Source organism: Festucalex cinctus, chromosome 14 (genome assembly GCF_051991245.1).
Source record: "Festucalex cinctus isolate MCC-2025b chromosome 14, RoL_Fcin_1.0, whole genome shotgun sequence".
NCBI lineage: Eukaryota > Metazoa > Chordata > Actinopteri > Syngnathiformes > Syngnathidae > Festucalex > Festucalex cinctus.
Window position 1 is genome coordinate 7,683,686 of NC_135424.1, and position 144,179 is coordinate 7,827,864.

Sequence of the window (144,179 nt, forward strand, 5' to 3'; positions counted from 1 at the left end):
TTGATCATCATCAATGCTTGAAACACCACTGTGAAACCTTAACCCTTGTTTGATACCCTACTTATGCTATAAAGCCATATTTGGAACCCAACACCAGGTTAAAACCTGCATCTAAACCCTAGCCCTGGCATCAAACTCATTTCAACCATACCCCATGGTGAAAGCCAAACTCACTTAGGCTCAAAAGCCTAATTTGAAACCCCAAACCCTGACTAGAAACCCTATTTTCAAACCCTGTGCCAGGTTTCAATCATTAATTTAAAAGTCTAGCCATTTTAAAACCCGAAAACAAACTTGAAGTCCTACTTAAAACTTTAAACCTGAATTATAAAAAAAAATACAAAAAAAATCTTTGAACAGGGGTGTGTAGACTTTTTATACTCACTATGCATGTTCCATCAGAAAGTCACACAGTGATGAATCTCCTGAAGCCTAGTAGGAAATAAAAGAAGCCCGCCGGTGCGTTTATGGCACGCCGTCTGCGCCTTCGTCTGTTTTTTCCCCCCGAAAACGTCGTCAAACTTTATTGACTATGAACAAAAATGAAACTCATGGTGCTGAAAAAAACGAGCGCCTCCAAAAACAATAAACAACGGCGGCCATCTTCTAACGGGCTCATTTGCTTTTCAAGCAAGCATACGGGCACGTGTCATTAGCTTCAGATGGACGCATGCTGATTGTGAAGCGGCGCTGCCGGCCTTCTCCGCCTTCTTGAGCCTCTGATGAATAGCCTAAATGCACGCACGCACACACAAAGCCTTGAAACCCTATTTTCAAACCCTAACCCTTGTTCAAAATCCTAATTTGAAACCATAACGCTGTCCTAAAAGTACTTATGTAGCCTTGAAACTGAACTTTTGAAGCTTAATCTTTGTTGTTTGAAACCATACCACATGCTTGAAACCCTAATTTGAAACCTTAACGCATGCTTGAAACTCCAATCGTAAGACAGCACAAACCCTAGCATAAAATCATTGTTCAAACCTCTACTTTGAAACTCTAACCTTGTTTTGAAACCCCAACTCAGGCTTAAAACCTTACGTTAACGTTTTAATCCTTATTTGAAACCCTACTTTGACAGCCTATACCTATTTGAAATCACAACCTAGGCTCTTTACTTTAAAACCCTGACCCAGGCCTGATACCTTAATTTGAAATCCTAAACATTGTTCGAAACCTTAACACAGGCTCAAAACCCTACTTTAAAACCCCAACCTTGTTCAACACCATACTTTGTATGAAACCCCAACAGAGGCTCAAAACTCTACTTTAAAATCCAAACCCTTTTTTGAAGCCATACTCTGAAAGTCTGACCCTCATTTGAAACCCTAAACCTGTTTTAAACCTGTTTTGAACCCCTTTCCATAGTTCCAAACCCTTGATTCAAACCCGAACCCATGCTTAACACTCATTTGAAACCCGAACTCTTGCTTGAAATCCTAACTCGGGTTCTAAACTACCTACTTTGAACAGATGATTTAAAACTTTAACCCTGTCTTCAAACCTTAATCTGAAACCCTAACTTTTATTTGAAGCACAAACCCAGGTGTGAAATTCTCATTTGAAACCCTACCCTAGTTTGAAACCCAAACTCATGCATTAAACCCTAATTAGACTTGAAAGCTGAATCTGAAAATGAAACTTTCATTTGAAACCCTAACCCATGCTTGAAAGCCTACAATCACCCACTTTCTTTCTTTTTTTGAATTGTTTATTTTTTTACTGTCTTCTTTATCTACTTTCTCCCCCTCGTCCGTTGTCCGGATATATATAAGGACAGGCGGATCTATTACTGGCTGCCCTGCGGATATACGTGGACAAAATTAGAGACTTTGATTTTCTAATACCATTAGAAGCCGTGCGTGTGTGTGTACGTGTATGTGTGCGTATGTGTGTGTTTGTGTGTCAGAGGCCGAGTGGAGATCCGATGGAGGACTCAATAAGAGAGGAAGAAGATCTGAGATTTATTAGTGGACACAAGTCCAAAATCAATCAGGTGATTGAATCAGGATATTATTGCTCGTAAATTAGAGACTTGTTTATGTCAGACGAGGGTGGGGGTAGTGTGTGTATGGGGTGCGCGTGCGTGCGTGTGTGTGTTGCTGCAAAAGAAGGAAGAGCAAGGTAAGCTTCTTGTGCAGCTTATCTGATTGTTGATGTCATCATGAGCTTGTCTTGAGCCTGAGCGGAATGTCTTCCTCAGGTCATCTCTTGGAATCGTTGACTTTATCAGTATTCTTCCAACATACAAATAAATAAATAGCTGTGTTTGGTGTCTCATGCCTGAAAAGTCACCATTGTTTTCCAATTTGTGTATTCTGGTGAAATGTAATGTAACCTCACAAACAAATTATCCCGTAGCTTATTATATAGCTCGCAAAAACAAATGAAATAACCAAGATTGAGAAGAACCCAAGCATTTTGTTTGCAAAACAAACTAAAAACAAGAGTGCTTAAAAAAAAAGAAAACTAACTGAAATTACATTTGATATACCGTATTTTCCGCACTATAAGGCGCACTTAAGAGCCTTCAATTTTTTCAAAAGCTGACCATGCGCCTTATAATCCAGTGCGCCTTATATATGGATCGATATTGAGCCGCAACAGGTCTCGCTGTCAAGACGTTATCGGTGACCCTGCACGATCGGTGACGCGCATGCGCAGAAGGTCCCGCCATCTTGGATCGCTGGCTAATACTAATACTTTACCTCAGAGAAAATAACAAAACAGCTGTTTATTCATTTTGGGAGTGAATGGAGTTGTCAGAAAGCTGGTTTGTAATCTATTAATAAAGTTTGACGGACCTATCTGACTGATTTGTTGACATTCCCTTTAGCGCAGCACCATCTAATGGATGCATAACGTAACCCCAGCCTCTACTGTAGTGCCTTATATATGGAAAAAGTTTTAAAATATGTCATTCATTGAAGGTGCGCCTTATAGTGCGGAAAATACGGTATATTAACCAATCCACTCGAAATCAAATTCATATGAAAAAACAACTAAAGTGCTAAATCGAATAACTATAATGAAACATCAAAAACTCTTACAACTCTGTTCAGACAGCAAGAAAGAGAATCAACCCCTGACACGAGCATTGGTCGAACATGTCTATTGTTACAAGCCATAAAAAAAATTGGTGGAAATCCACCATTTTGGGTGAATTTTCAAGGGTTTTGCCCAAATGAACCCCAATTGAAAGCAAGTCGGCTACCCTAGACAAATGGGTGTTATACACTTATTATACATACATTATGAAACTGGAACAAAATTTGGTCAAAACCACATTGTATGAAACATACGTGAAAATCGAGGTTGCAATGTCCTCGTATGAAGGAATTTCAAATTGTTAGTTCTTAGTTGTAGCGTGTCATCAGTTCTCCTGGAAAATCGACTCCCTAGCTCGACATCGTGATAAAAGAACAAGAGCGGCAATATAAAGATAAGAGCTTATAAAAATAGAAACGATGGAGAGCGCCTGTGATTTACACACCGGAACTGACAGGACGGTAAACATGAGACTTGTAATGTGTGTGTGTGTGCGTGTACGAGATATGAGACATGTTGTATATGACATCTATATTGCACATTGAGCAGAACGTATGTACATGGTACCTACCATGAAAACCACACACAGAAACTGTACTTTCCAGCCATAAGCATTGCTTGAAACTCTAATTTAATACCCTGATCCTGTCTTAAAACCTTAATTTGAAACACTTTTTTGTCCCACTACTGTAACTTTGAAACCCAACCTGGCTTGAAATGCTAATTTGGCACCCTAACCCTGGTTTGCAACCTTAATTTGAACTTCTAATTTAAAACCCTAACCCAGGCTCGAAACTGCACTTTGAACCACTAACTTTAAACCCTGATTTAAAATAACTTGAAACCCCAACCCTTGGCTTTAATCTATTTTGTAAAATGCTAAACCATGTTTGGAACCATAATTTGACCCACTTACGTGAAATGCTAACTTTGCTATAAAACTTTAAAAGTTTCAAACTTTAAAACCTTATTTTGAAACTCTAAACCTGGCTTGAAACCTGACTTTGAAACTTGAACCATATCTCAATGTCTTCATGTGAAATTATAACCCTTCTTTGAACCCCTAACCCTGGCTTGAAACCTTAACTAGAAGCATTAACTCGGTCTTAAAACCCTCATTTGAAGCCCAAACCATTTAAAAACAAACAAACAAATATTGTGAAGGGTACAATCCACCCCAGAATCTTCCTTCCGCCATTTCGACCGATTACCATCACAACTTTTGTCCTCAACAACCAACGCCTGACCTTGGAGTTGGACACGGGAAGACAGAAAGTAAAAATGGAACGTTTTGTTCAAGTTTGACTTCACAGAATCGTCGAGGCTAATGTACAGTTCAAACAAAATCCGAGACCGTGATGCAAACTTTTGGTAAAGAAGACCGAGAGCTCAACGGAGCGTAAGAAAAGAAAAAGTGGAGGGACGGAGCAATAAAAGAGACTTATGATTGGAAAAGACGGGGGGGGAATTAGAGCAAAGACAGACATGCCGGGAGAAAGAAAAGAGGGAGGCGGAAAAGTACCCAAAAGCTCTTGGAAAGTTGATTCGGAGCTAATAATAATAATGTGTTTCTTGCTCTAATGACGGAGAGAAGAATGCTTCCCAGCGTCCGCTAGATCAAATGCGAGCCAGGCCTGGAAGATCACGGGTCAGAATGGTGATGCATTTTCCGCCAAAAAAAAAAAAAGAAGTTTGTTTTAATAAATGAATACCGAAAAACAACTATTACTACTGCAACTTACAGTAGTTGTGAAACTCCTCTTTTTATATGACTACATTACTGTACAAGATGTCACACAAACGAGAGAGTGCAACAATGAGTTAGTAAAGCCAAAAGTTTAAAGACACATTGTCTTTGAAAAGCATGAGAAAGTGTCTCCATTCTTTTGACTGTATCGTAGCTGATGTGGAATATATTTCTACTCAGCAAGTGTTGAGTTTCTAAGCTCTACAAAGTTGCATTTACCGATCGCGGCCCCTCCTCCAATTCACGCTATCTGCTTCCATCCCTCCCTCATTTCATGTCATCTTTCCTCAGCTTCCCTCCTTCATCCCTCCATCCTTCCCCTCCCACTGTAACAAGGCCTCGTTATCAGTCACACGGGGGTTATTTGTCTATCAAGGGAGAGACAGATAAGATGTGGGGATGAAACCTCATCTGTCTCCTGTCTTTCATTTATTTTGGACACACATCCACGCACATGCACACGCTAAAGTCTAAAGGAAGCTTCTAAAGTCATATAGTTGACGTTCAAATCATACTCATGACGTCTTCAACCCAGTCATGTCTTTGCTATTTTGTGTTTTATGTGATGGCAAAGCGCAAAACTGGAAATGTAAAGGAAACTTTCCCAAACTTCCTTTATTGAAATTTTGTGATTCTGTTTTTCCCCTAAGCACTATTCTTTCGCCTAGCCCACCCAACATTTACATATATTATCAAGTGGCCTGGAAAATTATTAAGCTGTTTTTTTTCCCCCACCTAAAACTGGTTAATTATTTTTTTACTTCATTTTTAATTAATTTATCTCATCAAATAGTGGGTTAATTAATTTGGTATGAATTACAAAAAATCCACAGATACATTTTTAAAAATACTGTATGGTAGTAGGAATATACATTTACTGCATATTTATTCATTATTTATTTTTTAGCCAATTACCTCACTGAATTAATAAATAAAAAAATATAAATAGGACAATTTACAAAATATTAGTAAAATAAATTATTTTATGGCTTCTTATTTCTTAAATAAAATAATTTGTTAGTTTGATTACATTAATTATAAATAGTAAAATAGAAAATTGGAAGAAATATTTGTTCAACTTAAATTGTTATAACATATTTTACATGTATTTATTCATTGTGGTTATTTTTTAGTTTATGTTGTTTATTTTTTGGCTTTATCTTTGGATTTATTATAAATAAATAAGAAAAATGTATACCTTTGAACAATCTTTTATTTATTTTAATAATGTCATTGTCTTTTATTTTTTCCATGTATTTTTTATTTTTTTACCTCATCCACAAATTGCCTGATTCTTTCTGAATAAATAAATAAATAAATAAATAAATAAATAAATAAATAAATATGCCTTGTGTTGCACAAAATCAGAAAGACAAAAGATTCAAAGCCGTAGATAGGCACACCAGCACGTTTGGATGCAGGAAACCCAAAGTCAAGACAAACGCATGCGTACGGTATGCGCGTACACGCGCACACACGCAGGCCTGCCGCTCATCCATTTGATTGGATTAGACATTATTAATGGAGGGCCTGCGAGGCGAGCAGACAGCGGGGTCGCGGCCAGTTTAATTCCATTCCGGGCTAACCCGATTTGGCCTGATGCGATTGTTATTGCCCTGGTGCTAGATGTTTAGAGGAAACAATAGCCCCCATAACACATCCAGACATCCTATTTGAGGAGGGTCGGCCGGGGGCGTAGCGACGCACGCCCGGCCACGCTCCTTCCTGTTGCCGTGGCGGTCGATGATAAACTTGGATTAAGTCACTTTCAAGCTTACTTACTGATGACTTTTGGGCTTCAACTTTTTTTTCCTGTACTTTTATTTACAGCATCAGTATTTTACTGTTTAGTTTTTCATTAATGATAATCTTGGGTAATCTTTAATGCAAGGTTGGGGTTTCAACCAAGATTAGGCTTTTCAGACAAGGTCAGGGTTTCAAATTAGATTTTCAACTAAAGTTTAGGATTTGAATGAAATCAGTCATGCCAGTGTTACAGTTTTAAATCGGGGTTTCAAGACAAATTTAGGGTTTCAATGTTATTGAGTTAGCGTTAGGGCCCCAAATTGAGGTACCAGAAGAGAGTTATGACTAAAATTTTTGTCTTTAATCCAGAATTAGGGCTTCATCCAAGTCATGGTTTCAAATGAATTTCAACCGTCGGGTAGGATTTCAAGCCTCAATTGGAAACAAGTGTTGGGGTTTCAAAGTAAGATTTCAAACCGGGATTCAAATGTGGGTTTCATGCCTGAGTTCGGGTTTAGAGTAAGGTTTGAAAGTAGATTTTCAAGCCTGGGTTAGGACAACATTTCAAGTTAGTTATGTGCAAGTACTTTTGTTGCTAAACTTAGTTCAGTTGTCAACATTAGCATTTTATTTCCTTCATTTTTGGCTTCTCTTCAATGACACTCTGAGAAGCCAAAGAAAAGACAATAAACAATCAAAATGTCAACTGCCTTACTTGTCCTCATTCTGGACTCTTCTTGTACTTTTCCGTTGCGTTTTTGCCTCACTTTCCAGGTTGTTGGATTTCGATTCAAGTGTGTTGGAATAGTAGGCCAGTCTATTGTTTTTGGATATTTGGATGCGGTATATGGTCTGCACTTTTCGTTTTATGGAAAGGTTAGATAAACACTGCACTAATTGACTTCCATAATAACCACAGTGACTTAAGAAAAAAAAAATCTCTTTTTCCGTTACAATATGTAATTTGACATTAGTCAGTTAGGAATTCCCCCCAAAATCGGAAGCGAACCAATGAAGCGTCTCGTTCATAACATCAGAACCAGGGTGGGTTCGTTTATGCTACATCGTGTCGATGTCACAGCACCTGACGTTTCAGTCGGCACCTCATCAGGACGGCGGGTGAGAAAAGGAAAAAAAAATAAGAAAAGAGTGTAAAGGCCCGTTGCGTTTTGTGAGCGGTGTCGGCTTTCGCCCTCGCCGTGATGGATGGCTTTGGCTGCAGTTGTGACCCTGCTGATTGCGTGCATGTTCTTCGCTTTTTTTCCCTGCTGATAGCATCGCGCACACAATCAGCACCCAGCGACATTCGATTCCCGCTCAGGAATTTTCCAGCAAAAAATGTCGAGGACTCAAATGAAACCAATTAAACGAAACGTATTGCTTCAGGGGCAGCATGGTAGCCTAGTGGTTGCCACATCTGCCTCAAAACTTTGAAGTTCTGGGTTTGAAACCAAGCTCGTCTCTGCTTTAACATTTTAGACTAAAAAATGTCCACAAAGTGTTCAAACATGAGTTTAGGGTTTCAAATCAGGGTTTCAAACCACTGTTAGGGTTTAAAGTTACAGCTTCAAGCCAAGGTTAGGATTAGGGTCAACCTGGACTGTGAAAAAGCAACCAGGTGATTCCCAGCGTTTATCTTATTTTTTGCAGATAACGACCATTAGTGTTTGTTTAACTTTTTTTTTTTTTACACCCCCTCCCCCCACCAACCCCTCCGCCATCAAGGCCATGAAACTAGATACGCCTGACTCCCTTGCTCTATTTTCACCTGGTCGTCACGGTAACCCCACAACACGGGGGCGGCCGTGAATGAAATTCCTGCATGTCATCAATCACCTGCCAACAAAGCGGCGACTGTTACGGAGATGGGAGGGCTGGTTTTGTTGTTTGGGCAGCGCGCCAGCTGAAGTTGAGGGCCCCCGGCGCATTCAGGGCCGGCGGGGGGCCGACGCCGTGGATGTTTACACGGCGTTGATTCAGGTGAAGTTCAGAAGCATGTCGAGGAATGTGCATGTAAACACGCTACATGACAGTCATGTGACATTCATTATATTAAAAAGAACTGGACCTAAAATTGACCCTTGGGGTACCCCGCAATGAAGTCTATAGGGTTAGGATAAAAAGTTCAGTGGTGAATCTTTATCTGCATTGTCTCGGCTACTTGATTAGTGTTGGCATCTGTGCTCGTGATATCGAGCAGTGACTGTGTTTAGACATCCTTGTTGGGTCCAGCAGCGTGTTGAGAGGCCTGGCCGTAAATCTCCTGGACCAGTACGAGTCCATATGGCCGCATCAAGCTTTTATAGTGCGGCGCTCCAGGCTAAAGGGCTCACTGGTGCACCACAAGCGTGCACGCGTGGGAGACGGGAAGAGTACTTTGGGACTCTGTTGCGGTTTGTGCTGGATGTGTTTGCAAATACGTACGCTCTCTGAACACTACATTCGGTACACCTGCATAGTATTGTATTGCATACTGCATACTGCATAGCATTGGCAACTAATACAGATGGAGTCTATTTTTACTGCTTTGAGACTAAAACTTTTAACCCTCTACTGCAGACAAATAATAAGTGATAAATTGCTATTGTTATTTTTATTATTAATTTGTAGTATTACTTATTTAATTTTTACATTTTATTTTAAGAAAAACAATACACATTTTTCATACACATCAGTAAATTGGAGATTTTAAGCTATTTTTTGACATATTTAAATTATATATATATTTTCCAGATCGAATATACATAATAATAATATTTTCAAATATAATTATTGGATTTCACATGCTTAAAATACAATTAGATTGAATCTATTTCAAAGATGAATTATTTCATTACATATGTTTAAAATATAACAATTTTAAATAGATAATTTTTTGGATTTTTAAAAAATACATTTTTAATGCTATATTTAAACATGGAATGTATTTAAAATATAACTTAGATATTATTATAATAGGTTTAAAATATAGCACTTTCTGGATTTATTTAAAAAACATCTCTTTTTGATATATTATTTTAAAAATATATCATACTTTATAGAAGTATTTAAAATATAACATTTTAGATGTACTAAAGTTAAAAGTATAATTGTTTTTCATTCAATATATTTAAATAATAAAACTGTTTTAGATTTATACGGAGCCCGCATTTTAAATGAGCATAATTTTTTGATGGATATTTAAAATAGAAAACATATTTGTGTAGATTGAATGTATTTCAAATATTTGATTTATTGTAAGAGGGCAAGAGAAGTGTGACTTTTTCAAACCGTTGCACTAGAGGTCACTGTTGTAACTGTAAACAACAGGCTGTCTTCAATGAATTCAAAATGAACTTCTGCTTATGATTTATGAATATGTTGTATTTCCCTGCTGGTAATCTATAGATGAATGAATACTAAAATTACAAATCAGGCATTTTAGTGTGCGCACAAAAACAAATCACAAACAAATCTCTTACTAACAGGTGCAAATAATTACATTGTATACTGTTACATGAAATTCTTCTTTAAGTAATGTTGTCCTATATTGTGGTGTTAAGGTCAGAGCAGGGTCTTTAATATTTCAAATGGTAATGGAGTAAATGTGATGCATTACATGGAGCTCATAAATATCAAATGTATGCTCATACATTATATGTGCTCTGTGCACATTTAGCTACTTTCAGGCACTTTAAGTAAACAATACGCCATTTTAAACAGTATTTATTTATTTTTAAAACTCACATTAAATATCATTATGGTAGTTGAGTCCCTTTCAAGTGTGTGTCGACTTGAAGGTAATTCATTATTCAGACATTACCTTGGACGTGCGGCTGCTTGGCTGTGAAATACATCACCTGCTATTAATCATTCATACGCTCCATCTGTGCATCTCCAACTCTATACTACACACGAGTTGTTCACTTTTGGACGAAGAAGAGGAAGAAGCTGAAGCTGTCTTTTCTTTCCACTCCACTGCAGACATGTGACTGTCTTTTAGCATTTCCAAGTCTTTTATTGGACAAGCAGGCGTATTTGAAAGCTCTACATTGACACCGATTGATGAAAGTAGTCTGTATTTGTGATGGTTTGTTGGATATTTGCTTCTTGCTGAAAGACCAAACCAATTGATAGACAGTTTGGATTGGCTATAGTTGTAGTGGTAGTAGTACTAGACTGCTCTGGACAATTTGCGGAAATTGGTTTACAGTCACCTTGCCAACTAACAGGTCGCGGCTAACTGGTTCTCTGACTGACTAACTAATCAACCGACTTACTAACTCTCTGACTGATTGACGAAGTAACAAATGAGCTAACTGACCCACTGACCAACTACTCGGTAAATAATGAACTATCACTTCTTGACTCTCTGATTGATTAAGTAACTACTGAACCAACAGACTGACTGACTTGAGTAACTAAGTGACTAAATGGCTGCCTAACATTGAAGTAACTGATTGACTAACTAAAAATGGACTCTAACTATGAATACTTAACTGACTGACTGACAACTAAGTAACAAATTAACTATAATTTACTGACTCTCTAAGTCACTAATGAACTACCATATTGATTCTCTGAATGAGTAGGTAACTAATAAGCTAATATACTGACTGATTGACTGACCGATTGACTAAATAACCAGTGAAGTAACCGAATGACTGAATAACTAAGTAGAAAATTAACAATATATGACATGGAACTCATGAACTACCTGACTGAATTATAGAGTGACGAGCTAATGAATTATATAATCCAGCAACTGAATACAAATGAACTGACAGACTAACTAACCAACTAATTGGCTACCGAACAAATGAAGTAACTAACTGTTGAAATAACAGACTAACAAGCCAACTGACTCTCCGCCTGACTAAGTAATCATAAACTGACCAAGTAATTGACTGATTGACCGACTGACAATGTCACTAATGAAATAACTAATTACATTCAATTGACTGACTAACTAAACAACTGCTGTAAGAACTGTATGACTGAATACTAATTAACTAACAACTAATTAACTAAGTAACTAACTTCCTGTCAACTGGCTAACCAAACAGTCTATCAAAACTTTTTGACTGCTCAAGTATCTGATTAACTTATTTATAACCAGGCAACAAACTAACTGATGAATATGATGAATGCAATTGGTACTCTAATTAACAGACTAACCAACTCACCAACCAATTAGCCAACAAGACATTCTTTGAGGGTGTTTCCCTCAGTGCTATTCTGCAAACTAATTCTCTGTGCCATGCTGCTCAGATTTGTCTGTAGCAGGGATCTTACATCACCTCCAAATTCAAGTAGATCCTGAAATTGATTTATTAATGTAGTTTTTTCATTTGATGTTACTTCTGCAGCATTTTTGATGCACAACATGGCTTAATGAAGATGAAATACGATCCTGAACGGAGGAGCGATGGCGTCAAAACAAAGGCACGAATGCACACGCACAAAAGGAAACACAAGCTCGGACACATTTACGCGGCGAGCTGCAGGTCTGCTCCGCATTGTCTTGCCGCCATCCGTCATCCTAGCGAGCGTTAATTGGAACCACCGCCGGCACCCGCTACAAATAACGCTCGCCCGGGCTTCTCGCTAACAGACAGACGAGCTGTTGAGGATTTTGGCAGCCAATGAAGAGAACGTGCTTGCATCCAGAGACTGCTGCTGCGGGGTCAAATCCATTTTCCTTACCAAAAATGGAAAACAAATTCCGTGAAGCATTCATAAATCATCAGCTTGTGAACTGGAGAGTTCCGGAAGTCAAAATAGTGTACAGGTTTACCGATTCCTGATGTGTTTACAGTCAACAAATCACGTTTCTCCGAAAAAAAAAATAAAAATCAGCTTATCATCTCACCATCCATCCATCCATCCATCCATCCATCCATCCATCCATCCATCCATCCATCCATAACCAAGCCCAAAGATGCACACTATAGAATGAACCTACAGCTGTAGGTGTAAAAAGCAGGATTAAAGAGGATTTAATGTTCAATAATCTTAAGAATAAAATAATACTTCCTGTTTCATTCTTCTTGTTTCAAATGTACACAGTGTAAAATAATCATAGTATAAAATAGTGTGCTGCCATCTAGTGGCCAACAGTAGAATTACACCCAAAATAAGTATGAACAAAAACAGTTATAAACATATTCAGTAGAATCTGATTTCACAAATGATGAATCGACAGGTGGTCGACCGCATATATAATTTTACTCCAACTTTTCGAAGCAAATATATTATTGGATGGGCAAGCGAGATCTGTAACGCGCAATCTCATGCAGGTGCACGAATAGAAGTCAACACGCGTTCATCGCGGAGCACACGCATCAAGTTTGTCATGACCTGCGAGGGGGGAAAAGAAGACACGAGAGCTAATTGGCAGCTCAGAACGTTAACACCTGCAAACAGCCCACGTCTTATACACGCGCACGCACACGCACGCGGCCATTGAAAACAAAGGGCGAGCAGTGAAGCAGAAGAAAAGTGAGAGGAGGAGGTGTCAGTGGGCGAGGCTGACAGGCAATGATTGATGTTCGCCCATCACGCTACGCCTGACACTCTTCCCTCCCTCCCGCCATCCCTCCATCTGCAACAAAGTCATCTGTGTGTGCGTGCGTGTCCAAGCCTCATTCAATCAATAGAAAGTGAGGCCCTCAGCATGGCGGCGCTACAGCCGGATTGCTGACGAGACACAAGAATTGTAGCTTGCAAGGGAGGAAGCGCATTTCACATGCAGATTAAAATCCCCACATGATAACCTTTAGCATGTGTATGTGTGCGTGTGCGTATTGCCACATGTAAACAGGCCTTGTATGTCGAAGGGACTTGTGTGACACACGGTCAGACATGTTCCTGTGATATTGATAGACAACAACACCACTTTCAGGAAGGGCGACTTGTTGAAGGGCAACAGAACATTTAGAAATGTTTTTTCTCACTCTCTCTCTTGAGAAGAGACAACAAGAACTAACCGGAATAAATGCTGAAAATTGAGATTCTGAGCCTGTTTGGATAGTGGAAAACACACACAGATCATGAGTGTAAAGGCTCGTTTATGTAAAAAAAAAAAAAAAATCAATAGGTATTATTTAAAAAACAAAAAACAAAATAAGTTGTATATTTTAGAGGAAAAAAAAGTTTCAGCATTTAGAGAAAAAAAATAGTATAGTACAATTAGTATATTTGCTAGAGGAAAATATGAATCTTACAAGATTTTTTTTTTTAATAGAAAAAAGTCAATCTCTAGACATACATTTTTGTTGGAAAGTTTTGCATTTTCAATTTAAAAAAAAATAAAATTGTATATGTTCAAGAAAAAGATTTGTATTTTCAATTAATGTGTAGCATTTTTTTTTTATTTTTCAAGATAAAAATGAACTAAAACACGTGCAAAAAAAAGTATGATAAAGATGGAAAAAAAGTCATAATCTTATAGGGAAAAATGTATACATTTCAACAAAATATCTTATATTGTTTAATTTTACAGGATAAACAATCACTGGCAACCAGTCCAGGGTGTCCCTCGCCTACTGCCCAGAGCCAGCTGAGATAGGCGCCAGCACCCCCCGCGACCCTTGTGAGGAATAAGCGGTCAAGAAAATGGATGGATGGATGGATAAACAATCATGTAAGAAACAACTTGCAAGCTATTGGTGAAATTATTTTTTTGTTTTTAGAAAATAAGTTGCATACTTTAGAGGGGGAAAGTAGAGCTTTTGAAAAAATGTAATGTTATGACAATTAAAAAACACATTTTCAAGAAAAAAAAAATTGAGCTTCAAACATATTTTTAAAAAAAAGTCAATTTTCAATAAAAAGCCTAATCTTACCAAGATAAAGTTGTATATTTTCTAGAAAAAAAAAATACTTTTATGAGAGTAAGTTCTATGTTGACAACGCAAGACTTATGCTCTCCTCTTTCAACAGTCAAATTTCCTATATTTACTGTAAAAAAAAAAAAAAGGGAATGTATTTGGAGAAAAAACCCGTCATAAATGTTACTACAAAGTCACAATTTGACAAATGAATTCATACATTTTCAAGAGAAAAAAAAAGCTGTTTAGAAAAAAAATGTATGACAATATGTTCAAGAAAACATCAACCGTTATTCAAGAGAAAGTATAGAAAAAAAAATCATACACAAATTACGTTTTTTTAGAAATTGTGTATTTTAGAGAAAAGGGATGTAATCTAATGAACATCTTTTTTCACTTTGTAAAGAAAGAGGTGTAATATTACAATTTACTAATTATTTATAGTGCAGCACATTCGCTTATTTCAAATCCCTTTTTCTTAGAAAAAAAAAAATCCTCTTGAGATTGCAACTTTAATCTGCTAGTGTATTTTTTCTTTCCTTCAGTATGGGCCCGAAATTCATTGGTCAAATAATAACAATGTAAGAATATAAATATACTGAACAATGTTGAGTTTGAGTCTGAGCAAATTCCCACAACAACTTGTTTACTTTTGAAGCCGTTTTAAAACATTTGCAAAGGAAACTCTGCAGTCCTGGGAGCAAAATCTTTGATGGAAATGTTTAATTTCTTTTGCTCCCACAGCTGCGGCTTCTTTACTTGCCTCGGCTCATCTTATTTGACTGGGGAGCCCCCATTTGCCTTGGAGAGGAATTGTGCTTGCAAACACTGCTTATTTATTCATTGCTGCTTCTTGCCTTTCTTGTCTTAGAGCCAATGTTACAGTGAAATATCTGCTCAAATGACTTTACACAATTTTGGTCTGCTCTAGTAGTGAGCACCGGACCAGGTATGCAACTAAAACACAACCTCCCCACAAAATAGAGCCACAAATTTGCCATTTTGGTTTGAAGCAGCCACTTTGCTCTCAAGATCTGTAAAGTTCGAAAAGGAATCGGCCCCAAACACCAGTTTCACAGAATTTAGAGAGAGCATTTGTATAGCATAATAGGATGTGTGAAAAAGTCTCAAGGTCCCAAAATCAAACAAAAATGTTGCCATTTTGTTTCAAAGCAGCCATTTCATGCTCAGAGACTCCCTCTGGAGTGTTAGAAAAAAAAATCAGCCCCTAAACCAGACTCACCAATTGACGTGAAATTGAGCAATTATGTTTATTTTAACAGGATGCATAAAAAAAAGTTGCCTTAGTGGAATATGAGTTAAGCAGCAAAATCTAGCAGTTTTTATCAACATCAGAAGGCGGCCATTTTGCCACTTGCTGACGAGTGAAAATGACATCACAATTGCTCAGGTCTCAGGTAACAACCAATCACAGCTCAGCTTCAGAAAACAGGTGAGCTGTGATTGGTCATTGCCTGAGCCCTGAGCAACATGATGTCATCTTCAGTCAACAGCAAGTGGCAAAATGGCCGCCCCCTGAGATGGATAAAAATGGCTGGATTGTGCTTCACAACTCAATTCATATTCCACAAATTTAATATTAATCAGAATGTCTTGTTTAGACTAATGAGGTCACATATACCGTATTAGTGTCAAGAAATGTTTAACTCATTTACTCCCAAAAACGTATAAATACGTTGTATTTTAAATTTTACTATGCTCCCAAAGATGTATTTATACGTTTTGGCTTTGACACAACCTCTGAACTGAATGCTTGAAGCAATGATAGTTATTACAAAAACAGCCAGCAGATGGGAGCAGAGTATAAGAGACTAAAAAGCTCTTTTCCCCACTATTTTAAACAGATTTGTGAATAATGATGAAACTTAGCCATATTCTAATGCTAATTGATGCAAAATAGAAACTAATAGAAATACAATTTTTATTCCTGATGAAAGAAGAGACTCTAATCTTTCTTTTGGTAGGTTCCATGTTTTTTTTTTTATAGCAATAGGACACAATATTCTATTCTTGCAAAATCAGTCCAAATCTAGCAAAACAGTGAAAATGTCCTGGGAGTGAATGAGTTTAGGTTGACTTCCACTTTAAGATCCATGATAGACATTGAATAGAAAGTCAGCCATTTTGATTATAAGTAGACTTATGATCAACGTTTTATCATGATTTCAAAGGTTTGGAAAATTAGGAGCCAGAATTTGTTGTTTGGTATCATGCGAAACAAAATCGCTTGAAATCAGAAATCAGATTTTCATGAAATAATTCTGCGATTTGAAGGCTGTAATCAGTCAGTCAGTCAGCTCGTCGGCATCTGCTGCTCGGGGAAGCTTGGACGTGTCACTGTAGAGCAACCAAATGACCTCAGCCTAAAGCTGTCAACACACCATTACATCCCACGCTGACTATTAAAGGCCGAAGGGGTAGCGTGTATGTGCGTGTGCGTGTTGGTGGGGAGTTCAGGGAACTCAGGGGCGGCTTTAAGGCCAAAGCCATTGTAGCGCAAAGGTGTTGGCAGATATAAGCTGCAGGAATGCTTGTTGGCTGCGCGCGAGCTCGTCGACGTCGCCTTATCAGCACGCTTAATAAAGCATGGCCGCGGCCGCGCATCAATACGGGATTGCTCGCTCTCAAAAAAAAATCCCCGCCGTCCAACGCGACGTGGTGAAACTGTTCACTTGGGCTCGTAAATCCTTTGCAAAGAAATGTTTTGCTGCTACTCCCCTCCCATTCCGACGTTGTGATTTAGTTTGGAATAACAAGGTTTTTTTTTTTTTTTTTTTTTTTTGACATGTCTGTCTTATCGCTTTCGTCTGGGTGACGTTGACCTTCACATGACTTACTCGCCAGACATTCGCGCCACTAACGACTTGTAAATTACAATGTTGTGTCAGCAACATAAATATAATGTTTTCCCACCTCCTCCTCACTAATAACCTCTGTTCTATCGGGCCGCTCCAGCAAGAATCTCCAGCTTTTCCAAAACGCTGCTGCTCGAGTACTGACTAGAACTACATTTTAAAAAGACAAGTGTTTAATTTAAGATTACAAATTGAATTGTTGACCAACTTTATAAAAATTCTTTCAATTGGTAACACGAGTGAATTAAGTTAATCCAAAGTGAATATATTAAATTGAATTCATTACGGGCTCATTAAACTTAAAGACGGGGTCTTCCGTTTTCACTTAGGAAAATGCACTATATAAATACAGGATGTATACCGATGAACGCCTTCTCAATCGACACCTCTGGGCTTCTGTTACTGTGTGGTGGTGATTTTTTCCTTACCCCCCCCAGCCTGTATTCTGCCATTTTGTGTTTGTTTTGTTAACAGCGGGACGTTTCAGTGGACAGACAGTTGTTTATCCCTCCAGCCAATAGCGGAGCAGGGGGTGGCGGGGGGCGTGTCACACACTGTCATCAGACAGGGCCAGGCAGATTTGTCAGCTGAATGACGTAACTCCCGCGGCAACCTGATAGCACTCACTGATTTTTTTTCTTTTTTCACTCACACTCACTCACTCACTCACTCACACAAGCTTGAGTGAGTGAAAAAAAAAAATCCATGCTGGGGGGGCGGTTAGGAAAAAATCACCACCACACATTAACAGAAGCCCAGAGGTGTAGATTGAGGAGTTCATGGGTATACATCCTGTATTTATATAGTGCATTTTCCTGATTGAAAAGGGAAGACCCAGCCTTTAATATAGTAATTTGAATTAAGTCAATCCGAAGTGAATAGTGATTAACTTGAATTAATTTATTAAGTTGGTCAACAATTCAATTTTTAATATTAAATTGGTTCACCGATTCTCTTTTTAGAGTGTAGAACACAAGATTGTAGACTAATTGAAAATATGAATGAGGTGATGCTGAACTGAAATGTCATGTAATTGTAATCAAAATGAAGTAAATGGAAATTGTAAGAATGCTGAATTGAATTGCTAACAATAGTGACATGAATGAGGATTTTACCTCTTGCCCTGTATTTATCCACTACTTCTAATGAGAATTGCTTAAACACGCTAACAGTAGCTATGCTAGCATGTAGCAAAATAGCAACCAAATGGAAAGTGCAAATTTCCTGAATAGGAATGAATTTTGTCTTAAAAAAATTTAGAATGCTGAATAAAGTTGGAAGATGCTCCGTGTGGAAAAATATTTCCGTAGAAGTCCCAAAAATGATCGTAACAGTTTAAAGTTGAAATGGTTTGAATCAGTTGTGAAATGTGCTAAATACTTTTCCAATATGTCACAAGTGAGGTAAACATTTTGAAGTAAGTCCCCCTTTTTAAAAACTAACTTCTTGTTAGCCACATTAGCTGCTTGGACAAATAAAACAAACCTGACATTGCGCCATGAAGATGTCAGCATGTTATAAAAACAAAGCGCAACCTGTTTTTACTACTTTCCACAGTGAGGGAGGGCTGGCTTAGTGGGGGATGTGAGCAGGGGAATTTTGCGAGAGGATTGTGGGATAGCGGGTTGGCGTCATACCTGGCGGCCCGTGAATGGAGCCCACAGGTGAAGCGCCGTCGAAACAAATCTAAAGCTGCCTAATGACACGCGCCGTGAAAACGGTCACAGGTCATTTAACGCCGCTGACAGCTTGCTGCCGCTCGCCTGTGCAAACGTGCGTCTGTGTGTGCTAAACATGAGGAGAATGTACTGACGAGAACTAGGGGAACAGATCATACTGTGTGTGCATAACACGAAGAGAATGCATACAAACATGTTTGTAGAGAACGGAAGTTGAAGTCATTCAGAAGGAGGTCATTCGAGAGCCGTCCTGCAGCATGCTGGCCGCTCATGACGTTATGTCCTTAACACATTCACTGCCAGCCCAGCAAAAATCCCTTATTTGACGTCTTTTTCCGTCAATGGCAATCAATGAGTTAAGATGAGATGTAACCAAAATTGACGGATTTTTAAGCAAAATTTGCCTTAAAAAAAGAAAAAAGGAAAAAAGGATGCTGCAATATAATCACAAAATATATTGGCACATTGTGTTTAACACATTCACTGCCAGCCCAGCAAAAATGCATTATTTGACGTCTTTTTCTGTCAATGGCAGTCAATGAGTTAAGTGTCGACTAGAACTAGTGGAAGGGATCACAGCGTGTGTGTGTACGCATGGCATGGAAGGAGGGTGCATACGCAATTTTGGAGAATGGAAGCTGTTGTCACTAACCAGAAAGTTATCAGTAAGCTGTCATGCGACATTGGTGACATTATCTGCCCGAGTACTGACTAGAACTAAGAGACAAAATCACATTATGTTTTAATGGCATGTGAGGATGATGCATACAAAACATTGGAAGCTGATGTCACTCACCAGGAAGTCATTAGCAATGTTTATCTGATCGAGTACTGACTAGAACTTGGAGAAGAGATCATAGTATGTGTGGATAGCATCAGGAGGAAGCAAAAGGTTTGCCAGGTTGCTGAGAAATAAGGCTGGTGATGTTATTTGCTCGCGTAATGACTAGAACCAGGACAAATGAACACGTCCGAATTCACCTCCGTGTGAACGACATCATCTATTTCATGCTATGCAGACCCACTATGATCTCTTCTTCTAGTTCTAGTCACCATTCGAGCAGATAACATGGGTCATGACCACCTGGTTAGCGACATCAGCTTCCTTTCTGCACGTGTGTTCGTGTGTGTTCTCCTCTCACACACGACAATCTCTTCTCCTAGTTCTAGTTACTACTTGAGCAGATAATGTTGCCGATGACCTCTTGGCGAATGACAAATTGCGCCTTCTACGCACACCTGTTGCCTTTATCAGATAGCAGAAATAAATCCGAGTCATTGTACAAAAAAGCATAATGGTGTTCATAAAACCAAAAGTCTTTTCATGATGCTGCATATTTCTCAGCAGTGTAATTTATGGAGCAGGATTTAGAGGAAGATTTAATACTTCAAACACACCTGGGAAATAGACTAAGGAGGCCTGTAGGGACCACAAGGGCCAACATTGTGCTCTCGGCCCAGCAGCTGAGCACAAATTATATGTCGTATTAGAAATAATTCCTCATTCTCAACAACTAAATGTCCGCTCGGGCCTGTCAACAGAGCGGGAATAAAAGCAGGTGCGGGCAAACACCTGCACGGAAGCAACATCTGCAGGATGCCTTTTAGACGCACCATCACTGACACAAGGAAATCATGCAAAACAGATCAAGAGGCTCAGGTCATTGAACGTACAAGATCCAAATGGAAAAAGTCAACCACCACGTGGCCTTGTTTTGGTTTGTCTTCATGAATACCTTCTTGTGGTGTTTTTCAATTGGAATGTCTGCTATTGTAACATACAGATTGCAGCGCAAAAGTCAACTATATAACCGCGCAAAATAATATTGTCATATTTGGGGAAATATGCAGATAGGGCCAAATCGGTGTTTTTATTATTTGCATATTCTTACAAGTAAAGCAAAAGTCAATACAGTTTTTTGTTGTATTTTTGTTTTGGTGGGAGTGGCGTTAGAGAGTAGAATATTCCTGGAACAGGTTTTATATATTTGGGGGAAAAATAAGCGGTCATCTAATTTTAAAAACTGTGTAATATTCCAGATTTTTTTTAAATTTTTTTTTTTAGAAATTACATGTTCTATAAAAATGTAAAAAAAAATTCAATGTATTTTCAAGGAAAATTTTATACAAAAACCTACATTTCCCTAAAAATGTGTGCATTCTTTAGGAAAAAAAAAAATCTTACTTAAAAGGTCCTACATATCTGAAAAGTCATACAATTTTTTTTTCAAAATCTTTAATATTTTATAAAGTTGTTTTTTCTCCAGTTTTATTAAAATAAATAAATACATAAAAATTCAAGCAAAATAAATTTCAAGCAAAAATGGTTGTGGAGAAAAGGGTAAATTCTCTGGTCAAAATGTGAAATAAATAAAGAAAAAACATTAATAAAAACAAATATTGTCGAAAAAGCCGATGTACTACAAAAAAAGTTGTGAAAAAAAGTATTTCTTAAAAATAAAATAAAAATTTAATATTTATAAAATGTATTTCTGAAATCTTTTGAAATGGTTTGAAAATGGACAAAAAAAAAAAAAAAAAACAGCATTGCAAAACAAAGACATTTATTTCTCAGTCACTTACATACAGTCTGAAGACTCCTTCAAAACATACAGTGAAAACTTGGACATAATGTGCTAACACAATGATGACAAGATGTGCAAAAAAAATAAATGTGTCCAGTTTTTTTTCACTCAAATACATCTCACTATTGTCCCATACTTTTACAGTAAACCAAAGACATGGATGTACTTGTATGAAAATGTTGAGGTATTCGACGCACTTGTTAGGTACCAACTCAAAAATATCCGCAAAAACAGATGACAACACAAAAAAAAGTCAGATTGTCACTCCTTTAACTTGTCAGGTTTTTCAACAGCAGCATGATGGAGTCTCGGTGTGTTTTCTTCTCTACGGTTTCTGCGAGCTCTGCATCCTCTGTCGCCTCCTGGCCAAAGCTTCTTGCCGCTTGCGTTCGATTTCAGCCGCTGAGCACTTGCCTTCCATTGTGCTGGTGACAAACACTGCAGAGGAATAATACGAATTCAATATATAATAATCATATTGGTTTTGTTTTGTGTAGTATTTGAGCCCCCCCCTCCCCCCGGTCTACCTTTGTTGCTCTTCACCGCGTGGCACACGCTCCTTTTGAAGGCCGCCGGCGAGGGTTCACGCCCAGTTGCCATGTGGCCTCCTACCGGGACACTCTTGGACACTTGAGCATTCTGTCCTTGACGGACTCTCAACGTTTCACCCGGGAACGAACTGGAACGCATGAAAGTGCGAGGTGACTTCCCGTTAGCGGGCAACGTTTGGTGGATGGGCAGAGGCGTGGTTGCGGGTTGGGAGAGCCTTTCCACGTTGGCGCACGCCTGGTAGAAGAGCGCATCGTCGTCCCCGTCGTCCCATTTACAGTCGGGAATCTCGTCCTTGGATGTTTCTAGGTTGGGTTGAACAGATGTTTGGAAGTGAGGGTTGGGCTCCAACTTAAAAGTGCTTCTTGTAGTGGGTTTGACTTTGGGACACAAGTCCCGTAGATTGTTCTGAGGGGAATGCCGGACCGGGCCGGAATCCTGGTTGGGGTGGTCGGGATTCTGCATCAGGGCCAGCAGAGAAGGATCGTTGAGCATGTCGTCATTGTCCCAGTCGTCGTCAAAGATGACATCATTGTTACTCGACTCCTTGATTTTATTCGAACTGGACTTGTTTAGCTGACTTTTGTCCTGGGAGGATTTGGAGGAGACCGGGCTGAAGTCACCGCTGACCTTCTGGGTGGACGAGTCGAAAAGGGCCCGGAGCTCGGCCTCCGATTGGTTCAGCGGTGACGGCGTTTCTGTTGGTGCCTTGTTGATTTCGTTGTTTGGTTGGACCGACGCCTCCTGGTTCTGCTGCATGTTTTCGTCAAACTGGCGGGCCAGTTTTATCAACTCGTTCAAGCTGTTCTGCCTGGAGAAGAGAACCATCAGTTTGATCTTTGTTTTTTTTTGTTTTTTTGGATATTCAGATAATTTTTCATTACGTTTTAAAATGGGATTTGTTCATTTTTTTAATGCAGTTATAGTTTCGGATTTAAAAAAAAATATGTTAATGATTTTCAGTTTAAAGTGCTTAGGATTTTTTAAATATAGTTTTCATTATTTCCGTAGTTTTATTCATTTTTATTTACGAGTAGATATGGAGCTGGGTTATAAAAATTAGGGATTTTTCAGTGTAGTTTTGAATTTGTTTTGACTTTTTTTTAATTCAGTTTTTCGCTGTAATTATAGTTAGTTTTATAAACGTAAAATGCACTTAGTAGTTACAACTTTTTAAAAACACATTTTTAATTCAATTTTAGTTGGTTTGTTTTTGTCAACTAATACAACCTTACACTAAATTAGCACACAAGCTACCCACCCTCAACAAAAGTTAGTGCACTCCCTCTTTCTTATACCTAGCATAAAAAAAAGCAAAGTGTTGATACCATTTTTTAAACAAACGAAATGACGTTATATTAAACAATATATTTTTATCCTCTTGAATCTCAAGGACGGCATTCATGCACCATAGTTACTCACCGAAGTGACTTCTTCCCCACTCGGGCTTTGGGCATCTCGGGTGTCAAGTACTCGCCCATCCACTGCCACGGAGGCGACAGCTTCCCTTGCGGTTTTGCTTCCTACCAGACACAAAACACAATGTTGACTATGTACGACAAGTTTACCACAACTCTTTTTTTTTTTTTTTTTTTTTCTCAGTGGAAGATAGCAGCTGACCTTCGGCGCAATAAGATTGACAATGTCGGATATGTCCAAGGTTCTGGCATTTTGCCCCCGCCCTGAAAATAACAGTTTAGAGGACATAATATGGACAACTGACTTTTCAATAACTTGTATGCAAAGAGTTGGACATATAAATTAGGTCAAGAAAATTGCGTCTCTCAGGTAAAATAGGGAGCAGATGATACAGTATGTTCTGCCAATTTGCTAAGAGACACTATCAACGACTAAGTTGCCACAACATCAAATGTTAATGTACACAAAAACCGTTGACGGCTTGAAATGTATGAGAAGTTACTAAATTTGGGGCTAGAGTCAATTAACAGTGTTACAAATACATATGGTGCCTAAGAGGATGAACATAAAGTAGTATCATATGAAAATCTTTGTTTTTATGATTTACAAGCGCTGGGGGGTGACATGGGACCCCAGATGATTTCTTGTGAGGGCTCCATATCACTCGGCGAATCTCCATGGTTGAGTCCTGAGGAGATGCTGTAGCCTTGGTGCTGAGGACTCTGCAGCTCTTTGCATAAACACAACATGGAATAGCAGTTAACTTCATGATAGCAGTTAACTTCATGAACACTATAGAGTTACGATACTGTCCAAGTATTGTTAGCAACTAAGGCTGTGTGATTAATCAATTTTTTGTTTAAGTCAGAGTTTATTGAACAATGTTCTTATTTTTTTGCCCATATGAAAAGGAGCTCGGTGGAAGGCAATGTCATAGCAAATGTGCACTTAACTTTTCTTTTTTTTTTTTTTAATTGCAAAATGTTATTTATTCTGCTACAAATGTCTTCAAAATTTAGCAAAGCCTGTTTGGGAGTTTTTACTAATTTAAATAAATAAATAAGCTCTTCTTGACTAATTGTTGTTTTCCAATGGACCCCTACCCCCGCGATTCCTACCCGGCTCTAGGTGCGCATGCGCCACTTTCAAAAAGTTTGTAAAACAAGCAAGTACGTCGTTTAACACGTAATCAATAATCACCTTTACTGACAGTCGCTAATGGCACTTCGGGGACCTCCTTGTCCTGACAAACTTTGGATACAGACCTAGACGTTGCAGTGGAGGAGCCACACGGAGAAGACGACGAGGCTGTAATCGTGGAGAGCGTCCTCGACTCGGACATGGTGAGTACAACCGATGGGAGCGATTTCGCTGCTGCACAACATTATTTTAGTATTCGATTCAAAGCTATTACGATGGCGACGACACTTTTTTTTTCCTTGTTTGTTTTCGCATTCAGTCGAGAAACTCCATGCGCGCCGCCATATTTGCTTGTGATGTCATATCAAACGGAAGCCTGGAAGGTCGACCGAACGAAACACGAAGGTGAAAAACAGTAGTGAACGCCAGTGAATTTATATGGTTATTCATCACAATATGTGGTAAAGAGCGATTAAAACATTTAAAATGAATGGCAAAAAGGTAATAAACTGATATTTTGGCCATTCGGCAACAACTGTTTCCTGACTAAAGCACTCGGTGTTTGTATATGCTTGCAATTTGTATGGGTGTTGGAGAAAAGCACACAACTGCATTAGCTCAAAATAAGTGAAGACATACTTGTTGACGACATGCAGAGAATCCTTTACAAAAAGAGGAAAACTTCAATTGTGATTATAATTTTAAATTCAAAAATATATATTGTATTGTCTAACTAAAAAGCCAACTCGGTATGACTCAGGCTCATGTTGGGAAAGAAAAATGCTGGATGTATTTAATAAAACAATAAATGTCTTTAAAAAAGTGCAGTATATTTTATTGAAACACAACATTTAATATTATATTAAAACATTCTGGACTTATATATTATATTTTACTGGTATTGGTACTTGATTTATAGAGCGCTTTTCCACCTTATCTAACTAATTGGTAGTGAAAAAAAAATACAACACTTGATATATTTCAGAAATATTAGAATATTTGATAAAAAAAAATAATCATAAAACTGAATAAAATGCTAAAAGACATTATTTTTAAAGACGTAAAAGTAATGCAATATTAAGAATTTGGAAAATATATTTCTAAAAATGTGAGCAAAATATGAATGTTAAATGAATAGGCAAATTGGCACACACATATTTTTAAAATATCCAATATATATTTATATAAAATATAAAAACCTTGGAAAAAAAGGGAAAATAACTAGAAATACCCCCCCACTATCCCCCTTACATCATTAGCTTATGCAGGTCATGTGAATTCAGGCCTTTAGGGGGCGCCTCCTCACGCTCGTTCTCGCATATATTAGCTACTCTATGAATCTGCCGTAATTTACTTTGAGGCCTCAGCTGCTTTTGGTCCTTTTCCAGACGCTTCTCTCGTGACTATCTACCTACGGCGCACACCTTCTATTTATCGGTGACGCCTGGCTTAGTTAGAGGCAATTAGGGAGCTAATTGTGCAAAATTTCTTTACGGTGGGCGGGTGGGTTTTGCTGCAAAAAAGTCAAGAACGCGTGGCTGCTTGCCCGAGCAGCTGCCGGCGTTTATGGCGGGGAAAAGCGGGGACCACGTCGTCGGGGGATCGGGGCAGGTGTAGGCTGCGGAGAGGAAGAAGAAGAGGAGGGTGTTGGGTGGAAGCCAGTTCGTTGAGATGATAAGAAGCTAGCAAATAATAACCACTCTGAAAGCCTGCAGCAACTCTTCACCAAGTCGTCACAATGAAGGCTATTCAGTCCCGCTATATTCCCGTTATCGCAATTTGCTGAGGCTCGTCGCCATGTACTGAATATCTATATGTTGCATTTTCTTGTATCGCGGATGAGTCCGGAACATATCCCCCGCGATAAACGGTGCTTCACTTTCTCTCCTCACGTCATCCTCATCTCAGTGTGCCAACATGGCCTCGGGCTCTCGGGCGACAGCTAGCATGTGGCGCGGCTCCTCTGAAGTGGAGAGTTTCCAAAGGAGCGCCGCGTGCCAACTCGCTCCCCGAGCTGGGATTGGAGTCGCCAACCAAATGCGTCTTCTTCCCCAGACTCCCCGTCGGGCGGCACGGATGGACGCCTATCAGACGGAATCCCGCCGGCCCTTTCGCTCGCGTGGAAGGGAAGAGCTGAAGGCACGGGCAGCTGGCGGTTGGGAAGGATCGGGGAAGAGGGAATACCGAAGCAGAAGTGGGAGGATAATTCTCAACAAAGTCAACGAGGACGAGCCTTGAATGTCTATAGCCGACATTTTACTTTCTACAACTAACCGGTGGTGTTCAAACACAGGCCTGAGGGCCGTTTGCAGCCCACTGCAGTTTCTGGTAATGAATTAAAAACATGGCCCGCATCAGAACATTAAAGTTCAAGTTTTCAATGATTTCTTGTTCTTTTTCTCAGTTCTCACACTACATATTTTTAAATAGGGGTAAAAAAATGTAAGAAATTACAATACTATTTATTTAATATTTTTTTGTACATTTTTTTTTAATTAACCCACATTGATGACTTAATGGTTTGACAATGACTTAACTCATTCAATGCTAGGGAATTTTTTTTTAAAATTTTTTTATGTCTCTTAGGAACTCAGACATTTGATTCTGTCTCTATATTTAAAAAAAAAAAAAAATCTGAAATTGGCTGGCACTGAATGACAACAATAAAAAAAACAAAACAAAAAAAAAACCCAGGAAGTTACGGTGGTTCGGATCCAGAACCTCAGAACTGTGAAGCAGACATACTAACCACTCATGCACAGCACTGCAGCACATGTACAAAACAACACCCGGAGTCACGTGAAGGACAAGAGACCATTTTTTTCCGACTGCTGCCTTATTATGTTTATAATATCACAGCTGATGATAAATGTCCCGCAGAGTGCTCATGTGATCAAATATTCAGGACCGCCCCCCACCCAATGCCCCCCCCCCATTATATCCACACCTCCTTCATTTGCTTGGTGAGCAAAAGCAATAAATTCCCACGTGGAGCGGCAGTCATGTCATATTTATATGAATATGCAAAAGCGGGGCTGGCACATTAAGATGATTTTGGCACATATGCGCTTTTAAGCACTTTGGATGCACTCGTGTTAGGCCGGGTGAGATGGCGGCTTGGTCATGTGACTGGACACGTTGATCAGGCACATGCACCTATTGTCATATCATCTTTCTGTATATGTTTCTGTACTGTTAGTGTTTATGAATATTAGTTTAGACTTGCAACATCCACGCTATTTGTTAGCTGATCTGTGGTGTTTTGCATTAAACTAGTAGGGATGAAATTGGTGTTTGGTTAAAAATATAACACCTATTTTTCTCTTTATTGTGAGATTAGTTTAAAAGTAAACTTCAAGTGGAGTGACATTTCTATGAGTACGGATACAGATGTACAGTATCAGCACCGATTATTACCTGACACAGGTATCGGTGCATGCCTATTTGTATTGATTTTTCACATTCTGATGCTATGTCTATTTGATGTTATGATTAAAATAATACTAAAACAGAAGTTACTCACAAGTTACTTAGTGCATGAGTATTTTTTTTCACTGAATGCTTAATTGAAATAATTATTTAGATGACTAATCAATATTTTTTTTACTTCAGTCATTTTATAGTACCCTTACTTGAGTAACAGTCTGCCCACCACTGGGGAGAATTATGAACTATTTAATAAATAAATCCTCTTATCAGAATTACCTGTCATTTTGTAGTTACTGTCAAAATATAATGTGCTGTTTATTTATTTCAGTAAAAAAAATAGTATTTTTTTTGTAAAAAATAAATCAATTAAATGTTTGGGATTAAGGAGAAAATAAATAAATAAATAAATACATTTTAATTATTTTTTAGGGGGAAAACAGCAGAATGTTTGGAACACATTTTAATATTTGTAACAGTAATACAAGTGTAAAATTAATTTAAGCAGTTATTTCTTTGATTTGTGAGGCACATTTTCCAGGAACATTTCCAATCTTTGTCTTCATTTTCATTATCTGATTTTTTCCCCCTCTGCTCAGGTAGGAGCTGTGTGTGTGCGTGCGCGTATTCCTGTCGTGGTGTACGGCCCCCCCGCAGAGCCAACCCCTCCCGGGTTAATGATGACAGGAAGCGGGCCAGATGGCAGCGACGCGCGACCTCCTCTCGGGAGAGCCGGCAGCTGAGGAGGATGAAAGATGCCAGGTGAGCGTTAACAGTGATGCATGACATCAGGAGCTGAGATTTATATGGTCACCTGTTTTTTTGGTGTTTTGCTCCAATGAACAACTCGCATGTCTGGTCACTCGCATCTCAAAGCACCACTGTATTATTTTTCATCTTAATTTACAAATCAAATTGTGCATTATGATTTTTCCAGTCAGTCCCCCAACTCCATATTGCAATTTTACACTCATTCACACCACTCAAGTTGATGCAGATGTGTGTGCGCACACTTACGCCAACACGCACAAATGAGGAAAACATCAAAACGCTAATTTGCATCCAAATGTTGCCAAATTGTACAGTAAACTATCCGTATATTTATTTACAGTACGAGTGACTTGGAAAGGACACGACATCAACCACTTCTAAATTGCTTGGGAGAAAATAAATTACATGTTGTGATTATGAACATGAACACATTTCCATGTACAAATGTATACCCCGACGTGACACCCCCTCCTTCACCCCCGTCCATCCAGTCGGCAACACTCCTGCCCAGGCTGCGTTTGATCTAAATTTGGCTCCAGTAGCAGAAGTCTTGTACCCGCCGTGATGTTGATATTTTCATACGCCGCCTTTGATGGAGGGCCCTCGGTTGGCTTTTATCATCCCGCCGAGCATATGGCACACTCCCCGCACTAGGAGAGTCCACTTTTGAGGCGTGCAGCCCAAGTGATGCTGGAATTTTTGTTGTAGCCATGACGACAACAGCCGTCGCTTGCTCCCTTTACGGGGAAAGCGGAGTGTACTGTAGTTGGTGGGTTAAGTGGACCTTGCAGTGAGGTGTAATTGCTCTCTGCACATCAGCACCACCCCAAAAATAAAATAAAATGCACACATAAGAAAATGTGTTTTCAAGTCTGTGTTTTTTTAAATCAACATTTTATTTTTGTGTGGCATATAAACACAAAAGTTTTTTTTTTTTTTTTTTAAAGTATATTGTACAAATATAAATCATTTTATTTTTTTAAATCCCTAAATTAAATTAATTTTAAAAATCCTATTATTTATTATACTTATATTTTTTTTTTTTTGTTATCTTAACACCCAGAAGCAAAATTTATTTTAATGTTTTTTGTTGTTGTTTTTTTTTAATTTACTTTCTAATTCTAATCTCCAATGTGAAATCTACTTTCCAATACATTTTTGTATTTTTTTAATTCTAATTTTAATCCACAAGGCAAATTTACTTTTATTTTTTTTTTAAATGCTTGTATTTATTATTAAAAATTTAAATCACCCAAAAGCAAATAAACATTTTCAGTGTAATTATTATTATTATTTTTTGTATTTATGATTATCTTAATTAGCTTTTCACAATTCTTTTTTAATTTATTCTACAAATTTTAAATCTCCAAATAAAATTTACTTAAATTAGTTTGTATTTATTCAACTAATTCAAAATGTATGTAAATATAATATATATTTACGGAAATGTCGTTCTCAGGAAAATATAGTTTTAAATCTTTCCTTTTCTTTAAATGGCTGCCCTAGACTAGATGAGACACAATCTAGATCAATATTATTTGGAATGAAAAAAAAAAAAAAAAAAAAAGAATCAGCAAGTACAATGCCTCCTTTTTTTTTTTTTTGTCTAAAATTGAATTACATCAATCAAGGAAGTTATTGCAATTCATCAAGAAAATTTCCCTGTTCACTCTGGTGAGCGAGGGATTACAATTTAAACGTCTAAACATTGTAAACAAGTGTACGCTGGAGGGCCTCCACTACTTATCTGAGTAGCATTTGTAAAATGTTTACAGCCAATCATCACAAGCACATACGCGTGTTAAAAAGAAAAAAGAAAGAAAGAAAGAAAGAAAGAAAAGGTGCTGCTGGGCTTGTTTTGCTGCTTTTCTCTTTAAATACATTCGTGTCCAGATTGTGCAGCCCGGGAAATGACTCATTAGCATATATTAGCACCTGCGCCGGTTGCCATGTTTGATGTAATTACATCGCTCCACTGTCGTCACCATATTCTCCACAAAGGAAGCCTAGATCCTCATGCCATGCATTTTTTTTCAACATGTGAACTTTTATTTGATTTTTTTGGAGTGTGTGAGCCTGCTAAGTAAAAAACAACAACACATTTTTCATCATTGTCAAAGTTAAATAATATTCACATCGTATGAGACTTTCCTGTGATATCCCTAAGTGAGGGTCATTTTGTTGATTTATTGAATCTCCAAAAGTACAAAAACTGCGAGGTTGGTTACATCATGAGTTAGTTAGGCCATGAACAAATCTGACAAATTTGAACGATTGAAAATACAATTTTAGCTATATGTCAGAGTATTTATTTTCATTGTTAAATTTCTCATGTTTTGGACATGCGCCTCCTACAGGACAGGAGGTCAGAATTACTTGCCAGTCAGTTACTTAAAATGTTACAGTCCGCTTGCATCGGGGGCCCAAATGGGGCAGTGATCCACCAGCTCCAGAAGACGGAGCTGTGGTGAAAAAAAGGCTTGCTGTAAATGTAAACCCGCTCAATTGTGCTATGCTAGTCCAACAGACTTGCAAATACAGCAGGTGGCGATATCTTCCTATTACTTATGCCCCTCCAAGCCCTTGAACCACATAACAATAAAGGGGCCCCTAAGTCGTACTCAACCCCATCTTCTCTCCTCGTGTTCATTTGCAACTCTCCCAGCTTCTAAACTTTACGCGGCGGCTCTCGAGTCGAGTGAGGCTCCCCGAGCCAGATTTTTGGCAGGTTGCAGTTAATTTATGAAAAACAAATGTGAAATATGCAGATGTCTTTTGTTTGAAGCAGATGTTTGTTGCCATTGCCAGGTTTCAATCGTGCGGCCTCGGAGGGGCCCACCCCCCATCTTTGATGTCTGACAGCAACGGAGGGACAATTGGATGAAGTGTGAGCCATCCACAATTACTGTAGTCTCATGTGTTTGTGGGCATATGTTACTGATAACATTGAAACATATTCAAGTCTGTGTGGCAGCGATAATATCACTTACACAGTGACCGTTTTGAGAGACCTTATAAAGTTGTACAATCAAGGCTGGTTGTATGTTGCAAACGCATCACAAATCAGACAACGTAGGTCAGTGGTGTCCAAACTATGGTCAGGGGGCCATTTGCGGCCCGCCGTCCATTTTTTAGTGGCCCGCGACATATGCTAAAATTGGCATTTGACTCAGTTCAAATAAAATAAAAACAAAAATGTTTGGAGATGGTCAAAGTAAGAAGGGAGGGTGTCGAAAAACACTATTGCCATTAAAACTTGCCAAAACTAACTGAAACTACACTTTATGTTTACAAAACTAACTAAAATAAAACTAACTATAGCAAACATGTCCTTCGTTTTAGTCTTTAGTAATTAATTTAATGCATGAGGCTTTGGGGATGATTTTAAATGTGATTTTTAGTAGATTTATTTTGATATAAACCGGAATAATGACGTCGCGCCCATGGTGTTTTTTAAATATTGCGCACAAGTAATACACATTAAAAAAAAAACAAAAAAAACTAAAATTAATACTGAAACTAACTAAGCTAAATCTAAGCATTTATTAAAGAACTAAACTAAAGAAAAACTAACAGAACCACCCTTAAAACTAACTAAATAAAAAAAAAAAAACTAAATAAAAACTAAAATTAAAAATTCCAACAAAACTATAATAACCCTACTGCCATGTTACAAATAAATTGGTTTATATACTGTAGCATTTTTCTAAATATGCAAAAGCACAAATAAATTATTTGTACAATTTTTAGGACTAAACACAATTTCTCTTCATAACATTATGTGGCCCCTGCGTCCTTCGGATTTTCTGTATGTGGCCCTCAAATGAAAAAGTTTGGACACCCCTGACATTGGTGAACGAAACATTTTAATTGTTGGTGGGACGGCACCCACAAGCAAAATGATGTCCTGTCAGTTTAAGCTAAACGGCTGACGTGCACCTCAAAAGTCAACAATGAATTTTGGATTTCATTTGACAAACCAACATTTTCTGTCTGATATTGACGCATGGATATGCTACCATGAGAGCTAACCATGCGATGTATAATGCCTCACCAACACTTCACGTTATTCGCCCGATTTATTGGAGGTGGGCTTAAATTTTTTTCCTTCCATCTCAATAATTGTTGTATGATAATATTCTCATTATGATAATGCACCTTTGTCCTTGTGTGTAAGGCTGGTTCTCGGGATTCTGGTTCTCTCGGTTCTCCTCCTCCGTCTTCTGTCAGCTGCGTTGGTGGCTAATTGATGGCGCTCATTAAGGGGTGCGCAGCACATAAAAAATGGCAGCAATTATCATTTATCTTGATAAATTATTTAGCAGGGATCATTTTCCTGCCTAGTTGGGGAGCGGGAAGTGTCGTGGTGGGCGGGGGGAGGCGGAGGCGGGACTGCCGAGCTTCCATAAACACTGTAATACACCTTTTGACACATTTGGGCATCGTTACTATAAACCTAAAATGTTTGAGGTTAGCAATGCTAACATGTAGCCATTTCGCACCTGTTGGAACTTTAAAAATCTGTTTTTTTTTGCCTTCAAAGATGACGGTATCAGATTTTTAGGCTTTTGTTATATACGTATTGCAATTTTGTCCATAAACACCAGCCATAAAGAAACCTGTAGCTATGCTAGTTAGCACAACATAAACAGGGAGTCCGCTAATTAATATGTTGGCAGTTAAACATTATTGCCCCCTGCAGGACTGGGGTGGAACTGTATTGATGCTTACAACTGGGCTCGAATCTTAGTTATTGATTTTTGGAGCATGTGGCCTGATTGCTGAGCCTTGGTGGAGGTCTGCGCTATCATAAACGCCATTCCTGCTGTTAGGAGGAATGTTAGTTTCAATCCAGTTGTTTTTTTTTTCTCCTCATGTAGCCTCTTTCTTCCACTTTTTTTCCCCACAAAGTCTACTTCCTTGTTGTTATGTCTTTAATTTTGCATATTCTGCCATGTTTGTGTGATTGTGTGCGATTGTGTGTGTGCGGCTGGCGTTGACAGCGACGTAATTGAATGATGAATGTCCCTTTCTTATTATTATTCTCTAATTGAAGCTTGTGGCTCTTCTGATTGGCTCGCTCCCGCGCGGCAGCTCCTGATTGGCTGCGGGACAATGGCGTTGTTGAGAGATGGTATCTTGCGACATCGTCTCCATCTGTTCTCACAAAACGCGCATTACAACCACCTTTCTTCACACTTGTCAACAAATTCTGACTGTTAGGGGCAAAAAAGATTTTCCTTTTAATTATTTGTATTTTATGTTTTGCTCTTGTTGGTGTCATTGCACACATGCCTTTAATTTACACACACACACCCCCTCCCCCAACACACATACACGTTGGAAGAGGCCCTGACCTGACAAAAGGCCGACCAAGATGAATGCGTCTTGTGTGAGTGACAGGTGCGGCGGTGGTAGGGGGAATTGAAGGGCAGAGGCCTCGTTAATCAACAGGCTGACAGGTGCCATTCAGGACCCGACAATCACCACCCACACACACACACACTCGCACGCACATGCGCATACGGCAATACACTTTGTAATTTAACGCCACTTTTCCGCCAAATGGTCCAGTTCAGTTCAGTAAGTCATTCGAATGCATATAGAGGAATGACCTGATTAAAAACAGAACAGTTCTGTCTTTGCATTCAAAAGTCAAGATAGCCTGCAAAAATGACGAAAACATACATGCTAGGCTAGTCCTTGGCGATGACACTGAAGTAAAGATTTTTCAAAAAGTAATAATGGCTAGCTGGTATAAAAGTATGTTTTACTTCACTGAATTAAAAAATAAAATTGGCATTTTCTTTAAAAAAAACAAAACACAGAATTACATAAAGTCCAAAATACACTTCTAAGAACCAAAATCAATGCCACCTCAGTCATTTATTAATCTATTTATTTATTTACTTTACATTTTTGGTTATTTTTCAAATTAACCATCACCAACATTTTTTTTTAATTGGTCCAGAACTTATTTAAAATTGTATATCTTTCCATTTTTGCATTTTTAAAATGTAATAAATAAATTCTTGGCTATGTTGAAAAATGTTGTTTTAATTAAAACAAATAATAATAATGATTGGACCATTATAAAAAATAGAAAAACTTTTTATTGGCCTATTACATGTTCAAAATTTCATTAAAAAAAATTGCATTGCTAATCCTGTGTCAAAAATAGCTGTTAAACATATTTCTTTCCATTTGTTTATTTTTTTAAATCAATTATTTTCATGATCACTTTTTTTTATTTTTCTTTGTGTAGCTGGAATGTGTCCCAATAATTTTGTACATGTATATCTTATGCATCATATCACATCAACATCCATACTGTGGAACAGTGTGTCACATATGAGTGGCGTTCCCCAGGAAACTGTCCCAGGTACATTCATCTTTTATGAAATTTAACCAAAATAGTGGACAGTAGCAGAATAATAACATCAGAAAAGCAAAAATCATCACAGATATTAACAAGCTCAGGAAATGAGCAGCATCAGTGTGTATGGAAGGCGTACATGAAGTTGAAATTTTATAAGCTATTAATTGCGGGGCAGGCTGCTAATTAGCACGGTGTCATGCATCATCATTAGACGTCGGAGCGACATTTTTCATCTTCATTACTGAAGCGCCCGACGTCGTTCTTCACACTCTCATTAGGCTTTTTGTTTTACTTTCACGCGCGCACCCCTGCTGCGTATGTGCTCATTAAGAGGTGGGGCGATGCTCCCTTTATTGGCCTGTAGTAGATTCATAAAAATATTCATATATGTACATAATGCTTAAGAAATGTATTGGCCCATTGAGATGATTTGTCTCAGAGAGCATTCAGAATATTTTTTTTACATTACTGTATAAAATAATGAAGTAACACTATAATATTATTATACATCTATACAGATTTTTTTTTAATTGAATTTAATTTATTACGCGAGGTTCAGTGTGATTGTGGCTTCCGTGTGTCCTTTTTCAAATAAATGCCAATGAGAAGAATATTTAAAGTTCTCTTTATTGAATCCATTGACATGTGAGGCTCCATTTAAGTGAAGATGAGCAAAGGGGAGCAACGTTGCGTCCACATAATCAATGACTGCTGACCTCTGCACATCGCACTGTGCTTAAAAGGCAGAATCGCCCGTTACAACGTGCGCAAATTGGCGCTAAAATTAACATTTTGAAGGCTTTCCATGAGGTCGTCACGTTGGTGTGATACACATTTGGTACCTGCAGCCTTCACTGGAGATTTACTCACTTTAATGCAACTTGCCGTGATGTCACAATTAACGCGGCAAAGAAATACGGTTGTCGAAATGAACTTCTTCAGTTCACTTTAACAGTTTCTTGGCACCAGGATGCCGCCAATATCGATCTAAAATTCTATTGCAAATTTAGGTCAGAGCATCTACTCGTGCTCACCAATGGTGCTAATGCTACACGCTAGTGGAGGGCGGTGAACCCCTAAACTTTTACGCCTTGCAAATTTTTATTTTTACAAACCCTCCAGCGCGTCCCCACTCTGATTGTGCCGGATGACGAGGCCATGCATGACAGTGCGTGCGGCGCCATTTCCCGCTGTGTTATCTTAATTGTCCCGCCAAGTATGTTCAATGGTTATATTATCAATTTATGGCCACTTTTGCCACCCCATTAATCCCGCTGTTAAAACAGGGTAACTGCGCTGGCTCTGGCGCATAAAGAAAACTGTCCCGCCATCGCCTGAGGCCGCCTCAGCTTTTTTCCTTTTCTTTCTTTCTTTCTTTTTTTTTTTTAAACCTGTCTATTTGATACAAGTTATTGTATGATGAAATAATATGTACAAACACCATCATTGTACCAATGATAAAAAAATAGATGCCTCCCTCATATAAAACAAATTCTGCTAACACTGGCAGCAACACAGGAAGTTATAATTAAACGTCATCATCTGTCACATTAGTGGTACTGGTAACTAGACTGGACAAAAATAAACGTTCACGGTAACACTGGAAGATAACTTCAGAGACTACTGTAGGAACTGGAATCTGCCTCCAGAAGCTAATGTTGGCTCTAACATTGGAGGGAACGTTGGAAACTGGCAGTGAAGTTAATCATCGGAAGCCAAAGTTCGAAGTAATGTTTACACGAATATTGGAGGCAACTTAAGCTGATGTTAAAGCTAATGTTGGAGCTACAGTCGGAAGCTAACTTAAGAGGCTAACGTTGGCCTACAGCCTAGCAAGGGTCTTGTGGGGTTGTTGCTGGAGAAAGCAGGGCGGTAAATTTGTCAAGGTAAAGTACAGTAAGTGCGCAATTAAACAAAGACTCATATGATGTGAAAAATGTAAATATTTTGGTGTTTTAGTTTGTAGCATAGTTACAGTTAGCGGCAATTATTATTATTATTATTTTTTATTTTTTTGCCACTTAATTGTGTCAGGACTCGGTCACTAACGTCACTGTATGGGGAAAGGAGTCATCAAACAGCGTCAATATGTGTGCGCGTGCGTGCCTATGTCAGAGGCGGAAAAACTGCTGCAGCAGTAATTGCCTGACCTTTACGGCAGGCGGGATAGTCTCATTAAGCCTGATGGATAATGATGGCGCGGCGACGTGAAGCACTGCGATAATGAAACAACACAACAGCCTTCATGCTGGAGGCTTGCTGGAGGTGGCGGAGGGGGGTCGTGACAGAAGGCTGATAACCTAGAGAGAGTGGCCCTTTCTTGGGATAACGACGCCACGCCATGTACCCCCCCTCCATCGCCCCACTCCCGGTGGTGTCAGCCTTCTTCCACACATGGGCCCGGGTCACGGCCGTGTGTCAGTCATGTCGGTGACATCTCGCTTTTGATTGGACACCTCCGTGTTGCGAAATTGGCGGCTGTTGCCATTAAGGCTAACGAGTGGGCGTGCTGAGCTTTTGTATGCAAATGAGCTTCCAGTGCCTTTTTGAAGGATTTATTTTCACCACACAAATGCAAGTTTTTTATCTATCTATCTATCTATCTATCTATCTATCTATCTATCTATCTATCTATCTATCTATCTATCTATCTATCTATCTATCTATCTATCTATCTATCTATCTGTCTATCTATCTATCTATCTATTAAAATACAAAATGAAATTTAAAATACAGAGAATACATTCATTTAAATAATTATCATTAAAAAAAAACATAAAAAATAAGTCGCATAAAATAAAACCAAGTCATAATTCTGTCGCAGAAAATAAGTATCACTTTATTTTTTTAAATTATTAGTACTAGTAATAGTAGTATTCATATTTACAGATAACAATGGATGCCAACGTTAATACAGATTTTCATTTAAATAATGTGTGTTAATATAAATCAGAAGAGAACATGATAGGATGCATTTATAAATTCTCAAATAATGTAAAAGACATTTTATGTAAAGTAAATAAAGCAATTATCATAATTTTATCGCTAAAATAATCAGGTCATTTTTTAGTTAACTAGTAGGAGTAGCTGCAGCAGTAGTAGTATTTATAAAGTAAGTATCAATTAATAACAACACAAATATGACAATGGCTAAATGTGATATAAATAAAGGCATAGTTTTTAATTTTATGATTATTATTCAAATAAAAATTCGTAAAAATAAGAATAACTAAAGCACATTATTTACAAGTACAAACTAACATCATCATGGCTTTCATTTTGCCCTGAGGTTGACGGGGTCCACATGAGGGTCCCAGTCCAACAGCTAAAACCAGCAGGGGGTGCTGACACCCTGACAACCATGTCTCCTTTCTAACATCCCTCTTTCTTCTTCTTTTTTCCTGTCTTCTTCCCCTTCTTCTTCTTCTTCTTCTTCTTCTTCTTCTTCTTCTTCTGCTTTTTCGTGTTGACACACACATCATTTTGCAGCATGCAAAATTCAAGCATCAACATTTTTTCTTAAACTTCTTTGAGATTATCCCTCACACAACCTTAAAAGTCACAAGCAGCCAAATAGTTGACATTCGTCACATTATGAAGCTATAATAGCAATAAACCAACATGATGTGAGTGCACGTTGATGCGCATAATTTGTCAAATGTCACATCTTCCCTCCTCTAATGATTAAAAAGTGTTTTTTTATTTTTTATTCACCACGTTGAACTATTAGGGTCACATGAAATGTCCCATTAATTACACAATCCTAATTATTATAACTTTCAATCATGACCCAATTATTCAACTTGTACCATTGTGTGTGCTGGTAATTAATTCACATTTTAATTATTTTATCCCGCAGTAGACACTCAAACGTAACTGCTATGTGACATTGGAGATGATGATTTGTGACATTGTTTTAGAAGATTGATTTAAAAGAAAAAAAAAATGGATGAATTCATCCTTCTAACACAAAAAATAAAACGATACATAACTGAATACATTTTTTTTTTTTTTTTTAAAGACATTCAATAAGTAATAACTACTAGCACCTTATGTGTTCATATAAGTAAAAGACTTAAATATGCAAAGGTGCTTTGACACAAGTTAATATTTAAAATAAATTAAGAAAGTAATAATATTATGGTATGGTATTATTAGTTGTATTCGTGTTTTTCCATTTTACTATTAATATTAAGAGCATTTTAATGTCTTATTATTGTGTACTCTATTAGTTTAATATGTAAAACGTTTTTTTACTCAATTGGAAAACAACTCATGACTCTTTAACAAAATAAATAATATACAGAAAAAGTACACTCTATGCTTTAAGATGTAATTAAGATAATATTTTTCTCTATATTCTGTTGTAATATTGCCTCCAAGAGCTGAATTTGATAAATGTAGCTTCCATTCAAACATGCACGCTAATAATTCCTAAACGTCTTCATGCACACATGTGGTATCTCTCATCATAAACGTATGAACGTCCATAAGCGTCCCTCACTTGAGTTATTCCGACTGTGCCAGCTCCATCCTGCTCTATTAATTGATGTTTGATGACAATATTACCTTTATGACTTCATTTGGCCTCATTTAGAGCAAATGTACACCCCTGTGCAACATGATCGACGACGTGCCTTTAATGGAGGGGGGTCGGGAGCGTACATTTGCTAAACTCACATTTTCAGCCATGTTATGAATAGTATCAAAAATGATGTCTTTACAGGGATTGTATAATATTCAATTCACATCTATTGGTTTAATTTAGCCACATTGTCCCCAAATTTTAAAATGTATGTACAGTATATTCAGAATTGCAAAAACAAACAAGGCCTTAAACCTTTTTTTTTTTATTTTTTTTTATTTTTTTTTATGTACCATGTCGTCTTGTCACAGTTGTTGCATCATGATCACGATCATGTTGATATACTGAAACATATGAATGCTTTCCAGCTCTGTGTGATGCGATGTATTCTTTTTTAGTTCCTTCAACATGTTGCTTTTAACATGTTGTAATATATGATATATTCTCCCATTTGCAGGATGAAAGTGGGAGTGAAAGACAAGCCGACTTCAACTTATGTGGTAAGTATACCGTGTGCTGCTACATGTGAACTGTGGGAGTGGGAGAGTTGGGAGAGGGCAGGTCGGGGAGGGGAGCATGGAGTGGATCAGCTCAGTGATAGCAGAACCCCCCCCAGGACCCTCCTCCTGCTGGGCCTCACGCCCCAGGACCCCAGGGAGGGTCACAAGTTCAGCTGCCTTTTGTGCGGCAACACGTTTTGATGCAACGACAACACGCTCATTCTTCACTGTTGAGCCCGCAGTCTCCATTTTGCTGTAGTGTTCCCTTTTCTTGCTGCGCTCAGTCTCCTCTCAAATATAAAACTGGAGGTTAATTTGAGACTATATGTAAGTGGAAATGACAACATGATACACGCATACTAACGTTGGGGCCCACAATCTCCACTTTGCTGTGGTTGGCGCTCCTTTTCCTTGTTTCCTCTCAAATATAAAACTGGATTGTCATTTGAGCATACACATGAATAGAAATATCAAATGCACATGCTAATGTTAGTGCCCAGAGTCTCCACTTTACTATTGTACTCCCTTTCCCAGCTGCCCTTAGTCTCCTCGGGAATATAACATTTTATGTAACAGATGATACTTATAAATGACAAAATTAACACGTCAATGGTACTACCCATAGTCCACTTGTTCTGGTTCTCCCATTTTTAACTTTCATGGATATACAATTGACAACAATGTAATATTTGAGAATATGCAATATGAGTAGAAATGTCAACAGTAAGTTGAGTCCACAATCTCCACTTTGCTGCAACACTCTCTTATCCATCTGGCCTTATTCTCCCCTCTAACATAATTGTAAGGGCCATTTTAACTTTTATGGAAATGTCAGAAATGACAACAAAAATGCATATGCTAAGGTACACTTATGTTGCTGATGTGGCCGCAGTCTCCACTTTTCTGCAACACTCTATTTTCTTGCTCATCTCAGTCTCCATTTAAAATTAGGGCGTCATTGTAAATTTCGAAGATACTGATGTTGAAATGAAAACAAGAAACACGCGTGCTAACATTAGGCTGTTTTGGCATCCACAGTCTCCACTTTGCTGCAGCACTCCCTTTCCTTGCTAGCCTCGTACTAAAACCCACAAATCCACCTTGGAATTTTGGATGACATGCTGAATTTCATCATCTATTAGCGCTGAAGCAGATTTATGTAGCTTGGTTCTCTCTCAGTGTGCCGGACTTATGGGATCAGACGGTCGCAGCTATCAATCTGGGAGGCTTTAACGGATCCACTGATGGATCTTCTCCATATTTCACGGGCCAGGCCCCAGCAAACAGAATAGCCTGCTGTGCTAAAGAAAACAATGTGCTTCTGAGCTGCAAAATATCATCCATCAACCCAACGGATAGGCAGGCAGCAGAACCCGGGTGGAAATGTTAGCGACCGTGAGTGAGGAGGGGTAGACATGTGGCTTGGAGGGATACCTGCTTTTCACATCAGAGACGCCTCGGCGCATTCGCCGGCCGCAATTGGTCGCCTCTGAAACCCGAGTTTCTGAGCAACTCGGACGCGCCAGGCCCGAGCCGGCCGCCATCAATCAGCCGTCGCGGCCGAGGCGAGGAGGCATTCCGGGAGATTAATTGTGGTCCTTCATTCGGGGCCTGATGTAAACAAGGAAAGGCTCCAGCTCTGAGGGATCAGTATGCGGCACTGGTGAGGGGGGGTGGAAGGGGTGTTGCTTGTGGAGTTTTAAGTAGCTGAATGGTTGGACAGCAAATGAGCGGATTGGTGGAAAATGGCGGTATTTACTCAAAAATGGTATTTGTCCCTTTCATTCTGTCTGTCAAAGCAGATTTTTCCATAGCTTTGCCCATGTCAGTTATAGTTATTTTTACCACAGAAAAATCAAAGGATGCAAGGGGCACTTTGACATTGTCTGACTTTATTAAACATCCTTTCAAATTATTTTAGTATTTTTGTTTTTTTAATGGTGTTAAAGCAAACAGTATGGACTTTTTCATGATTTGGGGTGGCCCACAGCCCTGTATCCCACTAGAATAGTTCCGCCCCTGCCCTGAGCAGATCTCCACATTCACAACCAAAGCAAGACTAATGGGTAATGACATGATGATTTTTAAAGCGGTATTATTTACTTAAGGATCATAGTTCGTCATTAATGTGATGTTTTCACAAATCAGACCTTGACACAGACAGCAGAAAGTGGAGGAAAACATGTTTGCTTCTGAAACCAGACTAGCTTAATTCATGAGGCATTATAAAGAGAAATGGTGTTACTATTTTAGTTGTAACAATATTTCAATTTGATTTGTTGAAATGGACCTAGCAATTTCCGTAGCTTCTGAGGTTGTTCAAGCACGTCCAACACTGCCTGTCAAATGCTTTTTCCAAGTATTTTCGTGCGTTGCTGTTCTGTTTGGTAACACGGAATGGAGGGTCCATATCTACTCTGAGATTTCCCTAGTACAATCTCCTTGAACGCCGCTAATGAAATCCAAGTGCCAATTTCCTAAATCCTGGCATCTTGAGCATATACGAAGCCAGATTTCTAATTAGGACAAGGACAAAAGTTTCTATTTGTATCAATGCTAAGCTAATGGGCGGCCTCTATGCACTCTTTCTCCTTACATTCGCCCTCATCGACCTCGTTATTTGTGCACCAGCGCAAAAGCAGTGCCGTGATTTCCCTTACGATGACCTGCGGGGACGGGCAAAGACACCTGGCACATTACGCATGATAACTAATCTATTAATGTTGACTGATGGCCTCATTAAAAGGTTCAAATATAAGTCTAAGCTTATGTGTTAATGACATGTTAATGCTTCTGTCAATTACGAGCCGGGCTAATGACACCTGCAATGAGACCGTATCGCTGCTAACAGTCAAACTTGGATCTCCGTCACATGCAAGAGGTTAAGTGGAGCATTGATGGTGGGGAAGATGAATGTTGGGATGTGGTGGAGAATGTTCATGTTTATGCATAAAGTTATATGGAGGCTTTGGAGTTTACGGCAAAGGCACACAATGTGATGGAAAGATTTTTGCTTGTCAAAGACTAGTTTCCATCTGACGGGTTTGATTTAATTTCATTGCACTTTTTACAGTGGTATGCCTTGGTACACTTGTGGTGGCTGGAGATAAACATTGGAGTGAATTATGTTACAGTACGTTGAAATTGGAGTAAATCCTATTATATCGTATGTGAATCATAAATGGAGTGAGTTGTATTGTATCTTATCATAATTGAAGCAATATTGCATTAATTTAGTTGGTAATTGAGTAAATCTTATCATATTCTAACACTTGAAATTATTTTTTTTTTACGGGATTTTCATCTTGCAAATACTTGAATAACTCCTAACATTGTGCTATGAATACCGTTTTTGGTTGGCATACCCCATGGCTCAACCTTAGGTCCTCTCAGTTTTCCTTTACATACTCCGCTCTGTGATTTCTAACCACCCCCTTTTCACATGATAATCCAAAATTACTTTACCTTTTGGCTATAAGTAGAAGTTACATAAATTATATAAGGCACCTTTCCTTTGTTTTGTATGTGGTGGTAGAGGACACATGGCTGCTTCCTTGCCTAATGACAGCAAGTTGACAAAGAACAGGGAGGATGCGTGGGGGTTGACTTACACTACCACATGCAGATGTTAATTACGTGATTATTGGGTTTATATTCAGATTCGTTGGGGGGGGTGTTACATATTATCTGTTATGAAGCTGCAGCACCATCCCGAGCCTCCCTGACGCCGGGCTGTCTCCGTGTCGCTTGGTGTTCATGTCACCTGCCTGTGCCAGCTGTGCCATCCAAACACTCGAGAACTTTCTCTTGGTCTTTCCCCCCTCCACTTTCTTCCATGCCGTTTGGATGCCCAATGATGGCTAATACGCCGTGACAACCTGACACAACGCACAGTCCAGGCCCCGGCTCCATCTGCTTTCAATTGAATTTGGCGAGAGGAGTGGGGGGGGCCGGTGTGGTAGATGAAGGGATGGGAGACTGGGACAAGATGAAAGCTCAGCGCCCCAATGGTCTCACCATCCTTCATTCTTCTCAAATTGTCCCCCCTTACCCCATCCTTCCCCTCTTCTCACTTATAGCATTAACACCCCCCTGAAAAGTTTCAAATGATAGCTGCTCCATCAAAGGGCTCCTCAAATATGGTAAAGATCTTCAGGGGGAACAGACCATGGCGTCGCTCATTAGGCCCATTAGAAGGCTGAAGTGCAGGGGTGGGCAAAGTGTGGCCCGCGGGTCACATGCGGCCCACTCCGTTCTTGAATTTACATGATAAAGAGTATAAAGAGATAAAGAGTATCTAATATTTGTTGCATTCATTTAGCTGTTTTCCCCTAAATTTGGTTAATTCAAATGTGTTTACCACTGTAAATGTTATAAATAGACAAATAGTAAACAGTTTTTTTTTATATAAGGCGTCTTTTAGGGCTGTCACTATCGAATATATTTTTTTTTTATAATCGATTAGGCTATCGATTATTCCAAAGATGAATTGAATAATGGATACAATTTTATTTTGCATCAAAGTGTAATACAACTCCCAAAAAATTATGGTACTGTTTATTAACCAGTTATGGTTGTTTATTTAGTATTGCTTAGTGATTAAAAAAACAACAAATCCTGATTCAGCAATTTCAGTTATAGGACTTGACATTTTTTTTAAACGGATTCAGTCATAGGTTCGTTCATTATTTTCCAAAGTAAAAGCAAATGTTTACAAATGTCTTATTTTAATTAAATACAAAAGATATTCAGTCTACTTTGATGTAGGAATACAGAAATCAGAATAATTACTGTTGAGGATTTGGACAATTTTATGTTATACAATGGCTCTAAACGATTACTTGGTTATTAAAATAGTTGTTGAATAATTTGACAATTGATTACATATCGATTAATCAATTAATTTTGACAGCTCCAGCCTCTTTTGGTTGATTTTGGCTTTGAGATGGGGGCAAATATTTTATATTATGAGCCCTATGTGATGATTCAACTCACTTAATAGCGTGAGGCAGGTAATGAGCAATTTTTGAAACAAAGACACGTTAAGATGTTTATTGCCACTCTAAGTTAAAGTTTCCTGTTAAAGTAAACATAAAACTTTATACTTAAACTTAATAAAGTCCGGGCTAACGAACTAACAAATAGCATTGATGGTATTTCCATTCATTTCAATGGGGACAGCTGATTGCCATAGAAATGTTTTGGGTTGGTGATCAGTGTAACTAAAAATATGTAAAAATTACATAAAATGTAAATATGTGTCTAAAGTGTTCATTTTAGTATTAAAAATAAACCATTTTAAATATTTTACATAACACATTTTAGCTATTATTTTCCCCCTCATCTTAAAATTATCTGGACCTTCCATTCATTTTATCGCGCACGAACGGTTTGCCCGGTCCGGCCTTGGCGGTGCGTGTTAATGGGGGACATCTTCTTGCAGTTTGCTCTGGTCGCGGCGAGATGGAATAAATGAGACCATTACTACAAGAGCAATTTTCCTAATTATGCGGCACGGAGCGTCTTGTCAGTCCGTGGGCTCGGGGAGACAGAAAGTATTAACTCTTTAATGTGACTAACGAACAGGCCCTCGCTCGGGTCGGGCCAGGCCCTTAATGACTTAATGGAAGTCATGATGTAAGGTAAAGCCATATGTGCTCATGCTGCAGGGCCACGTTGGTGACGGCCGAGTACCAGGCTGGACTCACTCCAATTGCACGGCCATGTTAACGTTTGTAAAAGATGATGTTTTTTAAACCTCTGGCCATTTTTTTCTCTTCCTTTTTTGAACTATTTTAGCTGTGGATTGAAATGTACAGTATAATGCAAGACTATTTAAATCCAATTGTACCTTTTAGCTCTTTTGCTTTATGTAGCTATCTGTCCTGTGATTGGCTGGCGACAAGTACTCCAAGGACAAGCGCTATGTAAAATTGATAGATGCTGTGGTTTGGTTGCGCTTTTAAAAAAAGAAGACTTTGAGTTGACATTTTTGGCCCGTGCAATGATAGAATTGTCTTGTCGGGTTTTCTCACTTCATCGTGGAAAAGTCTCTTTAACTCGTCAACTCATTTGTCGTATGCAAAAGTCAGCGAAAGCCCGGCAGATGAAGTAGGTGCTCGGTGACGGCCGCCACAGATCCGCAGGTGAAGCAACACGGTCTGCTTTTCTTGGCGGAGGTCAGGAATGCGCGCGTGCATCTGCCGGAGATTGCGATTCGCACCTCATCCGTCACACTCGGCTCCCATCTCGGCTGCGTCAACCAATGGCGGCAATGCTTCCGGAAGTGATTCATTTCACGCCGCCTCCCGTTTACGACGCGTTTAACCGGCGGGGGGGGGTTATCGAGTACCTTCATATTTCCCGACCGCGCTAGTCAAATACACGCCGCCATTTCCATGCCGGGTTATCGGGTCAATAAAACCCAGCGACCTCAGACAAGCATAAAAGGCACAATGCGAGAGAGTGAGCAAGGTCCCATTGATTAACTTCATAACTGGGTTTGAGCTGACACAGTTAAAAAAAAAAGAGAGAAAAAAGCAATGAGTATAAATCTAACGGCATGACATAATCGGATGAAAATCAGCATGGTAAAGTCAGACATTTTATGGGTTTCTTTTGCTGCCCTCCCACCGGATGACTATTGACGTTTCGGATGTGCAGCATAGCCATTTTCAGCTCGGAGTTGTACTGCATAATCAGATTGTCTAATGAGAGCCAATACAGGAATTCTGCCGTGTTTGATTGTCGATCCTTGGAATATTTTGTTGTATTGGAATAGTGAGGCCAGTTGTGTTATTTTGAGTTGAGTTGAGTTGAGTTGAGGTTGGATCCCAAAAGCGCAGACACAAATAAGATTTTAACTCTTTATTCGTATTACATCGAGAGGCGTAGAACAAACTTGACTAGACGAGAAACAATGAGAATGCATCAAGAATCACGAGACGCCAAGCCCCCTTGGGCTGTGGAGATGCACAGAGGAACCGAGGTAATAATCCGACAAACACACACTTCTCGGTTTGGCTTAAATAGATAGTGAATTGATCGGATTGGCTGTGGGTAAGAGGACTGACATAGAATTATCTGATTGCCTGTTGATCAAGTAAAGAGGTTAAAGGTTCTTGACATCACATAACTCCTGACATCACATAGCGTTTTTCCAGTTGAAACCAGATGATGGTTACATCAGTTCGAAACAGACACTTGACCTCACGGTCATGACCCAAACACATAACCCCTGCATGACCCAAACTAAACCCTGGCATGACCTAGTCATGACATTTTCGTGGATATGTGCGACAATGGCAAGATAAGAGATTGTTTTACTATATTTTGAGATAATTACAGACTTTGTTGTTGAATATCTTTTACAAAAGGTGATTGTATTACACTTTGATGAAAAAATATGAATTTATGGAATATTTTAGGAGAATTAAAGCTATAAATATACAGTCGTCCGCACATATGTGAAATGTTGCAGTGTTGAAACATTGCACCGTTGACACAAAACTGTGAGGAATTCACAGCAAACACATTCCCATATGGGCCATTTGGAGGTGCGTTGGCCTCGTTGGCAGTGAAGCGCCACAGCGTGTGCCCACTCACCGTGCCCACTCGCCCGTTATCCACGGCGACAGATGGCCGCTCGCTCCAACAGCTTTCTGGTGTTTAATTACGATCGTAATGGAGGGAAATGAAGATCAATTAAAAGGCAGCCCCATGCTAACGAAGCGGACAGTTGTCCAAAATGTTTGTCGTCATAAATGAGAAATGTTTATACTTTTTTTTTTTTTTTTTGGCACGTTATTGTTAAAGTTATGACTCTTGAAGGTTTATTGTTGTTTGTTGTTTATAAGGCAATAATGATTCTAACAGGTTGATTAAATGAAGTGCCTTCAAAACAAACCAACTAAAACATTTTTTTTTAAAACAGATTGGTCTAAATTTCAACTTTCGATAAATAATGTATATATTATATTAGATACAGTAAAATGATTCTCTTCTGTTGCTTTTCTTGGCTTATGGCCTTTTATTGGCTTGCTTCTCCGGCGTCATAGTGAGGCGAAAGTGTAAATTGGTTATCCAAGTGACCAAATCCACTTCCTTGTTCATTTGGAGGCGCCCAGCTGCGCTCATTTTAATGAGCATTTGGACATTTTTGACAGTTTACTCCGTACATCCGCTGGCGTTGGCCCAAGTGGCCGCCGCCAAGTAGCTGCGTGTGTCCACCTGAGCGAAAAGGTGAGAGGAGGGAGGCCTGGACAAGACAGATGCATGGCGGGGTATTAATAGTGCCGGGGTGCCGACCTGCCCCTCGCCAGGTTTGTTATTGGACGTGAGCGCCACACGCTAAGCATCAAAATGAAAAGCGCGACGGGGTGTGAAGGAAATGAGAAGTCAAAGGTAGCACGGGCCATGCTGTCAACATGTATAACCGTCACTACATGCATTGCATTGAACAACATTGGTTGGGCACATTCCGTTGTGCCACACAAATAGTGTCTGTCGGGATTGTTTTGATTTAGGGAACAGGTGCATGAATTACCAGATGTCGCAAACACCCCAAAAATGGTCATTTGGGTTTGTTTTGAGTTTGGAGTATTTTTAAGTTTGAGAATTTCTTTCTGGTCTTTTTTTGTAGTTATTCAAACTTTTGCATCTGACTGTTGCTAGGCAGAAATGATGGGACACGGTCATTTGTGCAAGATAGGCTACTCAAACACTTGAGGAACAGGATGTCATCAGATGTAGAAATTTGGAAATTTACAATGTCAATCATTGTTAACAATTTCACAACAGTCCGTAAAAGTTGGAACTTGGAAATATTTGAAGAATAAATCAACATGTTGCTAGGCAGAAAACGCAAGACAAAACATATTCTGATTGCTTTTACTGGCCATTTCCTATTTCAAACTGTTGTGCCCCACGAATCCAAAAGTTCCTAAGTGCTCGTTTTCTGATATTAGTAACAGTTACTGTTCCTCAAATCTTTTTTGTTGCCTTTGGGGCACAAATGGTTGTGCCCCGCAAATTCTGCCTGGCAACAGGTGGTGACTTTGAATACAGTAGCGTCTAGGAAAGTATTTTTTTTTAATGGAGATTTTTACTTTTGTTCTTTTCTATCTGCACGTTTGTGTTGTTAGTTCCACCCCTCAAACGAGGACTGTAACGTTGTGCTAATAATTTTCCTCCTATCTTGTATTGTAAATAGCAAAAAAAAAAAATCTCTTTCAAAGGATTGCTTGCATAGTTTCCTGCAATTAGATCATTCTAAAGTCACGTTGGAGGCTCGCTGGCAACAAAGGACAGGAATGCGTCGGAGGCTTTACCACCATGTTCAAGGTGTAAACACCAAAACTGCTCATGCACGAATTATGTGGAGGAGGGCGGAATGCTGGCTGGACTTCACAGGAATTTTTTTTTTTTAATAAAGTTAAGTAAATTTGTTAGGCGAAATGTTTATTTTCCCTGTCGCACACCCCCTCTTTACTCTTTATGCTTCTTGTAATTGTCCTCGTGTTTCTGCTAATTCACATTCCCAGAGAGAAAAAGGGAGGTGAAGGAATTTGCTGATTTTAAAGAAGCTAAGGCCTGACTTTTATTTTTTTGGAACAGATTTAGAAAGCAGCTCGCCACAACGTCGCCAAACATTTCTCGCGCTTGTGTTTCCTTTGAAAATCCTCCCGAGTACAAAATGTGCGAGCCAGCGAGTCCTCCGACTGGGAGGTAAAAAAAAAAAAAAAAAAGACACAACCGCCCCCACACCCCCCCACAGACGTGACGGAACCACGGCAACATGCGAGGGATTCGCTGATGTCATGTTGTCCCGTTATTGCCAACGCTGAGGAATAAGGCATGTTGCGCGGATGCGGCCAACAGCTTGAGGAAATGTAAAATATATTTGAAGTGACTGTATGGTCTCATCCAAATCCAGGAAAAGCTGACAGAGAAAATGTGATATTTTCAGTATGGGATTTTTTTGGATTCTAACGTCTTTTGACTTCCTGTTCCAGTTTGGTTTTCCAAATCTTTAGTGGCCGTTGGGGCAGAAATGATTGTGCCCTGTGAAGTCCTGGCAGACTCTAAGAATCCTTCCAATTGAAGACGCTTTATTATTTACAGTATCTGCTGTCTCATTATGTCAGAATTTAGCAAGGAAATTAGCGTGCTGCTAAATGTAATGCGGAAGTATTTTGCTGTTTTGTGTTGTTTTTGAACGTGCAAATCCAAACAAGCCCTTTTGGCTGCCAATGAATGCAAATGTTGTAAATAGCCTCTCATAGCACATAATCGGTAAAATCCTTCAGGCAAACACACTTAGCCTCTCTGATCCCAAAGGCAAACTCCAGGGATGTGGAGGAGGGTGGTCTGTGGGGATCTTCTGAGCATTGCTTCCCAGCAGACCCCCGGCTAATCCCAGGGGGGGGCCACGAGTGGGCGTGGATGCGGGGATACGTTGTCTCATCCGGGCGTTAATGGGGGATTACACGTGTTAACACGGAGCTCACAGTGGGCCCGGCCAAAGGGGCTGCACTGGTGCGCTAAGGCCTTTAGCATATGAATAAGGCCAGAAAGGTCCGAGTGAATGGATGCTTGAGAGTGAGAGCTGACACTCAAAAACGTCATTATCAGTGCCTTTTTGGTGATGAAGAGCAGCTCAAGATGTTCATCACATTGCAAAGCAAACATATCTTCAAAGTCTTGATCTACGCTTTGAAACAATTCCAATATTAAAAATAATAGTATACAAAAAAAATAAAAAAATTAAATGTTTATAGATGTGTAAAAATACACAGACAGTTTTTATTATAAAAATTCAATATTCAATTCAATATTATTTTTAACATACTTATAATAATATTACAAAATGTGTATATATCTATTACAGGACACATGGATATCACGAGAAAATATATTTAAAAATAGTAATAAATAATAAATAATAATAAATAAAATAAAGTAATAGTAATAATAATAATAAAGTAAATAATAATAAATAATAATAAAGTAAATAATAATAATAGTAACAACAATAATAACAACAATAACAATAATAATAATAATAATAATAATAATAATCTATCAAAATATTATTTACAATTTAAAATAAAGAATTTTGAATAGTAATGCAAACAGTGATAAAATAATAATAAATCTAGAAAACTGCTATATTATTAATATTAACTTTAATATATAGTATGAATTTATGTACTATTTTATAGAATAATAATACAATAATTGATATTATAAAATAAAATATTATAGAATAATGTGTACAATAAAAAATATGATGGCTGGATATCAGTATAGGAAAGTGACATTTGGATATCAACTATTAAAACAAAATAATAGGCCTATACCAGTAAAATAAATTTGAATATTGATTGATTAATACATCATAACAGTTTAAGCATGATTAGAGATATTTTTGCAAATTAATACACAGTAATATAACATTTATTATGTATTATTTTTGCTATATTTTTCTACAATACTATGACGTCATGATATCACGTCACGTATCATGATTAACAATTGTATAGCATTATTGATGGATAGAATTTCAAAATCACCTGATTGATAATAAACTTACGGCACTCCACTTTTATGAAAACATTTAATAATATGTCATACAAAGCTAAGCATTTTATTCATTTATAACCTTTTTTTTTTAATTCTTAAGATCTTAATACATATGAACAGTTTAGCAACCGATACAGGTATGTTTTGTCAGCGTTTTGTATTCGTCATAGTCAAGTACAACCTGTTTTTTTTGGATAAAAATCAATTTTTTGTTGAGTCATTACTGTGAGTGGACGCAGTTCAGTGTTGATTTGTTGAAGGTCAAAAGCGACTTGAAAATGAGTCAACTGCTATCTTTTGCTCACTTTTTGTGTGTGTATGTGTGGGTGCTCTTCTTCTACATGACCATACATTGTGCGTGTGTACACCACCATCCCGCACCGAGATGAGTGGAGTAAGCGTTGGCACAGCGCGTGATTTATGGCCCTCTCTCAGCGCACTCTTATCAGGCTCAGGCTGCTGCTGCTGCATGCGGCTGAATGACAATGGAGGAGTGCTCGCATTATGCCGGCCGGCCTCGCCCCTCGCATTCTGGACACTGCAGATTACATCTAGCCCGGTGATTTATGGAGCCATTTTCAGAAAGAGAGAAAGATGGAGGCTTGTTGAGGGGGTGGTGCATTTTCCAAGGCCGTACGGCGGCTACATTTGAAGAAATGGCTGACCCCAGGTGGGTTTTGGGACGTAGCATTAGACACACCTGCATTGTTTAACTGATAGCATGTTCCAAGTATGTTACCATTGTATTTGTTTACATTACCTACAAGGTATAATGGAGACCTAAAAATAAAATAAAAACATTATTAATTCACCATAACTACCAAGATTGATATATGAGAGCATAAGAGGACAAAATGTAAAATCTTCATCAAACAGCTGCAACGCTTTACCTCCTCTTGTTGCGCAATGTTACATTACAACTATATTTTCCTTTCCATCATTAATCTGCTTTAGTGATTTCTCTACCTAGTTGGTTATCTTGCGCTATGTTAGCATACCAGCCCAGTCCCTAGCTTGCGCGTTTGATCACTTTCTCAATCTCGGTTACTTTTATTATCCCAAGTACTAGCATGTTAGAATTTTATTGAAAAGCTATAACATCATCAAAGTGCCTTAGAACTTTCTGTACTTAGGTTGCTATCTTGGTATGTGTTAGCATATTAGCATATTTATTAATTCTCATTAACTCTTTGACGGCCAAATACGTTTAATAACGTTTAGTAAAATCACGATGTATGCCGCCATAAATGTTAAATGACGTCAACCACGTTTTGTTTTTTGTTTTTTTCACCAATGGCCACTGCAGCACTGCCTGGTCAATGGGTTGTGGAATCAAAAACACCCACTGACTATGGCCAACAGATGGCAGCATTGTATCTCTTTTCAATGGGATGCCGGTGTATGGAATTGCAATGAAACATGACGGATCTGATGAAATCTGATGAAATAGAACGTTTTCAAGGATGACGTGAATGATCAAAGCCTTTGTCACATTAAACCTAATTCACGGAGCGTCACTAAACGAAAAATATTTGTGTCAAAGTCACTGTTGTGGAGTAAATGTATCTTTTCACAAAAAGCTCATTTTCTCCTTATCTTTTCCATTTTTGCCCAATGTCACTCAAATTACATAGTTGATTACTTCAGAACGGAATAAGGTAGAAACATACTTTTTTTTTTTTCTAATGAAAGAATGGAATGTGATCTTCCATGTTGTAGGATATGTAGTAAAACATAATATTCTGTTTGAGTTCAAATTCTCGAATTCGGCTGGCACTGTGGGGATTGTTTATTTGGATAACATGTGGCAGTAAAAAGAGTTAAAATTGTACTCGACTACAGAGTTAAATGTAATATTATCCATCACCCTCTCTTTTTTTCTCTATAGATTGCATGCCAACTGTTAGCATGTCAGCATTCCACCTAGCTGTAGATCAACATGCACTCACAAGCAATCACTAAAGTCATTCCCATCCTCACATAAACAGAAGTCGAAATGTCGTTTATTTGTGTTAGATTACGTTAAAAAAAAAAAAAAAGCATTTGATCCAAACAAAGATTTTTATACGGATACTAAGCTAGTAAAAAAAAAAAAAACATGCCGTGACCTTTCTACTCGCTGGGGAGTGCTACCATTCCGCAAGGAACAGCTGTGAATAAATGTAAATATTCATGTAAATGTCATTCTGGCTTTTTAACAAGCAGGCTGAAGATGTCTCCCACAATGCATCTCTACAGTGATCAATGACCAAACAAGAGGTGGGAATCGTAGGCAAACTCTGGCTGTGCTGCAATATTTTTTGGAGATTATCAAACTATACCAATATTAGTATAATAATAATAATAGTACCTTATGATATGATATAGTTGCAGTATTTCTCCAAAAATACTGACAGTGCCACACAAGCGAGTGAAAACCTTAGGCGCACAAATTGTCATGAAATGCAACATCCGACAGTGACGACAGTGAAATTGGATCCAGTTGGATTGATGATATATGGCAAGTGATCATCTTTGGCTAAGTTCAAAGGAAAGTTCTTGTGAACTTGAGTTTGTAATGTGTTATTTCAGCATTGCTGTCTCATTATAGACTATCATTACATTAAATTTGAATGTCACACTAATCAACAACATTTGACATTAATGATGCTCAAGTCAACATCTTCATCATTGCGCCATCTTTGCTAAACAATGAGACTGAACACACACGCACATTCGCGCACACACGCAGCCCAGAGGGTGTCCGGGACACTGTCATGTGTCCACATGTCAAATGAGCCAAACAACAACAATAACAGCAGGAGTCTGTGAAGCATATGGGGCTATGTACCAGCTCAGAGGGGCCACGTTGGTCTTCTGTATGCCCTTCAGAAAGGGTACTTCCCACATCACACGGGTAACCTCTCAATGTCACAAAGATAAATGTGTGCATCATCACCAATAAGGCTGATATATGATCTGTTTATGATATACAAGGGTCACATAACAGTTTGTGAGTCCAAATTTGCATTTTGCGCCTCATTAGCAATACCGAAAATCAACTGCCAAGACGTCCCGAAAAGCTTCGCTGGGCTGGTCACCCACCACAGGTAGTAGTCAGAGGTTGAGGCACAGCTTGGTGCTACTTACACTGCACCGGCTAGCAAGCTAGCGGCTAAACATGCTGAGGAGTCGCTCTGAAGTCAGTAATCATTGCCTCCGTTACAGCAAATAAGATACATTTCAGAGAAGTGTCATTGTGATGAAGGAAGAAGCCATGCTAATTGCTAAGCTAACTTGTGATTGACACTGATATTGCGTTTAACACCGGTGTTAAGTGCTGCTATACACAATGTGAGTTGAAGAAATAAAAACTATTGATTATTTCAAAAATAAATGAGTTTTCAGAGCAACTAGACAGACTGAGAATTGTGTGTGTGTGTGTGTGTGTGAGGCCTTTGCATGTGGGCCCGTTTCCCACATGGTGTAATCTTCACACATTTACACTTGTGCGAGTCACACTGTGTGCAATGCAGCACATTTGAAGTGAGAGGCACACTTGTAACACTATCACTCTCCATTCCCACTTTTTTACTTTTTTTTCCAGTGTTTTCAGACATGGAGGCTATGAAAAGGAAGCAGAATGTTGGATTCTGATCCGACCCACTAACCGTTTACATTATTAACACTAATGTATTGTTTGTTGCATTAATTTTACTTTTATTTCTCAAAGTTGGTAAATCCCATTAAATAATTGACACATTAATTTATTGTAACTAATAAATTAAAAGTAGTTTTTTGTTTTTTTTTGAACATTTACAATTTAATTTGCAACGTAATTGATTAGTTGATTTATTGTAAATGATGAAATGGGAAAAAGTAGACAATTCCACATTTACATGGAATGTTTTTAAATGCATTTTATTAAATAACTGTTGAGTTTTTTTAAAAGTAAATGATAAAAAAATACATTTATCATTTAAAAATATATATTTGATAAATTTTAATTTTTAGATCTATTTATTGCAACAACAAAAAAATGAAATAACCCAAATATACGATAAAATAGATTTTAAAATGATATGAAATACTCATTGTCATTTTAAAATCTGTTTTATAGAATATTTAGAATGTATGTGTTTATTATAAATAAAACAATATTAGTCCAACAATTGTAAATGCATCACATTTAACTGAATAATTTAATTTAGGTACTTATATTATTACATAAGTTAATTTAGCTGCTAATGTTAAAATAAACAATGTTATATCTAAATGTACCATTTTTTGGGGAAAATACTTTATATTGTCCACTATTTGATTAATTTATTTACGTAAAAAACATATAAATGAATGATTAAATAAAATATTTAAATAAAAGTAGTAAAGTAAACACCTTTCACATTTAAATTTATTTTAAACACAATAAACACAAAAATAAACAATTTAATATGGAGGTTTTATATTTTTTGTACTGGTTTTATTGGAATTAATTTATTTATTGTAAATAATAAACTAGAAATGCCATCCATTTTCTGAACCGTTTACTCCTCACAAGGGTCGCGGGGGGTGCTGGAGCCTATCCCAGTTGGCTATGGGCAGTAGGCGGGGTACACCCTGAACTGGTTGCCAGCCAATCGCAGAAACTAGAAATGGAACAACTGGATATTCAATGTGTTTTAAATAATAAAATGGAAAAAATTTAAAATAATTCTATATATTTATGATTATATTATTCATATATAAAACATTTAGAACACAAGAATGAATTATGACTTTATTATGAAAGTTTTTCATTGAGCTAGCCAAATGTTTTGGTGTAAAGATCAAACTTTTTTCCGAGGCCTGCTGTGCAGGATGTGGATGCGGCTTGCTTCGATGCAAAAGCTTTCGACGCGAGGCTAATGCGGAGGCTAATGCGGCTAACGCAGCAGAAAGGGAGCGTGTGAAGTCATTCCCGCGGTCCCACTTGGCAACCAGGACGCTTGGGTTTGGCTCCATCGGGAATGTTTCCGTGTGATCTTCTTCTAGTCCTCCGATGCACTTTGACTAACTGCGGCAATTTCCCTGTAATTGTCGGAACGAGTGTTAGCTCATGTCGTTAAACGTCGCAATTTATAAAATGCTGTCATTGGGCTTGGAAGGCACCAAAATGGTAACGAGTGGAAAACTTGAGGGAAATGTCACATAAATGAGCTTTTTGTTGTTGTTGTATAATGACTGTTTTCTAAGACGGTAACACAGCATCTTATTTAGATACTGTACATTTGATAAATAATGTAAAGGATGCATTGTTTTATGGTACAGGGTAGCTTGTTTACATAACAAATGTAAGGTTGATTTTTGTAGAGTTGAGTTTTTTTTTTGTAGTGCATCTGTCTGTCTGTCAATTCATCTGTCAATCCATTCGTCCATCCATCATCCGCCCATACAAACAGTCTGTTTTCCATCTCTTGTTGCCTTTAATCTTTCCATCCAACCCTGATTCATCTCATCCATCCATCCATCCATCCATCCATCCATCCATCCATCCATTTTTCTTCACTTGTTGGCCACAATCCGCCCACCCATCCACCCATCCACCCATCCACCCACCCATCCATCCATCCATCCATCCATCCGCCCACCCATCCACCCATCCACCCATCCACCCACCCATCCATCCATCCATCCATCCATCCATTTTTCTTCACTTGTTGGCCACAATCCGCCCACCCATCCACCCATCCACCCATCCACCCACCCATCCATCCATCCATCCATCCATCCGCCCACCCATCCACCCATCCACCCATCCACCCACCCATCCATCCATCCATCCATCCATCCATTTTTCTTCACTTGTTGGCCACAATCCGCCCATCCATCCACCCATCCATCCATCCATCCATCCATCCATTTTTCTTCACTTGTTGGCCACAATCCATCCATCCATCCATCCATCCATCCATCCATCCATCCATCCATCCATTTTTCTTCACTTGTTGGCCACAATCCGCCCACCCATCCACCCATCCATCCATCCATCCATCCATCCATCCATCCATCCATCCATCCATCCATCCATCCATCCATCCATCCATTTTTCTTCACTTGTTGGCCACAATCCGTCCACCCATCCACCCATCCATCCATCCATCCATCCCGTTTTCTTCTTTTTAAACCTACCTATAGAATTATGGAGACAAGTTTTTACTCTAACAATTTTAAAATTAAATAATATTTTCTTCCTTCATGACTTTTTCTAGTTTTCTTAATCCTATTTTTGCACGGTTGCTTCTTCTGCCAATGCTCCCCCACCCCTCCATTTTACCTCACCTCTCTACCCCTTGCCTCCCATTTTCTACCTCATCCTTCATCCTCCCGTCTAAGCGCTGCTGTGTTTTCCCTCTCCGAGCGTATCCCACAGAGTCTACCTGGTCCGAGCCCGCCCCCGCGCACCTCCCCGCCGTTATTACCCCACCCCATTCCCCGCGTCCCAGCGGCCGTTCCCCAGGCGGATGGGCGCGGAGGGCGCAGGCTGGCGGGGGTGATGGATGACCATTAAGGCAGCTTATTGGAAACAGTCTGATTTATGGCCAAGCGCTGCCTCGGCCTAATGGCTTCATTTCTTTCTGCCGCCACATGATGTCACAGCCAAGGTCACCGCGCCAACGCCAGCCCCCCTACTCCTACCCGCCCGATCTCCCTTTGTTGTGGTTTCTCCGGCTGATGACCTAAGAGAGATGGAGGCAGCGGGACGAAGGAGGAGAGGTGGGCGGTGGGGGGGGGGGTTTGTTTGCCAACGCATAGAAGTGATGAACGAGCGTTCGGAGGCGAAATGCTTTGCGTTTGCAGAAATACTTTAGTACAAATTCTGTTTGCGAGGGTAAATTAGTTTTTATTGCCCACGTTCCTTAAAGTCTTACCACCCCCCACTCTCTCCCAGCCTCACTATACTCTACAAATTAAAAACTCCATCCCTTTTTCTCTTCTTTCTGCTTCCACATCTCAATGACGATGAAAACACATACACACATGCACACGCACATGCAAGGTTTTATGGCTTTGCTTCAGACGGCCATTATTCATTTCTACTTTAAATGAACACCATCCAGTATATGGGGGACGGCCATTAAGCAGCCGATCAATAAGAATGCCATTCCAGGTAACGTAAAAGAAGAAGGAAAAACGCTGATATTAGCGCGGCATCAAAACAAAATATTTGATAGCAAGCCGCCTCCTGGTTGAAGTCGAGAAGATCTATGGATGCGGTTTGGAAGTCTTCTTGTCGATTGAGGTTATTTATTTACTCTCAAATGCTTAGTCAACACTCCCGTTGATCCGTGATGTGTGCGTCTCATCAGATGCTTCACATGGAGGTCCGCATACAACATTGTCTACTTCGCCTTTTTAGTGTCTATAGTAAATGAGTTTATATGGAATGCAGATGTCCATATTATTAATTTGGCAAGACTGTTAATTGCTTGGTGTACAGGTACCAAAGATGGATGGATGGATGAGATGAGATGAGATGAGATGAGATGAGATGAGATGAATCAGGGTTGGATGATTCATGGATGGACTGATCAGGGAATGGATAAATGAGTGACAACTGGATCAATGGAGGACATGGATGAATAGGTGGATTGAGCAACTGATTGGCAAATATTGGATGATTGGATTCCTGTCGAATCGACAGTTGATGGATTAATGAATTAATCAATGATTGGCAGATGGTGCAGATGTTTAGATGGAAGATTGTTGGGTATGTGAAATGGTCATAGATGACCCATAGATGAATGAATGAATGAATGAATGAATGAATGAATGAATGGAGAAGTTTCATCACTAAATGACTGATAGAAACTCCAAAACAAGAACTAGATAAAACTTGCTTTGTTAAAAACACAAATGAACTCTGTATGCTGTAATAATATTCTCTAGGCAGCTAATTGGCTAACTGCTGAGTGCTACTACGTCAACACGCGCACACAGACACACACACGCACACAGACCGAATAGTGCCGTTTGCAGACGAAGCAAACACTAAATTTCAGGCTGCTGCTGCCGAGCAAGCACTTTGTGTTGGGCTGCTTGTGATTTATGACGAATCCTTCTCTCCATTTGTCACTCATGGCAGGAATGTATAATTCAAAACATTCTCCATTTTGTACCCCCCCCCCCCCCCCCCCCCCCCCCCCCCCCTCTGGCAAATCCCCACACGTAGAGACCACTTCTACCTGCAACGTACACTCTGGCTATATTAGTTCCTTGCAGTGATGGGAACTAACGTACTGAAATGATTCAATTATGATTTTTATAATATTGGTAATACAGCTATATGTTAGCTTTAGAGTCATAGCTTGCGCAAATGAAGATGAACACAGCAGGAGCTTTTGGACCAGGTGGCCTCCTGGCGGGTTTTGTTTTCCGGAAGCTGCTGGCTCTCCTGGCACTATCACAATGTTTCCAAGAAGTGAAGTGCATCTCTCTGAACTACCCAAGAGAGTTAACTTGAATGGAGGGGAAAGCAGCTGTTTGTTTCGTCATCACCTGGCAACATTCAATGCTTCATTGGGCTATTAGACAGGCTGCAAAAGATCACGTCAGGCTCTAACTCTAACTCGAACCCTCTCTTGACATCATACTTTTGAACCCGAAATCTAGATCTAAAACCCCAATTTAAAACCCTCTCACACTCACATGAAGCCATCATTTCAATCCCTAATCCTGAAGCAAAACCCAAACACTGACTTGAAACCTTAAGTTGAAGCCATGACTCTGATTTGAAACCCTTATTTTAATAATTAACTCAATCTTGAAAGCCTTATTTGAAGTCTCAACTCTTATTTTGAAAAACTAACTTTGACTTGAAACCCCAATTTGAAACTCTAACACTAATTTGAAAGCCCAACTCTGAAAACCCTAATTTGATGTCATAACTCTAACTTGAAACCCCAGTTTCAGCACCAACCCTATTTTAAAACCTTACCTTGAAACTCAAAGTTTGAAACTTTCACCATGGATTAAAAGTCTGTAATTTAAGACATAACCCTTTAATTAACCCTGACTTGAAACACCTAATTTTCCATATTTCAAATTCTGGTTTCACATTTCTCAGACTTTATACCATTATTAGAAACCCTTCCTTTAGTTTAGTGCAAAACTGAGGCTTTTATTTGAAACCCTAACCCAGACTTGAAACCTGATAAGTAGCAGTTTGAGCAGAACGCGCGTATTTGAGTGCCGTTTAATGTAGTGGAAAGCAGCTGTTTATTTGAGCAGCGCAGTGCCACTCTGCCGTATTGTCTCATTTTCTGCATAAATTATGAATGTTTATCAATCGTTTCCGCCAACTTGGCCCCAACGTTGATATTTCTCGCACTTAACTGTTTTTGCAAAAAAACAAAACAAAAAAAAAAAGCCTTCCGCCTGCCACTAACGCCGTAATGGACGTGCAGAATGACTATCTGTCGGCCATAATAGATGACAATAATGGGGAAGTGTCCCTGAGCCCTCGTTTGGAGTCTTCCTGCCCATCCGCTGATAGCCTTCATATTTAATTCCCCTCCTATCGGCTGGAAAACAGACACTTTCGGACCATCTACAGGGAGCGCGTTTACAATAAAAGGCCAGCCCAACCCTCGGCTCACGTTTCCGTCCAACGGCGGCGGGACATAAACCTCCGGGCCAGACCTCATTTTCTCGGCGCCACGGCCCAAACGCGGCGAGAAAATAAAATCAATACGACTGCACACGATCCGTTTCACTTGTGAAAATGGCGGAGGGGTTTGGTTCTCCGATTTCAATGTTTGTGGGCTTTGGTTACAATCCGTGCGCACTTGTTGCGGAGTTAGCATTGAGCTATGTTCATGTGTTTGGTTAAGCTAGCAGGTAGCTTGTGTGCTTCACAGTTCTGAGGTTCCAGGTTTGAATCTGGGGTCTGTCCTTCCTTTGTAGAGATAGCATGTTCTCCCCGGGCCAAAAACACATTTAATTTATTTTAATCAATGTTTTACGTATTCATTTAAAGAAAGTTTTTAGTTGAAAATGCTTTGTTTCAATTTAAGTTTTATTAGTTTTATCCATCCATCCATTTTCTTGACCGCTTATTCCTCACAAAGGTCACAGGGGGTGCTGGCGCCTATCTCAGCTGACTCTGGGCAGTAGGCGGGGGACAGCCAATCGCAGTTATTAGTTTTAGTATTAGTTTTTTCCCCATATATATTTGGAGTGTAAAACCAGTTCACACAGCATAGTGTAAATAAAGTAAACCAAAATTTCCAGATGACTGTTTCTGACCTTCCTTCTTCCTTCGCTATATTTATATTTAGTTTTATAAATATAACATATATTTTCATTTACTTTTCATTTTCTTTTCTTTTTTAAATATTTTTTTTTAAAATTGTATTTTGTGAATGAAAATGTTTTTCCAATGTTAGTTTTAGTTATATTAGTTTTTATAACCTTATTTGAAACTATCTTTGGCTTGAAACCCTAATTTGAAACCCTCCTTTGACTTTCCTTTCCACAGAATTCAAGACAATAGAATTGAACGCACAGTGATTGATGACTTTAGAGAACGGCGGCAAGACGCTTGCTGATGGCGTTTTGTGGAAATATAGGCCTCCATAAACACACACACACACACACACACACACGTACTAACACACATGCACCCACATGTATTAACACAAAAATACACACACGTGCTCAGACACAAATTGTAACCACATCAATCCACAACCGCTGCTCCATCCTAAAATACACTCTTGAGAGCGCTTGGTGGTGGGGGAATTACACTGCAACCATTGTGTTTTTGCGCGTGTGTGTGCCCCACCGCCTCTAAATGAGCTCCATGCAATATTAAAGAATGCGAAATTAAGTGAGGATGTGCTGGGAGCGCAATCGGTGTGACCGCCCCGCCAAGGGCACCATGGGAAATAAGCGGTCCGGGCGTTCCGTTTGCGCAAAAGCCGACCGCTGGATATTATTATGATCCCTGGCTCGATCCGTCTTCGCTCTCCAACATGGTAATTCTAGCGGGCCATCCGGAGGGGCCACGTTGGACATATTGAACGTATCGCCATGGTGACCATTTATGGTCCACATCAAAGTGCTTCGGAAGAAAACGTTTTGGCTTGAAAAATGAAATAATTCCTGCATGGAATGCGATGCGGCTTTGATGTGAATCTGCGAAAATCACGTCACATTGAACGCATCAGTTAGGATGACAAACAGAAACAAACAACAACAATGAAAAATTAGGTTCTCCTGTCTCTGTGAAAATTGTATCCATATGGAGACTAAGGGTCATTTGCAGCAGTTGAGGCACAGTGACAGCCTAAGCTCGCAGGTTAGCATGCGTGTTTATTGTTGGAATTTCTAGCTGCATATACTCAAATACCGATTAGGCAATTTTAGATCCAAGAAGAGATCAAGGTCCACTGCGGGAAAGTGGAGACTGTGGAGTGCAGTGTCCAAAACTCAGGCACTGTAAGTGGGTAATTGAATATGAGCATTCATGTTTATTGTTGTACTCAAATGTTACGACAGGGCAATTATATGTCCTAGAGGATAGTGAGTGCAGCGAATAAACGTTGCACTGCAGCAAAGTGGACACTGTGGAGAAAATCCCACAGCAACAGAGTCAGATAAAATTAGCATATGTATTGGCTTTTTTTCTTTTTCTATAGCCTCAAATGATACAGTAGCACAATATTTTTATTTTGGAGGAGACTAAGGGCATCACAAAACATGGAGCACTGCAGCACAGAGGAGACTCTGGAGTATGAAACGGCAAAATCTAGAAGGCACAACATAATGGTAGTCTTACATTTATTGTTGTAATTTTTAGTCAACGCTTTAAGGGCATTTTTTTTTTTTTTTTTTTTTTAGAGGAGATGAAGAGCCACTGCAGCAAAGTGGAGACTATGGATTGTGTTACTGCGGCATCCACAGCTAGAGTACTGCAACAAAGTAAGGTAATTTTAGCACGTGTTTATTCTTGTCATTTGGAGCCATGCATCCTGGGCTACTTTACATGCAAGCAGAGAATGAGGGCAACAAAAATTAGATTATAGACTATAGGCAGATTCCAGAGCTAAGGCACACCATCAAGCTAAGGTATTGTTTGCACTTAGCAAACATGTATATTGTTATCATTTATAACTGTGTACCCTTAAATGTTACAACAACAGGGCAATTTTACATCTGGGAGGAGACTAAGGGCAGAAAGAAGAAACTGCTGAGTATTATACTGCAGCATACACAGGCTAAGACGATTCTAGCATGTCTGTATCTAGCAACGTATCCTCAAATCTGACAATGATAGGGCAATTTTACATCTCAGCGGAGACTAAGGGCAGCAAATAGTCATCTGTGAGGTATTATGGTGTAACGTACATACAGTTGATCTAAGGCTCATTAAAAGGCTAGTAGGATATTAGCATGCCTGTTTATTGTTGTCATTTCTAGCCTTGTAACCTCAGACAATATGACAAGGCAATTTTCCATCTGCGAGGAGACTGAGGGCAACATAAGGAACATGGCTTATAGCAGCAACGTGATGTATAGAGACCATGTGACATATAGTGATGATGTGGCATATTGCGATGACGTGGCATTTCGTGATGATGTGGTGAATAGCCACATCGTGGAGGACAGACGACGCAGCGTATAGCGACTCCAGTACGTGGCTCATAGTGACGACGAGGTGTATATCACGGCGGCGAGAAGTCGGCATGAATGAACAGTGAGAAAAGACGAGGCGGCGAGGAGTCAGAGCCAACCCGCCCCGTCCAGTGCGGTGCTTTCCTTTTTACGAGGCCATTCCCGAAGATGAGCAACATCAATCTTTACTTGGCCGTTGGGATGAGCCTGCCTCAAGTCTCGGGGACCAAACGTACCGCACAAATATAATACACCGACATACTACATACAAAAATACGAGTAGTATGAATATACATTTTCAATATATATATTGTAAGTATTAACGTTGTTGAAAACGGTAAGCGGTTTGGCTTTAAATAAGGTTTAGGGTTCGGGTTCAAACTTTGGATTTAAAGATTCCAGTCAAGGTTAGGGTTTCAAATTAATGCTTCAACCCTGTATAGAGTCTCAAATTATTTTGTGTTGAAAGCCACAGATGGTTGGGGTTTGGAAATCAGGCTTAAGTCCATGTTTAGGGTTTCAAATTAGGGTTCCAAGACCATTTTAGGGCTTAAATCTCTGGCTTAAGGTATTTCATGCCAGAGATAACATAACAAGTAGGCATTTAAGTCAGGCTAGGGTTTGAAATTATGGCTTCTAGTCAGGGTTAGGGATTCTAATTTAGGGTTTTGAACTGAGTTTAAGGTTGGGTATCTAGTTGTTATTAGGTTTTAAATTAGAATGTGAAGCTGTTTGAGGGAGGAGTTATGGTTTCAAAGTATGTTGTAAAGCCACGGTTATAGTTTGAAGTCATGATTATTGTGTCAAATGAGAGTTTCAAGCGTGTATTAGGGCTTCAAAGTAGGGTTTTGACCCTCGTGAGTGCACTTATCCTAATTGAGACATGCATGAAACCTCCAACGTCCTCCAGCCTCTCATTGCTTCTGAAAGACGCGACGGGTGGGGGGAGCGCAGATCAATGATATGGATCTGCGTGCACGCGCGTGTGCGTGTCATTATCGGACACCTGAATGAGTGATGATGTCGTCTCGGGCCGGCCAATTACCAGCAAGCCTCGTTTATTACCAGCCCAGACAAGGAAGGATGGAGGCCGTGTTAGACATCGTGTGAGGACGACCACGTACGAGTAAGACTGAGAGAGAGAGAGAGAGAGAGAAAATCCATCAGCAGCTGCTTGGTGATCAATGGAAAAGAAAACAAATAGTGGCCAGAGGAATTTGGGTTTTGAACTTTCCCCGACTGTGAGTCCGAGGAGGATGCCAACCGTGGAAAGCCCAACGAGTGAGCGACCATCTCACCACCGTCAAACCTTCTGATGTTATTCTTCAGAAAGATACATACACAAGATCCATGAGCACTTTTCCCCATTTGACTTTCTTCTGGCTTCTGATTGGCTGAAATTGCCTCAAACTAGGAGAAATGATTCCAGTTTGGGCCTTTCGCAACACATGTTGCAATGACATTTAAAAAAAAAAAAAAAAAAAAAAAGGACCCAAGTTTAAGGACAAAATATTTACTTTGTCTATTTAAATATGAGATTAATTTCTCCATGGTCTGCTTTGGCCCCATCATACACTCATTTTCTTACTCATGTATACAAACTACATGCTCGACTCATGACTTCAACCCACCAGCCATGCACCATTTTGTTTTCGCTCGTCCTCGCCCTTAGCTCGCCGGTCGTTATCGCACAGAGGCTACATTGTTGCGCCGGCTTGACAAGCAGCAGAGTTCAAGGGCGCTGATAGCAACAATGTGTAATTACACCACTCCCTCCCTCCACATAACACTCATTCTATTTAATTTTTTTTGTGTGTGTTGTCACTTTTGCAGCTGGGAAAGTACCACTGACAAAGTGGAAGACTGAGGTGTCCGTGCTCGCTGTCAACTGGGCTAGGTTGTTACAACGGCGCCTCGTGCGCGCTAAAAAATTAGTATCTCAAATCGTCTTTCCCTATTGTAATGAATTGAAATGCCATTAATGTGTTCCACGTCTCAACAAGAACACTCCCACCTCCCGCCTTCTTTTCTTGTAACGTGTAATATTTTTAATAAGAAATATAACACTCTGCAGTATTGTACTTTAGAAAATAAACAATAACTTTTTCTCTTTAATCCGTTTTTTTTCCCCTTTAATTTTCCAGTAATCTTAAATTGGGAATGGGAGCGGAAATTTTATGCACAGCAAAAAGCTTTACAAATTAAGTTTGATTGATTGATTGATTGATTGATTGATTGATTGATTGATTGATTGCAAATGAGCCACTGCTCACCCCACCACCCTGTACTGAAAGACCAATGCAGTATACATCTTCAGAGTTAGGGCGTTAAGACTAGGCAAGTGGGTACAGCCTAGTAACTGCAATGAAAAGATAGTTAAAGCATGGATTCGTTGTACAGTATTTTCACTCGTGGAGGCAGGACTTCATCACCAAGCGGCGAATTGTACTTTGTCAATTAATTGGACATGTAGCGTGGTAAACACAATTACTGCTAAAATGCAAAAAAATAAAAATGCGATTTTTGTCAACTAGGTTACCGAGCATTCAAGTATGCACCATTTATGAGATGCTTAAGCTAATCTGTACAGCTTTTGTTACCAAAAAGACCAGCCAAGGGTTGAGCTAGGGTGTTACGGCTAGGCGAGAGGCTACTTGTTTCCAATCAGAATAATTTAAACCATTGAAGAGTAAAAGCATTGTATTTTTATTTTCATCATTTCATTATTTAATTGTTGCTCCTCAAATGTAGATGCATCAACTAGATGTAATGTGATTGACTTTAATGTACACTCCCCCTGATTAGTTTGCCTTGTATGATTATTTCCCCTGAAAATCATATCAAGCTTCTCAGTGATCTTAAACTCGCCAGCAAGTTCTCCTCATCTTCGTGATTAGCCACGCTAATCCTCATAATTGAGTGTGGGCCCGAGTTGGAGCACAATCATAGTTTTGCTCCATAAACGCAAACGCCTCTTCCGTGTCGCCATGTAGCAGCAGAAAATTAGCACATCACTGTTCTCTAATTAGTCCGTCAAGACATGTTGACGGCCATTAATGTGACCATATCAAAGGCCGCTGGTTACTAAAGTAAACTAGTGAATAATATGGACACTTTTAATAAGTCAAACACAATGGGAAATGTCAGCAGAGAGAGCACATGCATGTGCTGAATGTGTCGTGAATCATAAACAGTGTGAATGTGTGTGCGTGTATGTATTCGAGCTTCATGGAGAAAGAGGTCACATCCATATTCATGGCACATTTAAACCATAAAGCAAGGCAAGAAGGAGAACTGTGCCAAGCAAGGACATCAGTGTGATGACAATAATAAATAAATATTATCACAGTCTATATATTTGCTGATCTCCATATAATTGATATTTGCTTTTATCAAAAAAAAAACCCAACAAATTATTGGCTAGCAGCAATAAATTACAATGTGGGAATTGAAATAAATTAAAAACGTAGTAATTGATCAAATAAAATGCAGCAGGACAATAAAACATGCAAAGAAATTAAATAAAATAGTCAAATAATTTAAGTAAAAATCCTATAGAAAGTAAACATCAGTAAACATGAATTACAACAGAATTAAATAAAATAAAAAGTAGAATGAAAACAACTAAAATAAAATGCTTGGATAGAAAGAATCAAAGCAACATGAAATAAAATATTCCAATAAAAGTTAAATATAAAATCAAACATTAAATAATCATGACATTGTCATATTAAAAACATAAAATAAAACTATATAGAATAAAAATTAGAGTGAAACACATAAAATCAAATGTTACCATAAAATAAATAAAAAGTACATTTAAAATCAAACAATTGAAATAAGCATGAAAAGTCTAGAATAAAAACATTACATAAATAATAAAATCAAATCGCAAACATATACATAAAAAATAAAGTAAAACAATATAAAGTACAATACAATGATCAAATAGTAAAAATAAGTACAATTAAATTAATAAAATTTAATTAGCGTCCATCAGTGTGATGTAGTGAAAAAAGTAAAATCAAATTAATGACATTAAAATAAAGTTGCATCATAGCACAAAAAAAAACTAAAATAAAACAAACAGGAAAAATACATTAAATTAAGAGGTGCACGAGTAAATCAATAATATTTTTTTTTTTTTTTTTTTTTTTTTTTTTTATTTTATTTTATTTATTTTATTTTTTTAAGTGTGAACCACAAAGTCTGTAAAGACTAAATGCATTGATGAAATCAACCGTAGTTAGTGAAGCAGTCCAGCAGTGTGATATATTGCTGGGCTGCATGGAAGTGAGGGACTGCGGCGGGGGTCCTCCTCATCACTATAAGCAGACACGGTCATATTTAAAGCAGCGGGCCCACTTGGCGGGCTGCTGTGTAACGGCCCGTCAGCGTCTCGCCAACATGGCTTCTTATTGCTACCTACAGTGTTGTTCTCCCCCGGCAGATTGGACTTCATCATTTCTCTCACTTACTTTTCACAGCGTGAGAGCCAAGAAGAGGATGAAGATGATGATGATGATGAGGAGGAAATGGAGCGTCTGCGGGCGAGAAGGAGAACATTCCAAAGTGGTGAAGAAGACGTCGGAGCAGATATTTCCGCTGCAGATGAGTTAACGACGCTCTCTGAGTGAGTGAAGAAGCAGCACATGTCACTCACGCATGAGAAAAAGTGACCGCTCCCTATTTTTCCTGTGAGAGTTCAAATTCACGTCAAATCAGTGAAAGTCTCATCAAATGTTCCTTCCTTGAACTTCTCAACCAATTTATCTACCTTAATTATCTCACAATGTAGTGTACTGTGGTTACATTGTCTTTCCAAACTCTTTTCAAACGTCTTAGAGCCACGCATGATGTTATTAATAAAACAGTGAGCTAGTTTAATAGACGGAAATTAATTTGCTAATCCTTTCTACATTTTCAACAAAACAGGCTTATTTAACTCATTCACTCCCAAAAACGTATTTATATGTTTTTTTTGTTGTTTGTTTGTTTGTTTGTTTGTTTTTTTAAATGCTAGAGCATACAGAAGGCTTTGATGCAGCTTCAGACCAGAAAAGGTCGCTTAAAGCAATGGTAGTTATTACAAAAAACGGCCAGCAGGTGGCAACAGAGTATAAGAGAGCAGCGCGGGCCATGTTGCAACAAGCTCTGTTTCCCAGTGTTCTCAACAGGTTTGTGAATGATGAAACATAGCTATATTTTAATGCTTATTGCTGCAAAACAGATACAAATATACCTTTTTTTTCCTGATGAAAGAAGAGACTAATCTTTCTTTTGGTAGGTTCCATGTTTTTATAGCAATAGAACACAATATCCTGTGGGCATTGTAAAATCAGTCAAAAAACAAAACAGTGAAACCGCCTGGGAGTGAATGAGTTAAGTGTATCTAACCAAATTATTTTGATTTATTATTGTCCAAATACATCTAGACTTCTAATCTTTATCAACCTAACGCAACACAGCTACCGCAATGTGAGGGAAGTCTCAAATCTCATTTCTTAAATGTTTAGAGAAGATCAATCAAGATCACCTGTAGAGGTCACAGAGCATTTCAGGTCATGGTGAAATGTTCTCAAACTTTTTGGGGAGTTGGGTGGGCCTGACAGCTGGAATGATGGCCGCCTTCCATATCTCTCATCTGCGTGTCCATCTCCTCCTCATCCCGCTCTCGGAAAACACATGGTTCCCACAGGCCGCCCGCTGCGGCGGTTAGCATCCACTTGAGAGCCGTGACGCCGAGTGTACACAACACCGCAAATGTGTTCTTACTGTTCCCAGGCATCGCCTTACCCGTCCACATCGCTCATAAGTCTGTCAAGGGGCTCAGCAGGGGAGCGCAGGCTGCTGCTATCATGTACCAACCATTGCACCGCTCGTTTCCTCTTATATATAAAGTTTTGTTTAATTATATTAGTATATACCCATACAGTGTTAATTTAGTTAGTCATAATTTCATTTATTTACATCTAATTATTACTAGTACAGGACTTGGGATCGAGTCCAGGCTCGGACCTTCCTGGGTGGAGTTTGCATGTTCTCCCCGTGTCCGCGTGGGTCTTCTCCGGGTACTCCGGACTCCTCCCACATTCCAAAGACATGCATGGCAGGTTAATTGGGCGCTCCGAATTGCCCCTAGGTGTGCTTGTGAGTGTGGATGGTTGTTCGTCTCTGTGTACCCTGTGATTGGCTGGCAACTAGTCCAGGGTGTACCCCACCTACTGCCCAGAGCCAGCTGAGATAGGCGCCAGCACCCCCGTGACCCCCGTGACGGGGTAAAATTGTGTGCAAATACCGAGGAAGTGATTTATTTTATTCTTATTTTTATTTGTAACCAAGCACAGTAGAGAGTGTTATCTGCTACTTAAACAATGAATGTGAGTAACTCATGCTCATTCTCCATTGTGTTGTCTGGCTGCCATTTTGTGTTTGGCTGGAAGTTCTGGTATTGGATTTAGACATGTGCAGGTGTACCAAACGAAGTGACCGCTGAGCGTACGCTTCATTTCAAAATCAATTTTAAACATATTTGGAGTTTTCAAGCGTATTAGCAGCAAGCGTCACTTATTGAGTTGCCTTGACGGTAACTATGACAAACGAGCCACAACAAGCAAAGGTCACCACATTATAAAGCGTAGTGTTTTTACATTAGCTCGGCCTGACATTATCAAGAGGAGCTCCATTTGTTTTTCATTGATTTCATACAATAGGTCACAGTTGGTTGATATCAACGCTTATGTTGACTTCCTTGTTCCTCAGCCTCTTTTTTTTTTTTTTTTTTTTTTTTTTTTTAAATACAACCACGTGGTGCGAACCAACCCTGCGACGATCATCACAACCAGCATCATGTATGCAAATGTAATTAGTAGTGAGGAATATGATATGGCAGCGCAGGGTGCTAGTGGAAATTTATCACCGAAGCCGCGCGCCATCTAAACATTCAATTAAAATATTGGATTTCATCGAGTTTAATCTGGAGGTCATAAATTAAACAGCAGAGGGCTGGACTGCAGGGAGGGAGCAATGCTGATTCTGTTGATAATATAGAGGAAGGGGAGGATGTAGCAAAGTTAGTTAGCTGATTTTTACCTTTTTTTTTTCTTTTTTCTTTTTTTTTCTTTTTTAATTTAATACTTTGGTAGACTTCATAATATCCCACTAAATTTGATAGATAAATAGTAGTGCTGCCGTATTATTAACTGTCAATTCTGCTCAAAAGTCTCCAAACTAGCTTAAATGTTAGCATCTCTTTATTCTCACATGCCTCGGCTAACCATGCTAACTTACGTTTGTAGTTTTAACATGCTGTTTTTTCCCACTATACCAACTATTTTGGTGTGTTTTACGTTGTTTCTTTCTTTCAACCTACAGTATGCTAAACAGTGATCAAATAATGTCAGTTGAAACTAACTAATCGCAGCTTGTCAGTTCAGAGTGTGATTCTTAGCGAGAACTGAACTTGCTAGTCGCGCATAACGACAGAATCATAATTGTAACTTTTGTAAACTAGCTCCTCTCTGTTTGCAGCCACAATGTAGGAAGCGTAAGTAGGTTTAGAGAAGTCAAAAAATGTGGTAAATCTCACCTTGGCAAAAGAACATCAGAATGGGGCTCTCATTTCCCGGCGGCTTCTCGCTGGTGGGCCGCCATCGCCCCACTTTTCTGAATGTCACATTACAATGTTTAAAAAAAAAAATAAAAATTATTTCTAAGATGGAGGCCACAAGGGGACTTACATTAATGTATAATATTAAATGTGACCTTAATTCTTAACACATTTACATAACAGCCCTCTGGATTGTCTTGATATTTTGACCTGTTTTTTTTTTTTTTTTTTTTTTTAATTCTACCGTTGTTGTGATGTAGATTAAACGCTTGCAGTACCAAGAAAGTAGGGTGCTAAACTTATCAAAATAGGACAGAGAAAGGTCTCGATTACTATTACAAATGGTGGAAGTTAGCAGCACTGTCGTAGCTCTCTACATGATCAATGTTGACAACACTTTAATCCACTCTCTTCCGTTGTGTGTGTGTACCTGACAGCTGGCTGCCAACATGGGTGCTAACTGCTAAGGTGGCAGACAATGTTGTTTGTGTCTTTCAGCGAGTACGTGAATACGCAAGAGATTTTGCACGGTTTGTGCTTTTGTGCGATGATCATTTAGACATTAATGTGTGCGTGTTTGCGTGTTGATGTGTGCGACAGGTGTCAAATCCGATGTCAGGGGCGAGGTCGCACCCTCATCTCCACTGCCAAGGTGTCTCTGCGAGTGTGCATGGCGTCAGCAAGTGAGCACCTTTCACCCCTCAACGCGTTTGAACGTAACACACAAACACACGCGCGCGCATATCTAGGTCATTAGCCTTCGCGCTAACAACAGCCCCCGAGACAAGTTGAAAACGCGGGAAGCACGCAAATGTCAACGTTGCGCATTTGCTGCCGGGACGTCCGTAATGTGATGCAGATTTGCACTAGTGGATTTCATCCAGACATTTGTGTGTGTGTGTGTGTGGGGGTGTGTGTGCGTGTGCGTGTGCGTGAATGTATCAGATGTTGTGAATAAAGTGTCGTCAGTCTAATTAAACGGCATCTGGAAGCATGTCGGGCTGCGATTGCACCTTTAGTGTTGCAAAGACTGACGACTAAAGTTCTGCAAACAAGTCGAGACAAAACTAGATAAGCAAAGATGCAGTACTTGTTCAAGTACAACTCCGAGTTTTTCCACATGCAGAAGTTTATGGACGGCTGAATCGTGTGACTCCGATTAGTAATTACCTCGACCTAAACACCATCGGTACCAGGGAAGTTGGACAACCTGACATCTGTAGAACGCATAGCACCATCTCCAGCTTGAGTGAAGCCTTCCCTGCCTCTGTCTGTCTATCGATTTTCTATCAATCTATCGATCAATAGATTGGTCCAAGATAATTTGACACAAGCCTGAAAACAACAATAAAAATGTATACAATCGACCCCTCACTATTTGCAGGGGATAGCGACCAGGCTATACGGATAGAGCAAATCTGCGTAGAATTGAAACCCATTGAATTACATCAAAAAGATGTGACGTGACACTATGTTTTATTTGATTACATTTTTTACTGTAATACAAGTATGTAAATGACAAATACATGTGAAAGTGAGTCATGAAGGTTTTTCTCGCTCTTTCTTTTTTTTTTTTTTTTAAACATTCTTAACTCGATGAAGCATAAAAATATCGCTGTCCTGTGTAAAACACATATGTCCATTTTTGTCATTCTTTACATTTTTCATTTATGGGATGAAACTGAATGTACAGGGTGTTTCAAAATGGTTGACCCCATTTCGTAGGCCAATAATTTTGACAGTTTTCGTTGGAATGACCTCAAATTTTCACAGCTTGTGTCGAAACGTTTCAAGTTTTCGTGTGTAACGTTTGGCATTTCTATCTTTTCAGGTTAAGAAATGCCGTTCACTTCAAAAGAAAAAGCATTTTGCGTGTTAGAGTATGCTCGGACTCGGTCATCGAAGACAGTGCAGCGTGCCTTCTTCAAAAATTTTGCAAAGAAGGCACCAACTATAAAACAAATTAGGACTTGGCACCAAAAATTTCAAGAAACGGGCCCTTTTTGGCACGAGCTCGAATACCGACTCGACGTGTGCAGTCACAGGCGGCGCTCATATTGAACATTTATGAAAATCTGTCATAGAACCAACAAATATTTGTACTTTTCTTTGTAAATTTAACCAAGAAAATTTATGACCTTCAACATAAAGTGTATTTAGTTTCATTAAGATCCATCAAGTAGTTTCCGAGATATGGCCAATTAGAATGGGGTCAACCATTTTGGAACACCATGTACAATCCCAAAAATGTTTAATAAAAATAAAAGGACATAAGTGTTTTCAGCGACGATATGTTAATGATTAAGACCGTCATAGCTACTGTAAGTTATTTTTAAAAAAACATTTTGAAATTTTCACCATCTCAAAACAAACACGTCTCTTAAAACTGCATGTTGTAGCTTCTCTTTCATTTACAATTTGTGTTCAACAAGTGTGAATAGTGTTCCATTTGGTTGCCATTTGGTTGTTCTTTGACCCAGCCTTCACCCGCACAGCCTCACGCCTCCACCGGGATGCCGATGCCAAAAATATGACGTTATTCTTCCAAAAACGGAACCCTCCCCCTTCGGATAGACCGCAAACTCGGATCCCCAGCACCAGCTTGATTATTTTTCTCTAAACGCTGTGAACACATGTGCAAATGTATATTTAACATTTCACTAAACGTAACATCAATCAATTGATCTGACGTGCGGTTGTGTGTGTGTGTTACAAAACAGGTGGTTAAAATCTCTCCAAGATCAGTTTTTAAAAGATATCTCCTCCTTTATGCAGGATTTATTTATGCTGTTTCGTTTGAGTACATTCCAGGCCTTCAGGCCGTCAATTCAAGGCCATTGTCATTTTTTTCTTTTTTTTTTCCGGTATTAGCATAACCCAAGTGAAGTTTCGAACTCTCAGGTAATGACGAGAAGAAAATGTGTGGTGTTGGGAGGGATTACAATCTGCTATTTTGTATCAACTACTATTGAGAAATCCTGTATAAAAAAAAATAATAAAAAAATAAGAAGATATATTTAATATTTTTTATAATATTTTAGTGAAATATTGAGCATATACTTTCTAATTGTCATTTTTAATGAACGAGAAGGTTTTTTTTTTTTTGTTGTTGTTGTTTTTTTGCGGCAACATCAAACCAGACTTTGATGGAGGAAACACCGGACCGATTCACTGATTTGTATAAAACTCAACAAATCCTGTGACAGGCCATCATCTGTACTTTTTGCTTTTGAACAAATAATTCTTGAAAGTTTTCATCAGATTTTTGGAAAATGGTGACGGCTTGATTGCTGACAAAAAACAAAAAAAAACAAAAAAAAACAAAAAACATCTTGTCCATTGGTCTTGGTCTGTTGATCCCACCTACTTCAAGTGTCTTTAAATAAAAATCCTTCAATTTCTTTAACCTTGAACTTCTTGAATCCCTGAAAGTTTGAACCTGATTGGTTGAAAGTTGGTGGCTGCCTGAGTGCTGAGAAAAAAAAGAGAAAGAAAAAACTAATCAGGATTATTATTATTAATATTTTATCTTCGTTAATTCAAATCTCTTGAAAAAAATAAAATAAATTTCTTTGACCTCGGACAATAATCAAAAGAAATTTTGAACCGGATTGGTTGAAACGTGGTGGCTGCCCAAGTGCTGAAAAGAAACAAGACTATTGTTTTTTTTTTTAATTATTATTTTTATTCATTTATTTATTTATTTTTTTATCTCGGCTACTTCAACTGTCTTGAAAAAAAAAATCCTTCAATTTCTTTGACCTCGAATAATCCCTGAAAGTTTGAACCTGATTGGTTGAAAGGTGGTGGCTGCACGAGTGCTGAAAAGAAACACGACTAGTTATTTATTTTTTTTAATCTTGGCTACTCCAAATGCCTTAAAAAAAAAATCCTTCAATTTCTTTGACCTCGAACAATAATCCCTGAAAGTTTGAACCCGATTGGTTGAAAGGTGGTGGCTGCTCGAGTGCTGAAAAGAACATCAAATCACATCACAATAAGAGAATTTATTTTCATTTGTTCTCAATGACATCACGTAACTTGCCATGACCCGAGCACCTATCGCCCTCGTCACCGCGTGGACCCTCCTCGGCGCCCCCTACGTCCACACAAGGACGCGCGACGGGCTTCCCCAATGCCGCATCGGTCGCGTCAATTAGCAAGCGTTGAAGACGCTTCGTTAACCTTGTGTAAATACGCTGATGGAGTTCAGCCGCCATCATGGGTGACAATTAAATTGGCCTGGCGGTGGAAGGCCCGACATTAATCTCAACTTGTCAGTCTTGTTTATGCTGCTTGCTCTGTGTGTGTGCGTGCGTGTGCATCAGTGTAACTGCGTGTTGGGGTGTGTGTAACCGTGTGTGAAGAAATAGAGATAATAATCTGTGATTTTAGAAAAGTTCTATGTATTCATGTGTCATATGCACATGTGTGTTTATTTGCACGACTGTGTGCAGGAAGTGCACGTTTTCTGTGTGCGTGTGGTTAATAAGTGTATATGTATTTAATGGCAAGCATCACAAAGCCAGTTGGCACCCTCGAACGATGACCTCACTTGTCCTTGACTGTTTCCTAAATTGTTGTGAGATGTTGAGAAGTTCCTCGGAGCGCCTTTCATCGTTGCGGCGGACGTTTTCCACCAGATGAGAGAATTCCGGCCCACTTCAACACGCCTTTGCTTTGATTGGATTTGGAGAGCGAGAGGCGCTGTGTTAAATTAAGCCTTCAATCCGTTGGCACTTTTTGTGTTGGATTTCCCTCATTGACTTGTTTTGTTAGTTGGCGTGTTTGTAACCAGCAATCAGGTCAACAAGGCATATTTGCGGTTTACATTTACAGTGATTGTGAAGTGTAAATGTTGATGGGGTGAATTTTGAAAAAGCAGCTTTAGAATCAAAGACGCACAATCTCTTTGGCTGCTGACCTATCACCCATCTCACTGTCTTACAACCGTCTCTGTGTGACCCCCCCCATCCTCCATTGGTGGGAAAGAGCTATCCCCCCGTCCCCCCAACTCAATTCCACCCCCAGCCTCCCTCATTGTTTGTGTGTGACTGCACACAAAACAAAAGCGTTGAGCGCGTGGGCGCCGGCGGATGCAGACTTGACTTGACCCGCATTTGCATATCAATCAGTGTCGACACTTATTTTCCAACTTTGCCTTCACATGAGGAGTGTACACACTTCTGAGTGTGTGTGTTTTTGTGAACTTTTTGGCCTAACTGGATTTCATTCCAAAACTGCACCAAACAAACATAATTGTTCACTATAAAAAAAACATATTATGGCTAAAATTAAAGCTTTAGAATCCACACTCCTAAATCAATTCAAACTTTTACATATATGAATACATTACTCTTACTTTAAAGGCCCAGTATGCCAGTTTCACTCGGGAAAATGCACTTTTTAAATACAGGATGTACACACTTTAACTTTCTCCCAGTCTACACATCTGGGTTTATGTTAATCTTTGGTGGTGATTTTGTCCTAAACCGCCACCCCCGCAGCCTGTATTTTGTCATTTTGTGTTTGTTTTGTAAACAGCGGGACGTTTCTGTTGAAAGACAGTGTTTACACCCCTCCAGCCAATCGCAGAACGGGGGGGTGCTTCACAAAACGTCCCGCTGTTTACAAAACAAGCACAAAATGGCAAAATACAGGCATGCAGGTTTAAGACAAAATCACCCCCACACGTGAAGAAAAGCCCAGATCTGTAATTTGAGAAGTAGTTTGTTTGTTTAAATCCTGTATTTAAAAAGTGCATTTTCCTGAGTGAAACCGGCAGACTGCGCCTTTAATTACTGCAGTAAGAGCAAAGCAGCCATGATAATGAATTGAGAATATTTGCACATGGCGAGCAAGCAAAGTCGTTCACCTTTCACTGTGTTGGTGTGTGCGTATGCTAAGCTAATCCGTAATTAGCAGGGTGGCCACGCTTGAGTGGTCGCCTGTTAAGCAGTAGAGTGGACAGTTGTTAATTAACCGTCTCTCGTCTCAGATGACCACTCGGGTTTTGTTCTCATGTACATTCTGTCTGTAAAATTGTGTCACTTTTGTGTTTGACGACGACAGAAAATAACAAAATCAGTCACTGGGTGTATGTTCATTTGTGTTTGTATGCAAAACACTTCTAAGAGATGAATTTAAAACATTGTGGATTAGCGGTCAGACAAAACAACTGATACTTTCTTTTTTGTCTATGATCTCTTTTCCTAGTTCTAGTCAGTACTCGAGCGGCAGCATTTTGGAGCAGCTGGACAGTCTTTCAAGACTCCTGTAAGTAATTTTTACTTTGACTAACTACCAAACTAATTTGGAATATTTTCCTGGATAAATGAAAAAAGAAGAAATGCTTATACAGGATTCTTCAGTTTATGACAGTTTTGTCTCTACAATAATTAACAAATTGTCACTAGCCTATGCTTAAAGCAGTAGTAAAGTCATAATTACGGTGAGTATATGAAAACAAGCTTTAAGACAATTTCATCTCTTTTTCTCTCTTTTTTTAATTTCTGTAGCACGTTTCATTCAGAAGCAAAATAGAAAAAACAAAAGTACAAAAACTACTAAAAGAATATATATTGACGTTAAAACACATAAAACATAACAGAAAACTTTAAAAAATATATATATATATTATTCATGTTTTTGGATTTTGTTTTTCAGAATCAATCAATCAAAAAAAAAAATTCACTGATGCCTAGGCCATAAATTAAAAACCGTCTAAGAATGAATAAAACAGAAATCGAATCACTGGGTGGACTCATTTGAGATCTCTCTCTCTCTCCCTCTCTCACACACGCGCACGCACACGCACACAGGCCCCTCCCTCACTGTTACTGGTTTTGGCTGAGTGAGAGCAGGCCTGCACGCTTCACCTCAGGGTGCCCGCCAGGGTCAGGGGTCGTGTGTAATGGTCCGAACCATCTCGGGGAGAAAAAAAAGATGAAGCCTTCGCTATGCTGACAAACTTCTCACACCCTGTAATCACAGACCTTAATGTGTGTTGGTGTAAAGACGCTAAAGAGTGTATTAGCGTATTGTGTTACTAATGCACAAGCTTCATGAGCAGTGGTCAAGGTGACAGCGATGCCTGTGTGCTATCTTGTACAACGCCGTGAGAATTTATTTATTTTTTATTCATGTATTTTTAATTCATCGTTTTAATGACGTTAACAATCACTACAGCTACAACAGGTTGAGTATTTCTTTAATTGAAGGCCCCGTTATTTTATTTTATTTTATTTTATTTTATTTTATTTTTATTTATTTATTTTTTTTTACAATTTAAAAATTTTGTTTAAAGCCAGAAAATAAGTACAATGACGTGCGTAGGGATTTTTTAAATTTATTTTTTTAAATAAAATGTTCATATTGTTGTACCTGGAATAATATTTAACTATGTTAAAATTTGTTCTTCTGTGATAATTTTGTGGAACACATATCTTAAAAAAAAAAAAAAAAAACTTTACCGAAACGCTGCCCTGTGTAAATTAATATTTAAAAATTCCTTCAAAATTATTCAGATTAATCAATTTGATTCAGCATGTGCCATATTTATTTAAACCATATATATCAGGCATTGGCAATATTATACATGTATTTATTTAGTATCAGATCAATAAAAAACATTTTGTATGACAAAAGTTACTAAACAAAAAAATATTGCTATAGCATTGCATATAGTTCAAAGGTTTCATCAAATGAATCCATTTTTTTTTTTTTTTTTAATATATCCCACCTTTTAATTATAATGGGCAGTGATGCTGTCTGCATATTTTCATGGTATGAGATTGATACACCAAATATCACCATATCGTATGCAATTTTTATGACAATAAAGCTAAAGTTAGTAGTGAGGTTTTAACTAGAAGAACAAGAAGAAAAAAATCTCCAAAAAAAAAACCTTCAACAATTTGAGATTCACCCAACCTAAATTATCGAAAAGTGTTGTCACTACTTGCACACTACTACCTTTTATTATGACCAATAAAGGGACGTCATTAAGACAAAAACAAATCACAAAAAATCCTTCAGATTTAACAATTTGATGATGCAGACACCATAATTATTAAAATGTCAATGCAGTTATTGGCAATTCCCTCTATTAACTTGGTATCGGATTACTACCAAATCTCACCTTATTGCACGACTCCCTTTTATTATAACAATAAAGCAAAGTTGATAGTTATTTTGTAGCTCTCGCGTTTATTCCCTCACCTTGAGAGAAAGTGTGTGCGCCTGCGTGTGCGTTAATGTGTGTTTGAGTGGCAGTGATGTCACGGTCGCAGAGTTTTCACACGGCAACCCGATAGCTTTGAAGCATCCAACTCGCAGCAATTTTGGGCTCAAATGCACTTGACATAACAGAGAGATAATTGGGCGAGAGCGAGCCTCCGGGGAGCGGCGTTTTTTTTGGTTGTTTTTTTCCGACACTTTGATGACACCATAATGGCTGGCAAAAGCTTTTTCCCGCCTTGCCGAGATCACACGTGGAGTGAAGTCAGCGCGGGAGATGATGTCAAGATTTTGGTCTGGGATAGTTGCTCTAAACCGTTGCCAGGCTGTCAAGCGTGGAGAATACGTTCCTACTCGACACCACTTTTCACACCTTTGATCAAGTCTTTTAAATGACTCGATGATTACGTGTAATTTAGCGCAGGAAGTCCCGCAATGACTCACTGGCTTTGCTGGGGTCAAGTCCATCGCGTCCTATTTGACGTGAACGCATTACTGGACCACACCAGTACTGTGCAAGGGGTTCCTCGCTTTTTGACGGGGTTACTGGGATTTGTGTGAACGTTTAAACGAGCTGTATTCTATTATTATGCTAACGCAAAAGTAAAATCAGAGTGACAGCAAATATTAGTATGAAAAACATTTACATACAAAATAAACAACAAAGGTGGGCCAAAACAATAGATTAGGATTCACACGGCGGTACCTTGAGATACACCAATATGCAAATCTATTTTGTAACAGTACTCACAGGCATGGATTTTTGTTTCCACTGAGAAAATTTGACTGCAGCTGATTGATTTTTACAGTAATAGTGAAACTCTTCTTTATTTTTGTCTGCATGACTTTAGTATACTGCCCCAAGTGGACAAGTTGCACATCAGAAGGAGCCCGAGTTATTTACTCATGATGAACAGAGGGTTGAATTAGTTTAAGCTTAAGTAACTATGGTATTAGGCTAACGATTTCAAATTGACTGTACAGGCACACATCGTTAGACTAATAGCATGTGTCATATTTGAACATTTTAGATTTAAAAAAAAAAACATGATTGGTATTACTGGTATTTTAAACTGTGACGTACTGTAAGTTCAAAATAACTTTAGCAATTATGCTATTAGGCTAACAATATCAAGGAAAAACACCAATGTGTTTATTAAGAGAAATGTGGGTGTTTTTTTTAAATTGTAAATATCTATGTTTGTGCAGATTGTCAGTTGTCCAGGTCCTTGCAATCCGCAAAGGTTGAATTGAGGCAAAATTCTTGTTTGTTCAAAAATCCTACTTTGACATAGGCAACTATGCTATAACGCTAACAATAATTTAAAAACCACCTCAACAATGTCATGGATAATTCACGTTAGGTGTTTTTGCTACTAAGTGTCAGTAAAAAAACATTTTACCGCCATTCCACATTTCCGCATCTTGTTTACCTGTCCAGAGCAGTTCAGGCCGTCCCAGGCCGGTTTCCAAAGAGGCAAACGGGTTCTTGGCCCAACTTCTCTTTGCACCGTTTTGATTTGACCGCTGATGACACTTTGAACCTTCACGGTTTTCTGTCAAAAAAGGTGGAAAGGTTGTGTGTGATTTCCACGCGTATGTGAAAGTTTAACAGGAGCGGAATGGTGCGCATCGCTCGCTTCATCCTCTCACTTCTTTTCTGTCTTGACTTCCTGCCTTCCTTGTCCTCACTTCCTGTCTTCCGTTCTTTCTTTCATCATCCTATTTGTTATTAAAAAGGCATCTTTCTCATCTTGTCTTATGTTAATCTTGGAGCTACATTTGGACTTTAGCTCGACTTCCAAGTGTTTAACTGTTTGTATTCTAAGTTCAAATAGTTTGTTTTGTCATGCTAACTATCTCCCATTTGTCCTTCATTTAAAATACTGGTTATCAGGAGCCATTTAGCTTAGCGTAGCATTAGCATCCTATGACTCTGTAAGAAATTAATTGTTATTAACTAGGTAAGTTGTTCAGATAATGGATGGATAACCTGTTTCTACATGACTTGATGACATTGGGCTCACGTAGAGTAAAAATCTAGAAACTTGCCGCGGCTTCGACCAATGATACGTTATCCTTAACAAGTATCAACGCGACTACTGTGAATACGACTTCTGCTACCAATGAGGCCTCTGGAAACAGAACCAAAGTTTGATTCACGTCTTAAAACGTAAAATATACTATTGATGATTACAACTATCATTTTTACAATCAGAACACGAGTTGCGCGTGGAGCGTGACGGAATTTCATAGTTTAAGAAGCAGCGTGTGGATTCTTACACGTACTGACGTTGAACACAACCAGGCGTACTTCCCAAAACTTTCCACCGTCAAATCCTTCCCATGCACACCTCCTCCATCACTCCTCTCTCTCACCACTGGTGTTTGGAGAGTCGAGCGATCTTATTGGCCGTCGGGAATAAACGCAGCGAAGTCGCACAGAAAGGAGTGTGTGGTGGGTGGCGGGGGGGCTAGTGAGGAGGGACTGGGGGGGGGGGGGGGGGGGGGGGGGTTGGGGTGTCGCTGTGTTTTATGAGCCATTAAAGTTTTATTCATCCCTGCACTGAGGCAGCCATCGGCCACGGGGTCACTGTGCTTTAAATAAACTCCCATCATTCCTCCGCTGCCCCCCCCAATCCAGATATGAGCCCCCCCACTCTTGCCAACCCCCCCTTTTTTCCTCCACCACTAGCACCACACACTTAATGGACTGTTTATTGTTTGATCCTCAAGTCCAACTCCATCACGCTTTCCCTCCGTCTTTCTGCTTGTGGTCGGCGGTGTTCCGCTTCATGTGGTTTGTCTCCGCCTTTGTTTATATCAAGCAAAGTGTGTTTGTGTGTTTGTGCGCGTGCGTGTATGTGCACGAGACACAACCACAGCACCTTGCTTAACTATAAATATGTACATTCCTCAAAATCCAAAAGCCGAAAGTGTGTTTTTCCCATAACATTTCTGTTTTCAAAATTAGTGATATGATACAACATGTTTGAGTGATATTTACAACATGATGATGAAATGAGTGATGATTTTGTTACGTATCAGTGAATCTTGTGTTGTCGCCCTTTATCAATCAGTCACATTTTAAGTTCTGTAGTAGTTGTGAAATTTTTCATAACTTCATGCATTCTTTTAGTCGACTATTTTTAAAAGAAAAATGAAATGAGGTGTCTATCCATTTTCTATTTTACTTTTCTCAACCTGTTTTGTAAAGTATCAGTATCGCGATACCAGAGGCTTGATATCATTTGTGTTGTCGCTAACTCACATCCATATTTGAGTGATCATATTGACATGCTGAACTTATGATAAAATTAGGGTGATTATTTTTCTTTTTCTTTTATCTGTCACTTTACTCACATATCCACTTGGTGCCGCATCAGTAAGGAAATGTGTGGTATCGCTAATTCATCATTTTGAGCTCAGGAGTCAGACTTCAAGTGTTGAAATTTTCCGTACCAATTGACAAGCAGTACTGATGATGAAATGAAGGTTTCTCTTTTAAAGCTGAGCAAAATTTTGTAAAACATCACGGACACCCGCTACTTGGGATCGAATCAAATTTGCGGTGTCATCTGTCGTCAACTCAGCAGTCAAGCTTTTAAATGCAAATAACTTGCAAAGTGTTGAGGCTAGCCTTTAGCGAGAGCTAGCTAACATCCTCCCAACCTCGACAGCGTGTTTACATCGACCCGGCGTGTGAATTATTGCTTTTCGCCAAGCTTTTAACGGCCGCGAGAAAAATGTCTGCAAATACCGTAAACATTCAGCCGTGTGCTTTGTTTTGGGGGGCCGCCGAGTGACGTAATGCCAGAAGGGAACTTGAAGGGGGGGGTAGTTGAAGGAAGGCATGCGGGTGGAGAATTTGCAGACTTCAAACCCCCCCACAACCCCTTCCACGACCCGGTCCTCAACTTTGACCGGCGACCCCGCCGCAGATCTGTCATGAGAGGGTGCTGCTTAACACAAAACGCAGCCTTGGTTCAAGAGTCACGTATAGAGCCAGGCTGCTTGTCGAGTGGGGAGGGGGGGTACACAGAGGGCTCATTTATCCTCCCTCTCCCTCCTCGCTGCACTTTTCCTCGGCCTTTTGTTTCCACCAGCCGCAATCGTTCGCGGAGAAGCTAGCGGTCCAGCGGCGGCGAGGATGTGACAGCCAGGCCTCGTCAGGGTGCTGAAAAGCGTATGCAAATTATATGCGTAAGATTTGTATTTTATTTTTTTTTTCAAAGGATCCCAGAAAATGCCGGCCGAGCTCCCGCTGAGCTACCGAGGAAGACAAGCAGCTCAGGTCAGGAGAACACCAACATGTAGACCAAAATGTTTTTCCGGCCTGTGTGTGAACAGGAAAATGCTGTTGCTAGGTAGATTTTCTTGATTTCAATTTCCCGCCTTTTTATTGTCACGTGATAAAAAATAAAATAAATGAATACAAGAAGTGAATTTGTTTTTGATGTTTTTTTATGTAAGTGATGTGAGCTCTATTTATTCTAATAAAAAAGATGACATTTAAAACAATGCTGGGAGAAAAAAAAAGTTATTTCTATCTGGTGGCCTTTTTTTTGTTCAGTGAGTGAAAGCTTGTATATTTTTGTGCACACCAAATTATAGTTATTTGAAACTGAATTGACAATTCAAAATAATTATTTATTATAACTTATTTTTATTTTATGTACATTTTTAGATTGAGTGGAAAATAAATGTACAATGATCACATTATTTCTGCTATAGTTAACATGTTCAACATAAATCCTACATTTTATTTTAGTATTAGAAAATACTACTTTAATAAAACGTGGTGAGCTTTTTTGTTTTTGCTCATTTCACTAGATAATTGCTTATTTCAGTTACACGTTTGACACCAATAGGACTTGCTTTTTAGATTTTATTTTGTAATGTAACAAATTTAACAATTAATATTTCCGGTTTTTCAACGGTAACATCTCTTTAAAAAAAAAAAAAAAGACATTTGCATGTTTTTTGACTACACTGCACGAGTTGTCCACGTGTTTGTTTTTCAACCCTGTTCGGTATGTAGCAAAATGTGACACAAAAATAAAGCTGACTAAAAAAACGTAAATAAATAACGGAAATAGTGCAGACTGATAAATATGCTTCCGTGGTGGCAATTTTCCTCCGGTCCGGCTCCTTTCCATCCAGGCCGTCCTCCTCCGCCGATCCAACCAAGTCGATCCAAGTGTTTTGATTTTGTTAGCGAGGAGAACGCGAGTGACATGCGACGTTGTGGACTGTGACGCGTGTTAATTGAAGCTCGCGTCGTCACATTAGCTTCTCTCTCTCCGTTGACTAGTTGACGCCGCGGGCCTTGTTTACTTTGCGGTCCCGCTTCACCACGCTTGCGTGATTCGGGTTTATTGACACGCCGAATTAAAGCGGACTATTTATAAGTAAAATGTGGACGCGTGAATGGCGACACGCACTTAGCCATTTAACGAAAACTGTAAGTAAATCGTAAATCGACACATTTACAATTAGTAATTTGGTTTTGTGTTCTCTTTTGCATTAAGTGCAATTTTTTTGTGTTCTCAATTAGTTTCCCACTTCTGTCCCGTAAGATATTTATTATTTATTTAATGCCCTCACTATTTGTCATTCCTTCCTCCTATTTCCACTTGCCTCATAAAATTCAATAAAAGTACACACAATCGATGAGATTCTTTGATCAAATTGCATTATCAATACTGACAACACAAGCTTTCCCAAACCCTTGCAGTCCATTTGAATTGTGTGCAGTAAAATGCTTATAAACCAGGGATTCCCAATAAATGCTTATGTTGTGATAATATATTTATTTTACACTAAATAAACCATAAAAAGCAAACACGTGAATAGAAAAATGTCAACGTTGACAACTAATACAACAATCTAGCTATGTGATTAGCGCTTATTTGATCTTTTATGTGTTTTCATCATGTTTTGTCTGGATTTTCTCAGGGAGGAAAGTGGGGGCTCCCTTATAAGGTTTGGGAAATATAATTGTCAGCCGTTAATAGCATTCATAAATAACACATTTTCTGACGTTTGTCAATAGGATTCAGAATTCAAGCAACTTTTATTTATTTATTTATTTGTTTATTGAAAATGCTCCTCAAGAGTCACCTGCGCGTTAAGCTATTAAGCTATTTTGTGTATCTTTTAAAAAGGCATTTGTCTTCATTACTTGTTATTCAAGTTAAAATGTGGTTATTTTTTAAAATGAGGAGTAGAGTTGGGTTTTTTCATCTTGAGAAAACAATTTAATATTCATTCTATGTCACAACATGTACAGCTATTTTTCCATTTTGTGTTTTCAGGCTTCAAATCGGAATTTTAATTACATTTTTAGTGCATTTTGTTGTGTTCTTTGTATACTTTCTATATGGATGCTGCTTATTTGAGTAATTTCAGGAATTTACGCCCATCTAAGCTGTAAAAATATAAGAAACCCGATAATCCAAATGCCACAAATTCCCCTCTTATTTGCATTTCAATTTACCTTGGCAGTGCCCCTAGCGTGCTTCCCCTCTGCGCCGATACCTTGTTACCTGTTGGTGTCCGCACGCTGAATTAGAAAGGCCTTTTGTTGCGGGTGCGCCACTCGTGTATGACACCAGTAACGGCGGTAATTGTTATTGTTGAGATTACCTGTCAAGAGGAGGCGCCCCTGTCTTGACGAGGGCTGACACAGGGGAGGTGCGATGTGGGGGGGGGCAGGTTGGGGGTGCGAGGCGGCGGGACGCCCTGATGACTTCTCCGCTGATAATCAAGCGTCGCGGCCTGTGGGATAATTCAGCTGTCAGTGGCACCTAGCGGGACCCGGCATCAGCCTTGCGAAGCCCAGCTGGCGTGGGAGGAGGCGGGGTTATAGGGGGGAGGTGATGGGACAGAAGAGTTATAAGGCAACGTCTTCTGAGTGTCTGAGCCTTAAATTAAAACCATCATGAAGCACTTTACAAGCGGCATTGATCAAATTTGAGCATGGGAATCGCTGCTCGTTTTGCACAAGGAGGCATTTTTATTTAATTTTATTTTTTTTAAATATATTTATATATTTAATAGATCCATCTATCTATGGCGTCTATCATATTGAATCACATTTATGGTATCTATCATATCTCTATTAGGGATGTCAAAATTAGTGCGTTAATTTTGAATTAATTTAAAGTTCTTTTAACGACATTAATTTTTTTTTTAACGCGCGATTAATGACCGCCCTGACTTGGAAAGCCTATACTGGGGGAATTCCAGTTGCAATGCAGCAGACACGCCCTCGTCAAAATTTTATTAACACATTTAATAATAATGCATGTGGAGACTGGGGTCAAGTTGTATTTTACAATTTTAACAATGTGCAGAACTTTTCAAATTAATTCAATATGAAAATAAAAATGCACTGAGCTGTCACCAACATCTTACAGATGCAATTATGCCATCTAGTGGCAGAAAAACTAACCAATCCAAATCAATATCACACTCGTTTGTTTTGTTTTGTTTTGTTTTTTTAACCATTCATCTTTTTAATTTGAACTCAATTTTAGGAATTATGAAATTACTATCAATGACTAAAAGAGGCAGCCAAATTTCAATTAGTTTAACATTTCCACTTTTATGTAAACATAGCATTAAACTTTAAAAAATATATTTTTATTGTGCATTTTAGTGTACACTTAGAACCGATATAAAATTTATGATTAGTCGTGAGTTAACTATTGAAGTCATGTGATTAATTGCAATTTAAAAAAAAAAAAATTATCGCCTTACACCCCTAATCTCTATCAATGATTCTGAACTGCAATTCAGTTGTATTTAACTTTGATATTCAGTTGATTTGCATTCAACCTCTTTTTGCGTGCAATAGTTGTTTATTATTACCAATCTTTTGCACATTCCTCTTATGAGGTCACATGGGTCATCAACAGTGGGCGCCTCTCTTGAATATACTTTGGTTTTGACAACACCCCAAAAGAAGATACGGTATACATTGAGGTGATGTTGGGTGATAGATAGGCAAATAGACAGACAGACCGACCGACTGATGGATCAATTTCAATGATTAGCATACATATATGTGAGCTGGTTGCCGCCATATAAGCAGCCTGGTTGTCATAAGGAGATCGGCTATCCAGCAAATGACCTGTGAAGAAGTTATCAGACAGGTTGTCCTTATCAATGATTGTGTCTGATACTGATCCACGGGAGGGGGGGGGGGGGGTTTGGGCTGTGCGGGCTTCTTTTACAGTTTACCAGTCAGAGGGGACTTGCTTAAAAACTGTCGAGAGTGCTGCTGCTGTCTGTATTCCACTGAGGCGTCCCGCAGGGTTCTGACACGGAGACCCTGTTGTTCCCAATGGATAAAAATAGTAAGAATTGAGTTTTTTTTTCCATGTTCTTTTTGACAGGCCGTGTGTTTATTCTGCTTTTATGGTCTTATAAAACTCACAGAAATGTAACCACTGTTAGTATTAAAACCAGGAATGGTAAAACCCTTGGGCAATTGACGACGGTGTCACGCTCTCTTGCAAGATTTGATCATGTGAAGAAAAGATTTTTTTTTGTTGTTGAAAATTTAGAGACAGGTTTTTGACATTTTCGGTGGGGATCCAACAATGTAAATGTAAAAGTCAGTGACAATACTGCTTTTATTGTAGCCTACCTGTCATCAGAGAATGATTTTTTATTTTTTTTTCCTGCAACATCTCTCGTATCAATTTGAATTTTGCACATTGTTAGTTAGTTGGTATGGGAATATTGATTATCTGATACCAGACTTCAACTTGATACTGGATTGGATTCCGAAGACAAAATAGCAAAACTTTGGCTGCTTTAGTTGTGGCACAATTATAAGACCTAGCTCAGATGGCAATACTGCATAACGATGAACTCTTTTGAATCTTAATTTCCGTTTTAGTTAGCTGTTGCTATCCTCTATTTGACTTGGTATCAGTAAAAAAAAAAAAACTAAAAAATGTGGGGTATCGGCCGTCACTTGTTGAAAGACTTGGATTGGATTTCAAGTGACATTTGTATTTGGCTTTTGTATTTATCCTGTCATAGTGATCAAATGTTGATGATGGCATACTTTGTATCATCTTGGTAGCATTGGTAGTGATAGTTGTGTCAGTATCAATATCTGTATCGGTGGGTCTGGCTTGTATTTTGCTTGATATTGTGTGATATTGATATTGAAAATGTGTGATAACGCCCATCATTGCATATCATTATTTTTTACATAATTTAATTGACTATTAAAACCTAAAACATTTTGAGTTAAATAAGCTACAGTTGATATTATCTTTTTTTTTTTTTTTTTTTATATCATAGTCAGGATCAGTATAGATGGCATACTTGTCATATTGGTATCCATAGTTTTATCTGTATTGATATCAGAATTGATTTTAGCTTCAAGTGGCATTTTAGTCATATTTCATACCCGTCAAGTTTCGATGTCGCTATCGGGATACTTAGTATGGTATCAGTATGTGTGGTATCGCCCGTCACACATTTCAACTATGCGGCATAGGACGCTCTGAAACCCAAAAATAAACACCACCCTCGTTCGGTTAAGCGTCTCTCGAGTTGTTCTTGTCGGATATTTGCTAAATTTGTCATCATTTACCACCTAAATCAAACTCAATTGCTCCGTAAACTCATTTTCCATGCCCGTCGTTGCTTTTATTGCCTTGACGGGCCGCCTGATAACATCGTCGTCATCATCATGGCGAGAACGTTATTAACTCATTCACTCCCAGCCATTTTCACAGAAGCAATCCTGTTCGCTCCCGGCTGTTTTACTGGATTTTGACTGATTTTGCAAGGCCCACAGAATATTGTGTTCTATCGCTATAAAAGCATGGAACCTATCAAAAGAAAGATTAAAATCTCTTCTTTCATCAGGAAAAAAAGTATGTTTCTATCTGTTTCCGTTTTGCAGCAATTAGCATTCAAAAAGAGCTAAGTTTCATCAGTTTTCACAAATCTATTTAAAATTCAAAGTAATTGAGCTTTTTTTTCTACACGGCCCTGGTTGATCTCCTTTGCTCTGCTGCCACCTGCTGGCCGTTTGTGTAATAACTACCATTTCTACAACCGTTCTTTGCAGTTGAAAGGCTGCATCAAAGCCTTCTGTATGCTCTAGCATAAAAAAAAAACCAAACGTATAAATACGTCTTTGGGACACTTAGAACATAAAAAAAACGTATTTATACGTTATTGGGAGTAAATGAGTTAACACGATCATTCCTTGAGTTAAAAACAAAAAAAAACAAAAAAACACAAGAAAAAGAGAAGCACCTCTCTCATTTCCCATTCAGATGACGGCATTAGTCGCATTTATCACCGAGCGCAGGAGTGAGGTGATAAACAACGCCGTTCATTATCTGGCCCAGATGCAGCGATTGTTGATTAGAGGGCTTTGAATGTAACACACACGCGCACACGCGCACACGCAGATGGGTGGACATTAAGAAAGGAGAGGGGGCCGCTTGAATAGGCTTGGAGGGACATTAACGGCAAGCATGATTGATACTTGCTGCGCAGGCTTTTTAATGGTATTGTTATTCCTCAGAGTTATACCCCCGTCCTCCTCGCCGCGTCTCCTCTCGCAGATAAATGGACGTGTAATAATGAATAGAAATCATACTCGGCATGTTTTTTTTCTTCTCGACGAGTCTCAATTAGACGAGAGAGTTTACGTTTAAATAAAAGGAAATGTCGGGTAAATGTGGCAGTTGTTAACACGCCCCCGAGATTGTAAGCTAAATAAAATAGTTAGCTAATGTCACGCTAAATTTTAGCTACCACACAGGATGAGCTGAGGATTTTGCTTTTTCTTTGGCATTTTTGTTGGCAAAAGAGCAGCAACTATGTTTGCTATTAGAGACATTCAAGATTTGAAAAATATGTCAATGTTCAGATATTTTATTTTATAAAAAAAAATCAACAGTAAATGTCCCACTACAACCACAACCAATGTTATTTAAGCATTTTGGGATTGCTTTTTTTTTTTTTTTTTCTCAGAACTTCTTAAAGGAGTAGCAACTATTTTTTGTTATTACCAGTGCTTTGTATACTTATATTTTCTTTAAGTGCGTTAAATGCAGCAATTTTCTTTAGCTTCAACTTTGTTGACACATATTTTAGTATGCATGAAAATTTACTTTTAACTTTTTCTCTAAAAAACAAAAATACTTTTAACAGTGCTTAACATCTAACAATAAAAAACTAAATTCTAAAAATTAAGCTAAGCTATTTTATGGTTTTATGGACAATAACTTCACCGTTAAAATCAATATTTTGCTTTTTCTGCGTCTACTTAGGTTTTGTTGAAGTTAACCTTTTAGCATTTTATTATCAATGGTGGTTAACTTCTTTTTACACCTGCATTAAATATTTTGAGTTTTACGTTTTGTAAGTGAATATTGGGATAGTAAATGAATTAATGCTTTTTTTTGCATTTTGTCAAAGCTATCATAGATTTTTTTTTTTTTTTTTTTTTTACGATTTCTTTTTGCACTTTGCGTAACAATAATTTCAAAATGACATGCATTAAATGACACCTCCATCATAGAAGAGATGAGTTTTGTTTTTGCCTTCTGACTGTTTAGAATGTTAACATTGTTTTGATTTCTTAAAACCTTTCTTGTACAGTTAATTAGCAGTCGCTGCTCTCCAGTTGTACTTTTATGACATCCAATTGACATGTTTCCTATGAGAAACGTTATCCTGAAATGGGAAGAAAAAAAGTTTATAGTTGCCTTATTTTGCCATATTAGAGGGTCATCTTCAATATGACGTTGTACAGTAATAAAAATTGTTAGTTGTTGTATACCTCTCAATAAGAATCAGAGCCTTATTATATTTGTAAAGGCAGACTCACTGATGATTTGGTCACACAAAAACTTTTACACCATTTCAATTGACCACACACACACTTGCTCGACTAATGTGAAGCTGAGGCTGCCAAAGTACATTATGTAGCATTTGATGTGCTGGACCAGCTTGTCCAAAGCACTTGTGTTTATTACACTGGCCTGCATGGCACACGATGGCTGCCAACGCACGCACGCACACACATCCACACACCCCGGGTCCAAATGAGGTCATAATCACGTCTCAGCTGTACGGCGGAATTAGCGATGGCAAGCTCACGTCTGCTAACCTTTCGCACGTCGTAAAGATTTAATCGAAAGTGTTTCTGGCAGCCCGGTCTGATCATCTTTATTTTACAAACTCATCTTGGATCATGACAAAGCGAATGCACAACACGCAGCAGCGCAAGCACACTCCACACTTTATGATATTGATTTTTTTTTTTTTTTATCTCATGACTTTGCTTATAAAGATGTCATCGTTGTGTAAAAAGCAAGCAGTAAAGAGAAGTCGAGTCCTTTTATAATAGTGAAGGTTGTTTTCAACAGCAAACTCCAGTTGTTTATTTCTACACTTTTTGACATAAGGATTTTAAAATGATGGTTATTAGGTATTCTTCCATTGATGTACTAGCTGTACTGTGTAGTGTACTGATATTGAAATACTTTTTCCATAACCTGTCATGATCACCATTATATTTACTCACTGCCCTGCACGTGACAATCTGTTGATGTTTGCACTTTGCTAAACATTAACATTTAAACTGTCATAGATGATCAAATTGAACGTGTCTGCATTATTTCCTAAAAAAAAAAAAAAACATATTGGTGTTGCACTTTCCTAAAAAAATAAAATAATTTTTTTTTTTTTTTAAATCAGCTATCATACAGTAGCAAACAATTGTCCGCATCCTTAGTTTCCTTACAAAACAAATCAAACAAAAAAGACAAATTGTTGATATTACTAAAAAAAAAAATTATAATAATAATAATAATAAATAATTTAAGATGTCGTGGATTATATAATTGAATTTGTCTGCTTTGTTTATTTCTTAAAAACAAAACACTTTGGTCTTTAAATAAGCTTTTTTGCATAACTACATCATTTCATTTATTTCAGGATCTTTCATTTATTGAAGGCATTACAACAAAGCTGCATTGTAAACATCACAAAATGTTTTCCTGTTTACACCAAAGAAAATAACTTTCATGTTTTGCATTGTGTTCCCCTACAAAATCGTCACATTGGCCAAGTAGCATTTGTGTTTTCACCCCTACTATTTCACAATGGTCTATTCTGCCCAATTGTTGCCATTCCTCATTTTCGCATCACGTCTCCCTCGTCGCCGTCGCCGCTTTTGAATTCACGGCCATAAAAGCAAAGTAAGCGAGTGTCAGTGTTTACTTATTTATCACAAACATCGTTTCTTACACCCCACGTGTCACTTCCACTTTAAAATCGGCATCCGGTGCTCGTCTCATTCACGCCGACCTCCCTGCGCGAGCGACCGCGCTTGTCTTCACCTTGTCCTCATGCTTTTGCCTCCGCCTCCTCCTCCGCTGGGCCACGCCCTGCCACCCTTCCGCTCTCTGCCCTTAATCAGGGCCAGATGGAGGCAAGGATGGAGTGATGGAAGATGGGGAGGGGATCGGGTTTGGACCCGGCTGCGTCCCCCCGCGGTGGGGAGCTGTCAGCCCTGCCGGGAGAGAGGAATTCCGCGGCAATAAAATGCGGATTTATCACCACTCTACCACAGAGAGCGAAAAGAAAAGAAGCAAGGGGGATGAGATACAAAAAGTGACTTTCAGACGAGGATGGACGTGCGTTTCCTGGCAAGATGGCCGCCGCCGGGCCCCGTCGGTTTCGAGGGTCGTGCGACTGGACCGACCGGGGCCGAATCAACCTGCTAAAAGCTCGCTCGCTCAACAATGGCCTGTGTAATTGAAACCAGAATGTGCAGCATTTGATAAATTGCTTGACCCCGCAGGAATGTTCAGCCCGTAAATTTTTACGGCATTTTGGACCGCGTTGAGGTGTGTGTGCGCGCGTATGCGTGTGTGTGTGTGTGTGCGTGCGTGTGGTTTATTACAACAAGAAGAGGCTGTGCGTCCCTCAGTCGTTATTATTCCAAAAAAACATATAATAGTCCCTCAGTTATATCTGCCGCATACATGGACAGAAATGACGAGTTTACACGCGTACTCGAGAGCATTTTTAGTTTTAATCCCACAAAAAAAAAAGTCGGAAGCATTATATGACTTTATATCCAAATGGGATTATGACTTAAAACAATACATTTTGTAATCATTTGAAATCATTTCAAGGTAAAGGCTGTGTACTCTGAAGACAGTTGGGTCAAAAATAACCAAATTTGCCCAAAAATTTGACCAAGGCACTACTGGGCCAATTCGATACAACTTTGAAGGTTGTTATATGAAAACTTTGGGTCAAATTGACCCAGTCGCAGGTTGGTCCAATTTTGGACCAAAATTGGGTTATTTTTGACACAGCAGTTTTAAGGGGGTGGGTCAATTTTCCCAAACTTTATGGGTTGTTATGCAGAAAACAATCCAACAAATTGTGTCATTTTGTAAAACAATTAAGTCAAATTGACTGATCAGTTTTTTATTTTTTACTCAAATTGGGTTACTTTTGACCCAACTCTTAAATACGGTTATTTTTGTTTTCATATTCTTAGTAAAATGTGTGTTTCGGATGATGTTATGGTATATCTTGTAACTGTATACTGTAAAATTCACTCATTACTGTGCGTGTTTGTGGAAGTGAAGTACCATAGAAACAGGACTAAATATGTTCCAGGAATTTGAATATAGGAGAAATAAAGCATTGAAAATAAAAACAATAATGTAAAACTAAAAATACTTACAAAAAATAAAAATGTGAACTAAAAATACAATAAGAATTTAAACATGAAAATAAAAAGTCTCAACAACAAACACAAAAAAAGACTCTGAGAAATACAGAACAAATAAACAAAAAGAATTAAAAATCTAAGCCAAAAATCATCCATTAAAAATCTTGAAAAAAACAAACAAACAAACAAACAATAATAATAATAGCAATAGCATATGCTTCTACAAATAATAAATAATAAATACATACGGCTAAACATTTACATAGAGTACATGTTAGTTTTGCCATCTGGGCAAAGCACGAGCCAAAAATTGAAATAATAAACAAACCACTAATGCCTTCATATGTTGATAACTTCCAGTATTTGAGCATTTGCAATCTTCACATATTTACGTCTCGCGAGCGCACGTACGTCACCAAGTTGGTGGATCACGCCGAGCCGGGCACGGCGAGGTCAGCGCAACGTAAACAGAGAGCGCGCTCAGATTTACGATGTTTGCCGTCCGCTACAACTACGACGACGAGGGCTCTGCACATTCTCACGTTTAGAATTGCTTTTTTGCAGCTTTTCAATCAACCTGACTGCACAGACACTTTTTTTTTTAAACTCTCCATCAGTAGCTGCAAAGACACTTGAACTTTAAACTTTTTTTTTTTTTTTTTACTTGGCTTGTAGCAGATGTCTTACGCCGTTTCTAAAATGTCCCCATTGTCCACATGCAGCCATTTGAACCCTTCCATAATGATCAGGTACATTTGACTGTGCAAGGAAAATATTGGGCATGATGAGAATCTCAAAACTATGAATAACATGGATGTATGATATATATATATTTTTTAATGCAACAGTGGTCAAAAGGAAGCTTGAAACAGTTTCAAGAACTAATTGTGTTTCCACCAACTTTCCACAGGTTCACAGAAACATGCACTTGTTGGTCTTTGAAGGGTCAAGGGTCAATCTTGAACTGAAAGAGTTTTGAAATCCTCAAAGCTATTATTTTTTTCATGTTTTGGGTCAAACAGGACATCACATTGAGTGTACACTGTCAAAAACAATTTGCCTTTTAGGGCTTAAAACATTTTTGGTGGAAATTTGTCGAGATTCAATACAAGGAACAACGGTTCTTATTTATTTTGCAGTGTAGATGTTTTTTTGTGATGTAAAACATAAAAAAAAAGTACTTTCCCTTTTCTTGCAAACATTGATTAGGGATTAAACATGCATTTATTAACACAAGACAAGCTCTTAATATATTTTGAAAATATTTTGAAATATATTTTACATTTTTATTGTTATTATTATATTATATTATATTATATTATATTATATTATATTATATTATATTATATTATATTATATTATATTATATTATATTATATCATATTATATATTTTGTTTAATCTGTGGTTCACAGTTTTATTGACTTTTTATTTTTTTAGGATATTCTGGGCCTGATTTACTAAGATTCCAAATTGCATATTTGCTCTAAAGGAATGCAAACTTTTTTTCTTTTTCTTTTTTTTTTTATATAATTAGAGCATGTAAACTAGTAGACTAGTAATGTGCAACTTCAGATATTACCCAACAAATTACTTTAAAATAAATAATTAAATTCTTATAAACTAATATAAGGCCTCAAGATGGTCTTCAGTTAATGTTATTTAACAGAAATTACTCATTTCAAAAAGAGATATTGTAGGCTGAAATTTGGACATTTTTAGGCCAACAGCTATGATGACAACTATGTCATCGGAGCTGTTCATTTCACAACATCTGTAAGATAAACATTATTTGAACATGAGGTAAGAGCTGTTGTGCATCTTTGTCTGCAAGTCAGCTCATACTACCAGAGACAAATTCCTCGTGCGTTTGACTTTTTTTACATAATTGGCCAATGGAGATGATTCTGAGTCCGTTTCAGCAAATCACTGCATTGAAACTGAAGCATGTATGAGGGTTAAAAAGAGCAAAATGCGCCCTCACATCTGGCAGGACCCCACCGTGAGCCCCTGCAGCGTTTCAGCACCCTTCCATGGCCTGTTGACAGTTGTTACCTGTGCCCCAGCGGGTCCTCGCTGCCCCGGGATAAAACAACCTCTATCCAGCGCCAGACTCATAAATATTTCTCTCTCTTTCTCTCTTTTCCAAAATAGCTTTTAATTGTGGAAGTTTTATGAGCTGGATATTAAGTGCATATGTTTTACAAGACGCGCTGTCCTGCGCCTCACCCCGACACTTCGGCAAATGTTTTGATTTAGTCGTCTAGATGGAAGAGGAGCAAAAGTTAGTAAAGGGGGGAAGGAACATGTGCCTCACCACTAGTTGCTAGTGAACGACGTGCACGTCATGTTTATGATTTGTTGTCAAAAAGTGACGAGCATGACGTTGTTTACACGAGCTGGGAATCGAAGTGCAAATTACGACGCTAACTCGACACTTTACCGTGCGATAATATCACGATTCAGGGATTTGGTGATATATTGGAAGCGATGCAAGACAGACAGACAATGATCAGCTTTTATTTTGATGATGTCGTGGCTGTTTGTCAAACTGAAACGGAATGAACAGAGCAGCCACATGTTAAAAACAAATGACATTAATTTGTCAACTTTGGACTGTACTCGTTTTAAGAGCGGACATATGGAGAGAACAGACACAGGAAAACAGAACAATTGAACATGGGGATAAATAAAACCAAAAAAAAATCAGCAACACTTGCTGGATCCTGTAGTTAAAGAGAATGTTAATATTAAAAAAGATGTTTTATTTTTTATTTTTTGTCATATTATTAAGCTCCAGCAACATCAACATCATCATCATCATCTGTCTTTTTTTCACAGATCATATTCATCATACACATCTGTCAAGTTGTATGACTGATTTAACAAATACGATTTTTTTTTTCATTGCAAACTGCAAAATGTGAATTTAGTCCGATCAATTCTTTGTCCTTTTTCTAATTGTTTTTCCATGTGCTGGTAGCCTCTCCATGACCTCCTCCGCTCTTTTTTTTTTTTTTCTCCCTCGCCAATAACCGCCACATGTGTTTGGGTGACCAGAGCGTTGCGGCGACGTCGCCATTCGTCTTCATTTCTACAAAAGTCATCGGCGTGCCGCACGTTTTCGCTCCGTCGAAGACATTTGAGATCGCTATTTACGATTCTCGTAGTTTGAAGCGCACGACGCTCTTTGGTCGTCACGTGATTTATTGGGAAAGCGTGGGTGGAAACGGGATAATAACTCACGGGGAAAGATGCCAGATCTGACTTTTATTTCAAGCAAAGAGCTTTCAACTTTTTATAATCTTTCATTTTTGACTCCAGCCTCCAATTGCACTGTGCTTGTTTACGTCCTGGGAATCGTCATGTCAAATTGACTTTTTAATAGCTTGTATCCAAATAGTTGGGTCTCTGGAGTGCCTGCTCAAGCATCAAGTGTGAAATTAAACAACCTAGTAAAGTTTTTGTGATCTCGGGACTGCGTGTAAATCGTTGTATCACAACTTGGCTAATTTACAAAACACTGCCCGCACATCCAGTTTATCCTCCCAAGACTTGACAGCCAGAAAGATGAAAGATGATCTGAAATTTTCAATCCATAGCTGTTCTGTATTGTCGAAAACTCTACAAAAGATAAGCAAAGCTGCATTGAGTTCTGTTGGATGTTCTTTTCTTTTTTTTAAATGTGTCTACACATTCAGCAGGCATTCCAATTGTGACATCAAAATACAGCTAATTAACATAACCCCGCCCCCTCAGGGAAACATGATCACATCAATGCCAAATGGTAAGCAAAGCTGCCATGAGTTTTGCTGTTTAAGATTCTGATTCTGATAAGTGTGTGAAGTGCTGCCACCACAAGTGAAAATGCTTTTATTGTTTTTATGTTTTTATGGGCTTTCTTTCCACAATGCAGATTGTTCCACTTCCGTGGTTGCCGTTTGCCTTGGTCAACTCCATTAAAAACTCACTTCTACACCTGGGAACTGTTTTAGATAGTTTTTTGTTTTTGTCACAATATGACACATTTTAGGGACTTTACAGCACAGGTGACGTTGCAAAACTTGCAAGCGTGCAAAGCCGCTGTGACACTGAAGCCACTCAGATTATGTGGGGGAAAAAAAGCTTTCAACCCTGAATAAAAACTTTTATTGCGGTTTTCGAAATCCTGCCTTGACTCGCGGCTGCAAACAGGAAACACGTTTTCCAAAGCGGCAGCCAAGGATGCTCTCAATTTTTTTTTTTCTTCTCTTTTGTTGCAACTCCAAGCGTCGGATATCACTGTAAGTATTCTATCATCTGCCGCACGCCATCTGATCGGCTGGGGAGGCAGATCACTCGTGAATTCAAAGCATGTTGCACTTTGCTGGTGAATAGTCACAGTAAACAGACACGTACAGTCTGCCATTTAAACAGCAGATGTGAGGGTGCAAGCGTGGCATGATTATACCACCTGCAAGTGCACTACACACAACAATTACTCTTTCAAACCAAAAACAAAGCTAGAATTAAAATATAGCACAAGTTGCACAAAGAATGAAAATCAGTGGTCCTAGGATAGACACTTGTGGAACACCATCATTTACTGTGAGCAATGTAGCTGCATCAGTCCGAAACTACTTTAGCAGCTTTTGGTTACACTTAACAACAGTACGATTGCATCAATCCATTAAAGACTCAAACAAAATGAGGCTATTAAGTTTTGTCTGTAACTTGGTGTTCATCACCACAGTGACACTCCAAGCGCCACAGTCCACATGTGGCTCCCGCGAGACGTCCCAACTCCCGAGCGCAAAACAGACAGCGGCACAGGCCCCGACGTTGCCTCACATGAAATACGCCACAGTAAATCCCCCCGAGCGCGCAACCTCCTCCAAGTCTGCTCGCATCCAGCTGTCTTCCCGAGCTCTCGTCGGGCTCCGGCGGTGACATGATGACATACGGCGTTCTGTCTGGAAGCACCTTGGGAGGATTTAGTTCTGTGGCAGCGCTGTCTGGGGGCAGGGAGAAAGGGGATCTACTTTGCTTTGAGACAAAAGGGTTTGGATGAGGGACCACACAGTTGCACTGACAGCAAATGGAAACTGAAGGAACTGTGTCCTGTGAATGTGATGTAACACATCGATAAACATGTGACATTGTGCTCTGGATTCATTGAAAACTAAACGGTAACATTCATTGACCTGAACTGAAAAAGTTATTTTGGTGCCTCTTTCATGCAGATGTAATAGTAGAGTATTCACAGGATTTGCCTTTCACAACAGAAACTAGCCAAATGGGATATTTTTGATAGTAGTGTTGGATGCTGACCACTATTCTCTTTCACACAGTCGCAGTCCCATCTCTGATAAAAACAAAGATGGAAAATTCCCAGAAGAAGATGTTTAACAAGCAGTGTGAAAGGGGCATGTGTTACATGTTCTAGTATGGCGGTTTTTTTTTTTTTTTTTTTTTTTTTTTTTTTTAAAGAAACGCCATACTATAATTTAAAAAAACCAAAAAAACAAAAAAAAAACGCCTTACAATACATGGTCGTAAAAAACAACAACACCTTACTATACATGGTCGTTTAAAAAAAAAAAAAAAAAAAAAACGGCTTACTATAGATGGTCGTAAAAAAAAACAAAAAAACAAAAAAAAAACGCCATGGTCGTTTAAAAAAAAAAAAAGAAAAACGCCTTACTATACATGGTCGTTAAAAAAAACAAAACAAAAACAAAAACGCCTTAGTATACATGGTCGTTTTTTTAAAAAAAAAACGCTATACTATACATGGTCGTTAAAAAAAAAGAAAAAAAACACCTTACTATACATGGTCGTTTAAAAAAAAAAAACGCCTTTGTATACATGGTCGTTTAAAAAAAAACAAAAATGCCTTACTATACATGGTTGTTAAAAAAAAACAAAAAAAACACCTTACTATACATGGTCGTTTAAAAAAAAAAAAAAACGCCTTTGTATACATGGTCGTTTAAAAAAAAAAAAAAAAACGCCTTACTATACATGTACTACTTTTTTTTTTTTTTTTACTATACATGGCCATACTATTAAAAAAAAAAAAAAATGCCTTAGTATACATGGTCGTTTAAAAAAAAAAAAAAAACGCCTTACTATACATGGTCGTTTGAAAAACAAAAAAAAACAAAAAAAACGCCTTACTATACATGGTTGTTAAAAAAAAACAAAAAAAACACCTTACTATACATGGTCGTTTAAAAAAAAAAAAAAACGCCTTTGTATACATGGTCGTTTAAAAAAAAAAAACAAAACGCCTTACTATACATGTACTACTTTTTTTTTTTTTTTTACTATACATGGCCATACTATTAAAAAAAAAAAAAAATGCCTTAGTATACATGGTCGTTTAAAAAAAAAAAAAAAACGCCTTACTATACATGGTCGTTTGAAAAACAAAAAAAAACAAAAAAAACGCCTTACTATACATGGTCTTTAAAAAAAAACAAAAAAAAACGCCTTACTATACATGGTCGTTTGAAGAAGAAAAAAAAAAAAAAAAAAAACGGCTTACTATACATGGTCGTTTAAAAAAAAAAAAAACGCCTTAGTATACATGGTCGTTAAAAAAAAACAAAAAAAAACGCCTTACTATACATGGTCGTTTTTTAAAAAAACGCCATACTATACATGGTCGTTTGAAAAAAAAAAAAAAAAAAAAAAAAAAAAAACGCCTTACCATACATGGTCGTTTAAAAAAAAAAAAAAAACGCCTTAGTATACATGGTCGTTTTTTTATAAAACGCCATACTATACATGGTCGTTAAAAAACAAAAAAAAACAAAAAAAAACGCCTTACTATACATGGTCGTTTTTTTATAAAACGCCATACTATACATGGTCGTTAAAAAAAAAAAAACGCCTTACTATACATGGTCGTTTAAAAAAAAAAAAACGCCTTAGTATACATGGTCGTTTAAAAAAAAAAAAAAAAAAAAAAAACGCCTTAGTATACATGGTCGTTTTTAAAAAAAAACGCTATACTATACATGGTCGTTAAAACCCCCCCCCAAAAAAACGCCATACTATACATGGTCGTTTAAAAAAAAAAAAAAAAACGCCTTAGTATACATGGTCGTTTTTTAAAAAAAAACGCCAGATCTATACATGGTCGTTTGAAAAAAAAAAAAAAAAAAAAGAAACTGCTTACTATACCCATGGTGGTTTATTTTTACAGTCCTTTGTGTGACCCAGCTGGGGGATTGAACCCACGACCTCCCAGTCTCAGGGTGGACACTCTACCACTTGACCACTGAGCTGGTCTTTGAAGAGACAAAAAAACAAAAAAAACGCCTTACTATACATGGTCGTTTTAAAAAAAAAAACGCCATACTATACATGGCCATACTATTAAAAAAACAAAAAAATGCCATACTATACATGATCGTTTAAAAAAAAAACAAAAAAAAAAACGCCTTAGTATACATGGTCGTTTAAAAAAAAAAAAAAAACTCCTTACTATTCATGGTTGTTAAAAAACAAAAAAAACAAAAAACAATGCCTTAGTATACATGGTCGTTAAAAAAACAAAAAAACAAAAAAAAAACGCCTTACTATACATGGTCGTTAAAAAAAACACAAAAAAAACGCCTTACTATACATGGTCGTTAAAAAAACAAAAAAAACAAAAAAAAACGCCTTAGTATACATGGTCGTTTTTTTTAAAAAAAAACGCTATACTATACATGGTCGTTTGAAAAACAAAAAACAAAAAAAAAACGCCTTACTATACATGGTCGTTTTTAAAAAAAAAAACGCCATACTATACATGGTCGTTTGAAAAAAACAAACAAAAAAAAAAAAACGCCTTACTATACATGGTCGTTTAAAAAAAAACAAAAAAAACGCCTGACTATACATGGTCGTTTTTTTAAAAAACGCCATACTATACATGGTCGTTAAAAAAAATAAAATAAAAAAAATAAAAACGCCTTACTATACATGGTCGTTTGAAAAACAAAAAAACAAAAAAAAAAACGCCTTACTATACATGGTTGTTTGAAAAAAAAAAAAAAAAAAAAAACGCCTTACTATACATGGTCGTTTAAAAAAAAAAAAACGCCTTAGTATACATGGTCGTTAAAAAAAAAAAAAAAAAAAACGCCTTACTATACATGGTCGTTTTTTTAAAAAAACGCCATACTATACATGGTCGTTAAAAAAAAATAAAAAATAAAATAAAAAACGCCTTACTATACATGGTCGTTTAAAAAAAAAAAAAAAAACGCCTGAGTATACATGGTCGTTTAAAAAAAAACAAAAAAAAAACGCCTTAGTATACATGGTCGTTTTTTTTAAAAAAACGCTATACTATACATGGTCGTTAAAAAAACAAAACAAAAAAACGCCTTACTATACATGGTTGTTTGAAAAAAAAAAAAAAAAAAAAAAACGCCTTACTATACATGGTCGTTTAAAAAAAAAAAAAACGCCTTAGTATACATGGTCGTTAAAAAAAAAAAAAAAAAAAACGCCTTACTATACATGGTCGTTTTTTTAAAAAAACGCCATACTATACATGGTCGTTAAAAAAAAATAAAAAATAAAATAAAAAACGCCTTAGTATACATGGTCGTTTAAAAAAAAAAAAAAAAACGCCTGAGTATACATGGTCGTTTAAAAAAAAACAAAAAAAAAACGCCTTAGTATACATGGTCGTTTTTTTTAAAAAAACGCTATACTATACATGGTCGTTAAAAAAACAAAACAAAAAAACGCCATACTATACATGGTCGTTTAAAAAAAAAAAAAAAAACGCCTTAGTATACATGGTCGTTTTTTAAAAAAAACGCCAGATCTATACATGGTCGTTTGAAAAAAAAAAAAAAAAAAAGAAACTGCTTACTATACCCATGGTGGTTTATTTTTACAGTCCTTGGTGTGACCCAGCCAGGGGATTGAACCCACGACCTCCCAGTCTCAGGGTGGACACTCTACCACTTGACCACTGAGCTGGTCTTTGAAGAGACAAAAAAACAAAAAAAACGCCTTACTATACATGGTCTTTTTTTTTTTTTTTTTTTTTTTTTTTTTTTTTTTTTAAACAAAAAAACGCCATACTATACATGGCCATACTATAAAAAAAAAAAAAAAGAAAAAAAAAAGAAAAAAAAAACGCCTTAGTATACATGGTCGTTTGTTGAAAAAAACGCTATACTATACATGGTCGTTTGAAAAAAAAAACAAACAAAAAAACGCCTTACTATACATGGTCATTAAAAAAAGACAAAAAAAAAAACCAAACAAAAACAAAAAGTCTTACTATACATGGTCGTTAAAAAAACAAACAAAAAAAAACCCCTTACGATACATGGTCGTTTAAAAAAAAAAAAAACGCCTTCGTATACATGGTCATTTAAAAAAAAAAAAAAAAACGCCTTACTATACATGGTCGTTTGAAAAATACAAAAAAACAAAAACAAAAAAAAAAAAACCGCCTTAGTATACATGGTCGTTTTTGGGTTTTTTTTGTTAGTTTTTTTTTTAAACGCCAAACTATACATGGTCGTAAAAAAACAAAAAAAAACGCCTTACTATACATGGTCGTTTTTTTTTAAAACGCCATACTATACATGATCGTTAAAAAACAAAAAAAACACACAAAAAAAACGCCTTAGTATACATGGTCGTTTAAAAAAAAAAAAACGCCTTACTATACATGGTCGTTTAAAAAAAAATAAACGCTATACTATACATGGTCGTTTGAAAAAAACAAACAAAAAAAAAACGCCTTACTATACATGGTCATTAAAAAAAGACAAAAAGAAAAAAACAAACAAAAACAAAAAGTCTTACTATACATGGTCGTTAAAAAAACAAACAAAAAAAAACCCCTTACTATACATGGTCGTTTAAAAAAAAAAAAACGCCTTTGTATACATGGTCATTTAAAAAAAAAAAAAAAACGCCTTACTATACATGGTCGTTTGAAAAATACAAAAAAAACAAAAAAAACAAAAAAAAAACGCCTTAGTATACATGGTCGGTTTTTTTTTTTTGTTTTTTTTGTTTTTTTAAACGCCATACTATACATGGTCGTAAAAAAACAAAAAAAAAACGCCTTACTATACATGGTCGTTTTTTTTTAAAACGCCATACTATACATGATCGTTAAAAAACAAAAAAAACACAAAAAAAAACGCCTTAGTATACATGGTCGTTTAAAAAAAAAAAAACGCCTTACTATACATGGTCGTTTTAAAAAAAATAAACGCTATACTATACATGGTCGTTTGAAAAAACAAAAAAAAAAAAAAAACGCCTTACTATACATGGTCATTAAAAAAAGACAAAAAGAAAAAAACAAACAAAAACAAAAAGTCTTACTATACATGGTCGTTAAAAAAACAAAAAAAAAAAACCCCCTTACTATACATGGTCGTTTAAAAAAAAAAAAACGCCTTTGTATACATGGTCATTTAAAAAAAAAAAAAAACGCCTTACTATACATGGTCGTTTGAAAAATACAAAAAAACAAAAAAAAAAAAAAAAAAACCGCCTTAGTATACATGGTCGTTTTTTTTTTTTTTTTTTTTTTTTTTTTTTTTAAACGCCATACTATACATGGTCGTAAAAAAACAAAAAAAACCGCCTTACTATACATGGTCTTTTTTTTTAAAACGCCATACTATACATGATCGTTTAAAAAAAAAAAAAAAAAAAAAACGCCTTAGTATACATGGTCGTTTAAAAAAAAAAAAACGCCTTACTATACATGGTCGTTTTAAAAAAACAAAACGCGAAACTATACATGGTCGTTTGAAAAAACAAAAAAAAAAAACGCCTTACTATACATGGTCGTTAAAAAAATAAAAAAAACGCCTTACTATACATGGTCGTTAAAAAAAAAAAAAACTAAAAAAAAACGCCTTAGTATACATGGTCGTTTTTTTTAAAAACGCCATACTATACATGGTTGTTAAAAAAAAAAAAAAAAACGCCTTACTATACATGGTCGTTAAAAAACAAAAAACAAAAAACGCCTTAGTATACATGGTCGTTTTTTTAAAAAAAACGCCATTCTATACATGGTCGTTTGAAAAAAACAACAAAAAACGCCTTACTATACATGGCCGTTTTAAAAAAAAACAAAAAACGCCATACTATACATGGCCATTCTATTAAAAAAACAAAAAAAATGCCTTAGTATACATGGTCGTTTTTAAAAAAAAACCCGCTATACTATACATGGTCGTTTGAAAAACAAAAAAAATAAAAAAACGCCTTAGTATACATGGTCGTTTTTTTAAAAAAAACGCTATACTATACATGGTCGTTTGAAAAAAAAAACAAAAAAAAAAACGCCTTACTATACATGGTCGTTTGAAAAAAAAACAAAAAAAGAAACTACTTACTATATCCATGGTGGTTTATTTTTACAGTCCTTGGTGTGACCCAGCCGGGGGATTGAACCCACGACCTCCCAGTCTCAGGGTGGACACTCTACCACTTGGCCACTGAGCTGGTCTTTGAAGAGACAAAAAAACCAAAAAAACGCCTTACTATACATGGCCATACTATTAAAAAAACAAAAAAAAATGCCTTAGTATACATGGTCGTTTTTTTTTAAAACGCCATACTATACATGGTCGTTAAAAAAAAAAAAGAAAAAGAAAAAAAAAAACGCCTTAGTATACATGGTCGTTTTTTAAAAAAAACGCCAGATCTATACATGGTCGTTTGAAAAAAACAAAAACAAAAAACGCCATACTATACATGGTCGTTTTAAAAACAAACAAACGCCATACTATACATGGCCATACTATTAAAAAAACAAAAAAAATGCCTTAGTATACATGGTCGTTTTTTTTAAAAACGCCATACTATACATGATCGTTAAAAAAAAAACAAAAACAAAAAAAAAAACGCCTTAGTATACATGGTCGTTTAAAAAAAAAAAAAAATCCTTACTATTCATGGTCGTTAAAAAACAAAAAAAACAAAAAACAATGCCTTAGTATACATGGTCGTTAAAAAACAAAAAAAACAAAAAAAAAACGCCTTACTATACATGGTCGTTAAAAAAAAAACAAAAAAAAACGCCTTACTATACATGGTCGTTAAAAAAACAAAAAAAAACAAAAAAAAACGCCTTAGTATACATGGTCGTTTTTGTAAAAAAAACGCTATACTATACATGGTCGTTTGAAAAACAAAAAACAAAAAAAAACGCCTTACTATACATGGTCTTTAAAAAAAAAACACAAAAAAAACGCCTTACTATACATGGTCGTTTTTTTTTAAAAAAAACGCCATACTATACATGGTCGTTTGAAAAAAAAAAAAAAAAAAAAAAAAAACGCCTTACTATACATGGTCGTTTAAAAAAAAAAAAAAACGCCTTAGTATACATGGTCGTTAAAAAAACAAACAAAAAAAACGCCTTACTATACATGGTCGTTTTTTTTAAAAACGCCATACTATACATAGTCGTTTGAAAAAACAAAAAACAAAAAAAAAAAACGCCTTACTATACATGGTCGTTTAAAAAAAAAAAAAACGCCTTAGTATACATGGTCGTTAAAAAAACAAACAAAAAAAACGCCTTACTATACATGGTCGTTTTTTTTAAAAACGCCATACTATACATGGTCGTTAAAAAAAAAACAAAAAAAAACGCCTTACTATACATGGTCGTTAAAAAAACAAAAAAAAAAAAAAAAAACGCCTTAGTATACATGGTCGTTTTTTTAAAAAAAACGCTATACTATACATGGTCGTTTGAAAAACAAAAAACAAAAAAAAAACGCCTTACTATACATGGTCTTTAAAAAAAAAACACAAAAAAAACGCCTTACTATACATGGTCGTTTTTTTTAAAAAAAAACGCCATACTATACATGGTCGTTTGAAAAAAAACAAAACAAAAACAAAAAACGCCTTACTATACATGGTCGTTTAAAAAAAAAAAAAAACGTCGTTAAAAAAACAAACCAAAAAAACGCCTTACTATACATGGTCGTTTTTTTAAAAAACGCCATACTATACATGGTCGTTAAAAAAAAACAAAAAAAACAAAAAAAAAACGCCTTACTATACATGGTCGTTTAAAAAAAAAAAAAACGCCTTAGTATACATGGTCGTTAAAAAAACAAACAAAAAAAACGCCTTACTATACATGGTCGTTTTTAAAAAAAACGCCATACTATACATGGTCGTTAAAAAAAATAAAATAAAAAATAAAAAAAACGCCTTACTATACATGGTCGTTTAAAAAAAAAAAAAAACGCCTTAGTATACATGGTCGTTTAAAAAAAAAAAAAACGCCTGAGTATACATGGTCGTTTAAAAAACAAAACAAAACAAAAAAACGCCTTAGTATACATGGTCGTTTTTTTAAAAAAAAACGCTATACTATACATGGTCGTTAAAAAACAAACAAAAAAAAACGCCATACTATACATGGCCATACTATTAAAAAAACAAAAAAAATGCCTTAGTATACATGGTCGTTTTTTTTTAAAACGCCATACTATACATGGTCGTTAAAAAAAAAAAAACAAACAAAAAAAACGCCTTACTATACATGGTCGTTTTTAAAAAAAACGCCTTAGTATACATGGTCGTTTAAAAAAAAAAAAAACTCCTTACTATTCATGGTCGTTAAAAAACAAAAAAAACAAAAAACAATGCCTTAGTATACATGGTCATTAAAAAACAAAAAAAACAAAAAAAAAACGCCTTACTATACATGGTCGTTAAAAAAAAAAAAAAAAAAAAACGCCTTACTATACATGGTCGTTAAAAAAACAAAAAAAAACGCCTTAGTATACATGGTCGTTTTTTAAAAAAAAACGCTATACTATACATGGTCGTTTGAAAAACAAAAAACAAAAAAAAAAACGCCTTACTATACATGGTCTTTAAAAAAAAAACAAAAAAAAAACGCCTTACTATACATGGTCGTTTAAAAAAAAAAAAAACGCCTTAGTATACATGGTCGTTAAAAAAACAAACAAAAAAAACGCCTTACTATACATGGTCGTTTTTTTAAAAAACGCCATACTATACATGGTCGTTTGAAAAAAAAAAAAAAAAAAAAAAAAACGCCTTACTATACATGGTCGTTTAAAAAAAAAAAAAACGCCTTAGTATACATGGTCGTTAAAAAAACAAACAAAAAAAACGCCATACTATACATGGTCGTTAAAAAAAAAAAAAAAAAAAAAAAAAAAACGCCTTACTATACATGGTCGTTTAAAAAAAACAAAAACGCCTTAGTATACATGGTCGTTAAAAAAACAAACAAAAAAAACGCCTTACTATACATGGTCGTTTTTTTAAAAAACGCCATACTATACATGGTCGTTAAAAAAAAACAAAAAAAACAAAAAAAAAAACGCCTTACTATACATGGTCGTTTAAAAAAAAAAAAAACGCCTTAGTATACATGGTCGTTAAAAAAACAAACAAAAAAAACGCCTTACTATACATGGTCGTTTTTAAAAAAAACGCCATACTATACATGGTCGTTAAAAAAAATAAAATAAAAAATAAAAAAACGCCTTACTATACATGGTCGTTTAAAAAAAAAAAAAAACGCCTTAGTATACATGGTCGTTTAAAAAAAAAAAAAACGCCTGAGTATACATGGTCGTTTAAAAAACAAAACAAAACAAAAAAACGCCTTAGTATACATGGTCGTTTTTTTTAAAAAAAACGCTATACTATACATGGTCGTTAAAAAACAAACAAAAAAAAACGCCATACTATACATGGCCATACTATTAAAAAAACAAAAAAAATGCCTTAGTATACATGGTCGTTTTTTTTTAAAACGCCATACTATACATGGTCGTTAAAAAAAAAAAAACAAACAAAAAAAACGCCTTACTATACATGGTCGTTTTTAAAAAAAACGCCATACTATACATGGTCGTTAAAAAAAAATAAAATAAAAAATAAAAAAACGCCTTACTATACATGGTCGTTTAAAAAAAAAAAAAACGCCTTAGTATACATGGTCGTTTAAAAAAAAAAAAAAACTCCTTACTATTCATGGTCGTTAAAAAACAAAAAAAACAAAAAACAATGCCTTAGTATACATGGTCATTAAAAAACAAAAAAAACAAAAAAAAAACGCCTTACTATACATGGTCGTTAAAAAAAAAAAAAAAAAAAAAAACGCCTTACTATACATGGTCGTTAAAAAAACAAAAAAAAACGCCTTAGTATACATGGTCGTTTTTTAAAAAAAAACGCTATACTATACATGGTCGTTTGAAAAACAAAAAACAAAAAAAAAACGCCTTACTATACATGGTCTTTAAAAAAAAAACAAAAAAAAAACGCCTTACTATACATGGTCGTTTTTAAAAAAAAAAACGCCATACTATACATGGTCGTTTGAAAAACAAAAAAACAAAAAAACAAAAAAAAAAAAACGCCTTACTATACATGGTCGTTTAAAAAAAAAAAAAACGCCTTAGTATACATGGTCGTTAAAAAAACAAACAAAAAAAACGCCTTACTATACATGGTCGTTTTTTTAAAAAACGCCATACTATACATGGTCGTTTGAAAAAAAAAAAAAAAAAAAAAAAAAAACGCCTTACTATACATGGTCGTTTAAAAAAAAAAAAAAACGCCTTAGTATACATGGTCGTTAAAAAAACAAACAAAAAAAACGCCATACTATACATGGTCGTTAAAAAAAAAAAAAAAAAAAAAAAAAAAACGCCTTACTATACATGGTCGTTTAAAAAAAACAAAAACGCCTTAGTATACATGGTCGTTAAAAAAACAAACAAAAAAAACGCCTTACTATACATGGTCGTTAAAAAAAATAAAATAAAAAATAAAAAAACGCCTTACTATACATGGTCGTTTAAAAAAAAAAAAAAACGCCTTAGTATACATGGTCGTTTAAAAAAAAAAAAAACGCCTGAGTATACATGGTCATTTAAAAAACAAAACAAAACAAAAAAACGCCTTAGTATACATGGTCGTTTTTTTTAAAAAAAACGCTATACTATACATGGTCGTTAAAAACAAAACAAAAAAAAACGCCATACTATACATGGCCATACTATTAAAAAAACAAAAAAAATGCCTTAGTATACATGGTCGTTTTTTTTTAAAACGCCATACTATACATGGTCGTTTAAAAAAAAAAAAAAACGCCTTACTATACATGGTCGTTTAAAAAAAAAAAAACGCTATACTATACATGGTCGTTTGAAAAAACAAAAACAAAAAAAACGCCTTACTATACATGGTCGTTAAAAAAATAACAAAAAAAACGCCTTACTATACATGGTCGTTAAAAAAATAACAAAAAAAACGCCTTACTATACATGGTCGTTAAAAAAAAAACAAAAAAAAACCCGCCTTAGTATACATGGTCGTTTTTTTTTTAAAACGCCATACGTGGTCGTTAAAAAAAAAAAAAAAAAAAAAAAAGCCTTACTATACATGGTCGTTTAAAAAAAAAACAAAAAAACGCCTTACTATACATGGTCGTTAAAAAACAAAAAACAAAAAACGCCTTATACATGGTCGTTTTTTAAAAAAAAACGCCATTCTATACATGGTCGTTTGAAAAAAACAACAAAAAACGCCTTACAATACATGGTCGTTAAACCCCCCCCCCCCAAAAAACGCCATACTATACATGGTCGTTTAAAAAAAAAAAAAAATGCCTTAGTATACATGGTCGTTAAAAAAACAAACAAAAAAAACGCCTTACTATACATGGTCGTTTTTAAAAAAAACGCCATACTATACATGGTCGTTAAAAAAAATAAAATAAAAAATAAAAAAACGCCTTACTATACATGGTCGTTTAAAAAAAAAAAAACGCCTTAGTATATATGGTCGTTTTTAAAAAAAAAACGCTATACTATACATGGTCGTTAAAAAAAAAAAAAAAAAAAAAAAACGCCATACTATACATGGCCATACTATTAAAAAAACAAAAAAAATGCTTTAGTATACATGGTCGTTTTTTTTTAAAACGCCATACTATACATGGTCGTTTAAAAAAAAAAAAAAACGCCTTACTATACATGGTCGTTTAAAAAAAAAAACCGCTATACTATACATGGTCGTTAAAAAAACAAAAAACAAAAAAACGCCTTACTATACATGGTCGTTAAAAAAAAAAAAAAAAAAAAACGCCTTAGTATACATGGTCGTTTTTTTTTAAAACGCCATACGTGGTCGTTAAAAAAAAAAAAAAAAAAAAAAAAAAAAAAGCCTTACTATACATGGTCGTTAAAAAAAAAACAAAAAAAACGCCTTACTATACATGGTCGTTAAAAAACAAAAAACAAAAAACGCCTTAGTATACATGGTCGTTTTTTAAAAAAAAACGCCATTCTATACATGGTCGTTTGAAAAAAACAACAAAAAACGTCTTACTATACATGGTCGTTAAACCCCCCCCCCAAAAAAAACGCCATACTATACATGGTCGTTTAAAAAAAAAAAAAAAACGCCTTAGTATACATGGTCGTTTTTTAAAAAAAACGCCAGATCTATACATGGTCGTTTGAAAAAAAAACAAAAAAAGAAACTGCTTACTATATCCATGGTGGTTTATTTTTACAGTCCTTGGTGTGGCCCAGCCGGGGGATTGAACCCACGACCTCCCAGTCTCAGGGTGGACACTCTACCACTTGACCACTGAGCTGGTCTTTGAAGAGACAAAAAAACAAAAAAAACGCCTTACTATACATGGTCGTTTTAAAAAAAAAACGCCATACTATACATGGCCATACTATTAAAAAAACAAAAAAAATGCCATACTATACATGATCGTTAAAAAAAAAACAAAAAAAAACGCCTTACTATTCATGGTCGTTAAAAAACAAAAAAAACAAAAAACAATGCCTTAGTATACATGGTCGTTAAAAAAAAAAAAAAAAAAAAAAAAAACGCCTTACTATACATGGTCGTTAAAAAAACAAAAAAAAACGCCTTAGTATACATGGTCGTTTTTTTAAAAAAAACGCTATACTATACATGGTCGTTTGAAAAACAAAAAACAAAAAAAAAACGCCTTACTATACATGGTCGTTTTTAAAAAAAAAACGCCATACTATACATGGTCGTTTGAAAAAAAAAAAAAAAAAAAAAAAACACCTTACTATACATGGTCGTTTAAAAAAAAACAAAAAAAACGCCTTACTATACATGGTCGTTTTTTTTAAAAAACGCCATACTATACATGGTCGTTTGAAAAAAAAAAAAAACAAAAAAAAACGCCTTACTATACATGGTCGTTTAAAAAAAAAAAAAAACGCCTTAGTATACATGGTCGTTAAAAAAAAACAAAAAAAAACGCCTTACTATACATGGTCGTTTTTTTTAAAAACGCCATACTATACATGGTCGTTAAAAAAAAATAAATAAAAAATAAAAAAACGCCTTACTATACATGGTCGTTTAAAAAAAACAAAAAAACGCCTTAGTATACATGGTCGTTTAAAAAAAAAAACCAAACGCCTGAGTATACATGGTCGTTTAAAAAAAAAAAAAAAAAAAAACGCCTTAGTATACATGGTCGTTTTTAAAAAAAAACCGCTATACTATACATGGTCGTTAAAAAAAAAACAAAAAAAACGCCATACTATACATGGTCGTTTAAAAAAAAACAAAAAAAAACGCCTTAGTATACATGGTCGTTTTTTAAAAAAAACGCTAGATCTATACATGGTCGTTTGAAAAAAAAAAAAAAAAAGAAACTGCTTACTATACCCATGGTGGTTTACTTTTACAGTCCTTGGTGTGACCCAGTCGGGGGATTGAACCCACGACCTCCCAGTCTCAGGGTGGACACTCTACCACTTGACCAATGAGCTGGTCTTTGAAGAGACAAAAAAACAAAAAAAACGCCTTACTATACATGGTCTTTTTTTTTTTTTTTTTTTTTTTTTTTTTTTTTTTTTTAAACAAAAAAAAACGCCATACTATACATGGCCATACTATAAAAAATAAAAAATAAAAAATAAAAAGACAAAAAAAACGCCTTAGTATACATGGTCGTTTGTTGAAAAAAACGCTATACTATACATGGTCGTTTGAAAAAAAAACAAACAAAAAAAACGCCTTACTATACATGGTCATTAAAAAAAGACAAAAAGAAAAAAACAAACAAAAACAAAAAGTCTTACTATACATGGTCGTTAAAAAAACAAACAAAAAAAACCCCCTTACTATACATGGTCGTTTAAAAAAAAAAAAACGCCATTTTTTTTTTTTGGGGGGGATACGGGTGTGTCGGAGTAGGGGAAATTTTTTCCCTCTGCTCCGACTCACCTGCTCCCAATTTTAATGCACCACACGCACACACTTGTATATACACTGGGTGGGGCCACATTCACGGTGTAAGGGTAGAGCTCGCCAGTCGGCGAGCTGGCGGACTCAGTAACAGGGTTAGGTGTCACTAGTACTCTGGCGTGACGACCGGGGCCTCTCCCCACCGGGCTCGGTGTTCTGGTGTTCCGCCTTCTCCCCTGGTGCTTCCTCCTCTGCTTCCCCCCTCCCGCCGCTGTGCAAATCTCGCGCGGCTGGAGGTGGGGTGGGCACATCTTCCCTCTCTGCGCTGCTGCCCGGTGCCGGTTTCCGGGGGGGGGTGGGGGGTTCTCGCGGGGGGCCGGGTTCGCGGGGGGGGGGTGGCGGCCGTCGGGGGGGGCGGCTTGTTTGGGGGGGGGTGGAGGTATGGGTGGGTGGGGGGTTGGGTGCTGGGGGTCGGGGTGTGTTCGGGGGTTTGGGGGTCGGGGGTGGTGGGGCCTGGGTCGTGGTGGATGGCGGGTTTGGGTGGGGTGCGGGGGGGTCGTGGGGGGATGGGGGCTGGGGACCGGTGGGGCGCTGTGGGGGCCCGCTGGGCCTCGTTCTGCGGCCTTGGGCTCGGGGGTGTGGGCCGGGGCTGGGGCGGGGTTGTTCCGGGTGTCTGGGTCGGCCGACCGGTGTCCGCTCGGGTGGCTTGGGGGTGGCCTTGGTGCTGCCGCGGCCTGGGGATTCCGGGGGGGGGGGGGGGGGGGGGGCGGTTGACGGCTTCTTTCTTTGGTGGTGGTCCTTATGCATGCCAGATCCGTCGCACCAGCATCTACTGAAACTCAACAGAAGTACCCTTTCCCTCCCACAGCCCCTTGAATCAGTTGGTGCTGGTGTCTGTGGTTCTCACTTTGCTTTATCTATCCTTCCCTCCTTCCTCTCTTTAGTTTTTCCTCTGGTCACTTGAGATCTTAATTTATTAGAAGTATGAGGTTTCTGGGGTTGGCATAAGACTCCGGTTTTGTAACCACGCAGGAGGGGTCTTGTTGGTGCTGGACTTCACTTTGATGGATTGGATGTACTGGCTTCTATTGATCTCACTCTGCCTTATCGATCCTTCCCTCCTTCCTCTCTTTAGTTTTTCCTCTGGGCTCTTGAGATCTCGCTAAATTTTCTGGAATTTAGAGGCTTCCGGGGTTGGCGTAAGACTTTGATTTTGTAATCATGGGGAAGGCAGGAAGTGTTTGGTCGGTGCTGGATGTCACTTTGATTTACCTTTCTTTTCTCTTTATTTCTTTTTTTTTCTGACCTTTTCTCTGGTCTCCTGACCATTTAAATCTCACGACTCTGGCAAGATTCTGAAGTACCTGGTTAAGGCGAAGGGTAATGGGATATTTATAAGGTTTTAGGTGAATGAATGAGTATAAATTTATACGTATTTGCACGCACGCACACGCACGCACGCAAACGCACGCAAACGCACACACGCAAACGCACGCACGCACGCAAACGCACGCAAACGCACACACGCAAACGCACGCACGCACGCAAACGCACGCACGCAAACGCACGCAAACGCACACAAAAAAAAAAAAAAAAAAAAAAAAAAAAAGAAAAGAGCAATGATGACAAGACGTTGAATCGGTAAGACTACCGAATGAACAATTCTGAGCTCTTCAAAAAACAAAAAAACAAAAAAAAAAAACCCTTTGTATACATGGTCATTTAAAAAAAAAAAAAAAAACGCCTTACTATACATGGTCGTTTGAAAAATACAAAAAAACAAAAAAAAACAAAAAAAAAACCGCCTTAGTATACATGGTCGTTTTTTTTTTTTTTTTTTTTTTTTTTTTTTTAAACGCCATACTATACATGGTCGTAAAAAAACAAAAAAAAACGCCTTACTATACATGGTCGTTTTTTTTTAAAACGCCATACTATACATGATCGTTAAAAAAAAACAAAAACAAAAACGCCTTAGTATACATGGTCGTTTAAAAAAAAAAAAAACGCCTTACTATACATGGTCGTTTAAAAAAAAAAAATACGCTATACTATACATGGTCGTTTGAAAAAACAAAAAAACAAAAAACGCCTTACTATACATGGTCGTTAAAAAAAAAAATAAAAAAAAAAACGCCTTAGTATACATGGTCGTTTTTTTTAAAAACGCCATACTATACATGGTCGTTAAAAAAATAACAAAAAAAACGCCTTACTATACATGGTCGTTAAAAAAAAAACACAAAAAAAACGCCTTAGTATACATGGTCGTTTTTTTTTAAAACGCCATACTATACATGGTCGTTAAAAAAAAAACAAAAAACGCCTTACTATACATGGTCGTTAAAAAACAAAAAACAAAAAACGCCTTAGTATACATGGTCGTTTTTTTTTAAAACGCCATACTATACATGGTCGTTAAAAAAAAAAAAGAAAAAGAAAAAAAAAAACGCCTTAGTATACATGGTCGTTTTTTAAAAAAAACGCCAGATCTATACATGGTCGTTTGAAAAAAAAAAAAAAAAAACCGCCATACTATACATGGTCGTTTAAAAAAAAACAAAAAAAACGCCTTACTATACATGGTCGTTTTAAAAAAAAAAAAAACGCCATACTATACATGGCCATACTATTAAAAAAACAAAAAAAATGCCTTAGTATACATGGTCGTTTTTTTTTAAAACGCCATACTATACATGATCGTTAAAAAAACAAAAAACAAAAAAAAAAACGCCTTAGTATACATGGTCGTTTAAAAAAAAAAAAAAAAACTCCTTACTATTCATGGTCGTTAAAAAACAAAAAAAACAAAAAACAATGCCTTAGTATACATGGTCGTTAAAAAACAAAAAAAACACAAAAAAAACGCCTTACTATACATGGTCGTAAAAAAAAAAACAAAAAAAAACGCCTTACTATACATGGTCGTTAAAAAAACAAAAAAAACAAAAAAAAACGCCTTAGTATACATGGTCGTTTTTTTAAAAAAAACGCTATACTATACATGGTCGTTTGAAAAAAAAAAAAAAAAAAAAAAAAAACGCCTTACTATACATGGTCGTTTTTTTAAAAAACGCCATACTATACATGGTCGTTAAAAAAAAACAAAAAACAAAAAACAAAAACGCCTTACTATACATGGTCGTTTAAAAAAAAAAAAAAAACGCCTTAGTATACATGGTCGTTAAAAAAACAAAAAAAAAAAACGCCTTACTATACATGGTCGTTTTTAAAAAAAAACGCCATACTATACATGGTCGTTAAAAAAAAAATAAAATAAAAAAAAAAACGCCTTACTATACATGGTCGTTAAAAAAAAAAAAAAAACGCCTTAGTATACATGGTCGTTTAAAAAAAAAAAAACGCCTGAGTATACATGGTCGTTTAAAAAAAAAAAAAAAAAAAAAAAAAAAAAAACGCCTTACTATACATGGTCGTTTTTTAAAAAAAAACGCCATACTATACATGGTCGTTAAAAAAAAAACAAACAAAAAAAACGCCTTACTATACATGGTCGTTTAAAAAAAAAAAAAACGCCTTAGTATACATGGTCGTTAAAAAAACAAACAAAAAAAACGCCTTACTATACATGGTCGTTTTTTTTTTTTTTTTTTTGTTTTTTTTTTGTTTTTTAAAAACGCCTTACTATACATGGTCGTTTAAAAAAAAAAAAAAAAAAAAAAAAAAAACGCCTTACTATACATGGTCGTTTTTTTAAAAAACGCCATACTATACATGGTCGTTAAAAAAAAAAAAAACAACAAAAAAAAAAAAAAACGCCTTACGTTCGTTACGGTCGTTTATTTTATTTTTATTTTTTTTTTATTTTATTTTTTTAAACGCCATACTATACATGGTCGTTAAAAAAAACAAAAAAAAACAAAAAAAAAAACGCCTTACTATACATGGTCGTTTAAAAAAAAAAAAAAACGCCTTAGTATACATGGTCGTTAAAAAAACAAACAAAAAAAACGCCTTACTATACATGGTCGTTTTTTGTTTTTTGTTTTTTTTTTTTTAAACGCCTTACTATACATGGCCATACTATTAAAAAAACAAAAAAAAATGCCTTAGTATACATGGTCGTTTTTTTTTTAAACGCCATACTATACATGGTCGTTAAAAAAAAAAAGAAAAAGAAAAAAAAAAACGCCTTAGTATACATGGTCGTTTTTTTAAAAAAACGCCAGATCTATACATGGTCGTTTGAAAAAAAACCCCCAAAAAACGCCATACTATACATGGTCGTTTTAAAAAAAAACAAACGCCATACTATACATGGCCATTCTATTAAAAAAACAAAAAAAATGCCTTAGTATACATGGTCGTTTTTAAAAAAAACCCCGCTATACTATACATGGTCGTTTGAAAAAAAAAAAAAAAAAAAAAACGCCATACTATACATGGCCATTCTATTAAAAAAACAAAAAAAATGCCTTAGTATACATGGTCGTTTTTAAAAAAAAACCCGCTATACTATACATGGTCGTTTGAAAAACAAAAAAAACAAAAAAACGCCTTAGTATACATGGTCGTTTTTTAAAAAAAAACGCTATACTATACATGGTCGTTTGAAGAAAAAAAACAAAAACAAAAAACGCCTTACTCTACATGGTCGTTAAAAAAATAACAAAAAAAACGCCTTACTATACATGGTCGTTAAAAAAAAAACAAAAAAAAAAACGCCTTAGTATACATGGTCGTTTTTTTTTAAAAACGCCATACTATACATGGTCGTTAAAAAAATAAAAATAAAAAATAAAAAATAAGCCTTACTATACATGGTCGTTTAAAAAATAAAAAAACGCCTTTGTATACATGGTCGTTTTTTAAAAAAAACGCCAGATCTATACATGGTCGTTTGAAAAAAAAAAAAAAAAAGAAACTACTTACTATATCCATGGTGGTTTATTTTTACAGTCCTTGGTGTGACCCAGCCGGGGGATTGAACCCACGACCTCCCAGTCTCAGGGTGGACACTCTACCACTTGACCACTGAGCTGGTCTTTGAAGAGACAAAAAAAACAAAAAAAACGCCTTACTATACATGGTCGTTTAAAAAAAAAAAAAATACGCCTTAGTATACATGGTCGTTTTTTAAAAAAAACGCCAGATCTATACATGGTCGTTTGAAAAAAAAACAAAAAAAGAAACTGCTTACTATATCCATGGTGGTTTATTTTTACAGTCCTAGGTGTGGCCCAGCCGGGGGATTGAACCCACGACCTCCCAGTCTCAGGGTGGACACTCTACCACTTGACCACTGAGCTGGTATTTGAAGAGACAAAAAAAAAAAAAAACGCCTTACTATACATGGTCTTTTTTTTTTTTTTTTTTTTTTTTTTTTTTTTTTTAAACGCCTTACTATACATGGCCATACTATTAAAAAAACAAAAAAAAATGCCTTTATATAGATGGTCGTTTTTTTTTTAAAACGCCATACTATACATGGTCGTTAAAAAAAAAAAAGAAAAAGAAAAAAAAAAACGCCTTAGTATACATGGTCGTTTTTAAAAAAAAAAACGCTATACTATACATGGTCGTTTGAAAAACAAAAAACAAAAAAAAAACGCCTTACTATACATGGTCTTTTAAAAAAAAACAAAAAAAAAACGCCTTACTATACATGGTCGTTTTTAAAAAAAAAACGCCATACTATACATGGTCGTTTGAAAAAAACAAAAAAAAAAAAAAAAACGCCTTACTATACATGGTCGTTTTAAAAAAAAAAAAAACGCCTTAGTATACATGGTCGTTAAAAAAACAAACAAAAAAAACGCCTTACTATACATGGTCGTTTTTTTTAAAAAACGCCATACTATACATGGTCGTTTGAAAAAAAAAAAAACAAAAAAAAAAAACGCCTTACTATACATGGTCGTTTAAAAAAAAAAAAAAACGCCTTAGTATATATGGTCGTTAAAAAAAAAAAAAAAAAAAACGCCTTACTATACATGGTCGTTTTTTTAAAAAACGCCATACTATACATGGTCGTTAAAAAAAAAACAAAAAAAAACGCCTTAGTATATATGGTCGTTTTTAAAAAAAAACGCCAGATCTATACATGGTCGTTTGAAAAAAAAACAAAAAAAGAAACTACTTACTATATCCATGGTTGTTTATTTTTACAGTCCTTGGTGTGACCCAGCCGGGGGATTGAACCCACAACCTCCCAGTCTCAGGGTGGACACTCTACCACTTCACCACTGAGCTGGTCTTCGAAGAGACAAAAAAACAAAAAAAACGCCTTACTATACATGGTCGTTAAAAAAAAAACAAAAAAACGCCTTAGTATACATGGTCGTTTTTTTTAAAAACGCCATACTATACATGGTCGTTAAAAAAAAAACAAAAAAAAACCCGCCTTAGTATACATGGTCGTTTTTTTTTTAAAACGCCATACGTGGTCGTTAAAAAAAAAAAAAAAAAAAAAAAAAAAAAAGCCTTACTATACATGGTCGTTTAAAAAAAAAAAAAAAAACGCCTTACTATACATGGTCGTTAAAAAACAAAAAACAAAAAACGCCTTAGTATACATGGTCGTTTTTAAAAAAAAAACGCCTTACTATACATGGTCGTTAAAAAAAAAAAAAAAACGCCTTAGTATACATGGTCGTTTTTTTAAAAAGCGCCATACTATACATGGTCGTTAAAAAAAAACAAAAAAACGCCTTAGTATACATGGTCGTTTAAAAAAAAAACGCCTTACTATACATGGTCGTTAAAAAAAAACAAAAAAAAACGCCTTAGTATACATGGTTGTTTTTTTTAAAAACGCCAGACTATACATGGTCGTTTGAAAAAAAAAAAAAAAAAAAACTGCTTACTATATCCATGGTCATTTATTTTTATAGTCTTTGGTGTGACCCAGCCGGGGGATTGAACCCACGACCACCCAGTCTCAGGGTGGACACTCTACCACTTGACCACTGAGCTGGTTTTTGAAGAGACAAAAAAACAAAAAAAACGCCTCACTATACATGGTCTTAAAAAAAAAACAAAAAAAAACGCCATACTATACATGGCCATACTATAAAAAAAAAACAAAAACAAAAAAAAACGCCTTAGTATACATGGTCGTTTTTTTTTTTAAAAACGCCATACTATACATGGTCGTTTGAAAAAAACAAAAAACAAAAACAAAAAAACACCTTAGTATACATGGTCGTTTTTTAAAAAAAACACCAAAAAAAAAAACGCCATACTATACATGGCCATACTATTAAAAAAAAAAAAAATGCCATACTATACGTGGTCGTTAATTTAAAAAAAAAAAAGAAAAAAAAAAAACGCCTTACTATACATGGTCGTTTAAAAAAAAAAAAAAACGCCTTACTATACATGGTCGTTAAAAAAAAACAAAAAACAACACCTTAGTATACATGGTCGTTTTTTTAAAAAACGCTAAGACTATACATGGTCGTTTGAAAAAAAAAAAAAAAAAGAAACTGCTTACTATATATCCATGGTTATTATTATTATTACAGTCCTTGGTGTGACCCAGCCGGGGGATTGAACCCACGACCTCCCAGTCTCAGGGTGGACACTCTACCACTTGACCACTGAGCTGGTCTTTAAAGAGACAAAAAAACAAAAAAAAACGCCTTACTATACATGGTCGTTTTAAAAAAAACAAAAAAAAACGCCATACTATACATGGCCATACTATTAAAAAAAAAAAAAAATGCCTTAGTATACATGGTAGTTTGTTAAAAAAAACGCCGTACTATACATGGTCGTGTGAAAAAAAAAAAAAAAAAAAAAAAAAGCTGCTTACTATACCCATGGTCGTTTATTTTTACAGTCCTTGGTGTGACCCAGCCGGGGGATTGAACTCACGACCTCCCAGTCTCAGGGTGGACACTCTACCACTTGACCACTGAGCTGGTCTTTAAAGAGACAAAAAAACAAAAAAAACGCCTTACTATACATGGTCGTTTTAAAAAAAAAAAAAACGCCATACTATACATGGCCATACTATAAAAAAAAAAAAGAAAAAAAAAAGAAAAAAAAAACGCCTTAGTATACATGGTCGTTTGTTGAAAAAACCGCTATACTATACATGGTCGTTTGAAAAAAAAACAAACAAAAAAAACGCCTTACTATACATGGTCATTAAAAAAAGACAAAAAGAAAAAAACAAACAAAAACAAAAAGTCTTACTATACATGGTCGTTAAAAAAACAAACAAAAAAAAACCCCTTACTATACATGGTCGTTTAAAAAAAAAAAAACGCCTTTGTATACATGGTCATTTAAAAAAAAAAAAAAACGCCTTACTATACATGGTCGTTTGAAAAATACAAAAAAAAAAAACAAAAAAACACCTTAGTATACATGGTCGTTTTTTAAAAAAAACACCAAAAAAAAAACGCCATACTATACATGGCCATACTATTAAAAAAAAAAAAAATGCCATACTATACGTGGTCGTTAATTTAAAAAAAAAAAGAAAAAAAAAAAAACGCCTTACTATACATGGTCGTTTAAAAAAAAAAAAAACGCCTTACTATACATGGTCGTTAAAAAAAAACAAAAAACAACACCTTAGTATACATGGTCGTTTTTTTAAAAAACGCTAAGACTATACATGGTCGTTTGAAAAAAAAAAAAAAAAAAGAAACTGCTTACTATATATCCATGGTTATTATTATTATTACAGTCCTTGGTGTGACCCAGCCGGGGGATTGAACCCACGACCTCCCAGTCTCAGGGTGGACACTCTACCACTTGACCACTGAGCTGGTCTTTAAAGAGACAAAAAAACAAAAAAAAACGCCTTACTATACATGGTCGTTTTAAAAAAAACAAAAAAAAAACGCCATACTATACATGGCCATACTATTAAAAAAAAAAAAAAAATGCCTTAGTATACATGGTAGTTTGTTAAAAAAAACGCCGTACTATACATGGTCGTGTGAAAAAAAAAAAAAAAAAAAAAAAAAGCTGCTTACTATACCCATGGTCGTTTATTTTTACAGTCCTTGGTGTGACCCAGCCGGGGGATTGAACTCACGACCTCCCAGTCTCAGGGTGGACACTCTACCACTTGACCACTGAGCTGGTCTTTAAAGAGACAAAAAAACAAAAAAAACGCCTTACTATACATGGTCGTTTTAAAAAAAAAAAAAAACGCCATACTATACATGGCCATACTATAAAAAAAAAAGAAAAAAAAAAGAAAAAAAAAACGCCTTAGTATACATGGTCGTTTGTTGAAAAAACCGCTATACTATACATGGTCGTTTGAAAAAAAACAAACAAAAAAAACGCCTTACTATACATGGTCATTAAAAAAAGACAAAAAGAAAAAAACAAACAAAAACAAAAAGTCTTACTATACATGGTCGTTAAAAAAACAAACAAAAAAAAACCCCTTACTATACATGGTCGTTTGAAAAAAAACAAACAAAAAAAACGCCTTACTATACATGGTCATTAAAAAAAGACAAAAAGAAAAAAACAAACAAAAACAAAAAGTCTTACTATACATGGTCGTTAAAAAAACAAACAAAAAAAAAACCGCCTTAGTATACATGGTCGTTTTTTTTTTTTTTTTTTTTTTTTTTTTTTTTTTAAACGCCATACTATACATGGTCGTAAAAAAACAAAAAAAAACGCCTTACTATACATGGTCGTTTTAAAAAAAAACAAAAAAAAACGCCTTACTATACATGGTCATTAAAAAAAAACAAAAAACAAAAAAAAAACAAAAAAAAAACAAAAAAAAAACGCCTTACTATACATGGTCGTTTGAAAAATACAAAAAAACAAAAAAACCAAAAAAAAAACCGCCTTAGTATACATGGTCGTTTTTTTTTTGTTTTTTTTTTGTTTTTTTTTTAAACGCCATACTATACATGGTCGTAAAAAAACAAAAAAAAACGCCTTACTATACATGGTCGTTTTAAAAAAAAACAAAAAAAAACGCCTTACTATACATGGTCATTAAAAAAAAAACAAAAAGAAAAAAAAAACAAAAAAAAAACGCCTTACTATACATGGTCGTTTGAAAAAAAAAAAAAAACGGCTTACTATACATGGTCGTTTTTAAAAAAAAACAAAAACGCCATACTGTACATGGTCGTAAAAAAAAAAAACACACAAAACAAAAAAACGCCTTACTATACATGGTCGTTTAAAAAAAAAAAAAAAAAAAACTAACGCCTTACTATACATGGTCTTTCAAAAAACAAACAAACAAAAAAAAACGCCATACTATCCATGGTCATTTAAAAAAAACAAAAAACGCCATACTGTACATGGTCGTTAAAAAAAAAAACACACAAAACAAAAAAACGCCTTACTATACATGGTCGTTTAAAAAAAACAAACAAAAAAAACTAACGCCTTACTATACATGGTCTTTCAAAAAACAAACAAACAAAAAAAAACGCCATACTATCCATGGTCATTTAAAAAAAAAAAAAAACGCCTTACTATACATGGTCGTTTGAAAAGTACAAAAAAACAAAAAAAACAAAAAAAAAACGCCTTCGTATACATGGTCGTTTTTTGTTTTTTTTTGGGTTTTTTTAAACGCCATACTATACATGGTCGTAAAAAAAACAAAAACAAACGCCATACTGTACATGGTCGTTAAAAAAAAAAACACACAAAACAAAAAAACGCCTTACTATACATGGTCGTTAAAAAAAAACAAAAAAAAAACTAACGCCATACTATACATGGTCGTTAAAAACAAAAAAAACAAAAAAAAAACGCCTTACTATACATGGTCTTTAAAAAAACAAACAAACAAAAAAAAACGCCATACTATACATGGCCATACTTTAAAAAAAATAAAAATAAAAATAAAACGCCTTACTGAATATGGTCATTAAAAAAATTTGTCTTCAAATGGTCTTGCACCTCTTTCACTATGCTCAACAAGAAGTCAAGCTGACTTCGATTCAACTTTTGTGGCCCCTTTCACCCTGCCCATCAAAGCCGTCTTTTTCCCATGTCACGGGATAAGCGGAAAACTCCTTTTAAAACCGTCCTAAAAGGCTCTGATAAAAGTCAACAACATAAACTGTTGCAGAGGAATGCGCCGTTTGATGAAATGTGGAACAGGCGATAAGCGCAAAACTCATAAGGGAAAAGCAACAAGGCGTGATGGATGTGCACGCTTGAAATTTCCCAGATATATTTCATGCTTTTAGCAAACAAACTGTCGTATTTTCCCTGACGCGCCGATATCAACCCCTGCAATAACTCTGGCTGCTTTGATGCCGTCATTCGCCCTGTCAGCGATCTTCAGCAACGTTCTTGTCTCGCTTCGAACGTCGCTGGGGGAGTCAAACGGAATCTGAGGAAAAAAATCACACCTTGGTTGCGCCTGTCAAAACATACAAGGTCCAGGAAAGTTTTTCAAGGCTTTCACAGTTTGTCGCTGCTGTAAAGGGGTCTGGAACTTTGGGTGTAGGTGACACTGCGCTCACTGTCATAGTTGAACTTGGCTAATTCATTGCAGTGATCCTCAAACTTTTTTTCCAATAGATATTTCATGGACTGGCAACCATCTGTTGCTGACTAACCGTAACCAGTTGGTGAACAAAACAAAACAAGCACAACTTGCGATGGACAAATTCTGCGGAATCATTGTCAACACTGCAGGCTAATGGATGTTAGCTTAGCCACGGAGCGACAACTACGGTGGCCTTTACTGGACAAAAGGTATTTGTTAAGCGCGCTGTTTGAAAAGAGACAAATGCTCTTGACTTCTCAGTAAGGTTGAGGGGATTTTTTTGGTCTAAGTTGCACGCTGCAGAACTCCAACAGAACCACCCCAGAGAGCGCGGTTATCTCGCAGATTATCACAAGGAAATTCAGCGGGCAATTTAAAGAGGAAGTGCGCTCCAATTTCCAATTGGACATTTTTCCAAGCGCCAGAGACGTCCGCCGCAATGTGCTCGATCCGTCTTCCCGCCCGGCAACCACAAAGTGGAGCTGCCAACTTTCTGTCCGTAGCGTGCGGGCGCCACAAACAATGTTTAGCTTGTCCTCCGGGTTGCCAGCACTCTCGAGTGACAAGGCAGACTGATGAGCACGTTTGGTGGGCTGCCCTTCCTTGAAGTCAATAATACTGACAATAAAACATGTTTGTATAATATATCACAACTTCTATTTTGTATTTATTGGTTCATTATTTATATATTTACTTTTTAAATTCAAATGTAAACTTATTTAAAGTGATTGGTGGTTGTTTTTGCATTTGTGATAGAACGTTTAATGCCGTACATTAATGAAATATTTTACAGTTTTATATGAAGACGAGGCCTATTACTTGTAATTTTTCAAAATTAAATTCTCTGTTTGATTCTCAAGCACTGTTGGCAATAAGATCAATTTTTGAACTTATGACAGACTTTGAGCGACTGCTACATGCTGTGAAAAGTCCCAAGACGGAAATTCATCACAAATAAATCCCTGACCCCAAATAAATCCTCCGATAAATCCCTTGTCCATTGGTGTGTCTGCACCCCGAACGTCAAACTGTCTCGTCCGCGCGGTTGCTCTTCCAGCCCAGCACTTCATTTTTCTCCAAAGCTCAATGGCCCATAAAGCGCCCCCCCCTCGCCCCTCGCTGCCTCCCACCACGTCCCTGCGTGTTTTACACAGCCTCCTTGTCCATAATACCATATAACATCAACACATTGCCTTTGATTGGTGCACATAAACATTGACTGTGGCCGGAGCGCACTTTTAACGGCGCGGCCACAACTCACCGCCGCCGTTAACGCCGCTCGGCACGCCAAGGACGAACGGCGATACCCGCGCCGAGATGAAGCCTCGTTCAGGGTCACCGAGGAAGACGAGGATGGAGACCAAGAAGAAGAAGATCATTTTACAAGACGGATGAAGAAAGCACGCGATAGAAGTTTTGTTACGCTCCCAAGCACGAACGTCTCATCTTATTTAATGACTCTCCACCCGCAAGAATATCGAGTACAAAACGCTAACCCAAGTTTGGAAACATGATGAGATAATACGATATTATCACAATATGAAGGTCACGATATGATCATTATCTCAATATTGTGGGGAAGTTGGCGATACGAAAATGGCCACAATATTGTAAAAAAAAAACAACAACAAAAAAACATACAAACAATATTGTGCTTTTGTACATTACAACATTGCATATAAATAATGTAAAATCTCTAATAAGACTTAATATTGAGGTGACACTTGCTAATGCACACACATATTGAGCTCCTCCACATATTGACTCGGTTCACAAGCATATTACGTTGCCCCTTTCATCTGACCATTAGCATGGATTTTATATATAGAAGGGCCAAAACATGTCTTCTGAAAATTAAACAGCGTTAAAAAAAAAAAATTGCCAGCAGAGGGTGCTAGAACTGCACAAATGGAAATCAACCAGACTTTTTTTTTTTAATAGATGTTCTGCTTTTAATATCGTGACATGACGATAGTATATTGTGCCAGTTTTAATATCGCAATATCACAATATTGATGTGATCGTTACATCACTAGGCTTGAAACACAACCTTGGTTTCAAACACTTGTTTGAAATCCTAACCATGATTTTAAAGCCTAATTTGAAACGCCCAACACTTGTCTAGAACACTAATTTGAATCCCTAACTTTGTTTTCTAACTATAATGTGAAACTACCAACCTTGGTTTGAATCCCAAACTCGATATTAAAACATGAGTTTGAAACCCTAAAATCTTGTTTGATAACGAAAATCTGTCTTGAAACCCTAATTTCAACCCCAAACCTTGGTTTAAAACCTCAGCCTTAACTAAGCCGAAGCCTTAACATTGGTTTCAACCCACAATTTTACACCTTTAAACAAAATCTTGTAACTCCAACTTTGGTTTCAAGACCTCGTTTTAAACCCGAAGTCAAGTCAAGTCATCGTTATTTACAGTCTATAGCGCTGTCACAAAGCGCTTTAAAGAAACGCAACAAAACATAACATAAAACATTAACAGCAACACAAATAAAATCACAATTCAACAATGGCTCAAAACCCTAGATTGAAAAACTAACCTTGATTCAAAAATGTAATTTTAAAAGCCAAGTCTTGGTTTCAAACCCTAACCCTGTCATAAATTGATGCCTCCAATTGTCTTTATGGACAACGAAGACATCTTTTTCGTCCATCCCTGTGCCTGCCGAAGACAAACGAAGCAGCAGCAGACGACGTGATGATGTAACTTGTAGCGCGGGAGAGCGAGCGAGCACATGAGGCAACGCAAGCGCATGCGGGCTCACAGTCGGTTGGAAGAGAAAGTGGCCGTTGGTGCTCCCTGCTGTTTTATGTCGCAGGGGAAACGTCTTTATCACAGTGTGTTATTCCACAACACAGCCTCTTTCATGGAAAACACCCCCTGCCCGCCCGCGCCGCCACCCCCGTCCCCGTCCCCGCTCTCATTGACTGACTGCGTTGCTCTGCATAAACTGTCCATGCTCCATAAATAATGCCACGCAGAGCAGAACGCCGCACAGCCAGCCTTCCCATCCCCGAAGCTGAAAGACGAGCGCGCCATTGCCTGCGTAAATACTGAAAGACGCCATTAATTCATTTAACAAGGGGACATTAATAAGGGCCAGTTGTTCTCGATTAACTACACTGACACTTTGATATCGCAGTATGGCAATGGCGAGGTTTTCTTGCGCAAATTTAGTCGGAAAGCAAAGAAAAGGATTGAACTGGACTTTTCCTGAGCTTAGAGCCACTGTGACGTGAAAATAAAATGTCTTGTAAATTTGAGACCACACAGATGTATTGGATGACCCAGCTGCAATAAAGCAAGCTCATTAGCTAGCTAGCGCGTTAGTCCACAAGCAGGAAAACAAAATAAACAGCTAACTTTTGCTTTTGCTTAGACGACCCTGCTGTAGTTGAGCAAGCTGTTAGCTCGTTAGCTTGCTTGTTTGTTAGCTTGCTTGTTTGTTAGCTTGTGAGTGAGCCAATATTATATGCAGTTAACTTTGTTAGGTGTCTCTCCTGTTCTGTGGTAAACAACACACAACAGCACCAGTGCTAACGTTTTGGACGACCCTGCCATGGTCAAGCAAGATTGTTAGCGTGTGAGCTCGTGAGTGAGCGAACATAATAAGCAATATATTTTAGAAATAGAAAAAAAAAAAATAGTATGAAATAAATCAACATCTGCTAAACACAAGCCATGAAAGTTTTTATTTTTGGCACAATTTGATCATCTTAATCTTTAAATAGTATCTTCATAAAATCCAATATTTTTTTTTTAGTCTTTCTTGAAAAAGTAGAAAGTGTTTTGGTGATGTTAGCCATCTATTGAGTAAGTGCATGTGTGTTGCTTGTATTCGACTTTTTGGCCCATCAGCATTTTGTGTTTGGTGCGCAATAGTTGAAAATAAACGAGTCACTAAGAGCAGTGGAGGGGGTGGGGGGTGGTAGGGGGGTTCTTTGTCAGAACAGTGCTGGAATCAAGACCCCAGCCACCCCCCAATCCCAGACGTGCCCCCTCGCTGTTTACTTTGGGAGGCCTCTGGCCGTCTTCCGCTCAATGGCGCCACTGTGCACCCAAATGCCAAAGCCGGGACGCCAGCACATGCATGCAACGGATGCTGTCAAACCTTCGATTGCAGATTCATCCCACATGACAGCTTCTTCAAGTTACAAACCCTAACCCTGACTTGAAACCCTGATTTGAAACCCTTACCACTTGTTTGAAACTCTAATCCAGGTTTAAAACCCTAATTTTAAACTGCAACTCAGTTTGAAACCCTAATTTGAAACCTTTGCATTTGTTTATCATCTGCACAACCATAAAAATGGAGAGCCGAGAGTTTAGGGAGTCGATAAGAGTCGATAAGTGTGGATCGATGTTGCTATACTCGACCCATAATCCAGAATTGAATTACAAAAGTCACAAGGAAAGTCACACTTTTACAAATTTTTGAGATAGCTCCGCCCTTGCCAGACGTGCAGGTCTTTACCTTAACACCCCCCCACACTCGCTCCCGCCGCCTCCATCGATCGAGGCCCAATGAGGTAACGCAATCACAAACATCAATAAGGAGCGGGTGGGCCATCATTACACGCTGACGCTGATAAACGAGCCACCTCGCAAACAATCCTCGCTCGGGCCCGAGGGGGCTTCGGAGAGCGGGGGGACCTGCCCGTGAGGGCCCCGCCCCGGCCGGTCGCCGAGGAGACAGATGACATCCAAAATGGCCCCCTCCCGTATGCAGCCCGCGGCCTCTTTTCCCTTTTCTGATGGCTCCTTTTGTTTCAAAGGCAGCTGCCGGCCGCCTGACCTTTGGTCAAAGGAAGCTTTGCGAAACTTGCTCGGTCCGCGACCGGTTCAGGTTTTTGCTCACGCGTGGGAAGCACTTGCACCTTGGAAACCATCCAGTGGCATCGCCAGCAAACATTATAAGTCCTGCACACACATTTGGAGATGCTCACTTTACAAAAATATTCAGTCACATAAGAGCCACTCAAGAACAAAACTTTAACCACGGGGAAAAAAAAAATCACAGAGAATAAACATTTTTTTTCAGCATTTTTTTCCCCAAGAATATTTTATTTACCAATGGCATGCGCAGTTTGTCTCTTCCAAGTTCTATTTAAAAAAATAAATAAATAAATTCAAGATTGATCTTTTTCAGGGGGGGAGAATCCCCACCCCCAAGAATTAACGTTGCAGTCTTTGATGGATATTTATTATTATTATTATTATTATTATTATTATTATTATAAAAATATATATATTTTTTCCTCCATTTTTTTTTCTTTTCAGAAAACGTTTTTATTTATTATTTTATTTATGGATTTAAAAAAATATATACAAGTGTTTTTTGGGGGAATGTATTTAATATTTAATATTTTTTATTAATTTAAATATATTTATATTTCTTTTTTGAAAAGTCATGTAATTTATAGAAAAAAATATTTTTTCGTATATAGTTTATTTTATTTTAAAGAAAACTGAAATTGGAGATGATCCTTCTAGAATTGTGAAAAAATTAATTGTACAAAAGATAAGTCTTTTAGAGTAAAATTTTTTTTTAATGAGAAAAAGAAAAAATATGTATTTCTTATAACTTAAAAGTTGTATTTTTCAAGATGCTTTTTTTTCTCATAAGCGGTTAAGAAAATAGATGGATGGATGAATACATTCAGTTTGTGTTTTTACAGTAAACGTGTTTTCAAGAAAAGTTGTATTTTTATTAAGAAAAATGAACCTTTGAAATGGTGCACGGTTTTTCTCATTAAATGATTCTCACAAGTCAAATGATTGATATTTAAATAACTATATATCAATATTGTCTAAATTATGGCAGTTTTCCCACCGTTTTTTTTGTTGCTCGATATTCGCTTCCCATCTGTGACATTTTGCTGCGTTATTACGAACATCGTTCAGTCTAATGCAGTCAATCATGTTTCCTTTTGAAAATTTCGTTTTTTTGGGGGAAACTTGATCAATTCGACTGAGCAGGTGTACCTAATGAATTGACCACGGATTGCACAGGGCCTTGCCTCGCACGCGCACTTACTAATAAAAGTGTGTTACATGAAAACGGAGAAATATTGCATCTTGACTCTAAAAATGACAAAGTGCGTCGCCCTTTTTCAAAGACTTAAAATGACAGCCATCGTGAAACGACTTTGAAAGTCAACCACGCTGAAATGTAGGTCAGCAATGACGTATGCATTACTCTTTTTTTTTTTTTTCCCAAGACACATTCCTATTGTTAATGATTAGTTTGCAAGATACATATTTTTTGAAAGCACATTATTTATGTAAATGGGAAATATAGGAAATGAAACTGACATGAGAGCAATAACGGACCAAAAGAGTCAACTCATAAAACATGTTTAAAAAAATACTAGTTAGCTGTAAAGATAAATATTGAATAAATTCTCAATTAAATAAACAAATTCTAACTGCAACAAAATATGCTTTAGTAATCAAGGTGATTAAAATCACTTTTTCCATATTTGATTTTGTCTTTCAGAATGTAACGATTCATATTTAGTCATAATTCCGTAATACATAAATAAACACTGTAAATAAACACTGCTTATGCATATCATAGAAAATGACATGATCATTCGAATTTTGGGTTTGATTTTCAATTTAATGGACTGAGTTCTTGTCCAAAGTGTGAGTTTCTCCTCCGCGCTTATACTGTGCCGCGGCCTCCCTACAGGGGGCGCTCCAACACGGCCTTTTCCCCTTTTCCTTCTCTGCTCCAAACCAGGCCGCCAAATCAAGCCTCAAACTCGGCTGGGAGCGTCGCCGAACACCGCCGATCTGCTCTTAGTACGTTCTAAAGCGAATTTGTCCAATTAAAAGTAGTCCAGAAATGTTAAATGCGGTAGAATAGTCAAATACTTGAAAATGACAATGAACTTCGGCATGAGGTGCCAAAAGTGCAGTACACTTTTTTTTTTTTTTTTTTTTTTTTTTTTTTTTAACTTCAAACACGTTTGTGGGGGGGAAAATGTAGTCATCTCAGTTGAAAAATTGGTAAACCAACTAAATAAATAAAATCCCCAAGAATGAAGAATGTATTTTCTGAGAAAACATTTTTTTTCTTGGAAAAGCAAGTTTTTGAGAAACAACTCCCCTTTGAAAACACTTCCTTGAAAACACTTTTTTTCTTTTTATTTTATTTATTTTTTTAAATTTTAAAGAAAAAAAAGTCCTGTTTCTTTGAGGAAATGATGGTGGCATAAGGGTGAAAAAAAAAAGAATATGCTTTTCTTCAGAAAAAAACTTGTTCTTTTGACAAAAAAGTATTTTTTTTTTTTTTTGCATCTGTCACGTTACGTGTGTAACATAATACAGATGAGAGTGTTGCACAGCATCGTGTGAAGTACACTACACTTTTTTTTAAAAACTGTTACACAATTAGTCAATAAATCTGACCTATAGCGTTCACTGTTGGCGTTTGACGCCATCCTAGGAAGGAGTTTACAAACTTGGACGCTACACCATAGAGGCGAACCCTCTCACTGGTTAGCTTAGCGCTAGCTAAGCTAACCAGTGAGAGGGTTCAGACAATAGACATTAAATGGATGACCGATTTAAAATGCTACCAAAAAAAAAAAACCTTGGCCAGATTACGGTGGGATTGTGGTGGTTGAAGCAAGTTATTTTCAAGTAAAAAGAAAAACCTTTCTGTAGGTTGATGCAGCTGCATAGGGCATAGATTTGTATCACTTGTACCGCTATGTAATTGTATCGAATCGTCTTTATCGGAAAGATGCACACTCCTAATTTCAATCCATGTGTGTGTATAAAGTGGAAGGAAAAAAAGAAAAGAGTTGAGGATTTTTTTTTTTTAAAAACTCTATTAGAAACAACATAATATGCAGAACAATACAATAGCATTTACAATAGTTGTTATGAGAGTCCAGCATGGTTTGACACCACTTGACAGTTTATTTCCTCTCGCTTGCTTCCCAAACAACCGGCTCCATATACTTTTCTTTTTATACTTTTCATGTCTTTCCCTTGGCCGCATTTCTCTTGATTTTTCTCTTTTTAACTGGGCACCTTCTTCTTTTTTTTTGTTTTTTTGGTTTCTCAAGTGCCCTGTCAGCTTTACAGACATTAGCTTGTCCTAGCGCCCGTCCTGCTCGTTCACCAAAGAGTTTTTTGAATAAGTCTCAAAAGAGTCCGGAAGTGGGCGGCGGCCGCAAACTGGGGCGCGGGGCTGGTCTGCCCGGACTTGGGGGGGAGGTTGGACTCGTCTTGGAGCCTCGAAGACGGGCCGGGTGATAATAAACAAGTGGAAGGGGTGTCGGAAGTGCGCAGGAAGGAAGGTGGGTCGGCGTTGCGGTCGGGACGGAGGGGATCCCGTCCCCTTCAATCCGTACGGACGCCTCTGCGTCACAGGGGACCTCCTGCTGTGCCCTGCGGTCCTGAACACACACACACACACACACACACAACAAAATACACGGTTAATAATGCTCATCATCGTGATACTTTTGGCCTATCAGAAAATAGAGCCATGCATTAACGCAAACATGGTGCAGCAGCAGTTATCTGTTATGCTGCATGCAAATGGAAAAAGCTGCCAACAGAACTGAAGTTATCACCAAGAGTAAAAAATATGCTTTCACTCCCCCCCAAAAAACTATGATTAAAGTCTTTTAAAGCATTTCTACAATCAACTATACAAAACGGACGCCATGGGCTGGTCTACTTTTGAAGGCTGCCAGCGATGCAAGAACGCGCTGCACATGATCTCACATCCATCTAGCGTCAATGAGATTTGACCTGAGATTTCCAGGAAAATGTTGACAACGTGAAAAGACAGTCAAAGGCAGATAGCGGCTGGCGTGAAGCGCCGCACACGCGCGCTCGTGGTGCTGGGACGTTTCTTTTCCAAGCTAATCCGGCGACGTCATTAATGCTACTTTAGCAGCAGGAGCTAGCTTAGCGGGCAAACACACACGATCCACTTGATGTGATAAACGAGCTCCGCTCCCAAACGCTACCCTGTATCAGCTCAACTATTTGCCTGTGTGGATGCATTGCACGACACTTCAGTCATCACTTCCTTGTTCACGGTCATATTTTTCTCCGGGAAAAAAAAAGCAGTAATCGTGTGAGAAATTAGTCTTATTTTTCAAGGGAAAGAAGTTGTAATTTTGGGGGATAGAAAGTCATGTTTTTCACCAGAATGAAGCGGCCATTTTAAAAGAATAAAAGTAGTATGTTTATTTCTTTTTTTTTTTTTTACAACAGACAATTTTTGTGAGAAATACATGGAGAAAATTTTTTTTTTTGGTGTGTGAAAATAGTTGTAATATTAGTGTATTCCTAATTTTTGGGAGAATATATGCTTAGTTCCAATTAAAAAAAAAAAATCTTATGGGAAATAAGTTGCATTTTTTTTTTTAAGAAAAAAAGTAGCTAATTTATTAAAATAAAGTAGTATTTTGCTGAGGGGGAAAAATGAAATATTACCAGCATATTAATGGGTGTTTTGAGAATAAAATATTTGTTGGGGGCTTTTATTTCCCATTAAGAAATAGTATTTTTGTGGGGATAAACATATTTTTTTCTTCCATCGGGAAAAAGTAGTATTTTCTTTATAAAAAGAAAAAAAAAGTTAGATATTTTCATAAATTTTGAAAAAAAAAAAAATTTTGTGAAAAAAAAAAAAATCCCATTAAGGAATATTATTTTTCTGGGGGAATTTTTTTTTCTTCAATCGGGAAAAAGTAGTATTTTCTTAAAAAAACAAAAAACAAAACAAAAGTTAGATTTTTTCATAAATTTTGAAAAAATAAAAAAAGTATATTTGTTAAAAAAAAATCCCATTAAGAAATATTATTTTTGTGAGGAAAAACTTTTTTTTCTTCCATTGGTAGAGTATTATCTTAGAAAAAAATGTTTTTTTCATAAATTTTTTAAAAGATTTTTTGTGGAAAAAAACTATATTAAAAAAAAAAAAATCCATAAAAAAAAGGATTTTTCCCTAGTAACAGTGATACTTCAGTATTGGCTGCAAGGCAATGTGAAAAACTGGTCTCGTTGGTGAAAATATATGAACACATTGTATTTGTGGCATTTTTAATAGCTTTGAAAGTCAGATTTAAAGATGATGTGATAAATTTAAGGCAAATGAGGGCCTCACAGTTTGTAAAATCCCCTTTAAGATTGTTTTCCTGTTGAAAAAAAGGTCACCTGTGGTGGAAAGCAGAGCATGTAAATGTGGCAATAAAAGAAAAATCCATATTTTGCACGCGGGCCGACGCGCTTAACAAGAACACGCTGACTGCGAGAGTCGATGCACGTGAAGTCAATGGAAGTCCCGTCCTAATAAAGAGCTCAGAGGAGCACAAATTGCTAATAAGGTTTTCCACTAATAAGCCAATCAATACGCAGAGCTTTAAGGCTTCCCATGTTGGGAGTCCACAGGGGCCGAATCAACGGGGACGAGCATTCATGCGCACAATATTGGGGGAGGAGGAGCTTGGGGTGTGAGGGTGGAGGGGGTCGCCCTTCGTTAACAGTAAAAGTTCATCCAGCAGAAAGGGAAGTTAATGGCGAGGAGGCGGAGGAACGTCTCAACCCTTCGGCTGCAGGGGTTAACAAATTTGCGCTTAATGATGGCGACCGGGATTTGGGGGGGGAGGAAAAAGCGACTCCAGCCGAGATGGGGGGCGGAAACTCTTGGGGGGTGGGGGGGGGGGGTGGGGGGCTTCATTGGTGCGTTCAACCACACACACAATTGGGGATGAGTTCAGTGGGACATGACACAAACTGCCCACAAAGAAAAGCAATCACAAAATACTATGAAAAATAATAACTGGCATTTGTATGAAGTTATCAAAATTTAACTTACTAAATTCTAATAGTGGTTAAAAAAAAGTTTTAAAAAATCCAGTGTTAAAAAAATGTAGATGAAAATATAAAATAATACACAGATATTTGTTTTATTAATATTATTAAAGTAAAAATTTAAAACTTGGTTGGAAGCAAACCATTTTTTAAATATGAATATTTTATATGTGTGCAATTATTTAAAAAAAAATGTAAATGTATACGAAAAACTTAAAATAAATCTAGAAAGTCTTTAAAAAAGTACAAATAAATATTAATAATAAATAATTAAGATATTTGATGACTTAGGAATAAATACAATTACAATAATAAAAATAAATAAAACCAAATGTGTATAAAATACGAAAATATGTAATCTACCAGTGGTTAAAATGAGATTAGAAATAAAACTGACAAATTCTATTCTTAATTGTTATTAAACATTTCCGAACACTTTTGTTTAAAAAAACAAACAAACAAACAAAAAAAACATACATGACATATTAATAAAAAAAACAAAAAAACAAACAAAACATAAAAAACTTTTTTTTTTTTTTTTTTTTACGAAAACACTTGTGAAGCAAAAAACACAAACAATGGCTTTCTTGGCTTTTTTTTTTTTTTTAACTTTTATTGTAATTTATTTTTTTTGCATATTGTGCGAGCTTGAAGAAGTTTGTGAACGTCTGCCAGAAGTTTTTTTTATTTTTTTTTCATCATAAGAAAGCCAAATTTGGGTGTGGATTTTGTGTCTTTGGCGGCGGCAAACGGGGCCAAAGGTGACATGGGAGTCACCTCGGCGGCGTTCAAAGAGTGAGGGGGGGGGGGGGGGGGTGTTCTCTGTCTTCTGCTTGGCTTGTCCGACTTCATGCATGCTGACAGGTGTATTGTTTCACAAGGGGTGGGGGGGTGGGGGTGGGGGCTCCAAGTGGAACGTCACTAAGCAACACTTAATTGGCTCCAATGTGGCAATGAAGACCACAATGAACAAGAAGCAGGAGAAGCTAATGAAAAATGCTTGGAATACATAATGAACTTTTTGCACCCCCCCAATCATCATACGCTATTAATTTAATTGCTCACAAAAGACTTTCATCGTTTAATTGACCTAGAAAAGGCGCCACCAATAAGAGCTGATGAAGCTGTAAGCCCCCCCCCCTTTCCTTCCTCCCTTTGGTCCGTTCCATCTTTCCCTCCTCCTCCTCCTCCTCCTCCTCCTCCTCCTCCTCGTCATTGACTCTCCCTCCCCATCTCCCTCCATGTTTCTTGCTCGTCTTGGCTGGGCCAGGATTCCTCTGGTGGCCCAATTACGGGATTGAGCAGGCAAATTGAGGCTGTTTAAAGCGACGTCTGCTGGGAAGACGAGCAGCTGCTACCAGCGACCAGGAGAGAGAGCGAGAGAGAGAGAAGCTGCTTGGACACGCCCAACAGACACACACAAAATATACACAGTGTTTCCCTAATTACATCTCGTCACCATGAGTTTCTTTTGTTTTTTTTTGAAATAGCGGCACACTCGGTATAGGGGTTAATGGCGTCCATTTTGGTAAACTGAATAAGTCAAATCCATTGGTCACACCTCCGCTGACGGCATATTTAATTTGGATGGAGTCAATTAGGCCCCGCTAAGCTCCATAGCCTGCTGGCTACCTCCTCCATTTTTGCACTAGTTTGCGTTCCCCCTTCCTGTGCCAGCAGTAATCCTATTACCACAAACACACACACACACATATGCACGTATACGTCCGCGCACACGCAAACATTTTATGTCTTTATATTTGGCAGACGCTCACGTGTGCTTTCTAAACACGAGACGACCCGAGCGACCGCGCGCTGTATACTGTACAGTACGTCCCGGAATGACGTGGGAGTCCATTTGGCCTGAGGACAAGTGAGGGAGGGAGGAAGGAAGGGACGGAGCGAGCGAGAGAGCGAGAGAGAGAAATAACTGCAAAAGTTGACCTACTGCGAAGAACTGCAAAGTGAGAGACCATTAGAAAGAGCGGTCATATTATGTGTGCCGATTTATGACATTTATTTGAAGAAATGTGCACACAAGCAGTGCTCGAAAAAAAATAAATAAGTTGGCTACTTTGGTAAGTTCGACACAAAAAATGTATGCCTCTAATAAACTCTAATTAATAATTTGAAAACCACATTAGCGATGCCCGGAACCAATCTTTCCGTGTTTCCAAAAGGGGAGGCGATTACTCAACAGAATAATTGATAGGATAATCAATTCTAAAAAGATTGGTGAGTGACAGCCCTACACGCAACTACATCACTTCCTTTAATAAGTCAACCAAGGACCCGGAATCTCATAAATAATCCTCAAATCACATTTGAAATAGAACAATTTTATACTTGTACACAGGCATACAACAATATCTTACAGTAGTTTTCATAAATAGAGCACCCTAAATCGCAGAAAATAATTCTCAAATCACATGTAGTATGCAGAATATCTTAACGTATTTTAAGTAGAACCAAAAAATATCAACTAAATCATTGAGGACCCCAAATGTCAACCTCAAATCTTGTAAGGGTCCTAAATCTCAGAAATCTTTAAATCATAAAGCAGTAATAAGGCATAAATAAGTAAATCAAGGACCGGAAATCTTGGAGCCTAAATCTGAGAAATCCTCAAGTAAACTCATAAATGTAATAATATAAAAAAGTAAATCAAGAACCATAAATTTCTGATCCACTCTCATAGGAGCGCAAATCTCATTAATAATCCTCCAATCACGTGCAATGTGCCCCCCCCCCCAAAAAAAAAAAAAAAACTCTTAAAGTATCCTAAACAGCCACAAAGACGTATCAACATCAAAATCAAGGGCCTATAATTTCCGAAATAATTCCCAAATCAAATTGTGTAGGGCCCTAAATCTTAATCTTCAAATTTTGTGTGCAATAAAGGCACAAGGATGCACATCATTAAGATAACATATTTCAAGTATCTTAAAGTATCTTAAATATAGTGAAAAAGTACAATCAATGGGTTCATCAAGGACCCTAAATCTCAGATATAATCATTCAATAATCTCATCAAACCCTAATCTCAGAAATAATCCTCAAATCTATTTTTTTTGTGTGCAAGTAGGACGGCCAGCAAACAGCAAACAATGGAAACGTACACGCGGATAAGATTGCAGACTTACGTTCGCCTCGCTGCTGCGATTGGTCGGCCCCGGGGTGGGGGCGGGGCTACATGTAGTGCCACTGACCTTCCATGCCCATGTTCATACTCATGCCGCCCATTGGTCCTGAGGAACAGCGCAATCAGACACGTCAATAGGACACAATGCAAACAAACAAAAAATAAAGTGTTGCAGTGTTATGACGTCATGCGACAACATACGCTATGATGACAATATTGCGGCGATGATGTCACGTCATGAATTTATGTAGCTGTATGACGTCATGCTATGATCTCACGTGATGACATCACTCTAATGCTGGTGAACACAGCATGCTAGCATGACGTGTTGCGATGACTTGCACATCATGTGCTATGACCTAGTGGACTACTGCCGTGTTGTCTAGCTACACACTATGACATCATGCTATTAACATAGCCAATGGTGTTAACATCTTGCCTTCCACTGGGTCACCATGTTATGACATCACACAATGACATCATGCCATTTTTGTCGCAGCTAGCACCATCTTCACAATGTAATCGGCGTTTTGTATATGATGCATGACGGCAGGTGAGAAGCGACAGAAAGACGACAAAAACGCCTCACCAGGTGGTCTGATTCCCATGTGCTGCTGGCCGTCCATGACGAAGCCCCCAATCGGCTGGCCATCTGGATTATAGGGAGCTCCTTGACTTACTGTGTGTGCGTATGGAGGAGATTGGGGAAGGGGGAGGAAATATTGCAGAAGGGGGGAGGGGGGGGCAGAGTGGTCAATTAGCACTTGTAATTAAGGCTCAGTGGCCGAAGCAGGATCATCTGTCGACCGCTGCACGCACGAGCGGGAGCAGGAGCGCCTGTTGTCTTGCAACGGACTTTTTACAACGCTAAGTTCCTCGTGGGTTGAACGCTTTCACAAGGTTTGACCAACACACACACACACACACACACACATACACATACACAATCCCCCTATTTAAAAAAATATATATATAAAGGCAGTAGTTCATTAAAAGACTTTTTGGACAGTGTGTGCATTAGCAGCCAGTCGCAATTAGTTCCAGTCTGCAGGATGGATGCAGACATGAGCAATCGCTGCAGGATAATCCATACATTGATTCCCGTCATAGAAAATGATGGAAGAAGCTTTTAGATGACTTTCAAGGAGAATTTTTCGATCACCTCACTAAAACCTTCAACCATAATGCCGTTTGGCCACGTTGCCAAAGATTCCAACATGTGGTTTTGTTATTCTTTTGACATTGAGCTCTTTTTGCTTTTTATTTTTTTTAAATACATCGCTGCCCTCTTTTGTTCTTGTTTTTTGCTGTCCTTTCTTTCTTTGACTGATGTTGTAGATTAAGTTCTAAAAGGTTTTTGTTGCTGCTTATTGCACTCTATTTTCCAGTTTCTCTAATCAGCTTTGTTTGTTTTGTTTTTTTTCTAACAGGTTCCAACAGGTGCCACTATTGTCTTTTGTTATTGTGTTTTGCTCTCTTTTCTTTCTTTATCTATTCTCGGGTTGCCCAGCCAGGTTGCAACAGGTGTTATTATTGTCCTTTGTTACCATTTTTTTTTTACACTCTTTCTTCTTCTTACTATTCCAAATAAACACAACAAGATTATTTTTGTTTGTTTGTTTGTGGAGCACATTTCTTTCCTAAGACTATTTTTGTCATGCTATGCTTGGGCATTGCTGCATTTTTAACGCAAACACCTGGCCGGAGAAGCCAAAGTGTGCGCGTCGTAAATCAGGGGGTCCGCACGGACGCGGGAGCGCTCTGAGAATAAGTGCAACCCGAGAGCGCTTGGCCCCATTGTGACGCCCTCATAGAAATCCACTTAGCTCCCACTGAGGCCGTCAGCGGGTCAACTGGAGCAGAAGCAAGATCTCGGCCCCTCTGGATGCCTTTGAACTTTACTGCGGCCCCTAATACCGCCCTGACCTCTCACCCCTATTACAGGTAATAAAGTTTACAGCAGTCCCAAACTAAGCCGTGTAAAAGGCGGGGGGGAATAACCTCCCACCTAAAAGGGCCACAAATGGGGACAAGCTGGCAGGGGCAGTGCAGAAAGGAGCCAAAAAGCCAAACAACTTGTTGGATGCATGAAAAGACTTGCCTGCGCGGTTCGACTGGTCGATCATGGGCTGCACTATTCTCCTTCTGGCGTTGATGAACCTGGAGGAGGACGAGAAAGGGAGCAGGAAGAGAGGGAAAAAAAAGAAGAGAGAAAACAAGATTAAAAGAGCTGCTAAAACGACCTTGAAAAGCTTGTAAGTCAAGATGATAACACATATTGCTATGCATGTAGGAAACAGTTAAAAAATGGGACTGTCAAGAAAAAGCAACAGGTGGCGCTATAACTCTTAAGCAATGGGGAAATGTGCGCAAAAGGGGAAAGCAACACATTTAGGAAGGGGGCTCAACCAATAGACTGATAGTGAAGTGGGGTTAATCTGGAGTCAAGGATTAACATATTGGGGCCTTTCAATTGACGCACGACAAACTTCAGATGTCTCACAGCCAGTCAGTGGAGACCATTTATAATATTGATCACATTATTTAAAAAAATAATAAATAAATAAAAAAATCAAGTTTTATTTTGTTTTTGGATTGCAAGTAACCCCGGAAAGCCTTTTGAATTTCACTAAATTATCCATAATTTCAAATTATCAGATTACACCGTTAATTAAATGGAAACATATTTAAAATAAACAAAACATAACTATTATTATATATTATCCTAAATTAACGTACGTATCTTACGTTTCTTAAATGTTGAAAAGTGTATAAAAAAAAAAAACATTTTCGTGAACTTTGGGGAGTAAATATGTGGACAAAAAGACAACATACGCAGAAAATTCCAGTTTTTATAAAAAAATAAAAAAAATACTATGACAAGAAACTTCCCTTTTAACCACGTGACTGCCATACCATCATGAATAAAAAAAATATTCTAATATAATTTTACTTATAGTAAAAGCGTTCAACTTTGAATCTGTTGTTTGTTCATTCTTAGCGCCTCTCTCTCACACACACGAACGCGCGCGCACACACACTCTGACCCGCTGTGACCCAACCCCTGGTGAATCGACCCTTTGACCAGTGCGATGACCCCGAGGAGAGCCCAGCCTCTCGGGGATTTGGGGACTTGATTTATGTGTTCCTGCTGTTGCCCCCAGCCGGACTCTTGCATTTCACGTCTTAAAAGGGGAGCATTAGCCAAAAGTAAGGGAAACAAAAGTCCCCCCACAAAAAGAGGAGCTTTTCAAGGGCCGGGGCCCCGGAGAGCAGCAAGAGGAGAGGAGCAAAACAAAAGGGACGCGTTTGACCCCTCATTACAGAAGGGACGTGTCTCATTTTGGATACAAAGTGCTGGCAAATTAACAGAAAAAAACAAACACGAGATGCGTAGCGCCATCGCCCCAAATAAGGAAGACAAACTTTTGCACAAATCTGCACTGTGAGTTATTGAGTTGAGTTATTAGAGTTTTGTGTTTTATGGCGAGCCATCAAGCTTGGGCGCCACGTTCCACCCACATGCAAAAACAAATCATTTGGCAATTTAGTGTCGCCAGTTCGTCTCGTCGACATCCTTCAACTTTGATAGCAGGCTGAAAAATGTTTAGGATATTTAATTTCTCTTTCATTGACCAACGGAAATCACCAAAAATGATTCTTAAATGACGGCTGCAAGCCAAAAATGAAAGACTTGGTGTCTTGAGACTTTTTTTGTGAGTCTACATTGTGAAGATGCGTACATTTCATGTTGCTTAAGTGAAATTCATTTTAGTGGCAGATTTTCAAATTCTTTCAGTAGGAGCGGTCAAATTCGACCCTAAAATGACCGCTTTAAACCAAAATGGATGACTTCCCGTGTCTTTTTTTTTTGGATGTCTATAAACTTTTTGGCTGCTCTATTATTGATGTGCCGACTACATTTCATTTTGCCAAATTCAACTGAATTTTCAAAATATTCTGGCAGGCAAGTTATGAATGAACCAAAATGGCAGACTTCATGCGTGTCTTTTAGGACATTGCTTTTTGAGACTTTTTTTTGGTGGGTCTACACACCCACCAAATTTCACGTAGTTGCATCAAAATGGCTGCTGGGGCTGAATTTTTCAAATATTCCGAAAAGTTTGACTTTGAATGACCATTTGAAATGATGCAAAATGGCTGCTTTAAACTTTTCAGACACGGCTTCTTGAAAGTTTTTTTGTGGGTCTACTTGTGATTGACAGATTCATGTTGTTTCATGAAACTGGCTTTGTTTTTTTTTTTCCAACTTTGTTGGACTAAAATGTGGGGAATTCTGTGTCTGTTTTGGGGGTGTGAGGACAGTGCGGGAGGAATGCGAGAATGCACTGACATGGCAGAACACCATCAAATGAGAGAACGTCTGGAGTTTTA

General features: G+C 37.4%; 3 protein-coding genes across 5 annotated transcripts in view; 1 reads left to right on the forward strand and 2 right to left on the reverse strand.

Moving 5' to 3' along the window:
* Window positions 1–21,454: 21,454 nt before the first annotated feature.
* On the reverse strand, window positions 21,455–24,993 carry etaa1b (ETAA1 activator of ATR kinase b). Of its 2 annotated transcripts, none has more exons than XM_077494841.1 (6): window positions 24,726–24,993; window positions 24,068–24,190; window positions 23,662–23,723; window positions 23,464–23,564; window positions 22,020–22,852; window positions 21,455–21,930 (listed from the first exon to the last, which is right to left on the reverse strand). In XM_077494841.1, exons 2-6 carry the CDS (start codon window positions 24,117–24,119, stop codon window positions 21,818–21,820), a joined length of 1,161 nt encoding a protein of 386 aa, XP_077350967.1. In that variant the 5' UTR covers window positions 24,120–24,190; window positions 24,726–24,993; the 3' UTR covers window positions 21,455–21,817. The 2 variants fall into 2 exon arrangements, with proteins under 2 accessions (XP_077350967.1, XP_077350966.1); XM_077494840.1 differs by having other exon boundaries at window positions 24,661–24,993.
* On the forward strand, window positions 24,662–84,764 carry LOC144000986 (uncharacterized). The gene is made up of 7 exons (XM_077494848.1): window positions 24,662–24,803; window positions 28,626–28,788; window positions 40,219–40,261; window positions 63,704–63,789; window positions 68,965–69,110; window positions 78,303–78,362; window positions 84,560–84,764. Exons 2-7 carry the CDS (start codon window positions 28,726–28,728, stop codon window positions 84,639–84,641), a joined length of 480 nt encoding a protein of 159 aa, XP_077350974.1. The 5' UTR covers window positions 24,662–24,803; window positions 28,626–28,725; the 3' UTR covers window positions 84,642–84,764.
* A 48,853-nt stretch (window positions 84,765–133,617) lies between these two features.
* Window positions 133,618–144,179, reverse strand: part of meis1b (Meis homeobox 1 b) — a 201,667-nt gene continuing 191,105 nt past the window's right edge. The window contains exons 18-21 of one of the 2 annotated variants that reach the window (XM_077494845.1): window positions 141,886–141,944; window positions 140,374–140,463; window positions 139,786–139,890; window positions 133,618–134,208 (exon numbers count right to left, since the gene is read on the reverse strand). In XM_077494845.1, the coding sequence (XP_077350971.1) occupies window positions 139,832–139,890; window positions 140,374–140,463; window positions 141,886–141,944 (208 nt within the window). In that variant the 3' untranslated portion in view covers window positions 133,618–134,208; window positions 139,786–139,831. The remainder of the gene's footprint in view (window positions 134,209–139,785; window positions 139,891–140,373; window positions 140,464–141,885; window positions 141,945–144,179) is intronic. The other variant, XM_077494844.1, reaches the window with a different exon arrangement.

Excerpts from the sequence above, each read along its gene's own strand:
- LOC144000986 (XM_077494848.1), top strand. The coding sequence starts at position 28,726 with ATGGCAGCGACGCGCGACCTCCTCTCGGGAGAGCCGGCAGCTGAGGAG. Across the intron at positions 28,789-40,218 it reads AGGAGGATGAAAGATGCCAG|GATGAAAGTGGGAGTGAAAG; the intron begins GTGAGCGTTAAC and ends TCCCATTTGCAG. Across the intron at positions 78,363-84,559 it reads GACAGTCTTTCAAGACTCCT|GATCCCAGAAAATGCCGGCC; the intron begins GTAAGTAATTTT and ends TTTTTTTCAAAG.
- etaa1b (XM_077494840.1), bottom strand. The coding sequence starts at position 24,802 with ATGTCCGAGTCGAGGACGCTCTCCACGATTACAGCCTCGTCGTCTTCT. Across the intron at positions 24,191-24,660 it reads ATTAGCGACTGTCAGTAAAG|AGCTGCAGAGTCCTCAGCAC; the intron begins GTGATTATTGAT and ends GTTTATGCAAAG. Across the intron at positions 22,853-23,463 it reads GTGGGGAAGAAGTCACTTCG|GCAGAACAGCTTGAACGAGT; the intron begins GTGAGTAACTAT and ends TCTCTTCTCCAG.